A 127,374-nucleotide genomic window follows, 5' to 3' on the forward strand; every position below is an offset into this window, starting at 1 on the left:
GTGTTTAAAGGACACAGAATACTGAGTTGCATCCAAAGATTACCATACTTACTGTGAAGCATGGTGGTGGAAACATCATGCTTTGGGGCTGTTTCTGCAAAGGGACCAGGACGACTGATCCCTGTACAGGAAAGAATGAATGGGGCCATGTATCGTGAGATTTTGAGTGCAAACCTCCTTCCATCAGCAAGGGCATTAAAGATGAAACGTGGCTGGGTCTTTGAGCATGATAATAATCCCCAGCACACCGCCAGGGCAATGAAGGAGTGGCTTCGTAAGAAGCATTTCAAGGTCCTGGAGTGGCCTAGCCAGTCTCCAGATCTCAACCCCATAGAAAACCTTTGGAGGGAGTTGAAAGTCCGTGTTGCCCAGTGACAGGCCCAAAACCTCACTGCTCTAGAGGAGATCTGCATGGAGGAATGGGCCAACATACCAACAACAGTGTGTGGCAACCTTGTGAAGACTTACAGAAAACGTTTGACCTCTGTCATCGCCAACAAAGGATATATTACAAAATATTGAGATGAAATTTTGTTAATGACCAAATACTTATTTCCACCATAATTTGCAGAATAAATCTAGCCAAATCAGACAAAGTGATTTTCTGGATTTGTTTTCTCATTTTGATTCTCATAGTTGTGATCTACCTATGATGTCAATTACAGGCCTCTCTCATCTTTGTAAGTGGGAGAACTTGCACAATTGGTGGCTGATGAAATCCTTTTTTTCCCCACTGTATGTCGCCACTTCTGCCCGTGGGTCCTGGTGCGCTGCATGAATGGTAAATCGGCCCTTATCTGGGACAGGAAGCAACATGTAAGATGGAAGTTGATTCAGAAGAATTATACACCATCGCATCGCTCTTGGGTCCTCAGGGAATGTCAGTTTCCTTCCAATGCGGGAGACCGTGATTGAAGATTATTAAAAACACCTGCAGTACCAGTTGTGATCACCAGATGGCGCAACATTTCTTTCCTGCAAATGTCTAAAGACACAGAATATCCCCCCCCATATCGCCTAATGAGACCCCCCAGCAGGTGGTCCCGGTGCCACTGCTCCATCCAGTGTCTCTGCCACCTTACAAAAATACATTTTGCTCATTGTCTCCTATTAACCCTTTACTCCTGCACAGCATGGCGTCGACAGGTCGTAGTGTGTAAAACGTTTTATTTAAAGCATATAGTAACATCTAGTAGTTTGTAGTATATAAAACACATAAGATAATTCTCTATATAGAAACACGTTCTCAGCGAGGAAATAGGGCGAGACCTGCACCCGCAATACACTCACTGCCCATTATCTGCATCACCCCAAAGACGCGCGCCAACCACGGGCACACTACTAACACTCTCCTTCACGCCGCACACCCATTCACCCCTTCTCTCATCCGCACCATACATTAATGCTGCCATCACACCACGCACTGCATGTGCTTGTCCCTCATTCATGACGGCAGGGGTTCAGTAATGGACCCTCCGCATGATATGTGAAGATCCGAGTAATGTCTGTCTGACAACACTTACCTCCTGTCTATGACCACTTTTAGACCATAGAGTTGTCAGAGTATATGACAGTGACTATGTGCCACCCAATGCTGCACACCATTATTGCCATGTATCCAGATTAATGCTTTTATATGAAAACACCCTACAAGACCCCCAGCTAAAACTTGGAAAGGTTAGAGATTCCCCAACCGTCCTGGGTACCAGTGTGTGAAACGTCCGGTTACCAATCGGGCATTGGGAGGGTCTTCCTAGAGTGTGTGTGTGTGGAGGGGGGGGGGGTAGTGTCTATCCTCTACATATGGGGGACAAGGGTCATAAGACTGCTTATTGCTCAGCACCATCATCCCCACTTTTTGATGCCACCTACTATGTAATGCCCTGTGGGTTCTTCATCCGGCCATAGCCCGATCCTGTGACCTGCACGCTTGGTTCCCACCCAGACGCCTTCTTTTCTGTACCCCATTGTGCCATCTTGCACACCAGCTTGTACTCCAGTCCTATGCCCACCGGCAGGCACCCTCTTACGCCCTTCATGCCCTCCCTCAGCAGACGTGCCAGTCCTCCAATCATTACCGAACATCACTGCGTGTATCGCGCCCGTGACCAAACGCCATGATTCACCTTCATCATCCGTCTCTCCACACTTTACATTGTGCCAATGTCTTACTTTGGGGGAACAGGGTAACATAACCTGGCTCTCATCTCTAGGGTAGATTTAAGAACTGTCGCCTCTACAAAGCAGGAAGAAACATTTTCAGAAATGAAACATGGCCGCCGTCAGATTAAGAGATATCAGGCACTCCGGAGTGACTTTTTTTGGAGATGGGCTTCACCTGGTTGACGGCTGTCAGTCTGATGGGAGGGGTAGAGACTGGTGATCTTAGAGTAAAGTACTAGAGAAGTCCGATATCTGAGGACTGATCAAGAGTCGTCCTCCATGCTAAAGCTGCTGTGACGGCTGCTGGTCTTAGACGCTCCAGGAGAGACGGACGACAGCAGGGGATCCGCTCCTCCGAGAGGTGACAACATATCATCCATAAGAATGTCTGCAATGGCAGAGTCGCTCGTCAGGCTCAGATGAAAATTCAGGTTTCCGTCAACTAAATCACTCAGCTGGTCTGAGAAGTGAAGGGTGCCGAGGTTCAGGGTGGAGGGGTCCACGGGCTGGGTAGGCTGAGCACCGAATCGTGACATCACCTCGGAGATGGGCTGTACCTTGGGAAGGTCTGCTGACATGGTGGACGCTGGAACAGCTGTGATCCCGTGTATCTGGGCCTGCATTTCCAGTTCCTGCAAGACAACATTCAGGATAGGACATTGGAGCATGGCCGCTACTAGAAACCTGCAATATCCAGCCTGTGTGAGGCGCCTTACCTGGACACGCAGCAGCAGGCTCTGGTTCATGTGCTCCAGCTTACGCTGCCTGCCCTCCAGATCGCGCACCCTCTGCTGGTCTTTCTGCAGCTTGCGGATGTATTCTACGGAGGCCTTCAGGATGGTTCCTTTATTCCAGCGCAGCTCCCTGCAAGGGGCGAACAGACGGGACACATCAGCCATGATTCAAGAGATGAGATGAAGGCAACAGTGTAAAGTGGGCAAGCGGACAATAATCTAAAGACCATGTTGTCTATCAGTGATGGCCAGTAAAGAGGACAAGTGGATATTGATCTATAGACCATGTGGTCTATCAGTGATGGCCGGTAAGGAGGACAATGGATATTGATCTATAGACCACGGGGTCTATCAGTGATGGCCAGTAAAGAGGGCAAGCGGACAATGATCTAAAGACCATGTTGTCTATCAGTGATGGCCAGTAAAGAGGACAAGTGGATATTGATCTATAGACCATGTGGTCTATCAGTGATGGCCGGTAAGGAGGACAATGGATATTGATCTATAGACCATGTGGTCTATCAGTGATGGCCGGTAAAGAGGAAAATGGATATTGATATATAGACCATGTCTATCAGCGATGGCTAGATATTGATCTAAAGACCATACAGTCTATTAGGGATGGGTTGTAATGAGGACAAGCAGACATTTATCTATAGACTATGCGATCTATCAGTGATGGCAGATCTCTTAGGCAAGAAGTGCAGCGCTTACAAGCTGTTTAGTATACCGTTTGTAAGCGCTGCTGACGTTGGCTGAATCCGGCCCATGCGCTCCTCCGATGTTGTAGAGGCACAAGTGTCATTGCTTGCAGCATTGGAGAGCGAGCGCACAGTTCTGACTAGCACCGCGACCATGCCACTGGTCAATGTTCAGGCGCACACCACCCCCACTGGCAAAGCAGGAAGCCTGAAGAAAGGGGATGAGCGATGCCTTTTAATACTTGTGCAGATATCCTGCATACCCAAATTTATGCCCGACTTGCAAATTCGATAGGTTTGATGGATGGAAATGTATTGCTGGTGAGTAAACTTACGGGTCACTGGATTTCGGGATCAGCGTCCCGAGTTCTTTGATTCTATCATTGATGTTAAATCTTCTGCGACGTTCGACTGCAAAAAAAAGGAATATATTGAAAACTAATATACACCAGATCTAAAATAAGTGGTGCCGATAAAAACAATGGTGTTACTGATATCAATCACAATAGGACGGCGAAGATCTCGCTGGCTGCCGTGATGGGAGATGATGTCGCCCTGAATGTTAGGTAACAGGGAGGAGCGGCAGCCATGAATACGAGGATTGTGTCAGCGTTGTCTTGGGGCCAGGGACTGTTTGTGAATCCTGTACATGTACGGGCAGATCGGCCCCCGGACTGGCAGATACGTCCTTACATTAGAGGAATGCTGATGGAGCCGGTCTGGCCAGTTTGGGCGTTGTTCCTATTCTTTCCGATTATGGTAACAATATCGATATCTTGAGTCAGGTATTTCTACTGATGAACTTATGTCAGACGGATGACGACAAATGTACAGATCATGAGAAAAAAAGGACTGGGAAGGAACCTTAAATAAATGGGGAACTGATAATGTATCTTCAGGACAGGAATTAGTAAGTAGGAGCTGCTAATGCAGTGTATGGAAGAGTTTGGGTAAGTGACGGGGGCACAGAGCTTTATGGGGGGCATAGGGAGTCCATGCCATAAGTGCCTCTGCATACTGCGCCTACACGGCAACTACAATACACCACAGACATACGTACTCAGGTTGTGGTTGTCCTTCTTCTGACGCTCCTTGATAATTGCTTTTGCATCGTGCTCTGTGTAGGAGAAAAATGAAACAGAAGTGAGCGGCTCTCTCCACCATAGTTTACACTGTTTTGTGCCCAAAAAAGAGCTATGAACTCACCGGTGTATTCTGTCTTAATGTTCGTCAGGTCGGCCGGGCAGGAGTTACTGACGGTGATGGCCGGAGCAGCTGTCATTCCTGGAGCACAATACATGTCCAGCAGATTAGCAGACACGGGAAGCTGAGAATATAGAACATATATGGATATAAGTCATGGCGCTCACACACTGCTGTACACGTCATGGCGCTCACACACTGCTGTACACGTCATGGCGCTCACACTGCTGCACACGTCATGGCGCTCACACACTACTGCACACGTCATGGCGCTCACACACTACTGCACACGTCATGGCGCTCACACACTACTGCACACGTCATGGCGCTCACACACTACTGCACACGTCATGGCGCTCACACACTACTGCACACGTCATGGCGCTCACACACTACTGCACACGTCATGGCGCTCACACACTACTGCACACGTCATGGCGCTCACACACTACTGCACACGTCATGGCGCTCACACACTACTGCACACGTCATGGCGCTCACACACTACTGTACACGTCATGGCGCTCACACTGCTGTACACGTCATGGCGCTCACACTGCTGTACACGTCATGGTGCTCACACTGCTGTACACGTCATGGCGCTCACACTGCTGTACACGTCATGGTGCTCACACTGCTGTACACGTCATGGTGCTCACACTGCTGTACACGTCATGGCGCTCACACTGCTGTACACGTCATGGCACTCACACTACTGCACACGTCATGGTGCTCACACACTGCTGTACACGTCATGGTGCTCACACTGCTGTACACGTCATGGTGCTCACACACTACTGTACACGTCATGGTGCTCACACTGCTGTACACGTCATGGCGCTCACACACTACTGCACACGTCATGGTGCTCACACATTGCTGTACACGTCATGGTGCTCACACTGCTGTACACGTCATGGTGCTCACACTGCTGTACACGTCATGGTGCTCACACTGCTGTACACGTCATGGCGCTCACACTGCTGTACACGTCATGGTGCTCACACTGCTGTACACGTCATGGCGCTCACACACTACTGTACACGTCATGGCGCTCACACTGCTGTACACGTCATGGTGCTCACACTGCTGTACACGTCATGGTGCTCACACTGCTGTACACGTCATGGCGCTCACACTGCTGTACACGTCATGGTGCTCACACTGCTGTACACGTCATGGTGCTCACACTGCTGTACACGTCATGGTGCTCACACTACTGTACACGTCATGGTGCTCACACATTGCTGTACACGTCATGGTGCTCACACTGCTGTACACGTCATGGCGCTCACACACTACTGTACACGTCATGGCGCTCACACACTGCTGTACACGTCATGGCGCTCACACACTGCTGTACACGTCATGGTGCTCACACTGCTGTACACGTCATGGCACTCACACACTGCTGTACACGTCATGGCACTCACACACTACTGCACACGTCATGGTGCTCACACACTGCTGCACACGTCATGGCGCTCACACACTGCTGCACACGTCATGGCACTCACACACTGCTGTACACGTCATGGCGCTCACACACTGCTGTACACGTCATGGCGCTCACACACTGCTGTACACGTCATGGTGCTCACACTGCTGTACACGTCATGGCACTCACACACTGCTGTACACGTCATGGCACTCACACACTGCTGTACACGTCATGGCACTCACACACTACTGCACACGTCATGGCACTCACACACTGCTGCACACGTCATGGCGCTCACACACTGCTGTACACGTCATAGTGCACGTGTACAGTTGCTATAATCTGGCATCCGCAGGACCTGACAGCAGGCAAATTATCTATGATTATCATGCAACCACTTTAAGTACAAGTGTATGTTCCATTTAAAGCCACATTACATGTCCAGTATTTGATCATTATTTTACATCAGTATTTGTAGCCAAAACCAGGAGAGGAACAATGAGACGAAAAGTATAATAGAAACATATGCACCACTTCTGTATTTATCAGCCACTCTTGGGTTTCTCTACAAATACTGATGTGAAATACTGACCAAATACTGACAGTGTGAACATCGGCTAAGGTATATAAGGGCATCAGTTGGACCGCTCTGTTAGGAATGGTGTGCTGGGGTATTTAATGGCACATCACATCCCCCAAATTTGCCAACCACCATAATTAATTAAATATTGGCTATGACTTACTGTGCTGGGTAGGTTCCCTCGGTCCACATATCCCATAAATTCATCATTGAGGCTGGACTCCAAGCTTATGATCTCATCGATGACATCATCAATCTAAAATGTGGAATAATTGTCAAGAGGAGAAAAATTCACAGTCAAAGATTTTACCCCTGTGATAAACTACCACTCCTAGCAGACAAGTGGGTAGGGAATGCTGGGAAGTGTAGTGTAAGAACAACTGGACCACTAGTACAAATAGTTTTGAAATATGATTCATGATGGAAAAAGGGGCCCAGATGAATAAATGGGGGCACTTTCTGGATACTGGTTGCCTGAGCATATCAATCACTTGATTCCCAGGATAGGTCCAGTGATAGTCTGACTGTAATGGCCCAGAGTCTGGACTGTGATGTCTGGAACGGCCGCAGGTCTTCTGGCCCAAACTCAACAGCCTCATAAGCTCTGGAGACCCCCCCCAGCCGGTTCCATACTCAGATAATGAAAGACAGATGTGTGAAATCAGTGCTCCCATAGAAGAAAGGAATCCACCTCATTCTACTGGTTCACACCAGCACTACCAGCCGCCCCCCACAAATGAGGACCTGATGCTTGCAGGATGGATGACCCTGGGGCTTGCCTTCACAAGCACTATGGTGCCAATAAGAGCCCTGAGTAAGTTCCTGCGGCAGCCCAAGCTGACTATGTAAGACTTGCACCTACCTCTTTTTCCGGATTGGAGCCAATTTTCAGCATGGCTAGCGGACTATTCGGGGCGCTGCAGGCGGTAGGGAGCAATGGCTGCTCAGGCTGCGGTGATACTCCGGTAGAGTTGGGCATAAGAGTGGTGGTACTTGGGGCAGAGGTGTGCAGGGGCACCTTGGTCCCCATGGTGGTAGAGAGGTACTGCTTCACCTGCTGCCTCTGAGACTGTTGGATGTGATACTTTGTTGGATTTTCTAAATGGGTCTGAACCTGCAAAATAAGGAACAAATGGATGAGAATAAATCCCGGTGATAGATGCATGCACGCACGGCCTCAGTCCTGCATTCTCTGCGTTACTAAGCAGAATGGAGTTTGGACAGTGCCGGGTCTCACATACAAACTGTCGAAAGTGAGAATGATAAATGACAGGGATGTGAACTTTTTCAATTTTACTTCCACTTTTACAACGTTTTTCTGATTCCAGTGACGTTTTTGTTTCTTCTTCATATAATATCACTTACAAGTGGTCTCTCTTACCTTTAAGACCTCCAAGGGCACCTGTGCTGGGGTGGGGCGGCTACCAGTGCTGACGCTGATGGCAGGCGTGGGCAGAGCAGGGATCTGGGTATTTTTCTGCTCCTGCTCTCTTCTCTCTTGCTCCTGGGCCTGAGCCCTCATCAGCTGCTGCCGGAGGAGGATACGTGAAGACATACTGGTCGAAGTCTGAAAGGAGGATGAAGGGGACTGCGATGGGGTCTGACTGTTAGGGGAGAAAAACAGTGAGATTACAGATGCTGCCACTCAGGTTCCTACACTTCTGCATTTAAATGAAGTATATGTGCAAAATACATTTAGCATTTATTTAAATCTGTGTTTTTGTCTCTGCCATTTCAAATAACTGATCATATGATGGTTTAATTGGTAAGGGGCAATATAATAATAATAATCATTTTTATTTCTAAAGCGCCAACAGGGCACGGGTAAGGTGGTAGATTGAGACGAGGGAGGAGATGTAGGGTGGTGCTGAACCATGGAGCGCTTTGTGGGCGAGAGTGATAAGTTTATATTGAACTCTGTAGCAGATGGGTAACCAGTGTAACGACTGGCACAGGGTAGAGGCATCGGTGTAGTGGTTGGAAAGGACTATGATCATGGCTTCCGCATTCAGGACAGATTGGAGTGGGAAGAGTTTATTCCTTGTTACCATACTTAAAACCTTCCATTCCAGGATACTTTCTAATAACACAGGCCAATGGCTCTATTGCAAGGGCAAACAAAGGAGATAACGGACAATTTTTCCTTGTACCCCTGTGTAGCACTAAGCTGTCAGAATTCCTCATTAGCTCTTACTCTGGCTGACAGAGCTTTGTATAATAACATTATCCACCTGATGAATTTGGGACCAAAATCCATCTCCCATAGCACGGCCCAAATATATCCCCACTCCACACTGTCAAATGCTTTATTGGCACCTACTGACAGGATAGCCTTGTACCCCGGGGCTCTACTGATCGCATATTAAGGATAAGTCGGCGCAGATTGATGGCTACTGATTTTGAAGCCATAAACCCCGCTTGGTTTGGGTAAACGACGTGACTACAGTAATCACACGTGTTGCAAGAATTTTAGGCAATATTTAGATATCCGACAACAGCAGGGAAATAGAAGAATCTCAGAATTCCTGGTCTTTTCCTTCTTTAGGCAAAACCAGCATTATTACCACATACATAGATTTAGGCAGCTCTCCTGACCCAATCGCTTCATTTATCATTTCGGAAGAGTGTTGCAATAGTTCCCTCTCAACTTAAAGATTTCTATATGGAGACCGTCACATCCCGGGGCTTTATCATTTGGCATTATTCACAGCGCCTGCTGAATTTCCTCTACAATCTTTGGATGGTCAAGAATTTCCCCATCTTTGTTCCACAGAGTGGGAAGGACAATCTCAGCTACGTCCTCCTATAGCTCCTCCTGAGAGTAACTCAGTATTCTCATTCTCAGACGAGAATGAATAAAAGCGACAGTAAGAGGTTTAGCTGAGTCAAATGTAAGAAAAGGTTGAATTCTAGAGATGTTTTTGAGGTGCAGATGACATGAGCAAGTGATCGGATGTCCCCCACATCCGATCACTCGCTCATGTCATCTGCACCTCAAAAACATTAAGGAAAGATCTGAATCAAGTGACTCCAGGACAGCGGGCATCATGCTGGTGAGTAATGGTAAAACTACATACAGAAATGGCAATATCTGGCACAGGTAAGTTAGTGGCGGCAGGAAACACAAGGAGTTCAGTTTTTGACAGATTCAGTTTTAGAGGGAGGACATGATTTTAGAGACAGCGGAGACAATCCCTGGTATCTTGTAGTAATGCAAGGAGATGTAAGGAGGCAATGTGTATAATCAGGTGTCATTGACAGATGGTAATGAAGACTGAAATTGATAATGGTTTGTACAATAGGGGCAGTGTATAGAAAGAAGAGGAGGGAAGCTAGGACAGAACCCTGGAGGACCCCAACAGTAAGAGGAGGGGACCTAATACAGAGCATTGACATACCCTGACAATAAGAGGAGGGCACGGAGGACTGAAAAATGAGGAACCACGACAGAAAGAGAAGGGCACGCAGGACTGAACCCTGAGGAACCCCAACAGTAAGAGGAGGAGGACGCAGGACTGAACCCTGAGGAACCCCAACAGTAAGAGGAGGACGACGCAAAGCTGAAAACTGAGGAACCCTGACAGAAAGAAGAGGGGATCGCAGGATTGATTCCTAAGGGACCCAACAGCAAGAGGAGGGGACAAAGGACTGAACCCTGAGGAACCCTAACAGTAAGAGGAGGGGACGCAGGACTGAACCCTGAGGAACCCCGACAGAGAGGAGGATGACGCAAAACTGAAAACTGAGGAACCCTGACAGAAAAAGGAGGGGGACGCAGAATTGATCCCTGAGGAACCCCAACAGTAAGAGGAGGGGACGCAGGACTGAATCCTGAGGAACCCCAACGGTAAGAGGGGACGCAGGACTGATCCCTGAGGAACCCCAACAGTAAGAGGAGGGGACATAGGACTGAACCCTGAGGAACCCCAACAGTAAGAGGAGAGGATGCAGGACTGAACCCTGAGGAACCCCAACAGTAAGAGGAGAGGATGCAGGACTGATCCCTGAGGAACCCCCGACAGTAAGGGAAAGATTCGAGGAACAAGAGCCAGCAAAAGAAAACAGTGAAGGAGCTGTCAGAGAGGTAGAAAGAGAACCAGAGAGAATGGTGTCCTTGAGGCCGATGGTGTGGAGCATAGTGAGGAGGAGCTGGAGATCCAGTGCCGAATGCTGCAGAGAGATCCGGGAGAATCAGCAGGATGCAGTGACCATTACTTTTAGTAGATCATTAGAGACATTATTGAGAGCAGTGTCAGTAGAGTGTAAAGAATGGAAACTGGATTATAGAGGGTCAAGAAGAAAGTGATCTATGAAATAGCGGATAAGCCAGGAGTGGACCAGGCGTAATATAAATATGTGGGTGTGTATCTCTTTTGTAAGGTTGAAATGTTGCTGTCTCTCTGTATTATGTGATGTATAAATAAAGGAAAATAGACTTTTTGCCACCTGGATGCTTTTGTCGCTTTCTTCACCTTTGGACATTATTGAGGATTGGGATCATCCTCTTTTTGCCATACTTGCAACTGCTAACATAGATATCAATTTATCTGTGGTGTGGTGCCGCCCTTAACTTGCTATTTTCCTCTGAATGAGGCCTAAATACATGGACGCAAGCGCTAGATCTAAGCACAAGCAGGGCTGCAGCGTAAAGCATGGGGAAAAGGACGGAGCAGTACATTTGGTGTCTGACAACGCAATGCTGGTCTGTCTGTCATATTGAACAAGCAAACAAGCAGAGCTGCAGGTTCTGGCAGGATGGGTTGACCATCTCTTGTGTATTGGGGTGTCCAGACTTTACCCTCAATATCTGTTGTTGTGGAAAGAAGGATGGGGCTGTTGGGATTTCAACATGCCTGACCCTGTTGTTCTAACCTGACATGTGTCTGTCTTATCACTGTATAACCAGGCAGATTTACCATATTAGTTGTCATCCCTGATGAGGACAGAAGATGACGACCCATAAACCTGCATTTACTAATCAAATGTATATTCTAAAAGGAAACGCCATGTAAAGAGTAAGCGTTATGTTATAAATCAATAATACATGTAGAAATGGGTAACTTTGTAATACATCTTATCAGAGAAATCTGCTCCTTTCTCTTCCTGGATTGATCAATCACTCAATTCATGGAACATATCTGTATACAGTGAAAACAGATTTTCCCATTACTGAGATAGGCAATGGCAGTTGGTGCTCATAAGATTCTATGGAGATGGGCAGTAGGGAGGAGCTGGAGACAGACATTTAGTTCTCCTAAAAGGACTGTTAAACTTTAAAATGTAACGGTCGTTTCAGAAGAACTTGCAGCAAAATGTCTGCGTCTGTCTCCCGCTTCTCCCTCCTATCCTTCTCCATAGAATCTTATGAGCACCAACTGTCATCTCAATCTTCAAATACTGATTTTAAGCAGAAAATGAGATAATCAGTCCAGGAGGAAACTTATTTCTCTGACAATACATATCACAAAATCACTTATTTTTACGTACACTGGTTGATTTACCAAACAAAAATTTAAAAGATGGTTACTCTTCATAGGAACGCTCCAACCAAACAGTATACGCTGCATCGCCAAATGCAGGACTTCAGGGGGCTGAGCAACCTTGTGTCACGCCCCACTCCTTTAAGCGTAGGCATAATAAAGTGTATGATTTTCGCGCGGAGTGTTCTTTTAAGTCATCCCTTTAATTTTCTCCATTTATGTGGAAGTGAAGCCAATTTTTGTACTGGAAAATGCTGAGTGAGCGCCGCTTATCTTGCAAAGTGCCAGGTATTATCAGTGTGGCTGGATGTCTGCAGCTTATCAGGTTTTCCTGTTGACGGCGCGGTGGCCGGCGTCCTTACATTTTTGTCTGCGTCATGCATTTTTCGCCTCTGGACACGTTCTGTATCTGGTATCTCACCTAGAAGGGATCGGCTGGCTCTTCAGCTGGTAAAACTGCTCCTCGCTCGGCTCTAGCGCGGTCTCAACGTCAATGTCGGCGACGATTCCAGACTCGGGTAATATGGGGCTCAGACTGTTGTGATGAGAGAATAAATAAAGAGATTAAAAACATAAAAAACGATGCAAAAAAAGTTTTCAAAATATAAAAGTTTAAATCATCCGCCTTTTCAAGTTTTAAAAAAACAAACAAAACAGATGAATATATTTGGTATCGCTGTGTTTGCAAAGATCCGATCTAAGAAGATAAAATTATTTCACTCGTGTAGTAAAAACGAAATAGAGAAAATATATTGAAATTCCAGAATTGCCGCTTTTTGGTGGCCGTGCATCCTCCATTTTGTTTTTCGGTGGCCGTGCATCCTCGATAAAAAAAAAAAAGATATCAAAACATTGTATATACTGTACATCAAAATGGTGCCAATAAAACGTTAGCTCGGCACACACAAAAAAATGAATCCTACAATATGGCAACACAAACAAAAAATATATTGTAGAACATTTAGATTTTTTTTTTGTCACTAAAATAATAATAATTAATAATCACTATACAATTTGGTATTACCGTGGGCTACTGATCTGGAGAATCGTGTCACCAGATCATTTTTATCGTGCAATAAATGTCGTTTAAAAAAAAAATAAAAAAAAAATGGTATATCACATTTTTGCTACCATTTCACCTCAGTTGGATTTTTTTTTTCCTGTTTTTGTCATTATATTATATAGTAAACTAAACAGTGTCATTCAAAACTGCAACTCGCCACACCAAAAACTGCTATACTAGCGTAAAAATAAAAAATGTTATAGCTCTTGGAAGAAGGGAAGGAAAAAAAAAAAAAAAAAGCCTGGTGATAGAGGGGTTAAAGATTTAAAACAGAAATCGAAAGTGGAAGAGTTGGTCATAGCAAGTAACCAATCAAATCACAACTCCCATTATCCAGAGCCTGTTTTCTAAATGAAAACGGCAACCTGATTGGGCGCTATGGGCAACTGGTTCAAATTTACTTTCCAGCATAGTTGACCATGACAACCAATCAAATGGCTTCTTTCATCTTCCAGCTTGGCCCTGAATTAGAAGAGCAGGAACCTGATTGGTTGCTATGGGTGACCACTGTCTCTATTGTAGATGTATACATGAGGCCTACAGTTTACAATATATACATTAATTTCATATCTCAGTGATTCACTTACAGGAATAATATGGCGGAGGAAGTGCCTACAACCTCCAGAGGGTCAACACTAATTATTACAATCCTGGGGGAAAATTCTTCACAAACATATTTGTTATGTGTCACTAAGCTTTCCTAGGAATTAAAAAGTGGCTGATTAGAAGATGATGCATGTCGTACTCATGTCTCAAGCTGACAGGGCCATTGCCCTGATAAAATATTAAATATGAGGCTATATAATGGGTGTGTAGTCACTCTGTAAGATATAGGCTATATTCTTGTTATGTGTGGTGGGCCCAGGGACCCCCAGCGCTCATGAGGCTATATAATGGGTGTAGTCACTCTGTAAGATATAGGCTATGTCCTCGTTATGTGGGGTGGGCCCCAAGGACCCCCAGCGCTCATATGAGGCTATATAATGGGTGTAGTCACTCTGTAAGATATAGGCTATGTCCTCGTTATGTGTGGTGGGCCCAGGGACCCCCAGCGCTCATATGAGGCTATATAATGGGTGTGTAGTCACTCTGTAAGATATAAGCTATATTCTTGTTATGTGTGGTGGGCCCAGGGACCCCCAGCGCTCATATGAGGCTATATAATGGATGTGTAGTCACTCTGTAAGATATAGGCTATATTCTTGTTATGTGTGGTGGGCCCAGGGACCCCCAGCGCTCATATGAGGCTATATAATGGGTGTGTAGTCACTCTGTAAGGCTACGTTCACATTTGCGTTGTGCGCCGCAGCGTCCTTTTTTTAATTGAATTTGGACGCAGCAAAAATGCAACTTGCTGCGTCCTCTGCGCCCAGACGCCGCAGCGACGCATGCGGCGCAAAACGCAAGTGCGACGCATGTCCATGCGCCCCCATGTTAAATATAGGGGCGCATGACGCATGCAGCGCTGCTGCGGCGCCCGCCGCTAATGTGAACGTAGCCTAAGATATAGGCTATGTCCTCGTTATGTGGGGTGGGCCCCAAGGACCCCCAGCGCTCATATGAGGCTATATAATGGGTGTGTAGTCACTCTAAGGCCGGTTTCACCCGTTCTGATATTTCCGGTACCGTTGGAGATTGGAAGTGATGAGGTCACTGTGACAGAGCTTGAACTGCCGTGACCTCATCACTTGCATTCTCCCACAGTCCTGAGGTCACAGTTCATGCCGGCGAGCGAGCAGACTCAGTGACGTAATCGCTAGTTACTGAGCCTGCGCCCGCAGCGTCTCGTTCAATCCCTAGTAGTTTACAGCCAGGCCGGTCGCATTAGCAGCGCTCCCAGTTGTAAACTATCTATCCCCCAGATATGGATTACAGTCATGGACAAAAATTGAGAATGAGACAAATATTAATTTTTCCAAAGTCTACTGCTTCATTTTTTCTAATGGCAATTTGTATATACTCCTGAATGTCAGAGTGATCAGCTTAACAGCAATTACTGTACTTGCAAAGTCAATATTTGCCCAGAAAATGAACTTTAACCCCCAAAACACATTTCATCATCATTGCAGTCCTGCCTTAAAAGGAGCAGCTACCATCGTTTTAGTGATTGATCCATTAACACAGGTGTGGGTGTTGGTGAGGACAGGGCTGGCGATCAATCAGTCATGATTAAGTAAGAATGACATCACTGGACACTTTAAGGGTATGTGCACACGTCAGGATTTTGTCAGGCTTTTTCCTCAGGTTTTGTAGCCAAAACCAGGAGTGGGTGATAAATGCAGAAGTGGTGCATATGTTTCTATTATACTTTTCCTCTAATTGTTCCATTCCTGGTTTTGGCTACAAAACCTGAGGAAAAAGCCTGACAAAATCCTGACGTGTGCACATAGCCTAAAAGGAGGCTGGTGCTTGGTATCATTGTTTCTCTTCAGTTAACCATGGTTATCTCTAAAGAAACACGTGCAGCCATCATTGCACTGCACAAAAATGGCCTGAGGGTATGTGCACACATCAGGATTTCTTGCAGAAATTTCCTGAAGAAAACCGGAAATTTTCTGCAAGAAATCCGCATTTTTTTTTTGCGTTTTTTCCCGTTTTTTTTTTAGCATTTTGCAAGCGTAATTAGCTTGCAGAATGCTAAAGTTTTCCAAGCGATCTGTAGCATCGCTTGGAAAACTGACTGACAGGTTGGTCACACTTGTCAAACAAGTGTGACCAACTTTTTACTATAGATGCTGCTTATGCAGCATCAAGAGTAAAAGATAGAATGTTAAAAATACCGTATATACTCGAGTATAAGCCGAGATTTTCAGCCCACTTTTTGGGGCTGAAAATGACCCTCTCGGCTTATACTCAAGTCAGTGTCTGCGGGGGGGGTCGGCGGGTGAGGGGGAGCGGCGCGGTGACATACTCACCTGCTCCCTGCGCGGTCCCTGCATGTCCGATGGTCTCCAGGAGCCGGCGGTATCTTCCTGTGTAGAGCGGTCACGTGGTACCGCTCATTACTATTAATGAGCGGTACGTGACCGCTGAACACAGGAAGATGCCGCCGGCCAGGGACCGCGCCGGGAGCGGGTGAGTATATCGGGGGAGGGGGAGCATTGCGCGATAGTCACCTGTCCACCGTTCCATCGCAGCGATGGAACGTGGAAGGTGACTATCGCAAATGCCGGGGTCGGAGCGAAGAGAGGCGAGTATGTGATTTTTTTATTTTAATCGCAGCAACAGCATATGGGGAATAATGTGTGGAGCATCGTATGGAGCCATATATGTGGAGCATGTCATGGGGCCATATATGAGGAGCATCTCATGGGGCCATATATGAGGAGCATCTCATGGGGCCATATATGAGGAGCACGTCATGGGGCCATATATGAGGAGCACGTCATGGGGCCATATATGAGGAGCATCTCATGGGGCCATATATGTGGAGCATGTCATGGGGCCATATATGTGGAGCATCTCATGGGGCCATATATGTGGAGCATGTCATGGGGCCATATATGTGGAGCATGTCATGGGGCCATATATGTGGAGCATGTCATGGGGCCATATATGAGGAGCATGTCATGGGGCCATATATGTGGAGCATGTCATGGGGCCATATATGTGGAGCATGTCATGGGGCCATATATGTGGAGCATCTCATGGGGCCATATATGTGGAGCATCTCATGGGGCCATATATGTGGAGCATGTCATGGGGCCATATATGTGGAGCATGTCATGGGGCCATATATGTGGAGCATGTCATGGGGCCATATATGAGGAGCATGTCATGGGGCCATATATGAGGAGCATCTCATGGGGCCATATATGTGGAGCATGTCATGGGGCCATATATGTGGAGCATGTCATGGGGCCATATATGTGGAGCATGTCATGGGGCCATATATGTGGAGCATGTCATGGGGCCATATATGAGGAGCATGTCATGGGGCCATATATGAGGAGCATGTCATGGGGCCATATATGTGGAGCATGTCATGGGGCCATATATGAGGAGCATCTTATGGGGCCCTAATGTGTGGAGCATGTCATGGGGCCACAATGTATGGAGCATTTCATGGGGCCATAATGTATGGAGCGTCTTATGGGGCCATTATTAACCTTTGTGCAGCATTGTATGGGGCATATTTTAATATGGAGCATCTTATGGGGCCCATCATGAACTGCATGGAGCATTATATGGGGCTCCTGATTCAATATGGATATTCAAAAACAGTTAACCTACTGATGTCTCAATTAATTTTACTTTTATTGATATCTATTTTTATTTTTGACGTTAACCGGTAGCTGCTGCATTTCCCACCCTAGGCTTATACTCGAGTCAATAAGTTTTCCCAGTTTTTTGTGGCAAAATTAGGGGGGGTCGGCTTATACTCGAGTATATACGGTAATTAAAAAAAATTTAAAAAAATGGTTATACTCACCTGCAAACAGCCGATCTCCTCAGCGGCGTCCGTTCCTATAGATGGTGTGTGCAGGACCTTCGGTGACGTCGCTGTCTTGTGATTGGTCGCGTGACCGCTCACGCGACCAATCACAAGACAGCGACGTCATCGCAGGTCCTTCACCACACCATCTATAGGAACGGAAGCGGCAGCATGCAGCGCTGAGGCGGGAACACTCCGGGGGCCATCGAAGGTGAGTATATGACTATTTTTTATTTTAATTCTTTTTTTTTTACCAATTATATGGTGCCCAGTCCGTGGAGGAGAGTCTCCTCTCCTCCACCCTGGGTACCAACCGCACATGATCTGCTTACTTCCCGCATGGTGTGCACAGCCCCGTGCGGGAAGTAAGCAGATCAATGCACTCCTAGGTGTGCGGAATCCCCGCAATTCCGCATATTTAATGAACATGTTGCTTTTTTTCCGCAAAGCGATTTTTTCGCAGAAAAAAAATGCAACATTTGCACAAGAAATGCGGAATACACTTAAAATAATGGGAGGCATATGTAAGCGCTTTTTTTGCGTTTTTATCACGTTTTTATAGCGAAAAAATGCGAAAAAACTGAACGTGTGCACATGGCCTGACAGGGAAGAGTATCGCAGCTACAAAGATTGCACCTCAGTCAACAATCTATCGCATCATCAAGAACCTCAAGGAGAGAGCTTCCATTGTTGTCAAAAAGGCTCCAGGGCGCCCAAGAAAGACCAGCAAGCGCCAGGACCGTATCTTAGAACTGTTTCAGCTGCGGGATCGGACTACCAGCAGTGCCGAGCTTGCTCAGGAATGGCAGCAGGCTGGTGTGAGTGCTTCTGCACACACTGTGAGGTGGAGACACTTTGAGCAAGGCCTGGTTTCAAGGAGGGCAGCAAAGAAGCCACTTCTCTCCAGAAAAAAACATCAGGGACCGACTGATATTCTGCAAAAGGTACAGGGAGTGGACTGCTGAGGACTGGGGCAAAGTCATTTTCTCTGATGAATCCCCTTTTCGATTGTTTGGGACATCTGGAAAACAGCTTATTCGGAGAAGAAGAGGTGAGCGCTACCACCAGTCTTGTCTCATGCCAACTGTAAAGCATCCTGAAACCATTCATGTGTGGGGTTGCTTCTCAGCCAAGGGAATCGGCTCACTCACAGTCTTGCCTAAAAACACAGCCATGAATAAAGAATGGTACCAGAATGTCCTCCAAGAGCAACTTCTCCCAACCGTCCAAGAGCAGTTTGGCGCCCAACAATGCCTTTTCCAGCATGATGGAGCACCTTGCCATAAAGCAAAGGTGATAACTAAATGGCTCATGGAACAAAACATAGAGATTTTGGGTCCATGGCCTGGAAACTCCCCAGATCTTAATCCCATTGAGAACTTGTGGTCAATCATCAAGAGACGGGTGGACAAACAAAAACCAACAAATTCTGGCAAAATGCAAGCATTGATTATGCAAGAATGGACTGCTATCAGTCAGGATTTGGTCCAGAAGTTGATTGACAGCATGCCAGGGAGAATTGCAGAGGTCTTGAAGAAGAAGGGTCAACACTGCAAATATTGACTTGCTGCATTAACTCATTCTGTTAATATAACCTATTGGTACTCATAATATGATTGCAATTATATTTCTGTATGTGATATAAACATCAGACAAACACTAATAAAAACCAGAGGGCAGCAGATCATGTGAAAATATAATTTTGGTGTCATTCTCAAAACTTTTGGCCATGACTGTACAGTGTGGGACTAACTGTACGCTGGACAGGTATGGGTATATTGTTGGTTTATTATTTTTACAGGAGATCGAGGGCGTCGCTTGGATTACCAGTACAATAAAGACGGCAAAAATGTGTGGTGTATGATTTCATTAAAATACTTTATTCTGCGTGTGTGTGTGTGTGTGTTTAATTTACCTTTTACCAACTATAGGATTAGTAATGGAGAGGTGTCTTATTGACACCTCTCCATTACTAAGCCGGCTTAATGTCACCTTGCAATAGGAAGGCGAAATTAACCCCTCATTACCCCACTTGCCACTGCTACAGGGCAAGTGGGAAGAACTGGGCAAAGCTCCAGAATTGGCACATCTAATAGATGCGCCTTTTCCGGGCAGCTGCAGGCTGCTGTTTTAAGACTGGGGGTGCCCATATCCATGGCCCCTTAGGCCTCTTTCACACTTCCGTCTTTTCAGATCCATTGCAATGCGTCGTTTTGGGAAAAAAACGGATCCTGCAAATGTGCCCGCAGGATCCTTTTTTTTCCCATAGACTTGTATTAGTGATGGATCGCGACGGATGGCCACACGTTGCATCCGTCGTGTTTTGGCGGACCGTCGTCTGGAAAAAACGTTCAATGTAACGTTTTTTGTCTGCATCAAAAAACCGTACAGCGATGGATCCTGCGGCATCCATCGTTGGCTAGAATGGAAGCCTATGGGCGCAGGATCCGTTGCTGTCCGTCAAATGACGGAATCCAGCAACAGATTCCGTTTTTTTATACTGAGCATGCCTGGAAAGATTTCTATTCCTTTAATTTAACCCATTTTTCCTGCAGCTGCTGCATCGACAGATCCGTCAAAAAACAGGATCCAGAGCATCCGTTTTTTACAATCTGCACAGGATCCGTCTTTTCAACACTTTGACGGATTGTGACTGATTCTAAAAGACGGAAGTGTGAAAGAGGCCTTACCAACCTGAGAATAGCAGCCCGCACCTGTGAGTTTTGCAGGGTTTGTTTAAAAACATAGGGGGATTCCACGCGGGTTTTTCATTCATTCATCCTCCTCTGTTCATGCTGCTCGCCGGCAGAGAAGGGATGACAGCCGGCTTCAGCACCACACACAGGGGAACAGCGGCTTACAGTAGCGCTACTTCCCAGATGGCTGTCAGTGCACACGGAGGACAGTGTGCCCGGTTCTCCATGTGCACGTGTGTGGCATGTTTTGCGGCCCCTGTGTCCGGGTAAAAACAGACATGTCTGCATGATTTGCACACAGGACACAAGGTCCGTGAAAACACGCTGACATGTGCATAGACCCATTCATTTGAATGGGTCTATGTGTGTCAGTGTCTCTGGTACATGAGAAAACTGTCAATACACGTACCGGATGCACTGACCTGTAAAAGAGGCCTGAGATATAGGCTGTGTGTGGTGGGCCAGGGACCCCCAGCACTCATATGAGGCTATATAATGGGTGTGTAATCACTCTGTAGAAGGGAAGACCAGGCTTCTGCGGCTGCTGAAGTGCTGGGTCCAGAACTGCTGGAGCCAAACCTCCTTTTCCTGGGGGGAAACAAGATTGCAGCCAGAGCGAGCCAGTAACCAGAGAGAAAGGGGCATGGCCAGTCAGTGTGAGGTAAAATGGGTTACGTGGCAACGGAAGCGGTCTTCCCGCCAAAACGCTGATGAGGTACAGACTACAAATGCCGAGAGGGGAGCGACAGGCCGGCATAGTGAGGGACTCACCGAAACAGGCGGGTGCACAGGGGAGCATTGCAGTACAAATGTCCGGGTGTCGGCCGATATTCAGAGAGGCACATGCCGGGTAAAACATTGCAACGCAGCCCTTCAGGTCACAGCGGCTGCTTAAGGAGACCCGCGCGAGAGGAATCTTGTGGGGAGCTCTACTCTCCTACTCCACAGATATACACCATGTTCCAAATTATTATGCAAATTACATTTTTCTTTAATTTTCCTAAATCGTCGGTGCAAATGACAGTCAGTTTAATAAAAGTCATGACCCGTTAGAGTATACATCGAATTTTATTGAAGAAACCTCCCAATGATAACAGTATAATCTCCAAAACAAATAAAAACTCAAAATGCACTGTTCCAAATTATTAGGCACAGTAGAATTTCTAAACATTTGATATGTTTTAAAGAACTGAAAATGCTCATTTGTTGAATTTGCAGCATTAGGTCACATTCACTGAACAAAAAAAGCTATGTAACTCCAAAACATCCTAACAGGCCAAGTTACATGTTAACATAGGACCCCTAATTTGATATCACCTTCACAATTCCTGCATCCATTGAACTTGTGAGTTTTTGGAGAGTTTCTGCTTGTATTTCTTTGCATGAAGTCAGAATAGCCTCCCAGAGCTGCTGTTTTGATGTGAACTGCCTCCCACCCTCATAGATCTTTTGCTTGATGATACTCCAAAGGTTCTCTATAGGGTTGAGGTCAGGGGAAGATGGTGGCCACACCATGAGTTTATCTCCTTTTATGCCCATAGCAGCCAATGACTCAGAGGTATTCTTTTCAGCATGAGATGGTGCATTGTCATGCATGAAGATGGATTTTGCTCCTGAAGGCACGTTTCTGCTTTTTATACCATGGAAGAAAGTTGTCAGTCAGCAACTCCATATATTTTGCAGAGGTCATTTTCACACCTTCAGGAACATTAAAGGGCCCTACCAGCTGTTTCCCCATGATTCCGGCCCAAAACATGACTCCTCCACCTCCTTGCTGACGTCGCAGCCTTGTTGGGACATGGTGGCCATCCACTACTCCATCCATCTGGACCATCCAGGGTTGCTCGACACTTATCAGTAAACAAGACTGTTTGAAAATTAGTCTTCATGTATGTCTGGGTCCACTGCAACCGTTTCTGAACACTGTTTAGAGGTGGCCGAATAGTAGGTTTATCCACCACAGCAAGCCTTTGAAGGATCCTACACCTTGAGGTTCGAGGGACTCCAGAGGCACCAGCAGCTTCAAATAACTGTTTGCTGCTTTGTAATGGTTAGTTTGGTAGCTGCTCTCTTAATCCAATGAATTTGTCTGGCAGAAACCTTCCTCATTATGCCTTTATCTGCATGAACTCTGTCTGTGCTCTCCAAGCAGGAAAAGAAACGGCAGCACTCACCAGTCTTGACGGCAGGTAATACTTTATTGATACATATTCTTCACGGCTCGGGGGTGCATATTTACAGATGAGTGTGCAGGTAAAACAATGGCCGTTTCGCGCTACTCGAGCGCTTCAACAGGTCTGTTGACGCGCTCGAGTAGCGCGAAACGGCCGTCGTTTTAAATATGCACCCCCGACCGGGAAGAATATGTATCAATAAAGTATTACCTGCCGTCAAGACTGGTGAGTGCTGCCGTTTCTTTTCCTGCTTGGATCTTTGCATTGTTGAATCTTCTTGGTAAGAGCACCCGAAGTCCTGTTGTCCGGCTGAAATCCATGCTTGTCGAGTCCGGTGTGTCGGCTCTGGCGTCCTGGTGGTGCGGTCAGCTGTATTCTGTCTGTGCTCTGTTTCAGTCACCAATCTCTTCACAGTATGATGATCACTCTTAATTTTTCGTGAAATATCTAATGTTTTCATACCTGTCAAAGGCATTGCACTATTTAACGCTTTTCAGCAGCAGAGAGATCCTTTTTAGTTCCCATACTGCTTGAAACCTGTGGCCTGCTTAATAATGTGGAACATCATTTTTAAGTAGTTTTCCTTTAATTAGAATCACCCGGAAAACTAATTATCACATGTTTAAGATTGATTTCAGTGATCCATGGAGCCCTGAGACACAATACTATCCACGAGTTTATTTGAAAAACAAAACAATTAAATCTTTATTATACTTAAATCCAATTTTCAAAATAATTTGGAACACAGTGTATGGACTAGGGCAGGGGTCGGGAACCTATGGCTCGCGAGCCAGATATGGCTCTTTTGATGGCCGTATCTGGCTCGCAGACAGGGCTCCTACCTGTCTATGGGAAGGATGCATGCACCGCGCTCCATCAGGCCGCGGTGCACGCTGATATTGGTAGTTCTTTGATGGCCTGATAAGCATTGGCGGCAGTGGTGAGCGGCAGGGAGCATGGACTACATTTCCCATAACTCCCTGCATAGCCGCGCCGTCTGCAAGCACGCATCTGCCTCCTCCCTTGTGTCTCCCTTGGACGTTCCAGAAACCCCTGGCTGTGCTGCTGCTTTGAAGGTGAACATTATAACATGGAAATTGTTACAAAGCCTCATGGTCAGCAGCAGTGAGCTGCATCAATAAAGGGGCTGTGTAATACAGTGTGTCCCACCAACCCCCCCTTCCCACTTCACCCCTGAAAATAATCCCACATAATCCATTATATAGCCCCCCCCCCCCCCCCAAAAAAAAAAAAAATATGGCCTTAAAAAACATCTGCCACCCATATTACACTCTTGGGGGCTTTAAATTAATCTCTTGTGGGCATAAGAAACTGATTTAAAGGACCACTATCAGGGCAAAAATCTGTTCTGAGCGCTTCTTTACAGTTCTGGAGGTCTCCTAGAGCTGTAATAAAGCGCTCAGGAACGGCGCCCGTGCTATATGTTATTGGGGCGCTAGCCCCTGTTTTTACCTTCTCCCATAATGCAGCGATTCCACCCGATGACGTATCTGTGTGGGATCGCTGCATATACTTTCACTCTAGCACGCATGCGCCGCCGGCTCTGCCTCCTCGGCGCTTGCTGAACCGAGGAGACATGAGCTTCATAACCCCCTCCATTTATATTCGTTGTGCTCCGCAGCTCTTACTTCCGCGTTGAACCGTGCATCTTACGTCGTGCTGCCACTGGTGCGCATACGCTGCCAGCAGATTCCATTTACCTCTGAGAGAGGGAGCAGCGTGACGTAAGATGCAGGGATCAACCCGGTAGTCGGAGCTGCAGAGCACAACGAATATAACTACATATTCGGCAGGTACCGATCGCTGCTAGTTCACTCTTGGGGGGCTTTAAATCAGTTTCTTATACCCCCAAGAGATGATTTAAAAGCCCCCAAGCATGAAATATAGGTGGCAGAAGTCCTTTAATTCCAGGGGAGTCCTGAGGGAGAGGTTTTATTTGGGGAAATGGCTATGTTCACACTGTAGAACAGATTTTATCTGTCGCTGAATCAGCGGCAGATAACATCTGCCGTAATCAAAATTTTCTCTATGCAGATTTCACTGCATTATGCTGATGCTTATTTATATTTACGGGAATGCAATCTGCAGCCCCGTAGAAGTCTATGGGACTTCCGCCAAATATAGGACACTGCAATAGGTTGAATCGCAGCAGATTCTGCAACTGTGGCATGGATGCAGAATCCGCAAGTCTCCATAGACTTCTATGGATAGCAGATAAAATCAGCGCATATGTACCACTTTAAGTAGTAAATGCTTTAGTTCCCTATGGGTCTGAGCCTCTCTTTTTTGTTCATTTTCTGTAAGACCAACACTTTTAAAAGGGCCACTGACAGATACAATTGCTCCAGCGGTCACTTAGTACACAAAGGAGTGTTCCTCTCTGCTGCACTAAGCCACCGCTGGACCTAAACAATAATTCGCTGTAAAATAATAAAATAGATAATTGACATAACTGACAATGCGTTGTGTGACATGTCCAACATTCCAGCTTCTTTCTTCTGCGAATGCCTCAAAGCTGGCATTCTCTCAACATCAGGTGGGAAGAATGCCAGCTTCCAGTCATGCGCAGGAAAAAGAAGAAGCCAGACTGCTGGACTGATGTCATGCATCGCAAGCTCACAATGTAAGTTATTTATTTAATTTTTTTTACTGCTAATTACCATTGTTTCAGTCCAGTTGTGGCTTTATACAGTAGGGAGGAGCATTCCTTGCTGTACTAAGTGAACATTGGAGCGATTGATCTGTCAATGGCCCTTTAAACATATTGTACGGCTCTCGCGGAATTATATTTCAAAATATGTGGCGTTTACGGCTCTCTTAGCCAAAAAGGTTCCTGACCCCTGGACTAGGGGCTCAGCGGGTAGGACCAGAAACAGCCCACTGCCGCCAGAAGGACCGTGTGCAATCCACAGGGTCTTCAGAGAGTGACAGGCCACAGAGTCACGATAAGTGGAACCATTAACAAGAGACTGTTTAGCTAACCAACATTTATTCAGTTTACCTTTGTACCCTGTTTACCCTACTATCTCCCTGTGAGGAGTTTTCCCACTGTTATCTACTATATAATTGTCTAAGGGTCACTTCCGTCTTTCTGTCTGTCCTTCTGTCTGTCATGGATATTCATTGGTCGCGGCCTCTGTCTGTCATGGAATCCAAGTCGCTGATTGGTCGTGGCAAAACGCCCACGACCATTGCCACGACCAATCAGCGACGTGCACAGTCCGGAAGAAAATGGCCGCTCCTTACTCCCCGCACTCAGTGCCCCCTCCAGTCAGCGCTCACACAGGGTTAATGGCAGCGTTAACCGACCGCGGTGTAATGCACTCAGTTAACGCTGCTATTAACCCTGTGTGACCGTTTTACTATTGATGCGGCCTATGCAGCATCAATAGTAAAAATATCTAATGTTAAAAACAATAAAAAAAATTTAAAATCGTTATATACTGACCCTCCGTCGGCCCCTCGGATCCACAACAGGCCTTTCCCGCTCGCGACGCTCCGGTAAGCGGTCCATGCTGCGATCTCGCGAGATGATGACGTAACGGTCTCGCGACGGAGGGTGAGTATATAACGATTTTTTATTTTAATTTTTTTTTTTTTTTTTTAACAGGGATATGATGCCCACATTGCTATATACTACGTGGGCTGTGCTATATACTACGTGGGCTGGGCAATATACTACGTGGGCTGGGCTATATACTACGTGGGCTGGGCTATATACTACGTGGGCTGGGCTATATACTACGTGGGCTGGGCTATATACTACTTGGGCTGGGAAATATACTACTTGGCCTGGGAAATATACTACTTGGCCTGGGAAATATACTACTTGGCCTGGGAAATATACTACTTGGCCTGGGAAATATACTACGTGGCCTGGGAAATATACTACGTGGCCTGGGAAATATACTACGTGGCCTGGGAAATATACTACGTGGGCTGGGAAATATACTACGTGGACATGCATATTCTAGAATACCCGATGCGTTAGAATCGGGCCACCATCTAGTATAACTATATAGTTTCCCTGCTCTGCAGCATCTGTGTCACTGCATCCCAGTGCCTGCTTATTACAACTCTGCAAGATATAGGCTATGTCCTTGATATATGAGGTGGGCCCAGGGACCCCCAGCCCTCATCTGAAGCTATATAATAGGCATGTAGTGACTCTGTAAGATATAAGCTATGTCCTTGTTATATGTGGTGGGCCCAGGGACCCCCAGAGCTCACACTGATGGCGAGTCGCATATACATCAGCGACCGCAGTTTGCAGCGTGCATAATTTGCATTTCCAGCAATACCAGTTGAAATGTATACTTTTCATTCGCCACACTCATAAATCGCTTTCAAATGTTCGTTGTCCCAAAAAGCATCATGATTTCATACCAAAATGTAATCTGGAGCGTACTTGTTGGGAGTTTTATAGGTAAAGGATCGTGTATGCAGCACTTTTCTGCAAAACTGGTTAAGAACAGCAGAATTTTGATTACAGCTCTGGATGTAAATGGAGTGGAGTTTGTGTACAAACTGTTATGGGGTTTAATAGCCTTTTACGAGTCCAGATCTAAGTATAGTCCATGCTGTATGATCACCATGATCAGATCATCCTTTATGGGGCGGATCTTCAATTACCGTTTCCTGGCGCTGTTTCTTAAGAAATGATGTAACCTGTTTATCAGAATGTACAACCTGCTCCTCAGCACAGCACCGGATCCATCTTATCAGCTGTTCTACGAATGGACTGTCCATGCAGTAACGTGATTCAGTAATGTCGGCTCTCCTGATCTCTCCTGCACATGTCCTGACCGGTACAATATGGCTGCCCACCGTTCTGGCCATAAATGCTCAACGACATTTTGTTTACACGTCTGCAACATCAGGATAACTTCCCCCCAAATTAAGATATGGGTCCTGCAAAGCAAGAGCATCCTCAAGAATTCAGTGTCAGGTTGTAGATAGACCCATGTCAACCCAGATGTTAGTTATTTGTACACCTAGTGAAATGGTGTATAATGGGCTGGCCATCTTTTGATATTGGGTACCATTAAACATCTTGCGCCATATTGGCTTCTGCAGGCTCTTTAGTTTCCCTGCACTTTAATGTAGTCAGAAATCAGCTGAGAGGAGAGAACAGATAAAAAACAAACAGATACCAGTATCACCGATGGATTTTCATTTAACTCGTTCTGCAGCCAGACAAACAGTGCAGTACAGAGGATATATAAAAGGAAAACAATGCAAACTTTTTCATAACACCAAAATACAAAAATTATTTTTAGCCCCCATTATATGCGTTTACGAAAAACAAGTAGTTTTACCCCAGAATACTGGGGCAACGACGGACAGCGCAGGACCCGTCGCTGAGTGATTTTCCGGTGTACAAAAAAAGTTCCTCTGAACGTTTTCGCTGCCCGACGGACCGCTATTTTCCGACGGATCCAATGCACGACGGATGAAACGGAAGACCATCACAATCCGTCGCTAATACAAGTCTATGAGAAAAAATAGGATCCTGCCGAAAAATTTGCAGGATCCAGTTTCTTCAAAAATCAACGGATTTTGACAGGAGGAAAAAGACGGAAGTGTGAAAGAGGCCTTAGGGACGCCTGTGAGCCCCTCTCAGACATGCCCTTACAGCATACTAGGGGGCGCCTGTGAGCCCCTCTCAGACATGCCCTCACAGCAGACTAGGGGGCGCCTGTGAGCCCCTCTCAGACATGCCCTCACAGCAGACTAGGGGGCGCCTGTGAGCCCCTCTCAGACATGCCCTCACAGCAGACCAGGGGGCGCCTGTGAGCCCCTCTCAGACATGCCCTTACAGCAGACTAGGGGGCGTCTGTGAGCCCCTCTCAGACATGCCCTTACAGCAGACTAGGGGGCGCCTGTGAGCCCCTCTCAGACATGCCCTCACAGCAGACTAGGGGGCGCCTGTGAGCCCCTCTCAGACATGCCCTTACAGCAGACTAGGGGGCGCCTGTGAGCCCCTCTCAGACATGCCCTCACAGCAGACCAGGGGGCGCCTGTGAGCCCCTCTCAGACATGCCCTTACAGCAGACTAGGGGGCGTCTGTGAGCCCCTCTCAGACATGCCCTTACAGCAGACTAGGGGGCGCCTGTGAGCCCCTCTCAGACATGCCCTCACAGCAGACTAGGGGGCGCCTGTGAGCCCCTCTCAGACATGCCCTTACAGCAGACTAGGGGGCGCCTGTGAGCCCCTCTCAGACATGCCCTTACAGCAGACTAGGGGCCGCCTGTGAGCCCCTCTCAGACATGCCGCTACAGCAGACTAGGGGGCGCCTGTGAGCCCCTCTCAGACATGCCCTTACAGCAGACTAGGGGGCGCCTGTGAGCACCTCTCAGACATGCCCTTACAGCAGACTAGGGGGCGCCTGTGAGCCCCTCTCAGACATGCCCTTACAGCAGACTAGGGGGCGCCTGTGAGCCCCTCTCAGACATGCCCTTGCAGCAGACTAGGGGGCGCCTGTGAGCCCCTCTCAGACATGCCCTTACAGCAGACTAGGGGGCGCCTGTGAGCCCCTCTCAGAAAAGCCGATACAGCAGACTAGGGGGCGCCTGTGAGCCCCTCTCAGACATGCCCTTACAGCAGACTAGGGGGCGCCTGTGAGCCCCTCTCAGACATGCCCTTACAGCATACTAGGGGGCGCCTGTGAGCCCCTCTCAGACATGCCCTCACAGCAGACTAGGGGGCGCCTGTGAGCCCCTCTCAGACATGCCCTCACAGCAGACTAGGGGGCGCCTGTGAGCCCCTCTCAGACATGCCCTCACAGCAGACCAGGGGGCGCCTGTGAGCCCCTCTCAGACATGCCCTTACAGCAGACTAGGGGGCGCCTGTGAGCCCCTCTCAGACATGCCCTTACAGCAGACTAGGGGGCGCCTGTGAGCCCCTCTCAGACATGCCCTCACAGCAGACTAGGGGGCGCCTGTGAGCCCCTCTCAGACATGCCCTTACAGCAGACTAGGGGGCGCCTGTGAGCCCCTCTCAGACATGCCCTTACAGCAGACTAGGGGCCGCCTGTGAGCCCCTCTCAGACATGCCGCTACAGCAGACTAGGGGGCGCCTGTGAGCCCCTCTCAGACATGCCCTTACAGCAGACTAGGGGGCGCCTGTGAGCACCTCTCAGACATGCCCTTACAGCAGACTAGGGGGCGCCTGTGAGCCCCTCTCAGACATGCCCTTGCAGCAGACTAGGGGGCGCCTGTGAGCCCCTCTCAGACATGCCCTTACAGCAGACTAGGGGGCGCCTGTGAGCCCCTCTCAGAAAAGCCGATACAGCAGACTAGGGGGCGCCTGCGAGCCCCTCTCAGACATGCCCTTACAGCAGACTAGGGGGCGCCTGTGAGCCCCTCTCAGACATGCCCTTACAGCAGACTAGGGGGCGCCTGTGAGCCCCTCTCAGACATGCCCTTACAGCAGACTAGGGGGCGCCTGTGAGCCCCTCTCAGACATGCCCTTACAGCAGACTAGGGGGCGCCTGTGAGCCCCTCTCAGACATGCCCTTACAGCAGACTAGGGGGCGCCTGTGAGCCCCTCTCAGACATGCCCTTACAGCAGACTAGGGGGCGCCTGTGAGCCCCTCTCAGAAAAGCCGATACAGCAGACTAGGGGGCGCCTGCGAGCCCCTCTCAGACATGCCCTTACAGCAGACTAGGGGGCGCCTGTGAGCCCCTCTCAGACATGCCCTTACAGCAGACTAGGGGGCGCCTGTGAGCCCCTCTCAGAAAAGCCGATACAGCAGACTAGGGGGCGCCTGCGAGCCCCTCTCAGACATGCCCTTACAGCAGACTAGGGGGCGCCTGTGAGCCCCTCTCAGACATGCCGCTACAGCAGACTAGGGGGCGCCTGTGAGCCCCTCTCAGACATGCCGCTACAGCAGACTAGGGGGCGCCTGTGAGCCCCTCTCAGACATGCCGATACAGCAGACTAGGGGGCGCCTGTGAGCCCCTCTCAGACATGCCCTCACAGCAGACTAGGGGGCGCCTGTGAGCCCCTCTCAGACATGCCCTTACAGCAGACTAGGGGGCGCCTGTGAGCCCCTCTCAGACATGCCCTTACAGCAGACTAGGGGGCGCCTGTGAGCCCCTCTCAGACATGCCCTTACAGCAGACTAGGGGGCGCCTGTGAGCCCCTCTCAGAAAAGCCGATACAGCAGACTAGGGGGCGCCTGCGAGCCCCTCTCAGACATGCCCTTACAGCAGACTAGGGGGCGCCTGTGAGCCCCTCTCAGACATGCCCTTACAGCAGACTAGGGGGCGCCTGTGAGCCCCTCTCAGAAAAGCCGATACAGCAGACTAGGGGGCGCCTGCGAGCCCCTCTCAGACATGCCCTTACAGCAGACTAGGGGGCGCCTGTGAGCCCCTCTCAGACATGCCCTTACAGCAGACTAGGGGGCGCCTGTGAGCCCCTCTCAGACATGCCGCTACAGCAGACTAGGGGGCGCCTGTGAGCCCCTCTCAGACAAGCCGATACAGCAGACTAGGGGGCGCCTGTGAGCCCCTCTCAGACATGCCCTTACAGCAGACTAGGGGGCGCCTGTGAGCCCCTCTCAGACATGCCGCTACAGCAGACTAGGGGGCGCCTGTGAGCCCCTCTCAGACATGCCGCTACAGCAGACTAGGGGGCGCCTGTGAGCCCCTCTCAGACATGCCCTTACAGCAGACTAGGGGGCGCCTGTGAGCCCCTCTCAGACATGCCCTTACAGCAGACTAGGGGGCGCCTGTGAGCCCCTCTCAGACATGCCGATACAGCAGACTAGGGGGCGCCTGTGAGCCCCTCTCAGACATGCCGCTACAGCAGACTAGGGGGCGCCTGTGAGCCCCTCTCAGACATGCCCTTACAGCAGACTAGGGGGCGCCTGTGAGCCCCTCTCAGACATGCCGATACAGCAGACTAGGGGGCGCCTGTGAGCCCCTCTCAGACATGCCCTTACAGCAGACTAGGGGGCGCCTGCGAGCCCCTCTCAGACATGCCCTTACAGCAGACTAGGGGGCGCCTGCGAGCCCCTCTCAGACATGCCCTTACAGCAGACTAGGGGGCGCCTGTGAGCCCCTCTCAGACATGCCCTTACAGCAGACTAGGGGGCGCCTGTGAGCCCCTCTCAGACATGCCCTTACAGCAGACTTTGCTGGAGTTGCACAACTTTCCTGCCGCGGAAGAGGAGGAGGAGGGCGCAGTGCTTGTGTCAGCCATTCTCACTACTCGGAGGTAGAAGAATTAACCCAGTGTTAATATTAGGAGGCTCAGATTACCGATTGCTTAACCCTTGGATTGCTAGCACCAGACTGTAATCAGACCCCCAACCCCCCATATAGCGCCGGGTACCAGGCCGGCCTTGTTATTATTATGCCCATGTGTTTCCTCCAGCCGGCGCCGCCTGTGCCTGAATGACTAAGCAAAAGCCGAACAGTCCTCCCTCCGGCCGCCGCCGATCTCCTCCCTCCTCCGGCCGCCGATCTCCTCCCTCCTCCGGCCGCCGATCTCCTCCCTCCTCCGGCCGCCGCCACTTTCCTCCCTCCTCCGGCCGCCGCCGCCGATCTCCTCCCTCCTCCGGCTGCCGCCGCCGAACAGTCCTCTCTCCGGCCGCCGCCGATCTCCTCCCTCCTCCGGCTGCCGCCGCCGATCTCCTCTCTCCGGCCGCCGCCGTTCTCCTCCCTCCTCCGGCCGCCGCTCTCTTCGCTCCTGCCCAAGACGCCTCCAAAATACTATGCCCCATTTCTACCCTCTTCCAAATCTACGCCATGCCAAGGAGAAGCCCCCTGATTTCCCCGAGAGGAGCGAGCAGGACCCTAAGCCTGTGCCCCAACAATCCGGCTTGTATGTGCGCCCCCCATCAGAGCCCACGTTGGCCTCAGTCGGCCGCCCCCCGCCATCCGCCGCCCCAGGCGCGGTACTTTCCGTTACCTGAGCAGCTGAATGCTGTCCGCACCGGATCCCACCAGGACATAGACTGTATGCTGTGCGCCGTCCTGCACTTTGGGGGTCCCACAGCCTATATCATGAGACATCGCTGGGGAGTTCCACAGTAGGGGTCACTCTTGGATGTGGCGGGTGTCCCCCAAGTGTCGGATCTCGCTGGAGATTATGGGGGCGCTGCAGCTGTTCCCTCCGTCCCTCGGCGTCGGTTTCCCAATCTCGCACTATGCGCTCAGTTCACACTGTACTTCCCATAACTGGAACAGAGCAAAACAAGCCCCAGCCTCCTCCTCCTGTCCCCCAGCCTCCTCCTCCTGTCCCCCTGCTCCTGTCCTCCCTTCCCTGCCGCCCCCGCCCTCACTTTCCTCTTTCCCCTCCTCACTCTTCCTCTCAGGGCTGAGCATGGCCGCCCGCACCCCTTCTATCCTGAATCCGGCGGATCGTTGCAGAGCAGCGCTCCCGTGGCTGGCGGCGGACACCAGCGCACGATGGGTTAACGGGTGACTCATAGACTAGGGGAATTCCGCAGCCAGCATGGGCTGACAGCGGGACAATGGGGCAGCCAATCAGTGGCTGTCAGCAGGGGTGACGTCATGCGTTAGCCCAGCGCTGCTGCTCGCAGCCACCACGCCATGTAAACACTGGCTGAGGCTCCTGTGTGTGCCATCCGCCGCGGTTACTAGCTCTATAGACGGGGGCCATTCTGGGCTTTCCTAACCTCTGGGGTAAAGGACCACCCGGTTGCCCTAGTCCTGTGTCCAGCCTAATACCTCCAGCCCACAGAGCAGCAGAGGTCTGTTCCATCAGAGTTGGAATGGTGAAGGAGCACTATGGGGGCGTCATGCTGTATGAGGGGCACTACGGGGGCATCATACTGTATAAGTGGTGCTGTGGGAGCATCATACCGTATGAGGGGCACTGTGGGAGCATCATACTGTATGAGGGGCACTGTGGGGGCATCATACTGTATGAGGGGCACTATGGGGGCGTCATACCATATGAGGGGCACTGTGGGAGCATCATACTGTATGAGGGACACTGGGGGCATCATACTGTATGAGGGGCACTATGGGGGCATCATACTGTATAAGTGGCGCTGTGGGAGCATCATACTGTATGAGGGGCACTTGGGGCTTCATACTGTATGAGTGACACTATGGGGGCATCATACCGTATGAGGGGCACTGTGGGAGCATCATACTGTATGAGGGGCACTATGGGGGCATCATACTGTATGAGTGACACTATGGGGGCATCATACCGTATGAGGGGCACTGTGGGAGCATCATTCTGTATGAGGGGCACTGTGGGCATCATACTGTATGAGGGGCACTATGGGGGCTTCATACTGTATGAGGGGCACTATGGGGGCTTCATACTGTATGAGGGGCACTATGGGGGCATCATACTGTATGAGGGGCACTATGGGGGCTTCATACTGTATGAGGGGCACTATGGGGGCATCATACTGTATGAGGGGCACTGTGGGAGCATCATACTGTATGAGGGGCACTGTGGGAGCATCATACTGTAGGATGGGCACTATGGGGCGTCATACTGCGTGATGGGCACTATGGGGGTGTCATACTGTATGAGGGGCACTATGGGAGCATCATACTGTATGAGGGGTACTGTGGGAGCATCATACCGTATGAGGGGCACTATGGGGGCATCATACTGTATGAGGGACACTGGGGGCATCATACTGTATGAGGGGCACTGTGGGAGCATCATACCGTATGAGGGGCACTATGGGGGCATCATACTGTATGAGGGACACTGGGGGCATCATACTGTATGAGGGGCACTGTGGGAGCATCATACTGTATGAGGGGCACTGTGGGAGCATCATACTGTATGAGGGGCACTATGGGGCGTCACTGCATGATGGGCACTATGTTGGTGTCATACTGTATGAGGGGCACTATGGGAGCATCATACTGTATGAGGGGTACTGTGGGAGCATCATACCGTATGAGGGGCACTATGGGGGCATCATACTGTATGAGGGACACTGGGGGCATCATACTGTATGAGGGGCACTGTGGGAGCATCATGCCGTATGAGGGGCACTGTGGGAGCATCATACTGTATGAGGGGCACTATGGGGTGTCACTGCATGATGGGCACTATGTTGATGTCATACTGTATGAGGGGCACTATGGGGCGTCATACTGTATGATGGGCACTATGGGGGTGTCATACTGTATGAGGGGCACTGTGGGAGCATCATAGTGTATGAGGGGCATGATAATATGAGAGGCACTATAGGTCATCAAGCTGTGGAGTTATCAGAATATGTGAGGGGGCACTATGAGGCAACATAATGTATGAGGGGCTCCTTAGGATCATAATGCATAGGGGGCAATATACAGTATGTGGGGCACAGTGGGGGCATCTCTAGGCCACTATAATGTGTGGAGGAATAATGTGGAACATCATGCTGTATAGGGGCCATAAAATAAGTATCGTTATAGTTGGGAGCACTTTGGGGCTCCACTTGGGGTACTATTTCTGTGTGGGGGCACAAAAAGGACTGAATGAGGTTAAAGTTGAGGCTTAGCAAACAAAAATGTTGCAGCTTGCCTCCAGCTGTCCTTTCTAAATTGGGAGGTTTGCTACGACTCCTAACATGTTCTGAGATGGGCAGACTGCCGGCCATGATGAGAGTTGGTCCTAATGATCAAATACATAAATGACCGCACAAACAGACACGAATATCATTTTACAAGGCAGAAAGGGACCCGTTGTCCCCAGGATCTCAGTGGTGCAGCCTCAGGCTTCGGGCCTGTAGGTGGTGATCGCACGGTACGGCTCACCGTACAGATCTGTATGAGCACAGTCCGGGTATCTACACTCGCCACAATGACAATCACTCGAGATAAGACTGCGACACTGATTTCCACGTGTCCTTATCGTAGCCACACAGATTAGCGGTATCAGTATTTCATCTGTCGGCCTGTGATGAGTAGTATCCAGTATGTGGCTGTCCTGCTGTGTGACACTACAACTCCCAGCATGTCCTGACACTCACATAGTTTGCTATGCTAGTTTTTGCAGGGATCACGACTACATCATGGACGGCCCCCAGGTACGGACTGGGACTGAAATTCAGCCCTGGCATGTGAAATCACACAGGCCCATGCTGTCCCTGTCCCCAAGCACTAGATGGGATATATTACTAATATTACCCTGGATGGAAGATTTACTACAAGACCAGTATTTCTAATGATACCCATGGCCTGCTGGGGTAAGTGATGGAGTCAGCGACTTTGTGCTCCTTCACAACTCTTAGCAGTATGGGTGTCTTGAGAACCCCAATTCTGTTAACAACGTAGCAGACAAGGCGGCCCATGACCAGACAGGCCCTTCTAGCATTTGTCAGATGGCCAGTCCGGCCCTGACGGCCCCATATGCACTCTCGGTGTGGCTGAGCATGCATACGTTCTGCAGCACAAACCTTTGCTCTAGAAACACTGACCACATGGAAGTTTAGTTGCATTTTTTGAGTGTTAATGAGAACACAATCCTACAGGTGCCAGCGTAGCCGGCCCGACCAATGTGTATGGGGCAGATCCAGGGGTAGAAGGATTGGGATGTTGATCTTTAATTCCTGATCCTTTTGGTGTTAGCAGAGATCAGCAGTTCCTCCCCTCTCATCAGCGAGGACACATGCACGCTCCGCCGTACTGAGCATGCATATGTGTAGGAGCAATGACTTTCAGCCGGCAGCTACTGACCATGTACGGCCCCCATTAGACTTTTGCTCTGCGCTTCTTATTTTGTGCACACATTGACCAGCATCTAGTAAATCTTTAAGCCTGTTTATGGCTAGGTGACCCTGTGAGCCCAGGAGTGCGATAATCATGATGGGAGTGCTGCTTCTCTGCTATGTGAATGATTATACACCTGGGAGATAATGATGCAGCCGCTCCGCCCGTCCAGCTCATAAAGGGTGTATCTTTACCGGGGACCCCACTCTATGACCACTGGTGAAGCCTTGATGAGACCACCCCTTTATCCCAATGGTGTAGATTTCTCATGGAAAGTCCTGCAGCTTTCTCGCAGGCTTTGTTCCTCACCACCTCCAAGATCTCTGCTTGCTGTTAGTGAATAATGCAAATATTCCTTTGCGAATCCATATTGCTTCTATACTAGCTTGCCTACACTGATACATTGTAACAAACTATCAGGGCCGGAGATTTGTGCTGCTGAATTAGGACGTGGATTCAATGGCAGCAAACCCCCTGCTGGGGGAGACACCGTATTAGGTAGGGAAAATGGCGTCAAGGATGTTGCAATTCAAGGACAGCAAGCATGGATCTTGACATTGTTGAAAAACAAAGTGCTGTAGAAAGTTGTGCAACGTTTCATTCTATAATGATGATGGCGGGGACAGCAGTTCCTCTTCTGTGTCAGTAGAGGGCGCCGTCGTTAAGCCTTTGTTTAATCGCGGACGAGAACAGGAAATCGTGTCTGACAGAATAAAGCCGATAGGGGCGGGATGTTAGGTCTGTGAATGCGACTTGTGGCGTATTATATTAGTACTATGTGCCGTGTAATCACAAACCATAGCCCCACAAATCAGCGTGACGCCATGCTGAGCCGTAACACTGCAGGACGCCCTCTAGTGTCAGCGGCTGAGATCTGCAGCCACTGCTAACCAAGGCCTGATTACATGAGTACGCCGTAACACCCTGGTCATTAGGGTTACGCCAGTGGAAGTGGTGTTTATTTCTGTTACTTATATAGCGCCATTAATTCCACAGTGCTTTACAGACATTGTCATCGCTGTCCCCCATTGGGGCCCACAATCTACATTCCCTATCAGTATCCGAGTATATGAGGAAACCGCAGAACCCGGAGGAAACCCACACAGACACGGGGAGAACACAAACTCCTTGCAGATGTCGTCCTTGGTGGGACAGGTCTACCTGTAGTGTAGTGCTAACCACTGAGCCTCCGTGCTGCCCAGTATAGTTCTGGAAAGCAGGCCAGCATACATGGAATGTCAGCTCACATCTGATTGGCTGCAATTTAACACATTGTCTGCTGTTGTTGATTTGCATATCATTAGTTTGATATCTTACAGATGTAGTAAACTTTAACTTTGCATTTCATGTATTACATTTTATTGCAATGGCGTGTGAGGCATTAATGTCACGTTAAAGTTTACAGCTGCAGCGTGTCCTTCATAAATAGCAGGGCTGCCACCAGGAATTTCAGGGCCCCATACTGGCAAAATTTTGGGGCCCCCTCGAAACTTTACTCGGGCTCGAACACCACATCACATACATAGCCAGCAACTTTTGTTTTGGTAAAAATATTTTTTTAAGTTGCCACCATGACACAGAGACTCTTTTGGCCGGGCCCTACTCTACTCAAATCTATTCAATATTTCTTAAAATATCCAATACTCCTTTATATATATATTTTTTTGTTTGTTTAAGGGAATGAGTCACATTTTTTAAAATGAACAATAATAGAATAATCAAGGGACAAATACTGTCACACCATGGAGGGATCACATATTTCCACCAGATAGTAACCGAACAATACCACATACAAGGAACAAATGCCACCACACCATGACCAGACCACATATTACCACCACATAGTGACCAAATAATACCACATACAAGGAACAAATACGGCCACACCATGAACAGACCACATATTACCACCACATAGTGACCGAATAATACCACATAAAATGAACAAATACCACCACACCGTGTCCAGACCACATATTACCACCACATAGTGACCTGATAATACCACAAAGAACAAATACCATCACACAATGGCCGCACCACATACTGCCACCACTTAGTGACTAAATAAAACCACATACAAGGAACAAATACCGTCACACTGTGACCAGACCACATATTACCACCACATAGTTACTAAATAATACCACATACAAGGAACAAATACCGTCACACCATGACCAGATCACATATTACCACCACATAGTGACCAAATAATACCACATACAAGGAACAAATACCGCCACACCATGAACAGACCACATATTACCACCACATAGTGACCGAATAATGCCACATACAATGAACAAATACCACCACACCGTGTCCAGACCACATATTACCACCACAAAGTGACCTGATAATACCACATACAAAGAACAAATACCATCACACAATGGCCGGACCACATATTACACCACTTAGTGACTAAATAAAACCATATACAAGGAAAAAATACCGTCACACTGTGACCAGACCACATATTACCACCACATAGTGACTAAATAACACCACATACTAGGAACAAATACCGTCACACCGTGACCAGATCACATATTACCACCACATAGTGACCAAATAATACCACATACTAGGGACAAATACTGACACCATGGCCAGACCACATATTACTACTACTTAGTAACCAATAATACCACATACAAGGAATACTGTCACACCATGACCAGACCCCCTGTCTCCCTCCTACCCCCATATGTCTCCATCTGCCCCATATGTCTGCATCCTGCTCCTGCTTGTCTCCATTCTGCCCCATGTCTCCAACCTGCCCTCCGATGTCTCCATCCTGCTCCCCCATGTCTCCATCTGACTCCTCCATATGTCTCCATCCTGCCCTCCATATATCTCCATCTGTCCCAATGTCTGCATCCTGCTCCCCACATGTCTCCATCCTGCCCCCCATATGTCTCCATCCTGCCCCCTCATGTCTGCATCCTGCCCCCTATAGTTTGCACCTTGCTTCCCCATATCTCCATCCTGCCCCCCATGTGTCTCCATCCTGCTCTCATGTCTCCATCCTGCTGCTCCATGACTCCATACTGCTCCTCATGTATCTCCATCCTGCTCCATGTCTCCATCCTGCCCCCATATGTCCTCTCATCCTGCCCCCCATATGTCTATCTTGCTCCCCATGTCTCCATCCTGCTCCCATATATGTCCTCTCGTCCTGCCCCCATATTTCTACATCCTGCTCCCTCATACATGTCCATCCTGCCTCCATATATGTCATCTCATCCTGCCCCCCCATGTCTCCATCTTGCCACCCCCCCATATTGTGGATTTCAGTAAAAAAAAATGTCTCCATACCTGGTCAATGTCTCGCAGTGTCCTTTTCCTCAACAATTTGAGGCGCGGATGCGCTGCCACATGATGGTGACATCACATCATACTCCAGCGACGTGGGTGCCGACGTCTGCTGCCGGCCTCTCCTATTGCATTGCAGGAAGAGGCAATAATGCCCTGATGGCAGCCCTAATAACCAGTGTCGCATAATGTCTCCCTCCACTCACTCACAGACTTCAGTTGGAAAAGAGGGAGCTCACTACATACAGATTTATACAGCCACCACTAGGGGGAGCTCTCTACATACAGATTTATACAGCCACCACTAGAAGGATCTCACTACATGCAGATTTATATAGCCACCACTAGAGGGAGCTCACTATGTACATATTTATACAGCCACCATTAGGGGGAGCTCTCTACATACAGATTTATACAGCCACTAGATGGTGGCCCGATTCTAACACATCAGGTATTCTAGAATATGTATGCGTAGTGTATAGCACAGCCCACATAGTATATTGCACAGCCACGCAGTACATTGCGCAGCCCACGCAGTACATTGCGCAGCCCACGCAGTACATTGCGCAGCCCACGCAGTACATTGCGCAGCCCACGTAGTACATTGCGCAGCTCACGCAGTACATTACGCAGCCTACGTAGTATATTGCGCAGCCCACGTTGTACATTGCACAGCCCATGTAGTATATTGCGCAGCCCATGTAGTATATTGCGCAGCCCACGTAGTATATTGCGCAGCCCACGTAGTATATTGCACAGCCCATGTAGTATATTGCGCAGCCCACTTTGTATATTGCGCAGCCCACGTTGTATATTGCGCAGTCCACGTAGTATATTGCGCAGCCCACGTTGTATATTGCGCAGCCCACGCTGTATATTGTGCAGCCCAAGATGTATATTGCGCAGCCCACATAGTATATTGCGCAGTCCACGTAGTATATTGCGCAGCCCACGTTGTACATTGCGCAGCCCACGTTGTACATTGCGCAGCCCACGCTGTATATTGCGCAGCCCACGTTGTATATTGCGCAGCCCACGCTGTATATTGCGCAGCCCAAGATGTATATTGCGCAGCCCACATAGTATATTGCGCAGCCCACGTTGTACATTGCGCAGCCCACGTTGTACATTGAGCAGCCCACGCTGTATATTGCGCAGCCCACGTTGTATATTGCGCAGTCCACGTAGTATATTGCGCAGCCCACGTATATTGCGCAGCCCACGCTGTATATTGCGCAGCCCACGCTGTATATTGCGCAGCCCACGTTGTATATTGCGCAGCCCATGTAGTATATTGCGTAGTCCACGTAGTATATTGCGCAGCCCACGTTGTACATTGCGCAGCCCACGCTGTATATTGCGCAGCCCACGTAGTATATTGCGCAGCCCACGTTGTATATTGCACAGCCCACGTTGTATACAGCACAGAGCCACGTAGTATATTGCCCAGCCACGTAGTATGTAGTATATTGCCCAGCCACTTAATAAAACAAATTTTGCTGGCGCACTACAATATATCTCCTGATAAATCCAAAAGGGGGGTGCAGAAAAGTGGTTGGTAACAATTACTATCAAGAGAAGAACAAAAGAGGCCACTATAAAATCCGCACACCACCAGTCAAGTATATGAAAAAAGGAACAACTTTATTGGTAACAAAGTATTAAAAACTTCCCCTGATGAAGCGGTTTTGGAAACCGCGATACATGTTGGGTCCTCCCACCATCTGGTCCTGTTCCTTACACTGGTCGCTTTGGTTACCCTCCCTATATTAGGTGACTATTGGGCAACTTTCTAAACACTGCCTGGGCTACGGTTCTACCAGGGTTTACTTGGCTGCGATACCCCTTACTTGCAACAGTCGCTACCTTGCACTGTGCATTGGGGCTGGTGCCCCTTTATACCCGGGGTAATACTTATGTATTAGCAGCCCACTGGGGATCTTGTTTTTACACGTGTATTGACTGGGAGTTAGCACACCTAAGGAAGTTTACACATTTCTCCATATTGTATGTGTGCTTCATATTGTACCCAGCAGTGCATTGCATTTATGTTTGTGTCCAGCGCCATATATGTTATTTTGGTTATTTATATGGATCGTACCATGAACAGGCCTTATGGGGGAGTCTTTTTGTGTATTGGTTTTAATTGTTTTTAATACTTTGTTACCAATAAAGTTGTTCCTTTTTCATATATTTGACTGGTGGTGTGCGGATTTTATAGTGGCCTCTTTTGTTCTTCTGTTGATAGATATTGCCCAGCCACGTAGTATATTGCCAAGCCACGTAGTATATAGCAGCGCCCATGTAGTATATTGCCCAGCCACGTATAATATATTGCCCAGCCACGTAATATATAGCACAACCCATGTAGTATATTGCCCAGCCACGTATAATATATTGCCCAGCCACGTAGTATATAGCACAACCCATGTAGTATATTGCCCAGCCACGTAGTATATAGCAGCGCCCATGTAGTATATTGCCCAGCCACGTAGTATATAGCACAGCCCATGTAGTATATTGCCCAGCCACGTATAATATATTGCCCAGCCACGTAGTATATAGCACAACCCATGTAGTATGTTGCCCAGCCACGTAGTATATTGCCTAGCCACGTAGTATATTGCCCAGCCACGTAGTATATAGCAGAGCCCATGTAGTATATTGTCCAGCCACGTAGTATATTGCCCAGCCCATGTAGTATATTGCCCAGCCACGTAGTATATTGCCCAGCCCATGTAGTATATTGCCCAGCCACGTAGTATATAGAACAGCCCATGTAGTATATTGCCCAGCCACGTAGTATATAGCAGAACCCATGTAGTATATTGCCCAGCCACGTAGTATATAGCAGAGCCCATGTAGTATATTGCCCAGCCACGTAGTATATAGCAGAGCCCATGTAGTATATTGCCCAGCCATGTAGTATATAGCACAGCCCATGTAGTATATAGCACAGCCCATGTAGTATATTGCCCAGCCCACGTAGTATATAGCAATGTGGGCATCATATCCCTGTTAAAAAAAGAAATAAAATAAAAAATAGTTATATACTCACCTTCCGGAGCCCCCGGATCCAAGCGAAGCGGTTACCGACACTGCTCGTGCGCTCCGGTCTCAAGAGGGCATTGCGGTCTCGCGAGATGATGACATAGCGGTCTACCGGAGCGTCGGGAGCGGGAAAGGCCTGTTGTCGATCTGGGGGCCGACGGACGGTGAGTATATAAAGATTTTTTTTTTATTATTATTTTTAACATTTGATCGTTTTACTATTCATGCCGCATAGGCAGCATGAATAGTAAAAAGTTGGTCACACAGGGTTAATAGCAGCGTTAACTGAGTGCGTTACACCGCGGTCAACGCTGCCATTAACCCTGTGTAAGCACTGACTGGAGGGGAGTACGGAGCGGGCACTGACTGCGGGGAGGAAGGAGCGGCCATTTTTCCGCCGGACTGTGCCTGTCACTGATTGGTCGTGCCTGTTTTGCCACGACCAATCAGCGACTTGGATTACATGACAGACAGAGGCCGCGAAAGGTGTGGGAAAGCAGGCGCTGGGAAAGGTCAGAGAGGCCCAGCACCTGCGCACTGCAGTACTTTGCTCTGCACTCAACAGGGCACATTAAGTACGCCGGAGCCAGAGCCGCAGCGTGAAGACAAGAAGAGGACGTCATTCTATGAAGATGGGAGGCGCCGGACCCGGACCGCAGCGGGACCGCCCCTGGGTGAGTATAATCTAACATCTTGTTCTTACCTTTCAGGATACATCGGGGTGGGGGGGGTGGGGGTATGAGGCTGGCGGCTTATCTACAACATTCCAGAGTGCTATAGATAAGCCCCTGATGCTGGAGAGCTTAGCTCACCCTCGATTTTGGGGGTGACAGGTTCCCTTTAAACCCGCCCGGAGGAAACCCTTCCTCTATAGCTGTAGGGCTTTGCTCAACAGCACATATGTCCGTTTCATATTTTGGGTGGTGAAGATGGAGACTGGGAGCTGGCACCAAATATTGCTCCCTGATATTCTTGTGTCATGGACACTGGAAAAACAAGAAATAGCTACAGTGCATCAAACCCACAGCTGGACTATGCCAGAAAGGTTTCCAGTCTCTGTTCTCTGACAGCAAGAAGAAATGTTGAAACTGGTGTGAAATTGGGGCACAAAAGTACATTAGAAAAGTGCAGACCGTTTTATTATATAATGATTGCACTTCCTATAAATAATCGGAAACACGAGTGACCTTCACGCCGACCGGTGGATTGCTGCTTTGGTGAAGAACTTGCGTCATATTCCAAGTGGCGATGACTTCACTTTCAGGTTTTAGTGTGCACTTTACTGTTCATCCACCAGATGGCGCACATCCCCTTTACATTACTTTGCTCTCCATTAATCTGCACTGTGCCTTCACCTGGGAAATCAAGTGATTCTCTTTCTGAAGGGTTTTGCACAATTTTTTCTCATAAATTATAAGCTTTGCTGTCACAATAAATCATAAATCAGGTTGCTTTTTCAGCACCTTCATGCCCCATTTTATAATCTACTAGCTGTACTACCCGGCTTCGCCCGGGTTAATGACTGCTGTTAGCAAAATAGAATATGTTAACAAAAATGTATTCTGAACACAAAAACCACAAAACAAATAGATAGAAATGTAATTATTAAAAGGCAAAAACTAAAGGTACCTTCACACGAAGCGACGCTGCAGCGATAGCGACAACGATGCCGATCGCTGCAGCGTCGCTGTTTGATCGCTGGAGAGCTGTCACACAGACAGCTCTCCAGCGACCAACGATGCCGAGGTCCCCGGGTAACCAGGGTAAACATCGGGTTGCTAAGCGCAGGGCCGCGCTTAGTAACCCGATGTTTACCCTGGTTACCAGCGTAAAAGTAAAAATAACAAACAGTACATGCTCACCTGCGCGTCCCCCGGCGTCCGCTTCCTGTACTGTGTGAGCGCCGGCCCTAACAGCAGAGCGGTGATGTCACCGCTGTGCTTTTACTTTCACTTTAGGGCCGGCGCTCAGAGCAGGAAGTGGACGCCGGGGGACGCGAAGGTGAGTATGTACTGTTTGTTTTTTTTACTTTTACGCTGGTAACCAGGGTAAACATCGGGTTACTAAGCGCGGCCCTGCGCTTAGTAACCCGATATTTACCCTGGTTACCATTGTAAAACATCGCTGGTATCGTTGCTTTTGGTGTCAAACCTGACGATACACGCCGGTCTGACGACCAAATAAAGTTCTGAACTTTATTCAACGACCAGCGATATCACAGCAGGATCCTGATCGCTGCTGCGTGTCAAACTAAACGATATCGCTATCCAGGACGCTGCAACGTCACGGATCGCTATCGTTATCAAGTCGTTTCGTGTGAAGGTACATTAAGCTAATAGAAGCATTTCTTAACATATATTAGCTTTGTTATACTGAGAATGTCTTTGTTGCCTATATTAACCAATCAGAGTTCAGGTTAATTAACTGTAGCAAAATAGAAGCTGAGCTGTGATTGGTTGCTATTGGCAGCCTGATAAATCTCCAGCCAACAGTAAGCCCACCCCCTGGCAGTATATATTAGCTCACACATACACATAATAGACTGGTCATGTGACTGACAGCTGCCGGATTCCTATATGGTACAGTTGTTGCTCTTGTAGTTTGTCTGCTTATTAATCAGATTTTTATTTTTGAAGGATAATACCAGACTTGTGTGTGTTTTAGGGCGAGTTTCATGTGTCAAGTTGTGTGTGTTGAGTTGCGTGTGGCGACATGCATGTAGCGACTTTTGTGAGATGAGTTTTGTGTGGCGACATGCGTGTAGCAACATTTTGTGTCGAGTTGCATGTGACAGGTTAGTGTAGCAAGTTGTGTGCAGCAAGATTTGTACATGGCGAGTTTTGCGCGTGGCGAGTTTTATGTGTGGTGCGTTTTGAGTATGTGCAAGTTTTGTGTGAGGCAACTTTTGCATGTGGTGCAACTTTTGTACATGTGGCAATTTTTCTGTGTGTGCAAGTTTTGCATGTGGCGAGTTCTCCATGAGGTGAGTTTTGCGTGAGCCTAGTTTTGCATATGGCGAGTTTTGCATGTAGCGAGTTTTGCGCGTTGCGAGTTTTGAGTGGTGAATTTTGTGTTTCGACTTTTATGTGGCGAGGTTGGTGTGTGTGTGGTGAAATGTGTGCTGAGGGTCGTATATGTGTTCAAGCACGTGGTAGTGTGTGGCGCATTTTGTGTTTGTGTTCATATCCCCGTGTATGTTGAGTATCCCATGTCGGGGCCCCACCTTAGCAACTGTACGGTATATACTCTTTGGCGCCATCGCTCTCATTCTTTAAGTCCTCATTGTTCACATCTGGCAGCTGTCAATTTTCCTCCAACACTTTTCCCTTCACTTTTTCCCCATTATGTAGATAGGGGCAAAATTGTTTGGTGAATTGGAATGCGCGGGGTTAAAATTTCACCTCACAACATAGCCTATGACGCTCTCGGGGTCCAGACGTGTGACTGTGCAAAATTTTGTGGCTGTAGCTGCGACGGTGCAGATGCCAATCCCGGACATACACACATACATACATACACACATTCAGCTTTATATATTAGATATACCTGTATGTAATCTCCTGTATATAGTATATACCTGTGTGTCATCTCACCTATATATAGTATATATCTGTGTGTCATCTCCTCCTGTATATAGTATATACCTGTATGTCATCTCCTCCTACTCATAGCATACACCTGTATGTCATCTCCCCTGTATATAGTGCATACCTGCTGTGTGTCATCTCCCCTGTATATAGTATATACCTGTATGTCATCTCCTCCTATATATAGTATATACCTGTATGTAATCTCCTCCTGTATATAGTATATACCTGTGTGTCATCTCACCTATATATAGTATATATCTGTGTGTCATCTCCTCCTGTATATAGTATATACCTGTATGTCATCTCCTCCTATACATAGCATATACCTGTATGTCATCTCCTCCTGTATATACTATATACCTGTAGGTAATCTGCTCCTGTATATAGTATATACCTGTGTGTCATCTCCTCCTGTATATAGTATATACCTGTATGTCATCTCCTCCTGTATGTAGTATGTACCTGTATGTCATCTCCTCCTCTATATAGTATATACCTGTGTGTCATCTCTCCTGTATATAGTATATATCTGTGTGTCATCTCCTCCTGTATATAGTATATACCTGTGTGTCATCTCCCCTGTAAATAGTATATACCTGTGTGTCATCTCCTCCTGTATATAGTATATATCTGTATGTCATCTCCTCCTGTATTAGCCCTCGTTCACACGTTATTTGGTCAGTATTTTTACCTCAGTATTTGTAAGCTAAAATGGCAGCCTGATAAATCCCCAGCCAACAGTAAGCCCACCCCCTGGCAGTATATATTAGCTCACACATACACATAATAGACTGGTCATGTGACTGACAGCTGCCGGATTCCTATATGGTACATTTGTTGCTCTTGTAGTTTGTCTGCTTATTAATCAGATTTTTATTTTTGAAGGATAATACCAGACTTGTGTGTGTTTTAAGGCGAGTTTCGTGTGTCAAGTTGTGTGTGTTGAGTTGCGTGTGGCGACATGCATGTAGCGACTTTTGTGAGATGAGTTTTGTGTGGCGACATGCGTGTAGCAACTTTTTGTGTGTCGAGTTGCATGTGACAGGTTAGTGTAGCAAGTTGTGTGCAGCAAGTTTTGCGCATGGCGAGTTTTGCGCGTGGCGAGTTTTATGTGTGGTGCCTTTTGAGTATGTGCAACTTTTGCATGTGTTGCAACTTTTGTGCATGTGGCAATTTTTCTGCGTGTGGCAATTTTTCTGCGTGTGCAAGTTTTGCGTGTGGCGAGTTTTCCATGAGGTGAGTTTTGCACGTGTGGCGAGTTTTGCATGTGGAGAGTTTTGCGCGTGGCGAGTTTTGAGCGGCGACTTTTGTGTTTCTACTTTTATGTGGCGAGGTTGGTGTATGTGTGGTGAAATGTGCGCTGAGGGTGGTATATGTGTTCGAGCACGTGGTAGTGTGTGGCGCATTTTGTGTGTGTGTTCATATCCCCGTGGTGGTGTGGTGATTATCCCATGTTGGGGCCCCACCTTAGCAACTGTACAGTATATACTCTTTGGCGCCATCGCTCTCATTCTTTAAGTCCCCCTTGTTCACATCTGGCAGCTGTTAATTTGCCTCCAACACTTTTTTCCTTTCATTTTTTCCCCATTATGTAGATAGGGGCAAAATTGTTTGGTGAATTGGAAAGCGCGGGGTTAAAATTTCATCTCACAACATAGCTTTGACGCTCTCGGGGTCCAGACGTGTGACTGTGCAAAATTTTGTGCCTGTAGCTGCGACGCCTCCAACACTTTTCCTTTCACTTTTTCCCCATTATGTAGATAGGGGCAAAATTGTTTGGTGAATTGGAACGCGCGGGGTTAAAATTTCACCTCACAACATAGCCTATGACGCTCTCGGGGTCCAGACGTGTGACTGTGCAAAATTTTGTGGCTGTAGCTGCGACGGTGCAGATGCCAATCCCGGACATACACACATACATACATACACACATTCAGCTTTATATATTAGATATACCTGTATGTAATCTCCTGTATATAGTATATACCTGTGTGTCATCTCAACTATATATAGTATATATCTGTGTGTCATCTCCTCCTGTATATAGTATATACCTGTATGTCATCTCCTCCTACTCATAGCATATACCTGTATGTCATCTCCTCCTGTATATACTATATACCTGTAGGTAATCTGCTCCTGTATATAGTATATACCTGTGTGTCATCTCCTCCTGTATATAGTATATACCTGTATGTCATCTCCTCCTGTATGTAGTATGTACCTGTATGTCATCTCCTCCTCTATATAGTATATACCTGTGTGTCATCTCTCCTGTATATAGTATATATCTGTGTGTCATCTCCTCCTGTATATAGTATATACCTGTGTGTCATCTCCCCTGTAAATGGTATATACCTGTGTGTCATCTCCTCCTGTATATAGTATATATCTGTATGTCATCTCCTCCTGTATTAGCCCTCGTTCACACGTTATTTGGTCAGTATTTTTACCTCAGTATTTGTAAGCTAAAATGGCAGCCTGATAAATCCCCAGCCAACAGTAAGCCCACCCCCTGGCAGTATATATTAGCTCACACATACACATAATAGACTGGTCATGTGACTGACAGCTGCCGGATTCCTATATGGTACATTTGTTGCTCTTGTAGTTTGTCTGCTTATTAATCAGATTTTTATTTTTGAAGGATAATACCAGACTTGTGTGTGTTTTAAGGCGAGTTTCGTGTGTCAAGTTGTGTGTGTTGAGTTGCGTGTGGCGACATGTATGTAGCGACTTTTGTGAGATGAGTTTTGTGTGGCGACATGCGTGTAGCAACTTTTTGTGTGTCGAGTTGCATGTGACAGGTTAGTGTAGCAAGTTGTGTGCAGCAAGTTTTGCGCATGGCGAGTTTTGCGCGTGGCGAGTTTTATGTGTGGTGCCTTTTGAGTATGTGCAACTTTTGCATGTGTTGCAACTTTTGTGCATGTGGCAATTTTTCTGCGTGTGGCAATTTTTCTGCGTGTGCAAGTTTTGCGTGTGGCGAGTTTTCCATGAGGTGAGTTTTGCACGTGTGGCTAGTTTTGCATGTGGAGAGTTTTGCGCGTGGCGAGTTTTGAGCGGCGACTTTTGTGTTTCTACTTTTATGTGGCGAGGTTGGTGTATGTGTGGTGAAATGTGTGCTGAGGGTGGTATATGTGTTCGAGCACGTGGTAGTGTGTGGCGCATTTTGTGTGTGTGTTCATATCCCCGTGGTGGTGTGGTGATTATCCCATGTTGGGGCCCCACCTTAGCAACTGTACAGTATATACTCTTTGGCGCCATCGCTCTCATTCTTTAAGTCCCCCTTGTTCACATCTGGCAGCTGTCAATTTGCCTCCAACACTTTTTTCCTTTCATTTTTTCCCCATTATGTAGATAGGGGCAAAATTGTTTGGTGAATTGGAAAGCGCGGGGTTAAAATTTCACCTCACAACATAGCCTATGACGCTCTCGGGGTCCAGACGTGTGACTGTGCAAAATGTTGTGCCTGTAGCTGCGACGGTTCAGATGCCAATCCCGGACATACATACATACATACACACATACACACATTCAGCTTTATATATTAGACTAGCTGTACTACCCGGCTTCGCCCGGGTTAATGACTGCTGTTAGCAAAATAGAATGTGTTAACAAAAATTTATTCTGCACACAAAAACCACAAAACAAATAGATAGAAATGTAATTATTAAAAGGCAAAAACTAAGCAAATAGAAGCATTTCACAACATATATTAGCTTTGTTATACTGAGAATGTCTTTGTTGCCTATATTAACCAATCAGAGCTCAGGTTAATTAACTGTAGCAAAATAGAAGCTGAGCTGTGATTGGTTGCTATTGGCAGCCTGATAAATCCCCAGCCAACAGGAAGCCCTCCCCCCTGGCAGTATATATTAGCTCACACATACACATAATAGACAGGTCATGTGACTGACAGCTGCCGTATTTCCTATATGGTACATTTGTTGCTCTTGTAGTTTGCTTATTAATCAGATTTTTATTTTTGAAGGACAATACCAGACTTGTGTGTGTTTTAGGGCGAGTTTTATGTGTCAAGTTGTGTGTGTTGAGTTGCGTGTGGCGACATGCATGTAGCGACTTTTGTGAGATGAGTTTTGTGTGGCGACATGCGTGTAGCAACATTTTGTGTGTTGAGTTGCATGTGACAGGTTAGTGTAGCAAGTTGTGTGCAGCAAGATTTGTGCATGGCGAGTTTTGCGCGTGGCGAGTTTTATGTGTGGTGCATTTTGAGTATGTGCAAGTTTTGTGTGAGGCAACTTTTGCATGTGGTGCAACTTTTGTACATGTGGCAATTTTTCTGTGTGTGCAAGTTTTGCATGAGGTGAGTTTTCCATGAGGTGAGTTTTGCACGTGTGGCGAGTTTTGCGTGAGCCTAGTTTTGCATATGGCGAGTTTTGCATGTAGCGAGTTTTGAGTGGTGACTTTTGTGTTTCGACTTTTATGTGGCGAGGTTGGTGTGTGTGTGTGGTGAAATGTGTGCTGAGGGTGGTATATGTGTTCAAGCACGTGGTAGTGTGTGGCGCATTTTGTGTTTGTGTTCATATCCCCGTGTGTGGTGAGTATCCCATGTCGGGGCCCCACCTTAGCAACTGTACGGTATATACTCTTTGTCGCCATCGCTCTCATTCTTTAAGTCCTCATTGTTCACATCTGGCAGCTGTCAATTTTCCTCCAACACTTTTCCCTTCACTTTTTCCCCATTATGTAGATAGGAGCAAAATTGTTTGGTGAATTGGAACGCGCGGGGTTAAAATTTCACCTCACAACATAGCCTATGACGCTCTCGGGGTCCAGACGTGTGACTGTGCAAAATTTTGTGGCTGTAGCTGCGACGGTACAGATGCCAATCCCGGACATACACACATACATACATACACACATTCAGCTTTATATATTAGATATACCTGTATGTAATCTCCTGTATATAGTATATACCTGTGTGTCATCTCACCTATATATAGTATATATCTGTGTGTCATCTCCTGTATATAGTATATACCTGTATGTCATCTCCTCCTATACATAGCATATACCTGTGTCATCTCCTCCTGTATATACTATATACCTGTAGGTAATCTGCTCCTGTATATAGTATATACCTGTGTGTCATCTCCTCCTGTATATAGTATATACCTGTATGTCATCTCCTCCTGTATGTAGTATGTACCTGTATGTCATCTCCTCCTCTATATAGTATATACCTGTGTGTCATCTCTCCTGTATATAGTATATATCTGTGTGTCATCTCCTCCTGTATATAGTATATACCTGTGTGTCATCTCCCCTGTAAATAGTATATACCTGTGTGTCATCTCCTGTATATAGTATATAGCTGTATGCCATCTCCTCCTGTATTAGCCCTCGTTCACACGTTATTTGGTCAGTATTTTTACCTCAGTATTTGTAAGCTAAAATGGCAGCCTGATAAATCCCCAGCCAACAGTAAGCCCACCCCCTGGCAGTATATATTAGCTCACACATACACATAATAGACTGGTCATGTGACTGACAGCTGCCGGATTCCTATATGGTACATTTGTTGCTCTTGTAGTTTGTCTGCTTATTAATCAGATTTTTATTTTTGAAGGATACCAGACTTGTGTGTGTTTTAGGGCGAGTTTCGTGTGTCAAGTTGTGTGTGTTGAGTTGCGTGTGGCGACATGCATGTAGGGACTTTTGTGAGATGAGTTTTGTGTGGCGACATGCGTGTAGCAACTTTTTGTGTGTCGAGTTGCATGTGACAGGTTAGTGTAGCAAGTTGTGTGCAGCAAGTTTTGCGCATGGCGAGTTTTGCGCGTGGCGAGTTTTATGTGTGGTGCCTTTTGAGTATGTGCAAGTTTTGTGTGAGGCAACTTTTGCATGTGTTGCAACTTTTGTGCATGTGGCAATTTTTCTGCGTGTGGCAATTTTTCTGCGTGTGCAAGTTTTGCGTGTGGCGAGTTTTGCACGTGTGGCGAGTTTTGCATGTGGAGAGTTTTGCGCGTGGCGAGTTTTGAGCGGCGACTTTTGTGTTTCTACTTTTATGTGGCGAGGTTGGTGTATGTGTGGTGAAATGTGCACTGAGGGTGGTATATGTGTTCGAGCACGTGGTAGTGTGTGGCGCATTTTGTGTGTGTGTTCATATCCCCGTGGTGGTGTGATTATCCCATGTTGGGGCCCCACCTTAGCAACTGTACAGTATATACTCTTTGGTGCCATCGCTGTCATTCTTTAAGTCCCCCTTGTTCACATCTGGCAGCTGTTAATTTGCCTCCAACACTTTTCCTTTCATTTTTTCCCCATTATGTAGATAGGGGCAAAATTGTTTGGTGACTTGGAAAGCGCGGGGTTAAAATTTCACCTCACAATATAGCTTTGACGCTCTCAGGGTCCAGACGTGTGACTGTGCAAAATTTTGTGCCTGTAGCTGCGACGCCTCCAACACTTTTCCTTTCACTTTTTCCCCATTATGTAGATAGGGGCAAAATTGTTTGGTGAATTGGAAAGCGCGGGGTTAAAATTTCACCTCACAACATAGCCTATGACGCTCTCGGGGTCCAGACGTGTGACTGTGCAAAATTTTGTGGCTGTAGCTGCTACGGTTCAGATGCCAATCCCGGACATACATACATACATACATACATACACACACACACACATTCAGCTTTATATATTAGATTATGGCATGAGAAGCCAAGTTATTCTCCCAGCTGCCACTAGTGGGAGCTCTGTTATAGAGGTCAATGAAAGCTGTATGAACTCCTTTACAGTGAGCTCCCCCTAGTGGTGCCTGCCGGCAGACAGAATGTTATTATGCAACTATCACCAAGCAGGAGATTTGGCGCACTGTACCAGAAATACAGATTTCTCACTCCTATATAGAATCTGAAACCCATTAAGAATAAAAAGAAATTCTCTCCACGCTGCATTGATTGTCAGCTACGTCTGTGTGTGTCATATATAGAGAAGACTATCACGAGCAGGCCCACCCACTGGACTCCTAAGCCCTGAATCAGCAGGGATCTAGAGCACACTGCCTGCAGACTGCAAATTATGGAAAATGTTACAGGATCAGATAGGTATCATGTATAGATGACAGATAGACAGATAATAGCTAGAGAAGAGAGATAGATAACAGATTTAATAATGGATCTATAGACAATAGATAGATAATAGATAGATGTTAGACAGATAGATAATAGAAAGATGATGGATAATATATAGATAATTGTTAAATAGATTTAATAATGGATAGATGATAGATAATAGATAAACAGATAATAGATAATTAAATAGATGATAGATTTAATAATGGATCTATAGACAATAGATAGATAATAGACAGATAATAGATATATTTTAATAATGATAGATAATAAGTAGATAGACAGATGAGGGTTAGATATACTAGCAGATGGGTGTGGGACAGATGTGCTTTGTCTCTGGGGTGTACACTAGTAGATGTACATTATGATCACGTTTCCTGTAGAAGTGAATGCTACGAGCCCTTCGGACAGGGGCAGAATACAGATTCCGTGGGTTAACCCTTCCAGCGCTGGGGCTGGTGCCTCCATATTGAAGGGTCTGTGTTCAGCGCCCCCACCTGTCCCCCCAGTGCTTCCCGTTTCCCCCCAGCCTCTTATTCAGGACACTACAGGACTGTGTGCTATCATAGAAAAGAGATGTCACAAGGACAGGATATGAGGATTCGCAGCCAAATAAATCCATGCCTCTTAACCCCTGCAGTGCCAGCGCCCGCAGATGACGGGCTCATATACAAGGACTAGCAGCGCAGGATGAGTTCTCTCTCTGGGCCGACCTCTGGATCACAGGGGAAGGGCTAGAATTCTGAGTATAGTTCGGTGCCAGTCTGGTCTTCACGGTATCACTCCACGCTGGCATTTGTCGCTAGCCACGGAATACGGCATGAGCTGTCTAGTGCCGCGTGTGTCTGTGGGCCCTCTGGCTGCAGGCTCTTCAGCATGGCCCCCGCCATTACCGGCAGGAAGAAGCCGCGGCTTGGTCCAGTATCACCACCCAAGGAAAGTCTGTTATAAAGCTGTAATAAGTCGCACCATAACAAGCTGACAACCAATATGGTCACCAGTGCTGCTCCCATGGGTAGTCAGACCACTGTCCTCAGAAAACTGGACTCCTCCACCAATAAGGACGTGGCTCATGGCAGTAAATTGTGTCCCTGCACCCTTATAATGTGAAGTACTAAATGGGTTAAATACCTGTGCCCACATGTGGTGGTAATAACTGGGATAGACACCTATGCCCTCAGCTCTGGCCTCACCTGGCTGTGCCCTCAGCTCTGGCCTCACCTGGCTGTGCCCTCAGCTCTGGCCTCACCTGGCTGGGCCCTCAGCTCTGGCTGTGCCCTCAGCTCTGGCAGTACCTGGCCGTGCCCACAGCTCTGGCCTCACCTGGCTGTGCCCTCAGCTCTGGTAGTACCTGGCTGTGCCCTCAGCTCTGGTAGTACCTGGCCGTGCCCTCAGCTCTGGCCTCACCTGGCTGTGCCCTCAGCTCTGGCAGTACCTGGCTGTGCCCTCAGCTCTGGTAGTACCTGGCCGTGCCCTCAGCTCTGGCCTCACCTGGCTGTGCCCTCAGCTCTGGCCTCACCTGGCTGTGCCCTCAGCTCTGGCAGTACCTGGCCGTGCCCTCAGCTCTGGTAGTACCTGGCTGTGCCCTCAGCTCTGGCCTCACCTGGCTGTGCCCTCAGCTCTGGCCTCACCTGGCTGTGCCCTCAGCTCTGGCAGTACCTGGCCGTGCCCACAGCTCTGGCAACACCTGACTGTGCCATCAGTTCTGGCAGTTCCCTTCCGTGCCCACTGCTCTGGCAGTACCTGGCCGTGCCCTCAGCTCTGGCAGTACCTGGCCGTGCCCTCAGCTCTGGCAGTACCTGGCCGTGCCCTCAGCTCTGGCAGTACTTGGCCGTGCCCTCAGCTCTGGCAGTACCTGGCCGTGCCCTCAGCTCTGGCAGTACCTGGCCGTGCCCTCAGCTCTGGCAGTACCTGACCGTGCCCTCAGCTCTGGCAGTACCTGGCCGTGCCCTCAGCTCTGGCAGTACCTGGCCGTGCCCTCAGCTCTGGCAGTACCTGGCCGTGCCCACAGCTCTGGCAACACCTGACTGTGCCATCAGTTCTGGCTGTTCCCTTCCGTGCCCACTGCTCTGGCAGTACCTGACTGTGCCCTCAGCTCTGGCAGTACCTGGCCATGCATACAGCTCTGGCAGTACCTGGCCGTGCCCTCAGCTCTGGCCGTGCCCTCAGCTCTGGCAGTACCTGGCCGTGCCCTCAGTTCTGGCAGTACCTGGCCATGCATACAGCTCTGGCAGTACCTGGCCGTGCCCTCAGCTCTGGCCGTGCCCTCAGCTCTGGCAGTACCTGGCCGTGCCCACAGGCAGAATGTCTGCGGTAATGAAAAGGTTAATCCTTCATTCCTGGAATTTTTGGAATCCAGAACCTTGAGGTCGGACTGTACCAATGCGCAGACAGGTCTGCAGGGGGAGGGAAGAACGAGTCAACCTCTGTGGGGAATGGTTTGATCTTGTAGCCAGGGCTCTCCCCCCGGCTTGGACGTGCAGTTGGTGTGTTCCGCTGGAAGCGCCTGTGTGAGCGGAGAGTGCAGGTTGGTACCTGCGGCCGGAGAGGTGAGAGCGTCCCCGGGAGTGTGCGGTGAGATCGGCGCGGCCAGGTGCTGTGTGCCGCCTGCTATATGACATGTTTACCGTGTGCGCGGGATGTGAGCCCCATACTGATACAGTGGAGCGGCTGCCGCTCATACAGCCACAGCAGACGGCTGTTTACATGGGTGATGTGTGTGTGTGTGTGTGTGTGTGTGTGTGTGTGTGTGTGTGTGTGTGTGTGTGTGTGTATATTATGTGCTGTGTGTATATTATGTGCTGTGTGTGTGTGTTATATTACATATGTGTGATGTATATTATGAGTGCTGCACTGTGTGTTGTTTATGGTGACCTGTATATTATAGATGTGAAGGATGACTATATCTGATGGCCTGTGTAGTTGCATCCTATGTATGGTGTATTATGATGTACGTTACTTTTGTGTGATGGACGGCATATGGGTATAATGCTCTGTGTGCTATGTGTAATGGACGGCGTATGTGTGTAATGCTATGTGTGATGGACGACATATAGTTGTAATGCTCTGTGTGCTATGGGTGATGGACAGCGTATGGGTGTAATGCTCTGTTTACTATGTGTAATGGATGGCGTATGGATGTAATGTTCTGTGTGATGGATGGCATATGGGTGTAGTGCCATGTGTAATCTGTGATTGACGGCATATGGGTGTAATGTTTTGTGTGATGGACGGACTTATTGTTGTAGTGCTATTTGTATTTGTGTGATGGACGGCGTATGGGTGTAATGCTCTGTGTGACGGACGGCGTATGGGTGTAATGCTCTGTGACGGACGGCGTATGGGTGTAATGCTCTCTGTGACGGACGGCGTATGGGTGTAATGCTCTGTGTGACGGACGGCGTATGGGTGTAATGCTCTGTGTGACGGACGGCGTATGGGTGTAATGCTCTGTGACGGACGTCGTATGGGTGTAGTGCTCTGTGTGATGGACGGCGTATGGGTGTAGTGCTCTGTGTAATGTGTGATGGACGGCGTATGGGTGCAGTGCTCTGTGTGATGGACGGCGTATGGGTGTAATGCTCTGTGTGATGGACGGCGTATGGGTGTAATGCTCTGTGTGATGGACGGCGTATGGGTGTAATGCTCTGTGTGATGGACGGCGTATGGGTGTAATGCTCTGTATGACGGACGGCGTATGGGTGTAATGCTCTGTGATGGACGGCGTATGGGTGTAATGCTCAGTGTGATGGACGGCGTATGGGTGTAGTGCTATGTGTAATGTGTGATGGACGACGTATGGGTGTAATGCTCTGTGTGATGGACGGCGTATGGGTGTAATGCTCTGTATGACGGACGGCGTATGGGTGTAATGCTCTGTGTGACGGACGGCGTATGGGTGTAGTGCTCTGTGTGATGGACGACGTATGGGTGTAGTGCTCTGTGTGATGGACGGCGTATGGGTGTAATGCTCTGTATGACGGACGGCGTATGGGTGTAATGCTCTGTGTGACGGACGGCGTATGGGTGTAATGCTCTGTGTGATGGAAGGCGTATGGGTGTAATGCTCTGTGTGATGGACGGCGTATGGGTGTAATGCTCTGTATGACGGACGGCGTATGGGTGTAATGCTCTGTGTGACGGACGGCGTATGGGTGTAGTGCTCTGTGTGACGGACGGCGTATGGGTGTAGTGCTCTGTGTGATGGACGACGTATGGGTGTAGTGCTCTGTGTGATGGACGGCGTATGGGTGTAGTGCTCTGTGTGATGGACGGCGTATGGGTGTAATGCTCTGTGTGATGGAAGGCGTATGGGTGTAATGCTCTGTGTGATGGACGGCGTATGGGTGTAATGCTCTGTATGACGGACGGCGTATGGGTGTAATGCTCTGTGTGACGGACGGCGTATGGGTGTAGTGCTCTGTGTGATGGACGACGTATGGGTGTAGTGCTCTGTGTGACGGACGGCGTATGGGTGTAATGCTCTGTATGACGGACGGCGTATGGGTGTAATGCTCTGTGTGACGGACGGCGTATGGGTGTAATGCTCTGTGTGACGGACGGCATATGGGTGTAATTCTCTGTGTGACGGACGGCGTATGGGTGTAGTGCTCTGTGTGACGGACGGCGTATGGGTGTAGTGCTCTGTGTGACGGACGGCATATGGGTGTAGTGCTCTGTGTGACGGACGGCATATGGGTGTAATGCTCTGTGTGACGGACGGCGTATGGGTGTAGTGCTCTGTGTGACGGACGGCGTATGGGTGTAGTGCTCAGTGTGATGGACGACGTATGGGTGTAATGCTCTGTGTGATGGACGGCGTATGGGTGTAATGCTCTGTATGACGGACGGCGTATGGGTGTAATGCTCTGTGATGGACGGCGTATGGGTGTAATGCTCAGTGTGATGGACGGCGTATGGGTGTAGTGCTATGTGTAATGTGTGATGGACGACGTATGGGTGTAATGCTCTGTGTGATGGACGGCGTATGGGTGTAATGCTCTGTATGACGGACGGCGTATGGGTGTAATGCTCTGTGTGACGGACGGCGTATGGGTGTAGTGCTCTGTGTGATGGACGGCGTATGGGTGTAATGCTCTGTATGACGGACGGCGTATGGGTGTAATGCTCTGTGTGACGGACGGCGTATGGGTGTAGTGCTCTGTGTGATGGACGACGTATGGGTGTAGTGCTCTGTGTGATGGACGGCGTATGGGTGTAATGCTCTGTGTGATGGAAGGCGTATGGGTGTAATGCTCTGTGTGATGGAAGGCGTATGGGTGTAATGCTCTGTGTGACGGACAGCGTATGGGTGTAATGCTCTGTGTGACGGACGGCATATGGGTGTAGTGCTCTGTGTGACGGACGGCATATGGGTGTAATGCTCTGTGTGACGGACGGCGTATGGGTGTAGTGCTCTGTGTGACGGACGGCGTATGGGTGTAGTGCTCAGTGTGATGGACGACGTATGGGTGTAATGCTCTGTGTGATGGACGGCGTATGGGTGTAATGCTCTGTATGACGGACGGCGTATGGGTGTAATGCTCTGTGATGGACGGCGTATGGGTGTAATGCTCAGTGTGATGGACGGCGTATGGGTGTAGTGCTATGTGTAATGTGTGATGGACGACGTATGGGTGTAATGCTCTGTGTGATGGACGGCGTATGGGTGTAATGCTCTGTATGACGGACGGCGTATGGGTGTAATGCTCTGTGTGACGGACGGCGTATGGGTGTAGTGCTCTGTGTGATGGACGACGTATGGGTGTAGTGCTCTGTGTGATGGACGGCGTATGGGTGTAATGCTCTGTATGACGGACGGCGTATGGGTGTAATGCTCTGTGTGACGGACGGCGTATGGGTGTAGTGCTCTGTGTGATGGACGACGTATGGGTGTAGTGCTCTGTGTGATGGACGGCGTATGGGTGTAGTGCTCTGTGTGATGGACGGCGTATGGGTGTAATGCTCAGTGTGATGGACGGCGTATGGGTGTAGTGCTATGTGTAATGTGTGATGGACGACGTATGGGTGTAATGCTCTGTGTGATGGACGGCGTATGGGTGTAATGCTCTGTGTGACGGACGGCGTATGGGTGTAATGCTCTGTGTGACGGACGGCGTATGGGTGTAATGCTCTGTGTGACGGACGGCGTATGGGTGTAGTGCTCTGTGTGATGGACGGCGTATGGGTGTAATGCTCTGTGTGATGGACGGCGTATGGGTGTAGTGCTCTGTGTGATGGACGGCGTATTTATTTTACTTTCATAAATAGCGCCATTCCACAGCGCTTTACAGACCTCAGTATCACTGTCCCCGTTGGGGCTCACAATCCCTTTCAGTATGTCTGTGGATTCACTTTAGTATATTATGGCCACGTGCACATGTTGTGGAAAGTGGGGCAGATTTTTCCGGACTGATTTTAGTAAATCCGCAGGTAACCCGCACTGCGGATTTCCTGCGTAATTACCGCTTCTTTTTTTTGCGGATTTTGTGCGTATTCAACCTGCGGTTTTACACTTGTGGATTCCTATTATGGAGCAGGTGTAAACCGCTGTGGAATCCGCACAAAGAAGTGACATGCTGCGGAATAAACAACGTTTCCGCGCATTTTTTTCCGCAGCATGGGTACTGCGGATTTTTGTTTTCCATAGGTTTACATGGCACTGTAAACTCAGGGAAAACTGCTGCGAATCTGCAGCAAAATCCGCAACGCGTGCACATAGCCTATATTTATGGCTGTATTCGCATATGACTTATATTTAACAGTCGGAAGTTTTGTTTTTTTTGTAAAAATAACTTTCCATGAAACTCCCTTGTGACTGGAACCAGAAGTGTATATGATGTATGTGCTGACATCTATATCATGTTGTGTATTCTGTGTATACAACTGTCCTATATCTTATATACTGTGTATACACCTGTGCTATATCTGGGTATACCCCTATACCTTTTATAGTATCTGTACACCTGTGCTATATTAGTATGTGCCTCTATACTGTGTATACACCTCTACTATACACGGTAAGTATGTGCCTATATACACCTGTACTATATTATGTGCTTCTATACACCATGTATACACCAGTACTATATTAGTATGTGCCTCTATACACCGTGTATACACCAGTACTATATTAGTATGTGCCTCTATACACCGTGTATACACCTGTACTATATTAGTATTTGCCTCTATACACCGTGTATACACCAGTACTATATTAGTATTTGCCTCTATACACCGTGTATACACCAGTACTATATTAGTATGTGCCTCTATACACCGTGTATACACCTGTACTATATTAGTATTTGCCTCTATACACCCTGTATACACCTGTACTATTAGTTTTTGCCTCTATACACTGTGTATACACCTGTACTATATTAGTGTGTGCTTCTATACGGCACTGTGTATACACCTCTACTATATTAGTATGTGCCTCTATACACCTGTACTATATTATGTGCCTATATACACTGTGTATACATCTGTACTATATTAGTGTGTGCCTCTATACGGCACTGTGTATACACCTCTACTATATTAGTATGTGCCTTTATACACTGTGTATACCCCTGTACTATATCTGTGTGAACCCTTATACCTTATATACCGTGTATACACCTGTAGTATATTAGTGTGTGCCTATTTACGGCACTGTGTATATGTACCCCAATGCCCTACTTTCTGTGTATACAACAGTGCTATACCTTATATGCCCCGTATACTATCTGTACACCTGTATACCCCGTTAAGCTATAGATGGATGTTTGCGGGGTGCAGATATCTGGCACCAGGGTTATCGGGCATGTTGGCGTTTGCTAGTACGGGTATACAGATGATTGGCGCTTCTGTGCAGTACGAGGAGTTGTCTGGGGACTATGGGTGATGACTCTCACCGATTGTTACCCATGTGAGTGGTGCATATTATAGGTCTTCCCACGTGCCGTGGGTAGCGACACATCCGCCATCGGTACGCAGCCACTGTGTCGTCTGGCTGCTGACAGAATGTTTCCTTTTGTTTGTGTGCTCGGGATGGTACAACATATGGGAGTCTTCACTCTTCCCATATGCGTCTGTCATGATTCTTCCTGGTGACGGTAACACTGTGAATCACACAACTAATATGGCTGCCAGTGCGCTCCCATGGTGGTTGTTGCTAAGCTTTTCCAGGACCCTGAATGGCAGATATGCCCTGGGGCCAGTATCTCACAGATTTTCTGTCAGGGGGCACAGAGCTGGTGTCTCGAGGCTGCGGTGTCCCCTACGTGTGGGAATCTCTGCTGGTATGTTACGAACAGGAAGTAATTTTCCTCATAAAAATAATTGTTGTCGCCTCTGCTGCTAATTCCAGTCTCCGGTATTTCAGGTGGAGACGTATGTTGAGGTGCGGGCAACAAGAGAATGTGATGTGCACAGGCCCTAGAGTCCTCGCTCCTTCAGTCATTTTGGGTTTGATAAAGGATTTTGTGGTCACAATGTAATAATACAAATATACGTCTCTAGGCACAACCAAAATGTCTACCGAGACCCTGGCGGCCATATTTCCACCTTAAACTTTTATTAAACTTTTGCTAGGTGGGGGTCCAGGCGCAAAAACCTCCGATGGTCGCCAAAATGAAGCCCTTTGGAGCAGACAGTAGACGGAACTGTACATTTGGCCAATGCCCTCTCCATGGATCAAAGCTGTGCATGTTTTGGATGCCGTAAGCTGAACCGGCCTTTTGACTGAGGGTTCCCCGTGTATGTGGTCTCGGAGCAGTAATTCTCTAAAGCAGGGGTGGGAAACCTCAGGCCCACTGGCCAATTTCGGCCCTCGATGACCTTTATATCCAGCCCCCCAGGAGATTCCCAGGGACTGCAGTGCTTGGACCGGCAGCTGTATTTTGGCGTCTGCCGGCCTTTACTTTCTTCTTGCTCTGTGAGCACGTCGCTCACACACACTGTTAACTACTGAACGCTAAGGTGCGTGCAATGAAAGGTTACGTCCTCACACGAGTGCCAGCGTCAGGACGCACCTTGTGGGCAGAATTAGCGTGTGATTTGTACGGACCCCGAAGGATGGTAAAAATGGCCCTTGCTAAAAAAAAAGTTCCCTACCCCGCTCTAGAGTCAAAATGGTGGTGCTAATAGTACCTCTCATGGTGGTTGTATGCAGTTATACAGGGGCTTATGTTGCAAAGGTCAAAATTGGACCCCCGGGTGATATTAAACATCCCATTGGTGGATGGGTGTGTGTGTTGTGGGGGGTCAACCTTGTCTAATCGCTTACATGGTAACCATTGTGTGTTAATGGGTTAGACAGCAGTTACGGATAGGTTTCTACTGTGTAACACAGCCTGCACCTGCCGAGTATGGAGCGGGCTCAGCGCATGAGCCTGATCCTTCCAAATGCTTCCAAATTCTGCCGTACATATATGGAGGAACTTAGGAGAAGTGGGCAGATGCCAAGCTGGGAATGACGCATTTCGGCAATGGGCCTCATAGCGGTTGATTGTCATGGGACTCCATTAACAAGTTTTATTCAAAGCAGGGGGCCCTTATTAAAGCGCCACGTACAGTTCTCTGCTGCACCTTTTTGAGGCCTTGTGTTTATCAAAATTCTTTCTTGCGCATAAGCAACCAATCAGAGCTCAGCTTTCATTTTATAAAGCACTCTGGTGAAATGAAAGCTGAGCTGTGATTGGTTGCTATGGATAACATTTTTTTTCTGTAAGACCTTGTTGATCTACCCCAGTATGTCGATAAGGGGTTGTCTCATGAAACAGCCATCCATGTAATCTCCAGAAAGAAAGCTACTTGAACAAATGTGCTGATGGTTCTGGCTCATTGAGAGGGGTTCTGAAAAGGGGCCGCCTCTCTGACGTCTGTAGGGATCACCCCTTTTAAGGAACGTTTCCGTCATTGCTGTCTGGCGTAGTGTACACATGTAGACACCACACAGACGCCCTGTGGCTACTGTCGACTGTGGGAATTGGTCCTGAGTGTAGAGGCTGAAGACGGTGGCGTCTTGAGGTTGAGGATTAATGCCGTGGGATTATGTCAGCAGAGGCCACGTTGCGGGCCCCGACGGATTGTAGCATGTTCTGTAACACTCCAGAGCGATGAAGTCACACATGAAAGTCTTAGCCTAAAGTGCGTGGAACAAGTTCTAGCAACAGTCGCCCAGTTTCAGGGTGATGATGGTTATTAAAGGGGAAGTGCACTTTGAAAACCTGTCATCCCCCTTGAAGGACCGGTCACTGCGGACTACACCGCTTTTTTTTTCCTTTGCATAATTCAAAGCAAAAATTATGTCTTAACACTTTTTTTTTTATTTTTTAGGGGAATATAATCCTTCTTAATAGTTGGGGTCCGCTGGGTGGGGCTCCAGAATTTCTTATTTCTGGGGCTCTTATGAAGCCAAGATCTTCTCCTGGGGACCTGACAAAAATCCGTCTGTAAACATTTAGATCACTGCAGATATCTCGTCCTCAGGCTGTGATCCGCTGTAGACAGACGCTTTCTCATGGTGCTCCCCGAAGACACACCTTAGAGGATCCAGTCCAAGCAGTTAAATAAAATTTAAAATGCCATCATAGGGTTCACTCGACTGTAAGGTGGTTAAGATGTCGCTCTCTGAAAGTTTGATAAGGTTGCACTTCCTGCCTGTGAAGAGTCTGGTGGGCGGTCCTGATTTTCCTCCCGTAGTGCTAACTTATTGACTGGGATGGGCCAGCGGCATCCAGGGCATGCGTACTTCACAGATGGCGCCGTAATCACAGATTTCCTGCGCATGGACCAGATGTTGCTGGCTTGTACAGATGTATCAGGACGGGGGGTGTGGCATTGCCTGACTTTGGTGGAACAGAGACGCCCACATGACTCTTACACACTACTTTATAATATAAATTCCCCTCCCCATGCTGCAGGAGACCATTTGGATGGGGACATCGATAGAAATATCTCATCATGTATAACGCTATGGTAGTGGTTTAGGGACCGGATAGGTGAACTTCCCCTTGAAATGTTTTTTTTTCGAGGATGCAACCTAAAAATTTGGTGTAGCGTACAGCAATTGGTCAGATAGATGTTGGACGTCGCTGACCTACCTGTGTCGCAAAATGGTGACACTTAATGGAGACATGATGTTGCACGTTACCAAAGGGGTATTGCATGTTTGGGGTTGACATGGCAGCCATATTGGGGGAATGCTGGGTGGTAACCATAAACGTGACAGTTACAGCTGTCGCGATTGGTTGGGTCCTGACAGGCAAGGTTGCCTAGTTTTGTCCTGACACTACGGGATTGCATTGACCTCCAATTTACGCAGTTCATAAGATCAGAGGTAAATATTATCGGAGGTGCAATGAAGGCATGGTATCATCAACCAGCCCCATGGTGGCACAAGGCGCCTGTAGGGCAGGTTTTGCCTATTGAAATCAGTGGAAGTGAATTACCTGTATGATGCCTCCTAATTAAAAAGCCCCTTAAAGGATTATTTCCTATTTTGATAAATGTAAATTGTAAAAACAAGCACTTTTGCTATTTACTGCTTTTTAAAATTTGCAGTCGTTCTTGAGATATTAACACTTTTGTTTGGAACTTGTTGCTTAGGAGACCGTCCACCGCTGCTGTCTATCTTATAAGTGCTGGCCGGGATTAGGAGGTAACAGCATGCTCCAACGATCTTGGCCGGCGTCAAATCGGTGCTCGTAAGCTTAATAGAAAAGCGTGTCAGCACTGTGCATGTTGTCTAGCAGAGGTGGTCGGTCTCCAAGGCAATGAGCTGTAAACAAGTGTTAGTATCTCAAGAACGACTACAAATTTTAACAAGCAGTAAATTGCAAAAGTGCTATTTTTTACAAGCATTATCCGACAATACCCATTTGTGAAAATGAGACTAAACCTTTTAAGGAACACTAAAGTCGTCTGTCTCCATTTGCGTTATTCCCTGTTATCATCCGTTAAGGTTTGGGTGAGGCTGACTGTATTGACAGGATGTCGAAAAATTCCCTGCCCCATGCTCACGCCATACTTAGGTGTGAATGATGCGCAATGTGCCGAAATTAGGATTAGCGCCCCTAAAGAAACTGATTTTACACAGGTCAGATTTAATGCCTGTTTTTACCTATGGAATCGAGATCTTGAGTCCTCTCTACTCTTTCCAGAGCAGTTTAAGAAATGAAAGCTGAGCTCTGATTGTTTGATATGGGCACCCAAGGCAACTATACTGCTTGATGAATGAAGCAGGCGGGCATGACATGGAATTCTCTAATGCCCCGCCCCCGCGGAGCCTTTTGTAGATGTTAATGTATAAATTGTCTTGAATGTCCCTTTTAATTTTCTGTATTTTTTTTTTTCCCGTGTTGAATTTATGAATCTATTTGTAATTTTTAAGAGCCATAATAAAAAAGGAAGCTCTGATTATAATAATTTTACGGTTACGACACCGATTGTAATACGAGGGTATAAAGCAATAAAGTGCCATGACGCAGCTGCTCCTGACACCTGAGTCGTCTCACTATTTCTGTGACTAATGGCCACTGCAGATGTCAGACTGCTGCCGGCAGAATACGGGGATAAGCTGTCATCAGAGGCTGCGCAGGCTGCTTGTCTCAGGAGGGAAGGTAACATCCAGCGGCAGGTGTAGGGCCACGGATGGGGTATTGTACAAGTATTGGTTACAGGAAGTGGCGGTGTATGCAGGAAGCCTGCGGAGGACTGTGGCTGGGGAGCAGGAGCCTCTGCGCACCGCTGAGTCAGGCAGGGCACCTTCTCGCCTGCTGGGTGCAGTGCAGCTGCTTTACTCACTGCTATTGAGTAAGGGATGTGCGGACTCGCTGACGCTTCCTGCTGGGCCAAAGGTTACTGTGCTGGGAGTACCGCCAGTGACACCCGGACTGGTGTATCTAATCCTGTAATGTGTGATGCAGTCTGCTGAGCCATGTATCTAAACCTATTATGTGATACTCTCTGCCAATCTGTGTATATTAGCTGGTTGTTTGTGATACTGTCTACTGAGGTGTATCTACGCTTGTCACGTGTGATGGGTCCCTGAGCTGCTGTATCTAAGTTTTTTGCACGATGGCAGCTCAGCAGACCGCATATCTAAGCATGTGTGATGGTGTGCTGAGCTGCTGTATCTAAGGTCATGTTTGTCATGTCATGTTTGACGCTGTCTGCCTAGCTGCTGTATCTAAGCTGATCGTGTGATATTGTTTGAGTACAGTTTGTAAGCCTGTATATTGGCACTGGTGTATCTAAGCCTATCATGTGCTACTCTGTTGACCTGGTGTATCTTAGCCTATTTTTGTGCAGTTATTTGCAGATTCAAATGCTGTATCTAGTCATGTCTTGTATGATACTGTAGACTGAGCTGCTGTATCTAAACCTATGTGGTGTGATACAGCACTACACCCCTCATCATGTAATGCCCTAAACCTTGTGGGCGCCTCTATAGATCACTGGCAGCAGGGGGCGCAGCATTCCTGGGTGATGTCATGTTACCGGGAGCAGATGATGATGTCATCCTGACGATCGGCCTCCCGATGATGTCATCATTACCTGTACGGTCAGGGGTGTAGTGCTGACAGGGACACAAGTGTTATGTGATCCATCACCTGCTATCGCTGCCAAATCTCCAGGCCGGGTGCCCGGGTTCTACTTCTCACCCAACTCGCGCTTAAAGGGCCCTAGGTTTTTTTTTTTCTTCCTGGTTCTGAGAAAGCGGGGGGGGGGGGGGGGGGGTGCAACACCCTTGCAGACCATTTTGGATGTCACCCAGCTTTTCCAGGAACTGATTGGGAAACATCCAGGCATTGAATGTCGCAACCGATTAGCAAAGAGTCGTTACATAACGTAGATCTAAAATTATCACATGACGTAATCCTCCCGTCCCAGCGCGGGTGCCACGAGGAAGGTGGAGGACTTGTCCTGTCCAAAATAGTCTGGGTGTTCACCTTAAGTGTCACCTAACCCCAAGCCTGCTCTGTTGCACTACCCGCGAGCCCAGTCTAGCCCTATAGAAATGGCTGCAATAAACTCTCCTCCACCTGCGGTCACCGGGAGGGCAGGATCTCCTGTGGCGGTGTGCGGCTAGGTGTGTCCTGAGTTATATCACCATGCGGGGTAGGTGACTATTATAAGCGTATAATTGCTGCACCGATGATGTCCTCACAGTGGACACTGCCAACCGTGCGCCTGTTATTTGTACTCTGTGTACCCCCTGCCGAGAGCCGCCCTGGTGAATCACCGCATGTTCACGGCATCGGGCACAGCATGTGACAAGCTGGTGTAAGGGGTGGACTACTACACCCAGCAGAGAAGTCCCATAAAAGCCAAGCGTACTCCCCCCGTATACCACCAGGAGAGCCTGGCACCCCACGTACCAACTCCATAATGATGGCCATTTCGGCTCTGCTTTTCCCTGAACCAACATAACTATAAAAGGATTGAATGGGATAATACATGACGTAAATAATATGTAATATGTGCCCACAGATGTAGCAGAGCTGAGCTTGTCATTGTGTTATAAATATTCTAAGCAGGACAAGACATTGGATAATTGCAGAAATTCCTCCTGGCATTAGTAGCACGCTCGGCCCCGCTAGGTTTGCACGCTCGGCCCCGCTAGGTTTGCACGCTCGGCCCCGCTAGGTTTGCACGCTCGGCCCCGCTAGGTTTGCACGCTCGGCCCCGCTAGGTTTGCACGCTCGGCCCCGCTAGGTTTGCACGCTCGGCCCCGCTAGGTTTGCACGCTCGGCCCCGCTACATGCCCAACAGCAATATCATGTGCACGCTTTTTATGTGTTCTGTCTTGTTTTCAGATTCGGGAGGTGAATGGCCGTCTGCTGGATCGCGTACGGTAAGTAAAGGGCGCACAATGCAAGCTTACTGCTGGGGGGGGGGGTGGAGGGGTAGGCGGCATTTCACACCTTTTGTCAGAACAAGACCCCATATACTGCAAATGTGGAGGTTTCCTTACACATTGCCCCCAAAGCAGAAGTAGTCCTCTTCTCTTGTGAGGTCACCTGTTAGAAAAGCTGGGTGCCCGGCAATAGGTCTGCTATTACATGTGCCTCAGGGTACGTCACCCAGCTTTTCCATGTTAAAGGGTGATTGCCGTCTTCATGGATGGATAGTGCTTGTTAATACAAGACATTTTGCAATTAAATTATTAAAATTTTCAGCCTTGAGCTATTTTCTCTTTAGTTTATAGCTTGTTGCCTCGGAGACCGACCACTTCAGAACATGAGGAGTATTCACCTGCTTTTTCTATTGCGTTTTGAAGCTGCCAGAATCGCTGGAGTGCGATGTTACCTCCCAATCCTGGTCAGCTTCAGCACAGCGCTTGCAAGCAGCGGTGGTCGGTCTCCTAGGCAACGAGTGGTATCTCAAGAACGACTGCAAATTTTAATAAGCAGTAAATTGCAAAAATGCTTGTTTACATCAGCACTATCTATGAAGATGGGAATAGCCCTTTAATTTAAGGACCCCATCTGATGACATATTTGGGGGACACTTGGTCTCCTGCGCTGAAACATGTGGCATGTGAGTTTTTGACTCCACATCTGCAGTTTGGGAAGGGGCAGCACATCTAGACGATGCCAGGGTCTTTTGGGGTTAAGGCAGACACCGGACATATATTCCTGAATGTCATTCTATTAGGAGGTTTCTGCAGATGTTTGCCCTACACCAGTGATCCCCCATCCCGTGGCTCTCCAGCTGTTACAAAGCTTTGTGCCAAGGTGTTACCCAGCTTTCTCTGTGTCCTGAATGTCAATGCAAACTGGAGCAAACCTGCTGATCTGGGAAAGCTGGGTGACATTAAAGCCCAACTTTCCCTGAAACTGGTTAGTAATCCCCTTTAATAAAGAGATATTTGTATTTATGATCCGTAGAGGTCTGCAGTCTGGGACTCCCATTGATCCGGAGGATGAAAGCGCTGCATTGTTGTACCCCCATCAGTATCCATCCTTGTGCGGCTGCCCTGCGTCTGCTATACAGGTCCATTCAGGTGGCAGGTAGTCCCCTGTACAGCACGTCGGGGGGTTGGGAGTTATAATGGCGGTTGTAGTGTTACCCAGCTTTTCCAAGATCCCAGAAATCGCTAAAAAGTGTCTGAATAAAAGTTTTATGAAGTTTTCAGAAAAGTAGAACTGGGGGGGGATTTGTCTTTAGGGTTACAGTAGTCCTTGGGAGAGGGTGGCGAGGTCATAAAAATGTTTGTATTGTAATGTGAGGACGCTGGATTGCGCAGATACCAGCGAGGCGTGGACAATGGCATGCATTGTGTTAATGAGTGATGGATCGCGGGGATCGGGGAGGTGTTTGCTGCGATAGATCAGAGGCTTAGGACACGCTGATCCCCGGTGACGCTGCATTCTGGAACAATCCCCGGCTTGTTGCACAGGATGACAGAATTGTTTGCAGAAGTGACGGAAGCCTGATCTGTCCGTGATTCAGCTGTAACCTTTGCAGTGTGACATGGCACAGACCGGGCGAGGAGGCCGCTTGGCACAAGGGGCAGGATAGGGTTTGCCAAAAGAGTCATGTTCCCAGGACTGGGTCCAGGTAAATTGGGGATCACAGTAACATTGGGTCCAACCTTATACCCAGATTTGCCAGGATTTCTGTGTTTGGTGGCCATCTCTGGTTTATGGGTGATTGACCGTGCGTCTTCTAGAAGGGGCCACATGAAGACTTGGCTGCTTTACACCCAACATATTGGGAAAGCTCGTTCCCACCCTTTCCTTTATGGTGGCGCCTGTAGTATGCAAGGCAAAAGGGGAATGTGCCTGAACAGGCCCATAGCACCGCATGCACTTGTGTTGCTGATGATTACATGCATGGCAGAATTGTTCATCCAGGGCCTCTTGGTGCATTGGCAGAACTACATTGACACACAGGCAAGGTAAAGGGGAAGGCAGGCTTGGACCCCCTCTGATCTTGAGAATAAGTTATGTGTCGCTGCATGGGACCCCCTCTGATCCTGAAGATGAAGGCGACATAGTGCTGCATGGAGATCCAACGTCTGGGCCCCCTCCGATCCTGAGGATGAAGGCGAAATAGTGCTGCATGGAGAGCTGACATCTGGGCCCCCTCCGATCCTGAGGATGAAGGCGACATAGTGCTGCATGGAGAGCTGACATCTGGGCCCCCTCCGATCCTGAGGATGAAGGCGACATAGTGCTGCATGGAGATCTGACGTCTGGACCCCCTCCGATCCTGAGGATGAAGGCGACATAGTGCTGCATGGAGATCTGACATCTGGGCCCCCTCCGATCCTGAGGATGAAGGCGACATAGTGCTGCATGGAGATCCAACGTCTGGGCCCCCTCCGATCCTGAGGATGAAGGCGAAATAGTGCTGCATGGAGATCTGACATCTGGACCCCCTCCGATCCTGAGGATGAAGGCGACATAGTGCTGCATGGAGAGCTGACATCTGGGCCCCCTCCGATCCTGAGGATGAAGGCGACATAGTGCTGCATGGAGATCTGACGTCTGGACCCCCTCCGATCCTGAGGATGAAGGCGACATAGTGCTGCATGGAGATCTGACATCTGGGACCCCTCCGATCGTGAGGATGAAGGCGACATAGTGCTGCATAGAGATCTGACGTCTGGGCCCCCTCCGATCGTGAGGATGAAGGCGACATAGTGCTGCATGGAGATCTGACATCTGGGCCCCCTCCGATCCTGAGGATGAAGGCGACATAGTGCTGCATGGAAATCTGACGTCTGGGCCCCCTCCGATCCTGAGGATGAAGGCGACATAGTGCTGCATGGAGATCTGATGTCTGGACCCCCTCCGATCCTGAGGATGAAAGCGACATAGTGCTGCATGGAGATCTGACGTCTGGGCCCCCTCTGATCCTGAGAATGAAGGCGACATAGTGCTGCATGGAGATCTGACATCTGGGACCCCTCTGATCCTGAGGATGAAGGCGACATAGTGCTGCATGGAGATCTGACGTCTGGGACCCCTCTGATCCTGAGGATGAAGGCGACATAGTGCTGCATGGAGATCTGACGTCTGGGCCCCCTCCGATCCTGAGGATGAAGGCGACATAGTGCTGCATGGAGATCTGATGTCTGGACCCCCTCCGATCCTGAGGATGAAAGCGACATAGTGCTGCATGGAGATCTGACGTCTGGGCCCCCTCTGATCCTTAGAATGAAGGCGACATAGTGCTGCATGGAGATCTGACGTCTGGGACCCCTCTGATCCTGAGGATGAAGGCGACATAGTGCTGCATGGAGAGCTGACATCTGGGCCCCCTCCGATCCTGAGGATGAAGGCGACATAGTGCTGCATGGAGATCTGACGTCTGGACCCCCTCCGATCCTGAGGATGAAGGCGACATAGTGCTGCATGGAGATCTGACATCTGGGACCCCTCCGATCGTGAGGATGAAGGCGACATAGTGCTGCATAGAGATCTGACGTCTGGGCCCCCTCCGATCGTGAGGATGAAGGCGACATAGTGCTGCATGGAGATCTGACATCTGGGCCCCCTCCGATCCTGAGGATGAAGGCGACATAGTGCTGCATGGAAATCTGACGTCTGGGCCCCCTCCGATCCTGAGGATGAAGGCGACATAGTGCTGCATGGAGATCTGATGTCTGGACCCCCTCCGATCCTGAGGATGAAAGCGACATAGTGCTGCATGGAGATCTGACGTCTGGGCCCCCTCTGATCCTGAGAATGAAGGCGACATAGTGCTGCATGGAGATCTGACATCTGGGACCCCTCTGATCCTGAGGATGAAGGCGACATAGTGCTGCATGGAGATCTGACGTCTGGGACCCCTCTGATCCTGAGGATGAAGGCGACATAGTGCTGCATGGAGATCTGACGTCTGGGCCCCCTCCGATCCTGAGGATGAAGGCGACATAGTGCTGCATGGAGATCTGATGTCTGGACCCCCTCCGATCCTGAGGATGAAAGCGACATAGTGCTGCATGGAGATCTGACGTCTGGGCCCCCTCTGATCCTTAGAATGAAGGCGACATAGTGCTGCATGGAGATCTGACGTCTGGGACCCCTCTGATCCTGAGGATGAAGGCGACATAGTGCTGCATGGAGATCTGATGTCTGGACCCCCTCCGATCCTGAGGATGAAAGCGACATAGTGCTGCATGGAGATCTGACGTCTGGGCCCCCTCTGATCCTGAGAATGAAGGCGACATAGTGCTGCATGGAGATCTGACATCTGGGACCCCTCTGATCCTGAGGATGAAGGCGACATAGTGCTGCATGGAGATCTGACGTCTGGGACCCCTCTGATCCTGAGGATGAAGGCGACATAGTGCTGCATGGAGATCTGACGTCTGGGCCCCCTCCGATCCTGAGGATGAAGGCGACATAGTGCTGCATGGAGATCTGATGTCTGGACCCCCTCCGATCCTGAGGATGAAAGCGACATAGTGCTGCATGGAGATCTGACGTCTGGGCCCCCTCTGATCCTGAGAATGAAGGCGACATAGTGCTGCATGGAGATCTGACATCTGGGACCCCTCTGATCCTGAGAATGAAGGCGACATAGTGCTGCATGGAGATCTGATGTCTGGACCCCCTCCGATCCTGAGGATGAAAGCGACATAGTGCTGCATGGAGATCTGACGTCTGGGCCCCCTCTGATCCTGAGAATGAAGGCGACATAGTGCTGCATGGAGATCTGACGTCTGGGACCCCTCTGATCCTGAGAATGAAGGCGACATAGTGCTGCATGGAGATCTGACGTCTGGGACCCCTCTGATCCTGAGGATGAAGGCGACATAGTGCTGCATGGAGATCTGACGTCTGGGCCCCCTCCGATCCTGATGATGAAAGCGACATAGTGCTGCATGGAGATCTGACGTCTGGGCCCCCTCTGATCCTGAGAATGAAGGCGACATAGTGCTGCATGGAGATCTGACGTCTGGGACCCCTCTGATCCTGAGGATGAAGGCGACATAGTGCTGCATGGAGATCCGTCGTCTGGGCCCCCTCCGATCCTGAGGATGAAGGCGACATAGTGCTGCATGGAGATCTGACATCTGGGACCCCTCTGATCCTGAGGATGAAGGCGACATAGTGCTGCATGGAGATCTGACGTCTTGGACCCCTCTGATCCTGAGGATGAAGGCGACATAGTGCTGCATGGAGGTCTGACGTCTGGGCCCCCTCCGATCCTGAGGATGAAAGCGACATAGTGCTGCATGGAGATCTGACGTCTGGGCCCCCTCTGATCCTGAGGATGAAGGCGACATAGTGCTGCATGGAGATCCGTCGTCTGGACCCCCTCTGATCCTGAGGATGAAGGCGACATAGTGCTGCATGGAGATCTGACGTCTGGGACCCCTCTGATCCTGAGGATGAAGGCGACATAGTGCTGCATGGAGATCTGACGTCTGGGCCCCCTCCGATCCTGAGGATGAAGGCGACATAGTGCTGCATGGAGATCTGATGTCTGGACCCCCTCCGATCCTGAGGATGAAAGCGACATAGTGCTGCATGGAGATCTGACGTCTGGGCCCCCTCTGATCCTGAGAATGAAGGCGACATAGTGCTGCATGGAGATCTGACGTCTGGGACCCCTCTGATCCTGAGAATGAAGGCGACATAGTGCTGCATGGAGATCTGACGTCTGGGACCCCTCTGATCCTGAGAATGAAGGCGACATAGTGCTGCATGGAGATCTGACGTCTGGGACCCCTCTGATCCTGAGGATGAAGGCGACATAGTGCTGCATGGAGGTCTGACGTCTGGGCCCCCTCCGATCCTGAGGATGAAAGCGACATAGTGCTGCATGGAGATCTGACGTCTGGGCCCCCTCTGATCCTGAGAATGAAGGCGACATAGTGCTGCATGGAGATCTGACGTCTGGGACCCCTCTGATCCTGAGAATGAAGGCGACATAGTGCTGCATGGAGATCTGACGTCTGGGACCCCTCTGATCCTGAGAATGAAGGCGACATAGTGCTGCATGGAGATCTGACGTCTGGGACCCCTCTGATCCTGAGGATGAAGGCGACATAGTGCTGCATGGAGGTCTGACGTCTGGGCCCCCTCCGATCCTGAGGATGAAAGCGACATAGTGCTGCATGGAGATCTGACGTCTGGGCCCCCTCTGATCCTGAGGATGAAGGCGACATAGTGCTGCATGGAGATCCGTCGTCTGGACCCCCTCTGATCCTGAGGATGAAGGCGACATAGTGCTGCATGGAGATCTGACGTCTGGGACCCCTCTGATCCTGAGGATGAAGGCGACATAGTGCTGCATGGAGATCCGTCGTCTGGGCCCCCTCCGATCCTGAGGATGAAAGCGACATAGTGCTGCATGGAGATCTGACGTCTGGGCCCCCTCTGATCCTGAGGATGAAGGCGACATAGTGCTGCATGGAGATCTGACGTCTGGGACCCCTCTGATCCTGAGGATGAAGGCGACATAGTGCTGCATGGAGATCTGACGTCTGGGCCCCCTCCGATCCTGAGGATGAAGGCGACATAGTGCTGCATGGAGATCTGATGTCTGGACCCCCTCCGATCCTGAGGATGAAAGCGACATAGTGCTGCATGGAGATCTGACGTCTGGGCCCCCTCTGATCCTGAGAATGAAGGCGACATAGTGCTGCATGGAGATCTGACATCTGGGACCCCTCTGATCCTGAGAATGAAGGCGACATAGTGCTGCATGGAGATCTGATGTCTGGACCCCCTCCGATCCTGAGGATGAAAGCGACATAGTGCTGCATGGAGATCTGACGTCTGGGCCCCCTCTGATCCTGAGAATGAAGGCGACATAGTGCTGCATGGAGATCTGATGTCTGGACCCCCTCCGATCCTGAGGATGAAAGCGACATAGTGCTGCATGGAGATCTGACGTCTGGGCCCCCTCTGATCCTGAGAATGAAGGCGACATAGTGCTGCATGGAGATCTGACGTCTGGGACCCCTCCGATCCTGAGGATGAAGGCGACATAGTGCTGCATGGAGATCTGACGTCTGGGCCCCCTCCGATCCTGATGATGAAAGCGACATAGTGCTGCATGGAGATCTGACGTCTGGGCCCCCTCTGATCCTGAGAATGAAGGCGACATAGTGCTGCATGGAGATCCGTCGTCTGGGCCCCCTCCGATCCTGAGGATGAAGGCGACATAGTGCTGCATGGAGATCTGACATCTGGGACCCCTCTGATCCTGAGGATGAAGGCGACATAGTGCTGCATGGAGATCTGACGTCTTGGACCCCTCTGATCCTGAGGATGAAGGCGACATAGTGCTGCATGGAGATCTGACGTCTGGGCCCCCTCCGATCCTGAGGATGAAAGCGACATAGTGCTGCATGGAGATCTGACGTCTGGGCCCCCTCTGATCCTGAGGATGAAGGCGACATAGTGCTGCATGGAGATCCGTCGTCTGGGCCCCCTCCGATCCTGAGGATGAAGGCGACATAGTGCTGCATGGAGATCTGACGTCTGGGCCCCCTCTGATCCTGAGGATGAAGGCGACATAGTGCTGCATGGAGATCTGACGTCTGGGCCCCCTCTGATCCTGAGGATGAAGGCGACATAGTGCTGCATGGAGATCCGTCGTCTGGACCCCCTCTGATCCTGAGGATGAAGGCGACATAGTGCTGCATGGAGATCTGACGTCTGGGACCCCTCTGATCCTGAGGATGAAGGCGACATAGTGCTGCATGGAGATCCGTCGTCTGGGCCCCCTCCGATCCTGAGGATGAAAGCGACATAGTGCTGCATGGAGATCTGACGTCTGGGCCCCCTCTGATCCTGAGGATGAAGGCGACATAGTGCTGCATGGAGATCTGACGTCTGGGACCCCTCTGATCCTGAGGATGAAGGCGACATAGTGCTGCATGGAGATCCGTCGTCTGGGCCCCCTCCGATCCTGAGGATGAAGGCGACATAGTGCTGCATGGAGATCTGACATCTGGGACCCCTCTGATCCTGAGGATGAAGGCGACATAGTGCTGCATGGAGATCTGACGTCTTGGACCCCTCTGATCCTGAGGATGAAGGCGACATAGTGCTGCATGGAGATCTGACGTCTGGACCCCCTCCGATCCTGATGATGAAAGCGACATAGTGCTGCATGGAGATCTGACGTCTGGGCCCCCTCTGATCCTGAGAATGAAGGCGACATAGTGCTGCATGGAGATCTGACGTCTGGGACCCCTCTGATCCTGAGGATGAAGGCGACATAGTGCTGCATGGAGATCCGTCGTCTGGGCCCCCTCCGATCCTGAGGATGAAGGCGACATAGTGCTGCATGGAGATCTGACATCTGGGACCCCTCTGATCCTGAGGATGAAGGCGACATAGTGCTGCATGGAGATCTGACGTCTTGGACCCCTCTGATCCTGAGGATGAAGGCGACATAGTGCTGCATGGAGGTCTGACGTCTGGGCCCCCTCCGATCCTGAGGATGAAAGCGACATAGTGCTGCATGGAGATCTGACGTCTGGGCCCCCTCTGATCCTGAGGATGAAGGCGACATAGTGCTGCATGGAGATCCGTCGTCTGGACCCCCTCTGATCCTGAGGATGAAGGCGACATAGTGCTGCATGGAGATCTGACGTCTGGGACCCCTCTGATCCTGAGGATGAAGGCGACATAGTGCTGCATGGAGATCTGACGTCTGGGCCCCCTCCGATCCTGAGGATGAAGGCGACATAGTGCTGCATGGAGATCTGATGTCTGGACCCCCTCCGATCCTGAGGATGAAAGCGACATAGTGCTGCATGGAGATCTGACGTCTGGGCCCCCTCTGATCCTGAGAATGAAGGCGACATAGTGCTGCATGGAGATCTGACGTCTGGGACCCCTCTGATCCTGAGAATGAAGGCGACATAGTGCTGCATGGAGATCTGACGTCTGGGACCCCTCTGATCCTGAGGATGAAGGCGACATAGTGCTGCATGGAGATCTGACGTCTGGGCCCCCTCCGATCCTGATGATGAAAGCGACATAGTGCTGCATGGAGATCCGTCGTCTGGGCCCCCTCCGATCCTGAGGATGAAGGCGACATAGTGCTGCATGGAGATCTGACATCTGGGACCCCTCTGATCCTGAGGATGAAGGCGACATAGTGCTGCATGGAGATCTGACGTCTGGGACCCCTCTGATCCTGAGGATGAAGGCGACATAGTGCTGCATGGAGGTCTGACGTCTGGGCCCCCTCCGATCCTGAGGATGAAAGCGACATAGTGCTGCATGGAGATCTGACGTCTGGGCCCCCTCTGATCCTGAGGATGAAGGCGACATAGTGCTGCATGGAGATCCGTCGTCTGGACCCCCTCTGATCCTGAGGATGAAGGCGACATAGTGCTGCATGGAGATCTGACGTCTGGGACCCCTCTGATCCTGAGGATGAAGGCGACATAGTGCTGCATGGAGATCCGTCGTCTGGGCCCCCTCCGATCCTGAGGATGAAAGCGACATAGTGCTGCATGGAGATCTGACGTCTGGGCCCCCTCTGATCCTGAGGATGAAGGCGACATAGTGCTGCATGGAGATCTGACGTCTGGGACCCCTCTGATCCTGAGGATGAAGGCGACATAGTGCTGCATGGAGATCTGACGTCTGGGCCCCCTCCGATCCTGAGGATGAAGGCGACATAGTGCTGCATGGAGATCTGATGTCTGGACCCCCTCCGATCCTGAGGATGAAAGCGACATAGTGCTGCATGGAGATCTGACGTCTGGGCCCCCTCTGATCCTGAGAATGAAGGCGACATAGTGCTGCATGGAGATCTGACATCTGGGACCCCTCTGATCCTGAGAATGAAGGCGACATAGTGCTGCATGGAGATCTGATGTCTGGACCCCCTCCGATCCTGAGGATGAAAGCGACATAGTGCTGCATGGAGATCTGACGTCTGGGCCCCCTCTGATCCTGAGAATGAAGGCGACATAGTGCTGCATGGAGATCTGATGTCTGGACCCCCTCCGATCCTGAGGATGAAAGCGACATAGTGCTGCATGGAGATCTGACGTCTGGGCCCCCTCTGATCCTGAGAATGAAGGCGACATAGTGCTGCATGGAGATCTGACGTCTGGGACCCCTCCGATCCTGAGGATGAAGGCGACATAGTGCTGCATGGAGATCTGACGTCTGGGCCCCCTCCGATCCTGATGATGAAAGCGACATAGTGCTGCATGGAGATCTGACGTCTGGGCCCCCTCTGATCCTGAGAATGAAGGCGACATAGTGCTGCATGGAGATCCGTCGTCTGGGCCCCCTCCGATCCTGAGGATGAAGGCGACATAGTGCTGCATGGAGATCTGACATCTGGGACCCCTCTGATCCTGAGGATGAAGGCGACATAGTGCTGCATGGAGATCTGACGTCTTGGACCCCTCTGATCCTGAGGATGAAGGCGACATAGTGCTGCATGGAGATCTGACGTCTGGGCCCCCTCCGATCCTGAGGATGAAAGCGACATAGTGCTGCATGGAGATCTGACGTCTGGGCCCCCTCTGATCCTGAGGATGAAGGCGACATAGTGCTGCATGGAGATCCGTCGTCTGGGCCCCCTCCGATCCTGAGGATGAAGGCGACATAGTGCTGCATGGAGATCTGACGTCTGGGCCCCCTCTGATCCTGAGGATGAAGGCGACATAGTGCTGCATGGAGATCTGACGTCTGGGCCCCCTCTGATCCTGAGGATGAAGGCGACATAGTGCTGCATGGAGATCCGTCGTCTGGACCCCCTCTGATCCTGAGGATGAAGGCGACATAGTGCTGCATGGAGATCTGACGTCTGGGACCCCTCTGATCCTGAGGATGAAGGCGACATAGTGCTGCATGGAGATCCGTCGTCTGGGCCCCCTCCGATCCTGAGGATGAAAGCGACATAGTGCTGCATGGAGATCTGACGTCTGGGCCCCCTCTGATCCTGAGGATGAAGGCGACATAGTGCTGCATGGAGATCTGACGTCTGGGACCCCTCTGATCCTGAGGATGAAGGCGACATAGTGCTGCATGGAGATCCGTCGTCTGGGCCCCCTCCGATCCTGAGGATGAAGGCGACATAGTGCTGCATGGAGATCTGACATCTGGGACCCCTCTGATCCTGAGGATGAAGGCGACATAGTGCTGCATGGAGATCTGACGTCTTGGACCCCTCTGATCCTGAGGATGAAGGCGACATAGTGCTGCATGGAGATCTGACGTCTGGACCCCCTCCGATCCTGAGGATGAAAGCGACATAGTGCTGCATGGAGATCTGACGTCTGGGCCCCCTCTGATCCTGAGGATGAAGGCGACATAGTGCTGCATGGAGATCTGACGTCTGGGCCCCCTCCGATCCTGAGGATGAAGGCGACATAGTGCTGCATGGAGATCCGTCGTCTGGGCCCCCTCCGATCCTGAGGATGAAGGCGACATAGTGCTGCATGGAGATCTGACGTCTGGGCCCCCTCCGATCCTGAGGATGAAGGCGACATAGTGCTGCATGGAGATCTGACGTCTGGGCCCCCTCCGATCCTGAGGATGAGGGTTATATTACACTGTTTCCCCTTCACTGTGTTTTGTTTTTTTTCTCCCTGTAAATGGTCTCCGCTCCACCTGCTTTGCAGGGTATTTGCCTGGGTTGCTTGCTTTCGATGCCAGCCCTGCTCATAACTGGCTAACTGACAAATAATCTCTCTGCTGCACTGCAGCACTAGATATCTGTTCATCCAGAGCCTTCTGGTTCATGAGCACATTGCCAGAACCGCTGTGATGAAGTTGCATAGCATTAGATTTATGTGCCATTCAGGGTCTCTGGAAAGCTGGGTGACCATATATGTTACTGATAATAACCTGTGCAATGTGGAAACCGGTTCAGGAAGGGGTTACAGTCTTCTGAGACATTTTGCTGCCGACCTTGTAATGTGAAGTGTGTCAGGTCTCAATGGACCCTCCAGCCGCACAGTCCTTGTCATGTCGTGTCTGGCTCGTGTTACCGACAGGGAGACGGCGCCAAACATTCACGCACAACGGAGCGCTCCGTACAAGATTAGAGGAGAAATTGCATCCGACGTACGGAAAGCGGAGTGAAGCCCAATATGGCCGCCATCATGGCTGATCCCCTTCCCCTTTAGTCACTTCAGTCCTGGAGATTTACAGCAGAAAGTTCCTGGCATGTAAGCAGAGCCCCAGCTTCAGGGTGTGGGGTACGGATGTCCTCTGTAGGGCTTGTTCAGGATCTTTAGTGGGGGTACGGTGGTCCTCTGTAGGGCTTGTTTAGGATCTTTAGTGGGGGTACGGTGGTCCTCTGTAGGGCTTGTTCAGGATCTTTAGTGGGGGTACGGCAGTCCTCTTTAGGGCTTGTTCAGGATCTTTAGTGGGGGTACGGCGGTCCTCTGTAGGGCTTGTTCAGGATCTTTTGTGGGGGTACGGCGGTCCTCTGTAGGGCTTGTTCAGGATCTTTAGTTGGGGTACGGTGCTCCTCTGTAGGGCTTGTTTAGGATCTTTTGTGGGGGTACGGCAGTCATCTTTAGGGCTTGTTTAGGATCTTTTGTGGGGGTACGGCGGTCCTCTGTAGGGCTTGTTTAGGATCTTTAGTGGGGGTACGGCAGTCCTCTGTAAGGCTTGTTCAGGATCTTTAGTGGTGCAGAGCGTGCTGGGAGTTGTAGTGCATGCTGCCGACCTTCTCCTTCATTGATGATATCCTGTATGGGTGAAGGCCGGTGGACAGTCTTTATATCTGTGTGTGGCTTTTAGGAAAGACATCTGACTAGTGAATGTGATGTAGGAGCGAATCTTGGAGTTGTTGGATCTGCGTGTAATATGCCCTCCTTCCCATGTGCCTGTCCTGTGCCTTATCTGTGAAGCAGATGTCCTTGGAGTTGGTCTTCAGTTCCTGGCATTTGGTGTCCGCTGCAGGGAGGGGGAGGCCGGGACCTTCCTGGAGTTTATTGGTGGGGGGCTACACTTTTCCTCCCTTCCCCCATCGATCTCCTTTCTTTTCCCTTTTGCATTCATATTGGCCTTATTGACATGGCAGAAGCCCCCTCATTGATGCCTACACTGGAGAGCACGGTGCGGGGTGGAGGGTCTCCAGGGGCCGTTACGGAGTGCAGTGTGATGACTTGTTGCCGCTGATCATGTGCTTGGTGTCCCCTTATCTCCATAGGCTTCTCTCGGCGCTGGTAGGAGTTGCGGAGCGAACATGGAGGTGAAGGGTCCCTGTGGCATCTCCACGTCAGGTAAAATACCGTACGGTTATGTATCTGGTCACCTGCTTGGCTGATCAGGCCATTGATCTAATGTGCTGGGGGCCGCCAGACCGCAATGTGGTATCACTAGACAAAATTGTGATATCTGGTTCAATATGGCAGCGATTTGAAGTGGCGGGAATATGGAGAATCGCCAAACAGTGCAAGGGTCCCGGGCATCACTGATACAATGTAGTGCCCCCAGAGATGTCACTGCAGGGACGTCATATATGCACTAGATTCACAGGCACGTGGCCCACCCTAAAGCCTGATACCCCCAGATCCTCTGTCCGTGTAAACAGACAGTGTACCTCGTCTGAACACTGCAGGCGTGCTGTGCTGCTTGGCGTGCTGTGCTGCTTGGCGTGCTGTGCTGCTTGGCGTGCTGTGCTGCTTGGCGTGCTGTGCTGCTTGGCGTGCTGTGCTGCTTGGCGTGCTGTGCTGCTTGGCGTGCTGTGCTGCTTGGCGTGCTGTGCTGCTTGGCGTGCTGTGCTGCTTGGCGTGCTGTGCTGCTTGGCGTGCTGTGCTGCTTGGCTGCACTCGGAGACACAGACACGTGTGATTACAGCCCCACACACAGGTTTAGCGACACGGGTGTATTATGGGGATGGGCACGGTCACGTATATTGAGACCCAGGGCAGGGTAATAGAAGGGACTGAGCCGGGGAAGGGGAGGCTGCACCACCCACACGGGAAAGATTATACCTGCCCCTGCTGAATCCGCATAGACTGGAGAACCCAGATAATTGGGCACTGTTAAGTCCCCGCATACACAATAGATGGCTGGCGATCCTTGTATCTTCCACGTCATCTGTTGGGGGAGAGTCAGGAGGCCCCCATGCACATTACTGGTCACTGTATAGTACTTTGTGTATGGGGGCTATTAGGTGGTAATATTAGTGCACTATACACAGGTGCTTCTCACAAAATTAGAATATCATCACAAAGTTAATTTATTTCAGTTCTTCAATACAAAAAGTGAAACTCATATTATATAGTCCTTACAAACAGTGTGATCTATTTCACATGTTTATTTCTGTTGATGATGATGATGATTATGGCTTACAGCCAATGAAAACTCAAGTCATTATCTCAGTAAATTAGAATACTTTATACCACCAGCTTGAAAAATTATTTTAAAATCTGAAATGTTGGCCTACTGAAATGTATGTTCAGTAAATGCACTCAATACTTGGTCGGGGCTCCTTTTGCATCAATTACTGCATCAATGCGGCATGGCATGGAGGCGATCAGCCTGTGGCACTGCTGAGGGGTTATGGAAGCCCAGGTTGCTTTGATAGTAGCCTTCATCTCATCTGCATTGTTGGGTCTGGTGTCTCTCATCTTCCTCTTGACAATACCCCATAGATTCTCTATGGGGATAAAGTCAGGCGAGTTTGCTGGCCGATCAAGCACAGTGATACTGTTTGTAAACCAGGTATTGGTACTTTTTCTCTCTCTCAAGAAGGTTCCTGTGCTAAATTCTCGTAGACTTGAGGACCCTGTTGTTTGGGCACTGTGTTGCACCATTATGTACTACATGGCAGTATTATTAATGAACGGTTTGGTGGTTTTAATGATGGGATTCCAGTTATCCACTGATGTGTAGATGTTCTCTACAGGTGGGGCCCTGTTTGAGGCCTCCTCTAAGCAGAGAGCCCAATTGATCTCCGACCTCGGAGAGAAACAGCGAGATCTCCAAGAGTCTCTGCGTCAGAAGGTCCATGAGCTGCGGAGGCTGTGTCTGCAGGAGGCGGTGAGTATGACTGCTCCATTACTTCTGTGTGTAAAAGAAGAAGAAAATGGATAAGAATGTTAGGTTCTAGCTAATTAGGAAGACCATTCCCGGTCTCCAGCATGCGGGGAGGTGAGGACATGTGGCGGTCATCACTTCTGGGCCCTGCAGCTGTTGTGCCTGCACATAACATATGGAAAGGCCACCGCTGGAGATCAGTGAGACAAAGTAGGGATCATGGGGTCCAGACTTCCGATCAGTCGCGAGCAATCTTGAAATGGGTGATAACAGAGAACAACAGATAGCGCTCGTTTTCCCAGCATTTGGAGATAGATAGACTTGGAGCGGATTACAAGCCTTGTAAATGCACGTCATATACGGTGACTGTACGGAGTGGCACGGCGTGGTGGCTGAGTCCTGGCGCGCACAGCTCTGATCCCGGCCCCCGTCGGTGTGGCAATTAATGAGGCTTTACTGATTTATGCTGCATGAGCCATGAAGGGGGCAGTCAGTCCTGTCCTAACGTCTCACCCAGCACTGCTGTTTCCCCCCAGGAGCTGACGGGGCAGGTCCCCCCGGAGTACCCCTTGGAGTATGGCGAGAGACCCCCAGTCATCACAAGGAAGCAGAGAGCCTTTCGAGTGAGCGCCGCCACTGTAACCAGAGCAGAGGTGAGACGATGCAGACAACTTAGAGGTGGTCCCATAAAAAAACATCACCTGTCCACAGGATTGGTAAATGTGATTGCTGGGGTCCGGCTGCTGAGACCCCCATGGATCCCAAGAACAGGGCTTAACGCTTTCTGTGAATGGAGCCATAGTGAGCGTGTGCTATAGAGGATGAGAAGAAGTCACGTGTCCACTCCCTCCCCATTCACACAGGGGACTTTGGGACCTCCTTTGTCATGATCGGTGGGGGTGCCAGTGGTTGGACCTGCAGCAATTTTACAGTCCGCTTATCTTGTGAATAGGTCATGACTGTGGAAGGATTTCTGCATATCCCTTAAAGATGAATGTTGAATATATTGGTGACAATGATCTTGTTGAGTAATATTTCAACCTTTCTTGAAAAGCACTGCACTTCACCGCGCCAGTCTGCTAAATGTCGCGCACATGCTTCACTGTTCCGATGTCCCGCTCTGGCTTGTTCCAGCGATGTTGGCGCTGCTGTTCCTGGAGGGTGACATGGCTTGGGTCACGTGCCGGCTACAGGTCCTGAGTGGCCACTCGTCAGTTGCAGCCTTTACTATTTCGTCCACCCTGACTAAATATTGATGGACCACTGGCGCTGCAGCGGGCACGTGGCACATTAATGTCACATCACTTTCTGTGAACAGCGGCGCCTACGCCACTAGAACGGAGCCACAGCAGCAGGGGAGAATCCACTGTTATCTAAGCTGATTGTGCTGGGATGGACCAGTCGTGCACAACCCCTTTAGGTCCATAAATGCCACTAGCTGTTGGTGATACTGCGACATCACTGCCACTCGCATCATCGCTCAGCTGTAATGAAGAGTCTTTATTCCTGGTGACTGGAGAGCCTGACGCGACGTCATTTCCAGCAGAGATCCCAGACTCTGGCTGCATCTGAATGAACATGGCTCGCGTCCAGTGCAGTCAGGTGCAGCTTGTCCTTGGTGGATAACGCTGCGGGTGACCTTGGGGCTCGTTCCTGATAACGATGTTTGTCCTCTAAGGCATCTGAGAATTAGGAAGCAATTTCCCACTATTACCCCCAGTAATTATAGATGATGGGAGATAATGGAGGCGTGCGGAGTCATCAGCACCGTCTACTGGCAGTTTGTGGGATTACAACTATCACCATGTATACAACGATCCCTGGTGGGAATGAACAGGATGCTCCATGGGGTGGCATACACCCTTTTGTCCCCAAAAATGCTGTTGGTACTCCTCCACATATAATTTTTTGGATTGTTAGGACACTAAAAACATTAAGATCTGAATTCCAGCTGTTGAGACTACATTTCCCAGCATTCCATAGGGCCACACTCATTTCGATTTTTTTTTTTTTTGCAGCCTTACATGTTGTGCCTCATTAACATATTATGGGAATATTAACCCTTAGAGTAACCCGGATGCTCTCTGCCGGCAGGAGGTCCAGCTTGAGCGTTTGGAGAGGGACTTTGCTCTGCAGCTGCAGATGTCTGAGGCGGCCCGGAAGCTGAGCTTGGCAGCTGAGCAGAGCGCGGAGCTGACGCTGGAGCAGCGCAGGAAGCGCAGGCTGGTGTATCTGGATGCACTACGTAGACTGCAGGAGTTAGAGGAGCAGAGCAACAACCTGCGCAGGAAGCTGGGCTTGAGACCCACACACAGGGTGCCGCACAGTCTGCTGGGTGAGTTATTGCCGCCCTGGCACACTTATCTTATATGCCGCCCTCTCACGCTTATCTTATATGCCGCCCTGGCACGCTTGGCTTGTATGCCGCCCTGGCACGCTTGGCTTGTATGCCGCCCTGGCACGCTTGGCTTGGGTGCCGCCCTGGCACGCTTGGCTTGGGTGCCGCCCTGGCACGCTTGGCTTGTATGCCGCCCTGGCACGCTTGGCTTGTATGCCGCCCTGGCACGCTTGGCTCGGGTGCCGCCCTGGCACGCTTGGCTCGGGTGCCGCCCTATGATACTTTTTTGTTTTGTTTATTGCAGATGAAGCGTACCAATCCGAATGCAGCTCGTTATCGGAGAGTGCCAGCCACGGTGAGACCATCATGATTTATTAATGGGTTAATGAGAGCAATAGGGGGGCACTGCATAACTCTGCTGTTCTCCTAAAGATGACATCCTATCATCCACAATGCGACCGTCTCCTCCTCGATTGACTGAACACTCCCGAGCTGTCTCCAGCAGTCCGGAGAGAAGAGTCGGATGGAAAGCGTCACCTGTAGAGCTGTACTGTGAAGTCCACAACCGGCGCAACTCCATGGCGAGCGTGGCAAGGTGAGGCAGGACACCAGCGGGGCCGTCCACCTCCATCATTGGTACAGAAGGATCAAAGGCTATGGGGCTGCAGAGCGGCTTTGATCAGGGGACTTCGGTCTGCTACATGTGCAGCCCAGATGTGCCCTAGGGTTAACGCCATCCGGTCTAGCACTGTATGCTGTAGTCATGAAGGCTTTCATGTTGGTGCATGGCCTGAATAGCCGCCTTTAGACTGTGGTAAGTAGCCTGAGGGGGGGTTGCAATTATTTTCTGGATCTAATTGGTTGGTTCTAGCTGGCAATTTATTATGTTAACCAATGAAGCGCGATCCATGTTCATGTGGTTATGTTTGGTACTGCAGCTCAGCTACAGTCATGTGATGTGAATAGAACAACAAATGGCGGTTTGTAGAAGGAGCGCTAGCGGCCGTCCCAATGAGGAGGAAATAAGCGCGCAGGTCCCCGCAGCTCCAGCCGGATACCCCACAACGGGGGAGAAAGACTTGCAACAGGAACAGAATAGCCGGTCTCAGGAGCGCAGAAAGAGAACACAGACACCAGTTAGGGTAAAACCACAACGCAATATCCACCTGAAGAAGACGGCGCACGCCGTTGAAACGCGTTGTGGTTTTACTCTAACTGGTGTCTGTGTTCTCTTTCTGCGCTCCTGAGACCGGCTATTCTGTTCCTGTTGCATGTTATGTGACTAAGACAGAAGTGCAGTAACCGGCAGAGCCACATGTGTTACAGCAGCGCTGTGCTGGCTACTGCAGTGAAAGGGCTACAGGGTTGATTGTTAGGGGGTACCAGGCTCTGGACCCCCTCCAATAACACATGAATAACCAATGTCAGGTGCCGGAAGGACGGAGGGAGGGAGTAGTGTGCAGGAGGACGGGGCTGATTAGTTATACTTATACATTTAATAGGAGGCTTTTTTCACCTGTAGTCCCACTAGGTCGTTCCCTCGGAGTCTGTCCAGTCTAGAGGGCCGAAGTGTCCCCGCCACCCCCATTTTGAGCCGTAATGCCTGCAGCAGCTCTGCCCTAAGGTGGGTATATGTTTTTTTTGGGAGGGAGGGCTTTTGGTGAATGGATTCAGCTGAGCATACACGTTTTGACAAGTCCGGCCCATTTAACATCAGATATTTAGGAGGTGGGAGGACCAGGCTGTTGGATTTTAACATGCCTGATTTTCTGGGAAAGTAAGTAATTAGAGGCTTTTGGTAGCAGCTTGCTCCCCTTTGACTATTCAGAACACATGCACACTCAGATGAGCGGAGTATGCATGTGTACCAGAGGTCAGGCCACAGCTACCTAATGTGTACCTCCAGCTTTGAGTAATGACTCCAGCTCTTTTGGGGGCACGTTCTCCTGCCAATCACTTCTCCTTCTTCCAGGTCAGACGGCTCAGGACTTTCTCAGAGACAGTGGACTGGGAGTCAGGACTCTCAGGTGGGCTTCTCCAGTGATCGCCCAAATATCCATTCCACACGGAGCCGTCGCAGTAACAGCTCGGAAGCTTTGATTGAGAGACCACCTCCTACAGAGACCCAGGGAAAACCGTCCTTCAAAAGTTCTGAAGCTCTAAGTGAGCGCCCACAGCCTGGCGTGGCGCCCTCGCATCACCAGCAACGGGGGGCAAGATCTCCTGATCCCCGGACACCTAACGCCAATCCTCGGCTTCCTTATGAAGATATTTTGCTGGATTATTACATGGAACGACAGCAGCAACAGCAGCAGCGAGGGTGGGTGGAACCGGATGGTCACTGGTGGGTAGAACCCGAAGCTCCTTGGTGGGCAGATCCAGACGGCACCAGCCATTACTCGCGTCGGGATGGTTATTATGAGGGGTATCCAGGAAGTCCTGCCCTGAGGAGCCGCGCTGAAACTCAACAGCGCAGGAATGTAGGCCGCAACAAGTCTTGTGGCCCCCATTTGACTGATACATCACACTTTCAGCAGCCTTGGCACTCTGATGGCTTCCAACAACGCCCTGCGGCTCAGGTTTCCCATCCGGGTCCGCGATCTCGAAGCCAACCGCGCGCTCCGCCACCTGAGACTATGGAGAGGAATGTGCATAAAGCTTTGGCCCTGGAGGGACTTCGGGACTGGTACCTTCGCAATTCAGCTGCCCCGGCTGGAGTGCAAAGGGGCCCTATCCCCCCGCACATGCAGTATCCGAGATACTATCGGCCCGGATACCACGATGGACACTATCAGGCTGGATCCCCTCTTCCACACTCCATCAGTTTCACTGGGGCCCCAATGCATGGCAGGTATGAGATTCTGTACTAGCAGCCGCCTCCTGCCGCGCTCAGACTCCTCTCTGGTCCGCCCGGCTCTGATTTCACACTAGAGTTTTATTACACTACAGCTTCTATAATATTATATTCTGCACTTCTTTTTTTTTTTTAATCTGTCCAGACCAAACGTGTTTCACATATAATGTTATGCCAGTCTTTCTATCGGGCTCTCCGGTATTGCAGCTTCTGGCATCATGCTTGCACTCATTTGAGTGTTTTTCTTGGTTACGTGGGTGTAAGGCAGACTGCTGTGTCGGCGCTCTGATCTCTCAGGAGGGACAGACTCCTCTGCACAGGGCGAATCCTACAGGGACCTGATTGTCTGCAATGGCTGTGCGCTCGAAAGCTGCAATACCGAAGGATCTGTATGTAAAAACTGCACCGTCCTAAAAGACGGAACATGTATGCATAAAAATAACTGCACTGATAAGTCCATCTCTGAATGCATTGTACAGTTTTTATATAGGTGTAATCTGTATATAAAGATAGGTCAGTTTGTAAACATATCATGTATTGCACTGATCCCGAGTTACATACTCCAGAGCTGCACTCACTATTCTGCTGGTGCAGACACTGTGTATATACATTACATTACTGATCCTGTACTGATCCTGTATTATACTCCAGAGCTGCACTCACTATTCTGCTGGTGCAGTCACTGTGTACATAAATTACATTACTGATCCTGAGTTACATCCTGTATTATACCCCAGAGCTGCACTCACTATTCTGCTGGTGCAGTCACTGAGTACATACATTACATTACTTATACTGTGTTACATCCAGAGCTTCAATCAATATTCTGCTGATGATAATCATTAGAACAAGGCTTTGTGCCGACTCTGTACATGCTAGGAGATATCCGCTCTGAAACTTGCAGAATAGTGAGTGCAGCTCTGGAGTATAATAACTTAAGATCAGGAATGCAATGTATTTAGATGCAAACTGACCTTTTTATGTAGATTAATTTTTATGAAAACTGTACAGTGTATGATGTGAACTCAGAATATCTGGATAATGTTTTAGGAGCTTAAACAATCGGCGACTGAGAATATTCTCTCGGGCTGCTCATTACCGGCAGCGTCTGTCAGCACTTTGGTGGGATTTACACCTTGATCTTTATAGTAACATTATATCTGAATATTTATATATTTTTGGTCCTCTTTATTCTTTCCATTTTTGCTTTGGGACACCGACCCTGTAAAGTGTAGCTCCACCTTGTGCTCCGGGTATACAGGGACCAAGTGCTAGTATACTTCCAATATTGGGGGTCTTCGGAGATTTATTGGTGGTCGCTCAGCTTCCCCAATGTGGGGCTACACTTTCTCTTCTTAGATATTGTGAGCTGCTTTGTATATTTCTAATGCTTTGTTTCTGCTTTCCCCTTTTTTTTTTTTCTGCCCTACATCCATCTTGCTCCACCCTACACATTACATAACCTCCCATGACACTGGCATATTACGCTGACTCCATGGTACAACAACTTTTTATCCGACTTTTTCATATTCTTATTTTTTTTTCTTTTTCTCTTCATTTCAAACAAACGCCACACCTACGGTTTACAAAAAAACACCCCTTTCTTTCTTCACTTTCCCCCCCATCTATCACCGGCTACTTCCCCAGACACTTTTCAGAGTACGTTGATGAAGATTTGTACAACCCGTCCTCTGCGATCACCCGGACGCAAGGACAGCGGTCGGCGGAGGGCACGCCGCCTGGAACTTTAGTCTGACACTGGAACCCAAACCATAATGGACCCAACTGATTCTTCAGTACGGAGCCTCCTACTCCACCAAATGAAGAGCGATCTTCCAAGAAAGAGATGCCCGCATTCCTCCACCATCTAAGGAGTAGGACGCGGTAGGAACTGTCGGTCAACAGGCTCTTATCTCCTTCGTCACCTCTAGTGCAATAAGTACCCCCTCGATTTTGCACCTATTTGGGCAGACAGAGGTTAATTTGCTGCAAAGGGGACACGTCTCTATATGTTTTTGTTTTTTATGGCCAAGTAACCACTCTGGAGAATGAAGTTCCTCCCTGGCGGGGGTGTATCCTATGTCTAACGTCTTTGTCCAGGTCGGTTATTATGTGTTCTGTACATTCGCTGATGTCCGTCTCCCGTAGTGAAGAGAGAAGATGATTCCTATGGACGCTCTAATGATGCCGCCACTTATCTCGCTAGGAGCTGTGACCTTCAAGAGGATGTAGCAGAGCTCGGCGGGGGTCTACTGCTACGTCAGCGCTCCGAGACCCCCCTTACTGTATATTGCTGTCTTCTCAATGAATGTTATTAGTAGAGACACTGGAGAACTATTAGGGGGGTTGGGGGGTTTGCCCCTTGGATGGACAGGGGCCGAGCTGGACTCGCTGCCTCTGATTGATGGGAATTATGGCAAGAAAAAAAAAATCTGCGGACTTTGTAATAATGTGATTGCTTTTAACTGTTACTAACACTGAGATGTGACTGGATAACACTGTGCAATATGTACAAACTGAAAATTTTATTGGGTCGGTGGGACCTTAATTTGTTATTGGTTGGGACAGTTTAACAATAAATGGTTAAAAAAAAAACAAACAAATAAAATGGCATTTGTCATTCTTGGTTTATATAGGATCTCATCTAGGTTTCAGCAGTTCGCCCCCACCAGGCGCTAATGTAGTCGTGGTGGAGAGAAGCTGTTACCCGGCGTGTGCAGCAGAGCTGTGGAGTCAATATGCAATGGACCCACTCCTAAATAATGATACACTAGATGCAGGAGTACAGTGCACGATGGGCTGTAAGTGCTTCCATAATAATTTGGGAAAGTTATGAAATCTACTATTAATTGTCTAAGGGTCACTTCCGTCTGTCTGTCTTTCTGTCACGGAAATCCCAAGTCGCTGATTGGTCGCGGCAAAACAGCCACGACCAATCAGCGACGGGCACAGTCAGGCAGCAAAATGGCTGCTCTTTACTCCCCGCAGTCAGTGCCCGCTCCATAATCCCCCTTCAGTCAGCGCTCACACAGGGTTAATGGCATCGTTAACGGACTGCGTTATGCCGCGGTGTAACGCACTCCGTTGACGCTGCTATTAACCCTGTGTGACCAACTTTTTACTATTGATGCTGCCTATGCAGCATCAATAGTAAAAAGATCTATTGTTAAAAATAATAATAATAAAAAAAAAAAAAAAAGTTATATACTCACCCTCCGTCGGCCCCTTGGATCCAGAACACTGTCTCGCTACTCCGCTACATCATCATCTCGCGAGACCGCAATGCACTCTTGGGACCAGAGCACGCAAGGAGCATCGGTAAATGCTTCGCCTGGATCCGGGGGCCAACGGAAGGCAAGTATATCACTATTTTTTATTTTAATTCTTTTTTTTAACAGGGATATGATGCCCACATTGCTATATACTACGTGGGCTGTGCAATACGCTACGTGGGCTGTGCAATACGCTACGTGGGCTGTGCAATACGCTACATGGGCTGTGCAATACGCTACGTGGGCTGTGCAATACGCTACGTGGGCTGTGCAATACGCTACGTGGGCTGTGCAATACGCTACGTGGGCTGTGCAGTACGCTACGTGGGCTGTGCAGTACGCTACGTGGGCTGTTACTACGTAGCTGTGCTTTATACTACGTGGCCGGCCGCGAACAATCAGCGACAGGCACTGTCCGGCCGCGAATTGGCGCAGGATTTGAACCACGCTTCGCTAATTGGTTGCTGTTGGCCGAATCCTGTGTATTCAATGTATTATTCTAAAATCTTCATAAATAATCTACATACATATTCTAGAATACCCAATGCGTTAGAATCGGGATATATATATGTGTCTAAGAGTTTTTCTGTCTGTCTGTCTGTCCTGGAAATCCCGCGTCTCTGATTGGTCGAGGCCGCCAGGCCTCGACCAATCAGCGACGGGCATAGCATGGCGACGATGATGTCATAATGGAAATCCCGCGTCTCTGATTGGTCGAGGCCGCCAGGCCTCGACCAATCAGCGACAGGCACAGTATCGACGTAGATGTCATAATGGTTGCCATGGCGACGATGGTGTCATAAAGGTATACTACGGGGACATGCATATTCTAGAATACCCGATGCGTTAGAATCGGGCCACAATCTAGTATATATATATGTGTCCTATAATTTTCTGCGCTGTTCCTGATCTAAGGATCTTGGCTCTTAGCTGAGATGAATCTGTGCTGCACTTTATGTACATGCTCAGTAGTGACCAGTGCTGTGGGGTCGGAGTCAGGGAAATTGAGGAGTCGGAGGTTTAGCTTACCGACTCCACAGACTTGTTGTTTAGTGCTGCTCCTTACAACTCCGTGAGGTAGATAAATTCAATGTAGCTGCTTTTGAAGGCTGTTACATTCTGTATTATACCCCAGAGCTGCACTCACTATTCTGCTGGTGCAGTCACTGTGTACAGTCATGGCCAAAATTTTTGAGAATGACACCAAAATTATATTTTCACATGATCTGCTGCCCTCTGGTTTTTATTAGTGTTTGTCTGATGTTTATATCACATACAGAAATATAATTGCAATCATATTATGAGTACCAATAGGTTATATTGACAGTTAGAATGAGTTAATGCAGCAAGTCAATATTTGCAGTGTTGACCCTTCTTCTTCAAGACCTCTGCAATTCTCCCTGGCATGCTCTCAATCAACTTCTGGACCAAATCCTGACTGATAGCAGTCCATTCTTGCATAATCCATTCTTGCATTTTGCCTGAATTTGTTGGTTTTTGTTTGTCCACCCGTCTCTTGATGATTGACCACAAGTTCTCAATGGGATTAAGATCTGGGGAGTTTCCAGGCCATGGACCCAAAATCTCTGTTTTGTTCCATGAGCCATTTAGTTATCACCTTTGCTTTATGGCAAGGTGCTCCATCATGCTGGAAAAGGCATTGTTGGGCGCCAAACTGCTCTTGGACGGTTGGGAGAAGTTGCTCTTGGAGGACATTCTGGTACCATTCTTTATTCATGGCTGTGTTTTTAGGCAAGACTGTGAGTGAGCCGATTCCCTTGGCTGAGAAGCAACCCCACACATAAATGGTTTCAGGATGCTTTACAGTTGGCATGAGACAAGACTGGTGGTAGCGCTCACCTCTTCTCCGAATAAGCTGTTTTCCAGATGTCCCAAACAATCGAAAAGGGGATTCATCAGAGAAAATGACTTTGCCCCAGTCCTCAGCAGTCCACTCCCTGTACCATTTGCAGAATATCAGTCGGTCCCTGATGTTTTTTCTGGAGAGAAGTGGCTTCTTTGCTGCCCTCCTTTAAACAAGGCCTTGCTCAAAGTGTCTCCGCCTCACAGTGCGTGCAGAAGCACTCACACCAGCCTGCTGCCATTCCTGAGCAAGCTCGGCACTGCTGGTAGTCCGATCCCGCAGCTGAAACAGTTCTAAAGGTACCGTCACACTAGGCGATATCGCCAGCGATCCGTGACGTTGCAGCGACCTGGATAGCGATATCGCTGTATTTGACACGCAGCAGCGATCTGGATCCCGCTGTGAAATTGCTGGTCGCTGCTAGAAGGTCTGCACATTATTTGGTCGCTAGGTCGCCGTGTATCGCCGTGTTTGACAGCAAAAGCAAGGATACCAGCGATATTTTACACTGGTAACCAGGGTAAACATCGGGTTACTAAGCGCAGGGCCGCGCTTAGTAACCCGATGTTTACCCTGGTTACCAGCGTAAAAGTTAAAAAAACAAACAGCACATACTCACCAGCGCGTCCCCCAGCCTCTGCTTCCTGACACTTACTGAGCGCCGGCCCTAAACTGAAAGTGAAAGCACAGCGGTGACGTCACCGCTGTGCTGTTAGGGCCGGAGCTCAGTCAGTGTCAGGAAGCAGAGGCTGGGGGACGCGCTGGTGAGTATGTGCTGTTTGTTTTTTTAACTTTTACGCTGGTAACCAGGGTAAACATCGGGTTACTAAACGCGGCCCTGCGCTTAGCAACCCGATGTTTACCCTGGTTACCCGGGGGCCTCGGCATCGTTGGTCGCTGGAGAGCGGTCTGTGTGACAGCTCTCCAGCGACCAAACAGCGACGCTGCAGCGATCGGCATCGCTGTCGCTATCGCTGCAGCGTCGCTTAATGTGACGGTACCTTAAGATACAGTCCTGGCGCTTGCTGGTCTTTCTTGGGCGCCCTGGAGCCTTTTTGACAACAATGGAAGCTCTCTCCTTGAAGTTCTTGATGATGCGATAGATTGTTGACTGAGGTGCAATCTTTGTAGCTGCGATACTCTTCCCTGTTAGGCCATTTTTGTGCAGTGCAATGATGGCTGCACGTGTTTCTTTAGAGATAACCATGGTTAGCTGAAGAGAAACAATGATACCAAGCACCAGCCTCCTTTTAAAGTGTCCAGTGATGTCATTCTTACTTAATCATGACTGATTGATCGCCAGCCTGTCCTCATCAACACCCACACCTGTGTTACTGGATCAATCACTAAAACGATGTTAGCTGCTCCTTTTAAGGCAGGACTGCAATGATGTTGAAATGTGTTTTGGGGGTTAAAGTTCATTTTCTGGGCAAATATTGACTTTGCAAGTACAGTAATTGCTGTTAAGCTGATCACTCTGACATTCAGGAGTATATGCAAATTGCAATTAGAAAAAATGAAGCAGTAGACTTTGGAAAAATTAATTTCTCATTCTCAAAATTTTTGTCCATGACTGTACATACATTACTGATCCTGAGTTACATCCTGTATTATACCCCAGAGCTGCACTCACTATTCTGCTGGTGCAGTCACTGTGTACATACATTACATTACTGATCCTGAGTTACATCCTGTATTATACCCCAGAGCTGCACTCACTATTCTGCTGGTGCAGTCACTGTGTACATAAATTACATTACTGATCCTGAGTTACATCCTGTATTATACCCCAGAGCGGCACTCACTATTCTGCTGCTGCAGTCATTGTGTACATACATTACTGATCCTGAGTTACATTCTGTATTATTCTCCAGAGCTGCACTCACTATTCTGCTGGTGCAGTCACTGTGTACATACATTACTGATCCTGTACTGATGCTGAGTTACATCCTGTATTATACTGCAGAGCTGCACTTTACTGAGACGGGTTAATTTGCATAATTTTAGTTAAAAGAAATCTTGAAACTAAAGGCTACTGGAAAGTCAAAGAAATTTGGGGAAAAAATAATTTTTGGATATGGCGCTGTAAAGACTTTTGATCTGAAGTGATTTCATCCTAAAACACATTATCCATAATGGTATTGTCCACCCGCTTCTTTAATCTGACAGATTTGTTCTGGATACACTCAACTCCACCGAATGAAGAACGATCTTCCAAAAGAAAAGCCCGCATTACTCCACCGCCTGTGAAGTGGTAGTAACTGTCCCGGGTTAACAAGCTCATCGCGGTCATCGTCTCTTGTTCAATAAGCTCCCCGATAATTTTGCAGCAATCTGGGCACAGAAGTGGCTATTGTTTTTCTTTTATTAGTACCATATCCAGGAATACTACGTTTTTAATAAATTTGCAATACGGTTCCAGAGATACGGGTCTTTTATTTAGTGCAAATATTTATGGTCTTTTCCAGTGAGCCACATTCTCTTTGAAAACGCAGAGTGACCTAAAGGCTATGCCCCCTTGGTAAAACTATTAGCTTTAAATAAAAAGGCCCATATCTCTGACGCCATATGGTGGGTTCAGAAGATACAAGTATTGTATTCCTGCTGCTCCCCTGATAATTCCTAAGTAAACTGAACACTATATCTAGTGACAGGTCTCTTAAAGGTACCTTCACACTGAACAACTTAACAACGATAGCGATCCGTGACGTTGCAGCGTCCTGGATAGCGATATCGTTGTGTTTGACACGCAGCAGCGATCAGGATCCTGCTGTGACATCGTTGGTCGGAGCTAGAAGGCCAGAACTTTATTTTGTCGCTGGATCACCCGCTGACATCGCTGGATCGGTGTGTGTGACGCTGATTCAGTGATGTCTTCACTGGTAACCAGGGTAAACATCGGGTTACTAAGCGCAGGGCCGCGCTTAGTAACCTGTTGTGAATTCCGTTCTCGAACTCCCTCCTGTGGTCATGAATGGTACTTCGGTGAGTTCTGTCCGTGGACTCCCTCTGGTGGCTGTGAGTGGAGCTGCTGGTTCTGAGATTCCTTCTCCAGCTGCCCTCGTTTGGGGCTAGGCTGATTCTCTATTTAACTCCACTCAGATCGTTACTCCATGCCAGCTGTCAATGTTCTAGTACTGGTTCAGATCTCTCCTGGATCTTTCTGAGGACCTGTCTACTCCAGCACAAGCTACGTTCCTGCTTGTTCATTTGTTACATATGGTTTTTCTTGCTAAGTTCTAGTCCAGCTTGCTATCATGAAACTACCTGGCTAGCTGGAAGTTCTGGGGCTGCAGAGTGGCACCACCGCATCGTGAGTCGGTGCGGGGGTATTTTTTGCACACTCTGCGTGGTTTTTGTAGCTTTTTGTGTTGACCGCAAAGATCCCTTTTCTATCCTCAATCTGTTTAGTTAGACTGGCCTCTCTTTGCTAAAACCTATTTCATCCTGTGTTTGTGATTTCCTCTTATCTCACAGTCAATACTTGTGGGGGGGCTGCTTTTACCTTTGGGGAAATTTCTCTGAGGCAAGTAAGGCTTTGTTTCCTTTCTTTAGGGGTAGTTAGCTCTTAGACTGTGAAGAGGCGTCTAGGCAGAGTCAGGCACGCTCCACGGCTGTTTCTAGTTGTGTTGATAGGAGTAGGGTTTGCGGTCAGCAGAGTTCCCATTTCCCCAGAGCTCTGTTATGATCCCAAGTGGCGGAGGATCACAAATAGATCAGCAAGTGATAAAACTAAGGACGAGCTCTAGGGAGATGGTAACTGGACTGATCGCAAATCTGAACCTATCCAAAACAACTAGAGGTAGCCGGTGAACGTGCCTAAAAAATTCTTAGACGTCTCGAGCCAGCCTGAGGAACTAGCTACCCCTAAAGAGAAAGAAAGACCTCGCTTGCCTCCAGAGAAATTATCCCCAAAGATATAGAAGCCCCCAACAAATAATAACGGTGAAGTAAGAAGAAGGCACATACATAGGGATGAAATCAGATTCAGCAAAAGAGGCCCACTAGTACTAGAAAGCAGAAAATAGAGCAGGGGTCTATGCGATCAATAAAAAAACCCTTACAAAATATCCATCCTGAGATTTCACGAACCCACACACCAACTAACGGTGTGTGGGGAGAAACTCAGCCCACTAGAGCAACCAGCAAGCGAGGGAATTACATCTTAGCAAGCTGGAACAGAAAACATGATAAACACTGCTGATCTAAAAATGAGCAAACAAAACTTGGCTTATCCTGGATGGACTGGGAGCAAGGTAGTCAGAAGGAATCGGAGTAGCACTGATTACATCGACAGCCGGCAACAAGTGAAAGTAAAACAGAGCTATATAGGAACCTCCCAGAGGATAACAAACCAGCTGATAGCCAGAGACCAGCAGGATAACAAACAAGGCCACCAGGGGGAGCCCAAAGCAAAAGGCACACCATACCACCAGTGACCACAAGAGGGAGCCCGAAAACAGAGTTCACAACAGTACCCCCCCCTTAAGGAGGGGTCACCGAACCCTCATGAAAACCCCCAGGGCGATCAGGATGAGCCACATGGAAGGCACGAACCAAATCGGCCGCATGAACATCAGAGGCGACAACCCAAGAATTATCCTCCTGACCATAGCCCTTCCACTTGACCAAATACTGGAGCCTCCGTCTAGAAACACGAGAATCCAAGATCTTCTCCACCACGTATTCCAGTTCTCCCTCAACCAGCACCGGGGCAGGAGGCTCAACCGGAGGAACCACAGGTACCACATACCTCCGCAACAACGAGCGATGGAACACATTATGAATAGCAAATGATGCCGGGAGGTCCAGATGGAATGACACAGGGCCAAGGACTTCCAGAATCTTATAAGGACCGATAAACCGAGGCTTGAACTTAGGAGAGGAGACCTTCATAGAAACGAAGCGAGAAGACAACCACACCAAGTCCCCAACGCGAAGTCGGGGACCCACACAGCGACGGCGGTTGGCAAAGAGCTGAGCCTTCTCTTGTGACAACTTCAAATTGTCCACCACATGATTCCAAATCTGATGCAACCTATCCACCACAACATCCACTCCAGGACAGTCAGAAGGCTCCACCTGACCCGAGGAAAAACGAGGATGAAACCCCGAATTACAAAAAAAAGGAGAAACCAAAGTAGCAGAACTAGCCCGATTATTAAGGGCAAACTCGGCCAATGGTAAAAAAGTAACCCAGTTGTCCTGGTCAGCAGAAACAAAACATCTTAAATAAGTCTCCAAGGTCTGATTAGTTCGCTCGGTTTGGCCATTCGTCTGAGAATGGAAGGCCGACGAAAAAGACAATTCAATGCCCAACTTAGCACAAAAGGTCCGCCAAAATCTAGACAAACTGGGATCCTCTGTCAGAAACAATGTTCTCAGGAATCCCGTGCAAACGAACCACATTTTGAAAAAACAGTGGAACCAACTCGGAGGAGGAAGGCAACTTAGGCAAGGGCACCAAATGGACCATCTTAGAAAAACGATCACACACCACCCAGATGACAGACATTCTCTGAGAGACAGGGAGATCTGAAATAAAATCCATGGAAATGTGCGTCCAAGGCCTCTTCGGGACAGGCAAAGGTAACAGTAAACCACTGGCACGAGAACAGCAAGGCTTCGCCCGAGCACAAATTCCACAAGACTGCACAAAGGAACGCACATCCCGCGACAAGGAAGGCCACCAAAAAGACCTGGCCACCAAGTCTCTGGTACCAAATATTCCAGGATGGCCCGCCAACACCGAAGAATGAACCTCGGAGATGACTCTGTTGGTCCATCTATCCGGGACAAACAGTCTCTCCGGTGGACAGCGGTCAGGTCTATCCGCCTGAAACTCTTGCAGCACACGTCGCAAATCTGGGGAGATGGCAGACAAAATCACCCCTTCTCTAAGGATACCAGCCGGCTCTGAATCTCCAGGAGAGTCAGGCACAAAACTCCTAGAAAGAGCATCAGCTTTCACATTCTTCGGCCCCGGCAGGTACGAGACCATGAAATCAAAACGAGAGAAAAACAACGACCAACGAGCCTGTCTGGGATTCAGCCGCTTGGCCGACTCGAGATAAATCAAATTCTTGTGGTCAGTCAAGACCATCACACGATGTTTAGCTCCCTCGAGCCAATGTCGCCACTCCTCAAATGCCCACTTCATAGACAACAGCTCCCGATTACCGACATCATAATTCCGCTCGGCAGGCGAAAACTTTCTTGAAAAGAAAGCACATGGCTTCATCACAGAGCCATCGGGGCTTCTCTGCGACAAAACAGCCCCCGCTCCAATCTCGGAAGCATCAACCTCCACCTGGAAGGGAAGTGAGACATCTGGCTGACATAAGACCGGAGCCGAAGAAAACCGACGCTTCAGCTCCCGAAAGGCCTCCACAGCCGCAGAAGACCAATTAGTCACATCAGAACCCTTCTTTGTCAAATCCGTCAAAGGCTTAACAACGCCAGAAAAATTAGCTATGAAGCGACGGTAAAAATTAGCAAAACCCAATAACTTCTGAAGACTCTTAACAGATGTAGGCTGCGTCCAGTCATGAATAGCCTGAACCTTGACTGGGTCCATCTCAATAGTAGAAGGAGAAAAAATGAAACCCAAAAAAGAAATCTTCTGGACTCCAAAAATACATTTTGAGCCCTTCACAAATAAAGCATTGTCACGTAGGACCTGAAAGACCATCCTGACCTGCTTAACATGAGACTCCCAATCATCCGAAAAAAACAGAATATCATCCAGATACACAATCATAAACTTATCCAGATATTCACGGAAGATATCATGCATAAAGGACTGAAAGATTGAAGGAGCATTAGAAAGTCCAAAAGGCATCACCAAGTACTCAAAATGGCCTTCAGGCGTATTAAATGCAGTTTTCCATTCATCACCCTGTTTTATACGCACAAGGTTATACGCACCACGAAGATCTATCTTGGTGAACCAACTAGACCCCCTAATGCGAGCAAACAAATCAGTTAACAATGGCAAAGGATACTGAAATTTGACCGTGATTTTATTCAAAAGGCGATAATCAATACAGGGTCTCAGAGAACCATCCTTTTTAGCCACAAAAAAGAATCCTGCAACAAGAGGGGATGAGGACGGGCGAATATGTCCCTTCTCTAAAGACTCCTGTATATAACTCCGCATGGCAGCATGCTCCGGCACAGATAAATTGAAAAGTCGTCCCTTAGGAAACTTACTACCAGGAATCAAATTTATAGCACAATCACAGTCCCTATGAGGAGGTAGAGAATTGAGTTTGGGCTCCTCAAATACATCCTGGTAGTCTGACAAAAAGGTAGGGAATTCAGAAGGAGTGGACGAAGCAATTGACACCACAGGAGCGTCACCATGAATTCCCTGACAACCCCAACTTGACACCGACATAGCTTTCCAATCCAGGACTGGATTATGAGTCTGCAACCATGGTAGACCCAACACGTCGACATCATGCAAATTATGCAGTACAAGAAAGCGAATCACCTCCCGATGAACAGGAGTCATGCACATGGTCACTTGTGTCCAGTACTGAGGTCTATTCGTAGCCAATGGTGTAGAATCAATTCCCCTTAGTGGAATAGGGAATTTTAAAGGCTCCAAATCAAAACCACAGCGCCTGGCAAATGACCAATCCATAAGACTCAGGGCGGCACCTGAATCTACAAAAGCATTAACCTGGTAAGATGACCGGGAACAAATCAGGGTAACAGACAAAATGAACTTAGGCTGTAAAGTACCAATGGTGACAGATTTATCAACCTTTTTTTGCGCTTAGAGCATGCTGAGATAACATGAGCTGAGTCACCACAGTAAAAGCACAACCCATTTTGCCGTCTATAATTTTGCCGTTCACTTCTGGTCTGAATTCTGTCACATTGCATAGATTCAGGTGTCTGTTCAGAAGACACCGCCAAATGGTGCACAGGTTTGCGCTCCCACAAACGCCGATCAATCTGAATGGCCAGAGTCATTGACTCATTCAGACCTGCAGGCATAGGGAACCCCACCATGACATTCTTAATGGCTTCAGAAAGACCTTCTCTGAAATTTGCAGCCAGGGCACACTCATTCCACTGAGTAAGCACCGACCATTTCCGAAATTTCTGGCAGTACACCTCTGCTTCATCTTGCCCCTGCGAGAGGGCCAATAATGTTTTTTCAGCCTGGTTCTCAAGATTAGGTTCCTCATAGAGCAATCCAAGGGCTAGAAAAAACGCATCTACACTAAGCAATGCAGGATCCCCTGGCGCCAATGCGAAGGCCCAATCTTGGGAGTCACCACGCAAAAAGGAAATGATAATCTTAACTTGCTGAACGGCATCACCAGAGGAACGAGGTTTCAAAGAAAGAAACAACTTACAATTGTTCCTAAAATTCAGGAACCTAGATCTATCTCCAGAAAACAACTCCGGAATAGGTATTCTAGGCTCTGACATAGGACTGTGAACAACAAAATCCTGAATACTTTGAACCCTAGCAGCAAGATGATCCAGACTGGAAGCCAAGCTCTGGACATCCATGTCAGCAGCTGAACTCAGAGCCACACCAAGATTAAGAGGAGGAGAGAAGCTAGCCACAGCAGCTAGACACATGGCAACAACAAAAAAAAAAAAATTCTCAAGGCTTCTTTTCTCCTGCTTCTGCCATGCAATTAACACTTTACTGGCCGGCTGTACTGTTATGATCCCAAGTGGCGGAGGATCACAAATAGATCAGCAAGTGATAAAACTAAGGACGAGCTCTAGGGAGATGATAACTGGACTGATCGCAAATCTGAACCTATCCAAAACAACTAGAGGTAGCCGGTGAACGTGCCTAAAAAATTCTTAGACGTCTCGAGCCAGCCTGAGGAACTAGCTACCCCTAAAGAGAAAGAAAGACCTCGCTTGCCTCCAGAGAAATAATCCCCAAAGATATAGAAGCCCCCAACAAATATTAACGGTGAAGTAAGAAGAAGGCACATACATAGGGATGAAATCAGATTCAGCAAAAGAGGCCCACTAGTACTAGAAAGCAGAAAATAGAGCAGGGGTCTATGCGATCAATAAAAAACCCTTACAAAATATCCATCCTGAGATTTCACGAACCCACACACCAACTAACGGTGTGTGGGGAGAAACTCAGCCCACTAGAGCAACCAGCAAGCGAGGGAATTACATCTTAGCAAGCTGGAACAGAAAACATGATAAACACTGCTGATCTAAAAATGAGCAAACAAAACTTAGCTTATCCTGGATGGACTGGGAGCAAGGTAGTCAGAAGGAATCTGAGTAGCACTGATTACATCAACAGCCGGCAACAAGTGAAAGTAAAACAGAGCTATATAGGAACCTCCCAGAGGATAACGAACCAGCTGATAGCCAGAGACCAGCAGGATAACAAACAAGGCCACCAGGGGGAGCCCAAAGCAAAAGGCACACCATACCACCAGTGACCACAAGAGGGAGCCCGAAAACAGAGTTCACAACAGAGCTCGTCCTGATTCCGTGTTTAACTATCAGGTCATTCCTGGTGCACCTAACCACCAGGTCCATAACAGTACAGCTGGCCCACAAAGTGTTAATGCATCTCAATAGAGGGAAAAGAGAAGTTCTGAGACCTTTTTTTTTTTTTTTTTTTCTTCTCTGCAGTGTGTTTTGCCTTTCTTTTCCCCTTAAACTCTGGGTGGTTCAGAACTTAGGTGTGGATATGGACATTCAAGGTTTGTCCTCTAGTGTAGATCAACTCGCTGCAAGGGTACAAAACACTCAAGATTATGTAGTTCAGAATCCTATGTTGGAGCCTAGAATTCCAATTCCTGATTTGTTTTCTGGGGATAGATCTAAATTTCAGAATTTCAAAAACAATTGTAAACTGTTTCTTGCTCTGAAACCCCGCCCTTCTGGTGACCCTATTCAGCAAGTAAGAATCATTATTTCTTTGTTGCGTGGCGACCCTCAAGACTGGGCATTCGCCCTGGCGCCAGGAGATCCTGCATTGCGTAATGTAGATGCGTTTTTTCTGGCACTGGGTTTGCTTTATGATGAACCGAATTCTGTGGATCAGGCAGAGAAAATTTTGCTGGCTTTGTGTCAGGGTCAGGATGAAGCGGAGGTATATTGCCAGAATTTCAGAAAGTGGTCTGTGCTTACTCAGTGGAATGAGTGTGCCCTGGCAGCAATTTTCAGAAAGGGTCTTTCTGAAGCCCTTAAGGATGTTATGGTGGGGTTCCCCACGCCTGCTGGTCTGAATGAATCAGTGTCCTTGGCCATACAGATCGATCGGCGCTTACGTGAGCGCAAAACTGTGCACCATTTGGCGGTATCCTCTGTGCAGAGGCCTGAGCCTATGCAATGTGATAGGACTTTGACCAGAGCTGAACGGCAAGAACATAGACGTCAGAAGGGGCTGTGTTTTTACTGTGGTGACTCCACTCATGCTATCTCTGATTGTCCTAAGCGCACTAAGCGGTTCGCTAGGTCCGTCACCATTGGTACTGTACAGCCTAAATTTCTTCTGTCCGTTACTCTGATTTGCTCTTTGTCATCCTATTCTGTTATGGCATTTGTGGATTCAGGCGCTGCCCTGAATTTGATGGACTTGGAGTTTGCCAGGCGCTGTGGTTTTTTCTTGGAGCCTTTGCAGCATCCCATTCCTTTGAGGGGAATTGATGCTACGCCTTTGGCCAAGAATAAGCCTCAGTACTGGACCCAGTTGACTATGTGCATGGCTCCTGCGCATCAGGAGGATATTCGCTTTTTGGTGTTGCATAATCTGCATGATGTGGTCGTGTTGGGTTTGCCATGGCTGCAGGTCCATAATCCAGTATTGGATTGGAAATCAATGTCAGTGTCCAGTTGGGGGTGTCAAGGGGTACATGGGGATGTTTCATTATTGTCAATTTCTTCCTCCACTCCTTCTGAAGTCCCTGAGTTTTTGTCGGATTACCGGGATGTATTTGATGAGCCCAAGTCTAGTACCCTACCTCCTCATAGGGATTGTGATTGTGCTATTAATTTGATTCTTGGTAGCAAGTTCCCTAAGGGACGACTTTTCAATTTGTCTGTGCCAGAACACGCCGCTATGCGGAGTTATATAAAGGAGTCCTTGGAGAAAGGGCATATTCGCCCGTCGTCGTCACCATTGGGAGCAGGGTTCTTTTTTGTGGCCAAGAAGGATGGTTCTCTGAGACCTTGTATAGATTATCGCCTTCTTAGTAAAGGCAAAGGGTACTGAAATTTGACCGTGATTTTATTGTCTGATTTATTTGCTCGGATTAAGGGGGCTAGTTGGTTCACCAAGATAGACCTTCGAGGGGCGTATAATCTCGTGCGTATTAAACAGGGCGATGAATGGAAAACAGCATTTAATACGCCCGAGGGCCATTTTGAGTACCTGGTGATGCCATTCGGCCTTTCTAATGCTCCCTCTGTGTTTCAGTCCTTTATGCATGACATCTTCTGAAAGTATCTGGATAGATTCATGATCGTATATTTGGATGATATTTTGGTCTTTTCGGATGATTGGGAGTCCCATGTGAAGCAGGTCAGAATGGTGTTCCAGGTCCTTCGTGCTAATTCCTTGTTTGTAAAGGGATCTAAGTGTCTCTTTGGAGTTCAGAAGGTTTCCTTTTTGGGCTTCATTTTTTCCCCTTCTACTATCGAGATGGATCCTGTTAAAGTCCAAGCTATTTATGATTGGACTCGGCCTACATCTGTGAAGAGCCTTCAGAAATTTCTGGGCTTTGCCAATTTTTACCGTCGCTTCATCGCTAATTTTTCTAGTGTTGTTAAACCATTGACTGATTTGACCAAGAAGGCTGCTGATGTGGTGAATTGGTCCTCTGCGGCCGTTGAGGCTTTTCAGGAGTTGAAACGTCATTTCTCTTCGGCTCCTGTGTTGTGTCAGCCAGATGTTTCGCTCCCTTTTCAGGTCGAGGTTGATGCTTCTGAAATTGGAGCAGGGGCTGTTTTGTCTCAGAGAAGTTCTGATTGCTCTGTAATGAAGCCATGCGCTTTCTTTTCGAGAAAGTTTTCGCCTGCTGAGCGTAATTATGATGTTGGCAATCGGGAGTTGTTGGCTATGAAGTGGGCATTCGAGGAGTGGCGACATTGGCTTGAAGGAGCCAAGCACCGCGTGGTGGTCTTGACAGATCACAAGAATCTGACTTATCTCGAGTCTGCCAAGTGGTTGAATCCTAGACAGGCTCGTTAGTCGCTGTTTTTCTCCCGTTTCAATTTTGTGGTTTCGTACCTTCCGGGTTCTAAGAATGTGAAGGCTGATGCCCTTTCAAGGAGTTTTGTGCCTGATTCTCCTGGGGTTCCAGAGCCGGCTGGTATTCTCAGAGAGGGGGTAGTTCTGCCTGCCATCTCCCCTGATTTGCGGCGGGTGCTGCAGGAGTTCCAGGCTGATAGACCTGACCGTTGTCCAGCGGAGAAACTGTTTGTCCCTGATAGATGGACTAATAGAGTTATCTCTGAGGTTCATTGTTCGGTGTTGGCTGGTCATCCTGGGATTTTTGGTACCAGAGATTTGGTGGCTAGGTCCTTTTGGTGGCCTTCCTTGTCGCGGGATGTGCGTTCTTTTGTGCAGTCTTGTGGGACTTGTGTTCGGGCTAAGCCCTGCTGTTCTCGTGCCAGTGGGTTACTTTTGCCCTTGCCGGTCCCGAAAAGGCCTTGGACGCATGTTTCCATGGATTTTATTTCAGATCTTCCTGTTTCTCAAAGGATGTCGGTCATCTGGGTGGTTTGCGATCGCTTCTCTAAAATGGTCCATTTGGTACCCTTGCCTAAATTGCTTTCTTCCTCTGATTTGGTTCCATTATTTTTCCAACATGTGGTTCGTTTGCATGGCATTCCGGAGAACATCGTGTCTGACAGAGGTTCCCAGTTTGTTTCAAGGTTTTGGCGGTCCTTTTGTGCTAAGATGGGCATTGATTTGTCTTTTTCTTCGGCTTTCCATCCTCAGACAAATGGCCAAACCGAACGAACCAATCAGACTTTGGAAACTTATCTGAGATGCTTTGTTTCTGCGGATCAGGATGATTGGGTGACCTTCTTGCCATTAGCTGAGTTCGCCCTTAGTAATCGGGCCAGTTCGGCTACTTTGGTTTCGCCTTTTTTTTGTAATTTTGGTTTTCATCCTCGTTTTTCTTCAGGGCAGGTTGAGCCTTTGGACTGTCCTGGTGTGGATTCTGTGGTGGACAGGTTGCAACAAATTTGGACTCATGTGGTGGACAATTTGACCTTGTCCCAAGAGAAGGCTCAACGTTTCGCGAACCGCCGTCGCCGTGTTGGTCCCCGACTTCGTGTTGGGGATTTGGTTTGGTTATCATCTCGTTATGTTCCTATGAAGGTTTCTTCTCCTAAGTTTAAACCTCGTTTCATTGGTCCTTATAAGATTTCTGAAATTCTTAATCCTGTATCATTTCGTTTGGCCCTTCCTGCTTCTTTTGCCATCCATAATGTGTTCCATAGGTCGTTGCTGCAGAGATATGTGGCGCCTATGGTTCCCTCCGTTGATCCTCCTGCTCCGGTGTTGGTCGAGGGGGAGTTGGAGTATGTGGTGGAGAAGATTTTGGATTCTCGTATTTCGAGATGAAAACTTCAGTACTTGGTCAAATGGAAGGGCTATGGTCAGGAGGATAATTCCTGGGTTGTTGCCTCTGATGTCCATGCTGCCGATTTAGTTTGTGCCTTTCATTTGGCTCGTCCTGATCGGCCTGGGGGCTCTGGTGAGGGTTCGGTGACCCCTCCTCAAGGGGGGGGGGTACTGTTGTGAATTCCGTTCTCGAGCTCCCTCCTGTGGTCATGAATGGTACTTCGGTGAGTTCTGTCCGTGGACTCCCTCTGGTGGCTGGAGCTGCTGGTTCTGAGATTCCTTCTCCAGCTGCCCTCGTTTGGGGCTAGGCTGATTCTCTATTTAACTCCACTCAGATCGTTACTCCATGCCAGCTGTCAATGTTCTAGTACTGGTTCAGATCTCTCCTGGATCTTTCTGAGGACCTGTCTACTCCAGCACAAGCTACGTTCCTGCTTGTTCATTTGTTACATATGGTTTTTCTTGCTAAGTTCTAGTCCAGCTTGCTATCATGAAACTACCTGGCTAGCTGGAAGCTCTGGGGGAGCAGAGTGGCACCACCGCATCGTGAGTCGGTGCGGGGGTATTTTTTGCACACTCTGCGTGGTTTTTGTAGCTTTTTGTGTTGACCGCAAAGATCCCTTTTCTATCCTCAATCTGTTTAGTTAGACTGGCCTCTCTTTGCTAAAACCTATTTCATCCTGTGTTTGTGATTTCCTCTTATCTCACAGTCAATACTTGTGGGGGGGCTGCTTTTACCTTTGGGGAAATTTCTCTGAGGCAAGTAAGGCTTTGTTTCCTTTCTTTAGGGGTAGTTAGCTCTTAGGCTGTGAAGAGGCGTCTAGGCAGAGTCAGGCACGCTCCACGGCTGTTTCTAGTTGTGTTGATAGGAGTAGGGTTTGCGGTCAGCAGAGTTCCCATTTCCCCAGAGCTCGTCCTGATTCCGTGTTTAACTATCAGGTCATTCCTGGTGCACCTAACCACCAGGTCCATAACAGTAACCCGATGTTTACCCTGGTTACCAGTGTAAATGTAAAAAAAAAAAAAAAACACTACATACTTACATTCCGGTGTCTGTCGCGTCCCCCGGCGTCCGCCTCCCTGCACTGTGTCAGCGCCGGCCGGCCTTAAAGCAGAGCACAGCGGTGACGTCACTGCTCTGCTTTACGGCCGGCGCTTACACAGTGCAGGGAAGCGGACGCCGGGGAACGCGACAGACACCGGAATGTAAGTATGTAGTGTTTGTGGTTTTTTTACATTTACACTGGTAACCAGGGTAAACATCGGGTTACTAAGCGCGGCCCTGCGCTTAGTAACCCGATGTTTACCCTGGTTACCCGGGGACTTCGGCATCGTTGGTCGCTGGAGAGCTGTCATACAACCACACAACGACGAAACAGCGACGCTGCAGCGATCGGCATCGTTGTCTATATCGCTGCAGCGTCGCTTAATGTGACTGTACCTTAAGTGTGAATAAAGTGGCAATGGGCATGGTGACAGCTGCTCCATTCACTGTAGAACGGTGGTTGCACATGCTCACTACTGCTCCATTCACCATAGGGAACTTTTGACCTCCTTTTTTCAGGATCTGAGGGGTCTTAACAACCAGACCCCCAGCAACCACACATTTAGTATTCTGCAGATCTGTGATTAAAGTTTATGGGACAACCCCTTTCAATAATACTCCGTAATGGTCATTTCTGGAAAATCTGTTTTACGTAACGACTAAGTTTACCTTCACTTTTATTAATGTGCATAGACATAATGTATTCAGAGTGTTTTTAAGGCTATGGATACCTTTTTGACGTGGAAAAAATGTTTACGTAATTTGAAGTGAGGTTCGGGCTTCCCACCGTGTAATATAGGCTTGATGTGAATTCTGTTCTTCCCTCACAGTAATATAGGTTGGAATTGTGATGTGTGCCTTACTCTAATTTTGTAATAATGTCCCTTACTGTAATATTGGCAAAAAATTAGTTCTGTGCGTCCCTCTATGTAATAGAGGCTGGATGTACTATCTGTGCATCCCTACATGTAATATAGGCTGGATGTACAGTTGTGCTCAAGTTTACATACCCGGCAGAATTTTTGCTTTCTTGGCCTTTTTCAGAGAATATGAATAACGCCAAAACTTCTTCTCCGCTCGTGGTTAGTGGTTGGGTGAAGCCATTTATTGTCAAACTACTGTGTTTTCTCTTTTTAAATCATAATGACACCCAAAACATCCAAATGACCCTGATCAAAAGTTCACATACCCCATTTCTTAATACCGTGTATTGCCCCTCGAACATCAATGACAGTTTGAAGTCTTTTGTGGTAGCTGCGGATGAAGCGCTTTATTTTCTCGCATGTGTATTCCTGGGCTGTCTTGCATGAACTGCGCACTTGAGATCTCCTCAGAGTGGCTCAATGATATTGAGGCCAGGAGACTGAGATGGCCATTCAAGAACCTTCACTTTGTTCTGCTGTAGCCAATGACAGGTCGACTTGGCCTTGTGTTTTGGATCGTTGTCATGTTAGAACGTCCAAGTACGTCCCATGCGCAGCTTCCAGGCTGATGAGTGCAAATTTGCCTCCAGTATTTGCCGACAACGTTCTGCATTCATCTTTCCTTCAACTTTGATCAAGTGTCCTGTGCCTTTGTAGCTCACACAATCCCAAAACATCATCAGTGATCCACCTCCTTGCTTTACAGTAGGAATGGTGTTCCTTTTATCATAGGCCTTGTTGACCTCCCTCCAAATGTAACGTTCATGGTTGTGAACAAAAAGTTTAATTTTGGTCTCATCACTCCAAATTTCCTTATTCCAGAAGTTTTGAGGCTTGTCTTTGTGCTGTTTTGCGTGTTGTAGGCGGGATATTTTGTAGCATTTGCGCAGTAATGGCTTTCTTCTGTCGACTCGACCATGCAGCCCATTTTCTTCAAGTGTCTCCTTATTGTGCATCTTGAAACAGCCACACCGCTAGTTTTCAGAGAGTCCAGGATTTCAGCTGATGTTGTTTGTGGGTTTTTCTTTGCATCCCAAACAATTTTCTTGGCAGTTGTGGACAACATTTTTGTTGGTCTACCTGACCGTGGTTTTGTTTTTACAGAGCCTCTGATTTTCCATTTAATCACAGTTTGAACGCTGCTGACTGGCATTGTCAATTCCTTGGATATCTTTTTGTATCCCTTTCCTGTTTTATATAGTTCAACTACCTTTTCCCGTAGATCTGTTGACAATTCTTTTGCTTTCTCCATGACTCACAATCCAGGAATGCTTGATAAAGGTTGTTATACCGAAACGTCGCCGCAGATGGCAGATTAAATTTGTAAGTCATTTCTTCACTGATCATTGTGGCGCTGTCTCCTTTTTTGATATGGATTTCACAATCCAGGAATGTCAGTGGCTGGATGAAAGATGCAAGAGTCTGTCTGTCTATCCCAGAAACTCACTGAGCTTTTATGTACACACTGATTACAAGCAAACAGGTCACAAGTGAGGATGTTACCTTTAGTAGCCATTCAAACCCATTTGTGTCAACTTCTGTGCATGTTACCAGGCCAAAATCACCAGCGTATGTGAACTTTTGATCAGGGGAATTTGGATGTTTTGGATTGTCATAATGATTTAAATAGGGAAAACACAGTAGTTTGACAATAAATGGTTTCACTCAACCACTAACCATGAGTGAAAAAAAAGTTTTGGTGTTATTTATATTCTCTGAAAAAAAGGCCAAGAAAACAAGAATTCTGCCGGGGTATTTAAACTTTTGAGCATAACTGTATGTTCTGTGCGTCCCTCCATGTAATATAGGCTAGTTTTATGTTCTGTGCGTCACTCCATGTAATAGATGCTGGATGTCACTACTCAATTATTGCTCGAGCATCAGTGTGCTCGGGGTGCTTGTTACTCGGCGAGTATTTTTTTTGAGTGTTCGAGTGGAAGCTTGAGTCCCCGTATGTTTGACACTTTTTAGACAATGAACATTGCCTGACAGTCGCTGTCATGCCGTAGCCATCTTGGTTGTAGCATTACTGTGATTGGCTAGCCGCATAGCGTCATGAGGTCTATTTAAGACCTGTGACGCTATGCTCGTCACACTGTATCTCAGCCTCTGGCAGCATAGTGAGAGGTGCTGGTGGAAGAGGGATAGAATTGTAGATGTATATTAGTCAGGGATTCAACCACCTTTTACATGTCTGTGAAATACAACAGTCCTTGTTAGGGCTAATTCTAATAGTAATATTGCTGTTAGCAGCATTTAAGGAGAGATTGTGCTAAAGGGATTGTGTAGGACAGGATAGGGTGATCTGCACGTCCTTTATGCCGCAGCCTGCAACTCATACCAAAACACCTTCTTGGGGCTAATAATAATCTTTTTGCTCTTAATACTGCAAATTGTTCTGAGCAGGGAAATATTATACACCATTTATCCTGTGGCAATTGTGCGTCAAATGCATACAGCCAGACTTGGATGGATCGCAGTAGCAGTGCTATATTTATACTGCAGCCTTATACGTCCATCTGAGGTGTGCACATTTGTTTGGCATTATAATACTGGAATTTTTTTAGCAGCAAAATTTTATATAGCACTCATCGTGCTACAGTTTAGCCTCAACCCCCATACACACACACACACACACACACACACACACACACACACACAAAAGAAAAGAAGAAAAAATTGCATTACTATATACTGCCGTTTCATACGTCCATCTGAGGTGTGCAAATTTTGCTGGCATTATACTACACCTTTTTTTTTTGAGCTGTGAAGTTTGATACAACATTTGTCATGCTACTGTTGGGCCTCAAAACCCACCAAAAAATAATTGTTACAAAAATCGCATTGCTATATTAATACTGCAATTAATTAAAAAATGGGCAAGGTGTGTGGTAAGGGATGGGGAAGTGGACATGAAGGTGAGCACAGAGGCCGAAGACGTGGGCAAGGTGAAACCGTGCCTGCTGCAGAGCACAACAACCATATCAGGTCGATCTATCTCCTTGTCCCACTTTGCAGGGATGAGCGGAACATCACTCTTGAAACCAGACCAGTGTGAAAAGGTTGCTGGATGAAAAGCAGATAATGCGACCAGTCACTTTACCAGCACCACCCTGTCTTTCACATAGTCTAGTCTCAGTGGCTGTGCTTCTGGACCATATAATCCTCACCCTGATCCTCCTTCCTCCCACTGTGCCCAGTGCCCAGAGACAAGTGATCCCAAACTTGGACACTCAACTAATACTAAAGCCACAAAAGAGGACTAAAATGCTCCAAAAAGTTGAAAAAAAAAGGGGCAGCACCGCTTACCTACCCAGGTCTTTGAACAAATGCACTACAGGATGCAGCCAGCCCATATAGCAAAGATGTTGGCAACACAGGTGCAAAATACTAAATAGACAGCTACTCGCCACCTAACAGCTCATGGAGGTGGTGACTGCTTAGTATACATTTCCACAATAGATGCCTGTATAGGGTGCTATTCACATGTAGGTAATGCATAGTGTCTGGTTCTCATCCTATTAGTCACGCCCATACTTTTCGATTAGGTGGGCTGGCCAGCACTCTCAATGTATCCTATGTGAACACCCCTGTATACAAGACCCAACGTGCTGGGCTGGCTGCATTCTGAAAAATAAAGTGCACAAAATACATAAAAATAGTGAGGTATTGGTCGATATTTGGGCCAAAATATGCAAGCTCGCAAATCCTATCACTAAACTAATACCAAAGCCACAAAAGAAGACTAAAAATCCTCCAAAAATTTCAACAACAAAAAAACGAAAACAGGGCAGTACCGCTTACTTGCTCTGGGCTCTGAACAAATGCACTCCTAAGAGCTGTTCACATTTCCATTTATAGATTGCCTCTTGCCCTGCCTGTGCCAGCCAGGACATGAGGAGATTGCATGGAGCAATGCTCAAAAAGGCAACGATGGGAAAATGCATTAAATGTCACAAGAGCTGGATGATGATGAGACACAGTTGCCAGTAATTGTTGTCGTTATGTCCGCAAGTCCAGAGGAGGACCAGGGTGCGGAAGTGGAAGATGGGTTGGTGGACAATGAAGTCACTGACCCAACCTGGGGACGTGACATGCAGAGCAGGGACAGCAGTGCACAGGGGGTGGGATCGCAGCACCACAACAGGCAAGAAGAGGCAGTGTGTTGGCCAGAGACAGAAGGCGGGCAACTGATCACCAGGGCACCAACATGGGTGGAGTTAGCAAGCCAAGAGATAGGTGTTCCTGAGTCTGGTGCTTTTTTAAAGACAGTCCAGTTTACCCAAAAAAAAGGCCATTTGCAACATCTGCCATGCCAACATCAGCAGGGGCAGCACAACTACCAACCTTACAACCACCAGCATGTTCAGGCACATGCAAGCAAAGCACCTGACTACTTGGGCCAAATGTCAGAGTCCAGAAACTGTGTCTGCGGGTGACGCCACTGTCTCTTTTGCTGTTCTACGTCCACACCAATCCCCTGTCCAAGACGTAGGTGAAGATGCCTCCTACCCACTTCATCATTTGCAGTCCCCCATTCCCCCCTCACTTTATCATGTGCAGTCCCCCTCATCCCCCACTTCATTATGTGCAGTCCCCCTCATCCCCCACTTCATCATGTGCAGTCCCCCTCCCCCACTTCATCGTGTGCAGTCCCCATCCCCCCACTTCATCATGTGCAGTCCTCACTCCACACTCCATCATGTGCAGTTACCCTCACCCCCCCACTTCATCATGTGCAGTCCCCATCCCCCCACTTCATGTGCAGTCCTCACTCCCCACTTCATCATGTGCCGTTACCCTCACCCCCCACTTCATCATGTGCATCCCCCTCACTTCATCATGTGCAGTCCCCTCACTTCATCATGTGCAGTTCCCCCTCCTCCCCTCACCCATTTAATTCTTTTTATAAAGAAAACAAAAACGTTTTTCATACTTACCTCACAGACGTTCCCCTGAAGGCGTATCTCTGCTTCTATCGTCCGGTACACGTCGGCAAGTACGTGATGACGTCATTGTGTACGTGCCGTTACCTGACTGGAAGTATAGAGAAGACGGTGGGAGCAGGAGCTGCACAGCCGTCAAGGTTAGACGGCCATGCACAGCTCCGAGAAAGTTCCTGGGCCCCCAGCGCCAACTTGTGCGCCGCAGCGTTCTGCACTTTAACGCACAATGGGGCCCGGTGACCAGAAGAACAAGAGCTTGGCCCCGAACCTGCGGGCCCCCTTCTGTACTCCTGCTCACCAGGCCCCACACAGCAGTAAGGGCAGTAATGCCCTGATGGCGGCCCTGTCTGGCACAAATGGCTGTCTATATGTCCGGCTTCCTTTCCCGTGATCCTCGTGTTATACGCATTTTGGCCAACACTAATTACTGGCTGGTCACCCTTCTAGACCCACGCTACAAGGAGAACTTCCTATCTCTCCTTCCCATGGCGAAGAGGTCTAATAAACTGTTGCCGTACCAGAAGGCCCTAGTTGAAGAATTATTTAAAAAAATCATATCTGACAACGCTGGCGGCAGAGGTCACAGTTCCTTGGACAACCAAGGAGGGGAGACTAGGGAGACACACAACAGATGCAGCAGAGGCAGGGGAACACTAGCAAGGGACTGGTCAGTTTTCTCATACTCTCCCGGTGCCCAGGCCCTGATGCGCAGGGTATTCTGACAAGAAGGGAAAAGTTTTAGAAGATGCTGAAGGAGTACCTTGCCGACCGTACCAGTGTCCTCCGTGATTCCCATGTGTCTTACAACTATTGGGATTCCAAGCTTGACAATAGGCATGAACTGTCTCTCTATGCCTTGGAGGTCCTGGCCAGCCCTTCCACTAGCGTTTTATCAGAGCGGGTATTTAATGCCCTTGTGGGGGGGGGGGTATTATAACTGATAAGCACATCTGCCTGTGAGGTGAAAATGCTGACGGGCTATTATAAAAATGAACAAGGGCTGGATTGGCCCACACTTCTCAACACCAACGGATGACAGCAGCGTAACACAAACTCAAATCCAATTGGTTTTTTTTCTGGTCTATTCCCATGCACCCCCTTCCCACTCAAATATGGGTATACTCTTTAAGATTTCGTCTTCCTTCTCCCCGACCATATCAATAGGGTGATCAATTTTTAGAGACCTACCTCGAACATTCTTTTATATATATATCCCCCAGGGGTAAATGTTTTCAACCCATACACTTAATGCATGTGCATTACCTGTCTAGGATACCCACTCCTTAATAATGGGAGAAAAAAAATTCTGAGGCCCTCCACTGCGTCTCTTCAAAGGGGCCTTGGAGTGCCTCCTAATTTTTGGCATCCCTTGCACTTAATGCATATGCTTTACCCATGTAGGTAAATATAAGTAATATAAGTGCCTTGTGGGCTGTCAGGTGGTTGTCACATATGCAGTTCTCACACTGCATACAAGATTTCACAGCCAGGACAGGAGAGTTTGTACAGTAAGTACAGAAGATCCTGGTCTCCATACCAGGCTGAGTAGATGCGATATACTCCATTATATTCCCCTTCAGGGTTGATGAAATAACAGCCCTTGATGCTGCTACAGTAAACAAATCGCTTTTTCCAGGGCTAACCCAAATAGATTCTATTCTGTTATACGGCTCTTATCTGCACTTCATCTACGGTGAGGTGTGGCAGTAGGGATAGCGTATGACAGGCATCTAGTCAAGGACTATTGCATTATAAACTTTTTTCCATAGACTTATTTACCGATTCATGTTCTTTACAGTAATCTGTAATCAGAAATTCATCAAAATTGGCAGTGTTATGTGTGTTACTCCACAATTTGTTGCTGCCACGTACAAGAAAAAAAAATGTAATGGCCGATTCAAATCCCTTCAATATTTTACAATAATACTGCTCTTATCTGCAATTAGTCATAGGTGAGGTGTGGCAGTAGGTATAAAGTATAACAGGCATCTAGTTAGGGATTATTGCCTCATACATTCAAACCTTGCTGCTTGCTTTTTCCATGCACTCATTGACAGATTGTTGTTTTTTTTACGGTGGTCTGTACTCAGAAATTCATCAAAGCAGGCAAAATTAATTGATTTAATGTGTCCATTCACAGTGTCTCTGTAGCATCTGTATGTAAGAGGTAGTGTGAGACACTTTACGCTACTGGAGCTGGAATTACCACTTCTGAACTCTCCAGTACTTTTTTCATCTAGTTCTGGGTGGTTGTTGAAGTATGTGTGGGGTCATTGTCCTGCTGGAAGACCCATGACCTACTACAACCTCTGGCAAAAAATTATGGAATCACCGGCCTTGGAGGATGTTCATTCAGTTGTTTAATTTTGTAGAAAAATAGAAGATCACAGACATGGCACAAAACTAAAGTCATTTCAAATGGCAACTTTCTGGCTTTAAGAAACACTAAAAGAAATCAAGAATGTGGTAGTCAGAAATGGTTACTTTCTTTAAGCAAGCATAGGGGAAAAATTATGGAGTCATTCAATTCTGAGGAAACAATTATGGAATCACCCTGTAAGTTTTCATAACCAAAACTAACACCTGCATCAAATTAGATCTGCTCGTTAGTCTGCATCTAAAAAGGAGTGATCACACCTTGGAGAGCTGTTGCACCAAGTGAACTGACATGAATCATGGCTCCAACACGAGAGATGTCAATTGAAACAAAGGAGAGGATTATCAAACTCTTAAAAGAGGGTAAATCGTCACGCAATGTTGCAAAAGATGTTGGTTGTTCACATTCAGCTGTGTCTAAAATCTGGACCAAATACAAATAACATGGGAAGGTTGTTCAAGGCAAACATACTGGTAGACCAAGGAAGACATCAAAGCGTCAAGACCAGAAACTTAAAGCAATATGTCTCCAAAACAGGAAATGCACAACAAAACAAATGAGGAACGAATGGGTGGAAGCTGGAGTCAAGGTCTGTGACCAAACTGTAATAAACCGACTAAAGGAAATGGGATTTACATACAGAAAAGCTAAACGAAAGCCATCATTAACACCTAAACAGAAAAAAACAAGGTTACATTGGGCTAAGGAAAAGCAATCGTGGACTGTGGATGACTGGACGAAAGTCATATTCAGTGATGAATCACGAATCTGCATTGGGCAAGTGATGATGCTGGAACTTTTGTTTGATGCCGTTCCAATGAGATTTATAAAGATGACTGCCTGAAGAGAACATGCAAATTTCCACAGTCATTGACGATATGGGGCTGCATTTCAGGTAAAGCCACTGGGGAGATGACTGTCATTACACAAGTTTATGTTGATATTTTGGACACTTTTCTTATCCCGTCAATTGAAAGGATGTTTGGGGATGATGAAATCATTTTTCAAGATAATGCATCCTGCCATAGAGCAAAAACTGTGCAAACATTCATTGAAAAAAGACACATAAGGTCAATGTTGTGGCCTGCAAATAGTCCGGATCTCAATCCAATTGAAAATCTTTGGTGGAAGTTGAAGAAAATGGTCCATGACAAGGCTCCAACCTGCAAAGCTGATCTGGCAACAGCAATCACAGAAAGTTGGAGCCAGATTGATGAAGAGTACTGTTTGACACTCATTAAGTCCATGCCTCAGAGACTGCAAGCTGTTATAAAAGCCAGAGGTGGTGCAACAAAATACCAGTGATGTGTTGGAGTGTTTTTTTGTTTGTTTAATTTTCATGATTCCATAATTTTTCCCCTATGCTTGCTTAAAAAAAGTAACTATTACTGACTACCCCATTTTTTTGTTCTTGATTTCTTTTAGTGTTTCTTAAAGCCAAAAAGTTGCCATTTCAAATGACTTTAGTTTTGTGCCATGTCTGTGATCTCCTTTTTTTCTACAAAATTAAACAACTGAATGAACATCCTCCAAGGTCGGTGATTACATAATTTTTGCCAGGGGTTGTATGATGCAAACCCAGTTTTCTGACCCTGGGCACTACATTGCAAACCAAAATCTTTTGGGAATCTTCACATTTCAAGGCACCCAGGGCCACAGGCAGCAAAGCAACTCTATCTTGGTCTCATCTGTCCACAAGTCATGTGTGCTGAACCTATAACCATAGAAAGGGCCGCCTGATGGCCCTCTACAAATAATGATGGCTGGCTCTTGGCCCCGAAAAAAAAAAAAATCTGACTTTCCATGTGTCTGATCATGTCTCATACACCACATGGCCAGATAAGGTATTAAAGAGATAAAATTACATTTCCTGTTGAATGTTTTTTTCACCATTGAAATCAATGCAAACGTGCAAAGGCGCTATGTGAAGCCCAAGTTGTGGAAGAGCTTTTTTTTTTCTCTCTTATTTATGATGCCTTATATACAAGTCATTATCCTGGAGAGAATGTATTTTAACATTTTTTCCAGTCAAATCCATTTTAACATCGGTTTTGTATGTTTTATTGTCAGTCCATAAAAGTGGAATAATACAATGACAACATTGTTCCCAGCAGCGACCTAGGAGTCAGAGATGCTTCCAGGGGTCTTCCCCATACTGTTTCCATGCCATTTCAGCACGGTTTCCATCGCTTTCAGCAGTTTTTGATTTCCGAGGACCTCTGGGGTGGGGACCCCCGGATAAATGCTTGAGTGTCCCATTGACGACCAATATACTCGTTACTCAAGTTGAGCACCCGAGCTTTATTATTTGGTCTACTTGAGTAACGAGCACCTGAGCAATTTAGTTCTCACTCATCACTAATGTGCACCCCTCACTGTTATATAGGCTCAGAGCTCGCTCCCATGACCGTATAAATCGGATGAGATAACTCCGATAAAAAAAGGGATTGCATTTGGACCAATGTTGTTCTATGGGGCAGTGCAGATATACACTCACCGGCCACTTTATTAGGTACACCTGTCCAACTTCTTGTTAACACTTAATTTCTAATCAGCCAATCACATGGCGGCAACTCAGTGCATTTAGGCATGTAGACATGGTCAAGACAAACTCCTGCAGTTCAAACCGAGCATCAGTATGGGGAAGAAAGGTGATTTGAGTGCCTTTGAACGTGGCATGGTTGTTGGTGCCAGAAGGGCTGGTCTGAGTATTTCAGAAACTGCTGATCTACTGGGATTTTCACGCACAACCATCTCTAGGGTTTACAGAGAATGGTCCGAAAAAGAAAAAAAATCCAGTGAGCGGCAGTTCTGTGGGCGGAAATGCATTGTAGAGGTCAGAGGAGAATGGGCAGACTGGTTCGAGCTGATAGAAAGGCAACAGTGACTCAAATTGCCACCCGTTACAACCAAGGTAGGCCTAAGAGCATCTCTGAACGCACAGTGCGTCGATCTTTGAGGCAGATGGGCTACAGCAGCAGAAGACCACACCGGGTACCACTCCTTTCAGCTAAGAACAGGAAACTGAGGCTACAATTTGTACAAGCTCATCGAAATTGGACAGTAGAAGATTGGAAAAACGTTGCTTGGTCTGATGAGTCTCGATTTCTGCTGCGACATTCGGATGGTAGGGTCAGAATTTGGCGTAAACAACATGAAAGCATGGATCCATCCTGCCTTGTATGGAGCATCTTTGGGATGTGCAGCCGACAAATCTGCGGCAACTGTGTGATGCCATCATGTCAATATGGACCAAAATCTCTGAGGAATGCTTCCAGCACCTTGTTGAATCTATGCCACGAAGAATTGAGGCAGTTCTGAAGGCAAAAGGGGGTCCAACCCGTTACTAGCATGGTGTACCTAATAAAGTGGCCGGTGAGTGTATATTGCAGCATGATGCGAGTGGCTCAACAAATCGAAGCACACACATCCATTCAAGTTTATGGGTGCGTGTAAAACATCGGACTGCACATGGATGTCATCTGAGTGCAGTCTCATTTACGCGGACACAGATAATGGAGAAATTAAGTTCTCCATCTTTTCCGCAACTGTGCTGTGATTCTCTCATGTGAGAGAATCGAATCACACTAAGATGATACTCGGATCAAACTCATCAGAGTCTGATCCGAGTGACATTAGCATAATGGAGCAGGTTCTCTCGCATAAGAGAATCATCCCTTGTGTGACCCCGGCCTCAAGTAAATTATATGCATCCCTCCCTGTAATATAGGCTGGATGTCAGTGTTCGGCCATTTTTGTAATAGGCTGGATGTGAATTTTTGGCATCCCTCCCAGTAACGTAGACTGGATGTCAGTTCTGAACGTCTCTCTCTGTAATACAGGCTGAAAGTGAGGTATATGCCTCCATCATGGAATACAGGCTGAAAGTGAGGACTTTGCTTCCCTCCCTGTAATACAGGCTAAAACCGGTTTTTACGTACCGGTAATAGGATTTTACAGAGTCCACGACAGCACCCACAACGAGAGAGGGGATCCGCCCACCTTCCGGACAGGAACCTACAGGTTAAAAAGGGGCGGCCCCCCTCGCCCTCCAGTTTGTGTTCCAGAGTACAAGGGATACCGCCAATGAATCAGTACATGACAATATTATCTTAAACATTACTAAATACCACCACCTCTATAGAGTGATCTCTAAGGCACACCTTCCAACAGAGTGCAGGAATAAGTACTAAATACGGGGGGGAATGTATGGGTGCTGTCGTGGACTCTGTAAAATCCTATTACCGGTACGTAAAAACCGGTTTTCCTATCGCCACGACAGCACCCACAACGAGAGACTTTCAAAGACTATTAAATGGGAGGGACCACAGCACTAAGTACTGAACGGCCAAACTGTAAGCTGGAATTAGCAGATAGATCAAGGCGATAGTGTTTATAAAAGGTGGAAGGTGATGACCAAGTTGCCGCCTTACATATCATTTCAATGGGGACATCTGCCTTCTCCGCCCAGGATGATGCCATGGCCCGAGTGGAGTGCGCCCTGATGCCTTCTGGTGGTGTTACTCCCCTGGCAGAGTAGGCAAGACATATCGCTTCTCTAATCCATCTGGCGATAGAGCTTTTCGTGACACCAGAACCCTTTTTCCGTTTCTGGAAAGAAATAAACAGAGCCCTACTCTGTCTCCAGTTTTGTGTCCTATCCAGGTATTCTAATATTGCCCTCTTAACATCTAGGGTATGATATTTTTTCTCCTCTTCTGAACCTGGATTTTCATAGAAAGATGGTAAATAAATCTCCTGACTTCTATGAAATTTGGATGCTACTTTTGGCAAGTATGCAGGATCAGGTTTTAAGACAATTTTATCCTGGAGAATTATTAGATAGGGAGGATCTACTGATAACGCATGCATATCACTGACCCTCCTGGCAGACGTTAATGCTAAAAGTAGGGCTGTTTTTAAGGTTACATTTTTTATCGAAATAGAGTCTAAAGGCTCAAAGGGAGGTTCGGTCAATGCGTCAAGCACCAGATTTAGATCCCAAGGGGGTATTCTTACAATATGGATTGGGTTAGAACGCTGACATGCTTTAATGAACCTAGCAACCCATCTATTACCAGCTATATCACTATTATACAGAGCTCCCAAGGCTGAAACATGAACTCTTAGAGTGTTGACAGCTAAACCCAACTCCCAGCCTTTCTGAAGAAACTCTAAGATAGCCGGAACTGGAGCATTATCTTCTAATGGTTGCTGATGAAACATAAGGAATTTTTTCCAAATTTTTGTATAGATTTTTGTAGTAACTTCCTTCCTGCTTTTTAATAAGGTAGCTATTAAAGCACTAGAGAACCCCCTTTCCTTCAGAAGCTCCCTCTCAAGTTCCAAGCCATTAAGTGAAGAGTCTCCAAATTTGGATGATGAAATGGACCTTGAGAAAAGAGTTCCGGAACTACTGGCAACACCCAGGGATCGGTCACCGACATTGTCCTGAGGAGAGAAAACCAAGGCCTCTTGGGCCAGAAGGGAGCAATTAAAATCACTCTGGCTCTTTCCTCCCGGATCTTCCTGAGAACTATCGGAACTAGACACATAGGGGGAAAAGCATACGCCAGCTGGAAGTCCCAACGGACACGAAGGGAATCCACTATGAATGGTTGGTCTGCTATCTGTAGGGATGCGAACCTCCTGACCTTCCTGTTCTCCCTGGTAGCAAATAGATCTATTGTCGGTAATCCCCACAGATTGACTATTTGATCGAATATGTGTTGGTCTAAGGCCCACTCTCCCTGACGAAGGGAATAGCGACTGAGGTAGTCCGCCTGTATATTGAACTCCCCTTTTATATGAACTGCCGACAGGGATTGTAGGTGATTCTCGGCCAGACACAATATTTGCGCTGTAGTGATCATTAGGGATCGTGATCTTGTCCCTCCCTGATGATTGATGTAGGCCACCACAGTCATATTGTCTGTTTGTATTTGTACATGCGAATTCCTCAGGGATGGTAGGAAGCAAAGAAGAGCTTGATTGACTGCAGCAAGCTCTCTTAGGTTTGAGGAATTCTGGGACTCCTGAGTCGACCAACGTCCCTGGGTTAGACTGTCTCCCATATGGGCTCCCCAACCGAATGGACTGGCATCTGTCGTAACTATGTTGTCCGGAGTGATGTTCCAGAGAACTCCCTTTGATAAATGTGCCAGATTGAGCCACCATCTCAGATCGTGAAGAGTGGCGGTTGATAGACTGAACCTTCTGCTCAGAGCACCGTGAAGATCCTTTTCTGCTTGAAGAACCTCGTATTGAAGCATTCGGGTATGAGCTTGAGCCCATCTCACTGCCGATATACATGCAGTCAAAGATCCTAGCAGAGACATTGCGTCTCTTAAACTTAAGTTTGGAACTTTCCTTACGGCCCTGATTCTTTGAATGACCTTCTGCTTCTTGTCTTCTGGTAGGAAGGATGACTGATTTTCCGAGTCTAGAAGAACTCCTAGGAACACCTGACGTCTTGTGGGTTCCAGTTTTGACTTTTCCCAGTTGACTAACCATCCGAGTTCCTGTAGGGATGATATTACAGCATTTACCCTAGACGTACACTGAGCAATTGAATTTCCAATTATTAAAAAATCGTCTAGATAGTGCACCACAAGGGTTTCCTTTTCCCTGATATGGGCCATTACTTCTGAAACAACTTTTGTAAAAATTCTAGGAGCCATGGACAGGCCAAAGGGCATTGCTAAAAATTGGAAATGTTTAATCTGATGGTTTACCCATACTGCCATCCTGAGAAATTGCTGGTGATTTCTGTGAACTGGAAGATGGTAGTACGCATCTTTTAGATCCAAAACCGACATGTAGCACCTAGGAAACAAAAGCTTAGTTGTTGATTTAATGGATTCCATCTTAAAAGCGCGGTACTGAAGATATTCATTCAATTTACGTAAATTTATGATAGTCCTAAAGGACCCATCAGGTTTAGAGATTAAGAACAGGGGAGAATAAAAACCCGTCTTCTCCTGATGTTTTGGTACTTCTTCAATAACTCGCTTTGTAAGCAATTGTTGAATCTCTAATTCTAAGGCCTGTTGTTGGGCCGGAGTGTCCAGTGATGTTATAACAAAATGATTTGGGGGAGTTCTCAAAAATTCTAATTTTAATCCTGACTCGACTACCCCCATTATCCAGGCACTAGATGTTATCTTTTTCCATTCCGCAGAGAAGAATCTTAGTCTTCCTCCTACTGGTAGACCTATTCTATCTGTAATTACGTCTACGTCTCGAGAAAGATGAAGGGTTTTTATAGTATCCACCTTTCTTCTTTTGATCCGACGTCTCCCAGTCACGATTATATCCCTGCTGGTCTGACTGGAATTTTCTGAAGGGCATGCGTCTCTGGAAGGCATTCCTAAAAGTGGGATTAAATATTTTAGGAAATCCCTTCTTTCTGTCTTCTGCCTTTGCAAGGATGTCATCCAGCACTGGGCCGAACAGGTACTCACCCCTACACGGAATGGAGCATAATTTGGCTTTTGCCTGAGCATCACCCTTCCAGGTCTTTAGCCAAAGCGCCCGTCGGGCTGCATTTGAGAGACCCGCCGATCTTGCAGCCAATTTCAGGGAATCAATCGACGCATCCGCTAGATAAGCTGCTCCTTCTCTGACCTGAGACAGGGAGTTTAACAATTTATCTCTGGGTACTTTAGCCTTAAGCTGTTCTTCCAGCTGAGTTACCCAGACCATGACCGATCTCGCCATACAGGTGCCTGCTATTGCAGGTTTAAAGGCTCCAGATGACGCTTCCCATACTTTTTTAAGAAGCATGTCAGCCTTCCTGTCTGAAGGATCCTTAAGCAGTCCCACATCTTCCAATGGTAGCGAGGCTGTTTTCGAGGTAGAGGCCACTGCCGCATCTACCTTTGGGATTTTCATCCACTGGGATAAGGTGTCATCCTCAAAGGGGTACCTTCTTTTTGCGGCCGAAGGTAAAAACCTTTTATCCAGCTTGTCCCACTCCCGTCTGACCAGATCCTTAACAGTATCTACCACTGGGAAAGCTTTGCGACTTCTCTGGCTCAGCCCTGCGAACATGATTTCCTGGGTTGTTTTCGGCTCTTTACTTTCTGCCATACCCATCGTTGTACGGACAGCCTTAATTAAAGTTTCCATATTTTCGGTGGAAAAGCAAGGCCTTCCCTCCTCATCTGAGGAGGATGGTGATGGGCTCTCCGAGCACTCGCCCTCTTGCAACGAAGGGCTGGAATCAGATACTATCTCCACACTATCTTTCTCATGCCGTCTAGATTTAAGGGATGATTTAATTTCTTCCCTAATTACTTCCCTCAAATCCGATACGCGGAGGGGGGCCTCTTCCTCTAGCGTCTGGCATATACACGTCTGACATAACTTCTTTACATAGGTGTCAGGTAGTGGCTCCGTGCATAACGCACACTGCTTATGCTTTGTCTTTGAGACCTTCTTTCCCTACAACAAAACATAGTATAGAAGACAGTAGTATCAGCCAATGGCTTCAGAGATTAGCTCACCACCGCTGATGAACTTTAGAGTACCGGTTTCTGAGGGGGTGAGGTGTGACGTGACGTGCCAGGGTCCTGCTGCCCGCGTGTCACTTCTCCACCACGAGATCTGCTGCTGCTCCTTTCTCCCGTCTGTCGGTGTTCGGCGTCTCCTGTGGAAGACATGTTGCCGCACCACTCACCAAGCGCTGTCTGCTTTTTAAAAGTCCCGCGCTCCTCCTCCCGGCCTCCTCCGGAAGTCCTTAAACCACTTCCGGGTTATAAGCGCCGACCTGCTCTTGCAGCGTCGCGCGCGCGTGGACGACCCGGGGCGGCATGCCTTCCCCCAGGAACGCCACCTCGACCATCCGGTCATGCTGTCCTTGTCAGACGAGGGGGGAAGCTGAACACAGAACTTCCCCCGACGCTGCTTCCGGGCCCCCGACTCTGCCGTTCTCCCTGGACACCGCACAGAGGCTTGGCGGACCCGGGTAAGACGATCGAACCTGTAGGCTCCCGCCGTCCGGACAGGAACCCAAACTGGAGGGCGAGGGGGACCGCCCCTTTTTAACCTGTAGGTTCCTGTCCGGAAGGTGGGCGGTTCCCCTCTCTCGTTGTGGATGCTGTCGTGGCGATAGGAAAATTAGGTATATGCCTCCCTCATGGAATACAGGCTGAAAGTGAGGACTTTGCTTCCCTCCCTGTAATACAGGCTGAAAGTAAGGTCTTTGTTTCCCTCCCATTAATACAGGTTGGATATGAAGTTTGTGTGTCCCTCCGTGATATAATACATTGTGAATGTAAGGTCTGTGATGGACTCTCAATATAAGAATTAACCATTACAACATCATGTGGCAGAGTTCCATAATCTCACAGTAAAGAATTTGTCAGTGATAATAAGCGCGCTCCTAAGCCTTCATTTTTTCAAACTGATTAACCCCAATTTTGATACCTTATCTTCTGCAGGTCATCTGAGTAGGTATCACCCTAGGTTCCTATCCCTGAGCCAGTTGTCAACCCAGTTACACATATTTTTCCTCAGTCCCATTGCTCTCGTTATATGCACGAACCTTTTATGTCGCACATTATCAAACGCCTTTGTAAAGTTGAGAATAGGGGACATCCACGGCCTTACCCTGCTTGTTGACTGTTTCCACCAAAATTACAAGTCACACTCTGTGCAAGAAAAGGTAGACCTGATTAAGATGGCCAAAATGTGACCCCATTAGAATTCATATGGTGTCCGAACCTTACTAGTCATCCTCAGCTGGCAATCAGGGCACATTCAGGTGTCCATACATATCTATTAACGACATCACGCTGTCCCCCGTAACAGAAGTCCGCTGCCTCGGAGTAACCCTTGACTCTGCCCTGTCCTTCAAACCGCACATCCAAGCTCTTTCCACCTCCTGTCGCCTCCAGCTCATAAATATCTCCAGAATCCATCCTTTCCTCAACCGTCAATCTACTAAAATGCTTGTGCATGCAGTCATCATCTCCCGCCTCGACTACTGCAACATCCTTTTCTGCAGCCTCCCTGCTAACACTCTTGCACCTCTCCAGCCCATCGTTAACTCTGCTGCCCAACTAATTAATCTCTCTCCTCGCTACTTCTCCGCTTCCCCCCTCTGCAAATCTCTTCACTGGCTCCCATTCCCTCAGCGTATCCAGTTCAAATTACTAATACTGACCTACAAAGCCATCCATAACCTGTCTCCTCCATATATCTCTGAACTAATCTCCCGATATCTTCTCTCACGTAATCTCTGGTCCTCCCAAGACCTCCTTCTCTCCTCCACACTTATTCGCTCCTCACCCAACCGACTCCAAGACTTCTCCCGAATATCCCCATCCTCTGGAACTCTCTGCCCCAACACGTCCGACTATCAACCACATTCGGATCCTTCAGACGGAACCTGAAAACCCATCTATTCAGGAAAGCCTACAGCCTGCACTGACCCCACTGCCTCCTCATCACCACCGAAGCTACCGCTTCACCAACACCGGAGCTCCTGCAACCCTCAACCTCTTGTCTCCTTCCCCATCATCCTGTAGAATGTAAGCCCACAAGGGCAGGGTCCTCGCCCCTCTGTATCAGTCTGTAATTGTTAGTTTGCTTACTGTAAGTGATATCTGTAATTTGTATGTAAACCCTTCTCATGTACAGCACCATGGAATCAATGGTGCTATATAAATAATAATATCAGTACGACGTTGGACCGCAATGCACGGACTGGCCGTAGCTGTGCTGACCTGAGCTTCATGTATTTCTATGCAGTTGTCACGCTCAGGTCGGGAGACCCG

The 127,374-nt window shown here is 48.2% G+C and overlaps 2 protein-coding genes across 8 annotated transcripts; one reads left to right on the forward strand and one right to left on the reverse strand.

The window, feature by feature from the left end:
• Positions 1 to 1,150: 1,150 nt before the first annotated feature.
• Positions 1,151 to 33,128, reverse strand: TFE3 (transcription factor binding to IGHM enhancer 3). The gene is made up of 10 exons (XM_077284216.1): positions 32,610 to 33,128; positions 12,724 to 12,837; positions 8,204 to 8,426; positions 7,685 to 7,936; positions 6,986 to 7,078; positions 4,805 to 4,925; positions 4,659 to 4,715; positions 3,934 to 4,009; positions 2,880 to 3,027; positions 1,151 to 2,795 (listed from the first exon to the last, which is right to left on the reverse strand). The coding sequence occupies exons 1-10, from the start codon at positions 32,711 to 32,713 to the stop codon at positions 2,427 to 2,429; spliced, it is 1,557 nt and encodes a 518-aa protein (XP_077140331.1). The 5' UTR covers positions 32,714 to 33,128; the 3' UTR covers positions 1,151 to 2,426.
• On the forward strand, positions 31,835 to 91,160 carry CCDC120 (coiled-coil domain containing 120). Of its 7 annotated transcripts, none has more exons than XM_077284213.1 (11): positions 31,835 to 31,913; positions 68,252 to 68,289; positions 81,549 to 81,621; positions 83,253 to 83,386; positions 83,920 to 84,036; positions 85,451 to 85,718; positions 86,026 to 86,076; positions 86,154 to 86,316; positions 87,244 to 87,345; positions 87,694 to 88,572; positions 90,223 to 91,160. In XM_077284213.1, exons 3-11 carry the CDS (start codon positions 81,585 to 81,587, stop codon positions 90,329 to 90,331), a joined length of 1,860 nt encoding a protein of 619 aa, XP_077140328.1. In that variant the 5' UTR covers positions 31,835 to 31,913; positions 68,252 to 68,289; positions 81,549 to 81,584; the 3' UTR covers positions 90,332 to 91,160. The 7 variants fall into 7 exon arrangements, with proteins under 7 accessions (XP_077140328.1, XP_077140329.1, XP_077140323.1 ...); XM_077284214.1 differs by lacking the exon at positions 31,835 to 31,913 and adding an exon at positions 55,838 to 55,993 and having other exon boundaries at positions 85,478 to 85,718; XM_077284208.1 differs by lacking the exon at positions 31,835 to 31,913 and adding an exon at positions 55,877 to 55,993.
• The last annotated feature ends 36,214 nt before the right edge of the window (positions 91,161 to 127,374 follow it).

This window comes from Ranitomeya variabilis, chromosome 2, assembly GCF_051348905.1.
Source record: "Ranitomeya variabilis isolate aRanVar5 chromosome 2, aRanVar5.hap1, whole genome shotgun sequence".
Classification (NCBI taxonomy): domain Eukaryota; kingdom Metazoa; phylum Chordata; class Amphibia; order Anura; family Dendrobatidae; genus Ranitomeya; species Ranitomeya variabilis.

Bases quoted from the DNA above. Each gene is read 5' to 3' on its own strand.
- TFE3 (XM_077284216.1), bottom strand. From the start codon at position 32,713: ATGTCTCATGATATAGGCTGTGGGACCCCCAAAGTGCAGGACGGCGCA. The intron at 8,427-12,723 runs GTGAGATACCAG...CTCCCCTAACAG, and splicing joins AGCCAGCCGATCCCTTCTAG to TCAGACCCCATCGCAGTCCC. The intron at 3,028-3,933 runs GTAAGTTTACTC...CGCCCCTTGCAG, and splicing joins ATCCCGAAATCCAGTGACCC to GGAGCTGCGCTGGAATAAAG.
- CCDC120 (XM_077284213.1), top strand. From the start codon at position 81,585: ATGGAGGTGAAGGGTCCCTGTGGCATCTCCACGTCAG. The intron at 84,037-85,450 runs GTGAGACGATGC...ATTAACCCTTAG, and splicing joins CCACTGTAACCAGAGCAGAG to AGTAACCCGGATGCTCTCTG. The intron at 87,346-87,693 runs GTGGGTATATGT...TCCTTCTTCCAG, and splicing joins TGCAGCAGCTCTGCCCTAAG to GTCAGACGGCTCAGGACTTT.